This window comes from Lolium perenne, chromosome 1, assembly GCF_019359855.2.
Source record: "Lolium perenne isolate Kyuss_39 chromosome 1, Kyuss_2.0, whole genome shotgun sequence".
NCBI lineage: Eukaryota > Viridiplantae > Streptophyta > Magnoliopsida > Poales > Poaceae > Lolium > Lolium perenne.
In genome coordinates this window covers 213,908,989-214,053,167 of record NC_067244.2, presented here as the reverse complement: position 1 = coordinate 214,053,167, position 144,179 = coordinate 213,908,989, and the positions used below count along the sequence as shown (strand labels likewise).

The 144,179-nt window shown below is 43.6% G+C and overlaps 4 protein-coding genes, 4 long non-coding RNA genes and 1 pseudogene across 11 annotated transcripts; 4 read left to right on the top strand and 5 right to left on the bottom strand.

The window, feature by feature from the left end:
* Positions 1 to 32,033: 32,033 nt before the first annotated feature.
* On the bottom strand, positions 32,034 to 60,168 carry LOC127317413 (uncharacterized). Its single transcript, XR_007861144.2, has 4 exons — positions 60,064 to 60,168; positions 33,048 to 33,228; positions 32,805 to 32,952; positions 32,034 to 32,728 (listed from the first exon to the last, which is right to left on the bottom strand). It is a non-coding gene; the product is annotated as an uncharacterized lncRNA (long non-coding RNA).
* Positions 60,169 to 60,561: 393 nt separating this feature from the next.
* On the bottom strand, positions 60,562 to 61,538 carry LOC127317354 (uncharacterized). Its single transcript, XR_007861098.2, has 3 exons — positions 61,462 to 61,538; positions 60,941 to 61,016; positions 60,562 to 60,788 (listed from the first exon to the last, which is right to left on the bottom strand). It is a non-coding gene; the product is annotated as an uncharacterized lncRNA (long non-coding RNA).
* A 1,634-nt stretch (positions 61,539 to 63,172) lies between these two features.
* LOC127323525 (sm-like protein LSM3A) lies at positions 63,173 to 66,123 on the top strand. The gene is made up of 3 exons (XM_051351639.2): positions 63,173 to 63,367; positions 65,065 to 65,160; positions 65,810 to 66,123. The coding sequence occupies exons 1-3, from the start codon at positions 63,251 to 63,253 to the stop codon at positions 65,888 to 65,890; spliced, it is 294 nt and encodes a 97-aa protein (XP_051207599.1). The 5' UTR covers positions 63,173 to 63,250; the 3' UTR covers positions 65,891 to 66,123.
* A 662-nt stretch (positions 66,124 to 66,785) lies between these two features.
* LOC127323514 (soluble inorganic pyrophosphatase) lies at positions 66,786 to 68,464 on the top strand. Its single transcript, XM_051351633.2, has 7 exons — positions 66,786 to 67,048; positions 67,148 to 67,242; positions 67,342 to 67,449; positions 67,566 to 67,631; positions 67,745 to 67,865; positions 67,962 to 68,043; positions 68,152 to 68,464. The coding sequence occupies exons 1-7, from the start codon at positions 66,904 to 66,906 to the stop codon at positions 68,192 to 68,194; spliced, it is 660 nt and encodes a 219-aa protein (XP_051207593.1). The 5' UTR covers positions 66,786 to 66,903; the 3' UTR covers positions 68,195 to 68,464.
* A 6,957-nt stretch (positions 68,465 to 75,421) lies between these two features.
* Positions 75,422 to 76,171, bottom strand: LOC139834102 (uncharacterized). The gene has a single exon (XM_071824513.1). It carries the CDS (start codon positions 76,169 to 76,171, stop codon positions 75,422 to 75,424), a length of 750 nt encoding a protein of 249 aa, XP_071680614.1.
* A 4,138-nt stretch (positions 76,172 to 80,309) lies between these two features.
* Positions 80,310 to 84,422, top strand: LOC127323510 (uncharacterized). Its single transcript, XR_011748284.1, has 7 exons — positions 80,310 to 80,617; positions 80,693 to 81,594; positions 82,718 to 82,822; positions 83,259 to 83,347; positions 83,783 to 83,868; positions 83,991 to 84,041; positions 84,124 to 84,422. It is a non-coding gene; the product is annotated as an uncharacterized lncRNA (long non-coding RNA).
* A 679-nt stretch (positions 84,423 to 85,101) lies between these two features.
* On the bottom strand, positions 85,102 to 112,601 carry LOC127337044 (cysteine-rich receptor-like protein kinase 15; annotated as a pseudogene).
* LOC127323501 (uncharacterized) lies at positions 97,104 to 98,003 on the bottom strand. Its single transcript, XR_007865774.2, has 2 exons — positions 97,578 to 98,003; positions 97,104 to 97,480 (listed from the first exon to the last, which is right to left on the bottom strand). It is a non-coding gene; the product is annotated as an uncharacterized lncRNA (long non-coding RNA).
* On the top strand, positions 104,891 to 111,151 carry LOC127323495 (uncharacterized). 4 transcript variants are annotated; one of them, XR_011748273.1, is made up of 7 exons: positions 104,891 to 105,667; positions 105,745 to 105,867; positions 108,225 to 108,321; positions 108,878 to 108,974; positions 110,232 to 110,286; positions 110,374 to 110,550; positions 110,826 to 111,151. XR_011748273.1 is itself a non-coding variant. In XM_071823306.1 (7 exons), the coding sequence occupies exons 4-7, from the start codon at positions 108,906 to 108,908 to the stop codon at positions 110,827 to 110,829; spliced, it is 342 nt and encodes a 113-aa protein (XP_071679407.1). In that variant the 5' UTR covers positions 104,891 to 105,667; positions 105,745 to 105,867; positions 108,225 to 108,321; positions 108,878 to 108,905; the 3' UTR covers positions 110,830 to 111,151. The 4 variants fall into 4 exon arrangements, 1 of the variants encoding a protein (XP_071679407.1); XR_011748279.1 differs by having other exon boundaries at positions 108,878 to 109,087; XR_007865758.1 differs by having other exon boundaries at positions 108,878 to 109,714; positions 110,450 to 110,550.
* Positions 112,602 to 144,179: the final 31,578 nt, after the last annotated feature.

Below are 144,179 nucleotides of genomic sequence, written 5' to 3'. Positions count from 1 at the left end.
GTAAATGCAAGTAACTAATTTTTTTGTGTTTTTAATATGGCAAACAAGATAGTAAATATAAAACTAGCAACTAATTTTTTTGTGTTTTGTTTTAGTGCAGCAAACAAAGTAGTAAATAAAAGTAAAGCAAGACAAAAACAAAGTAAAGAGATTGGAGGTGGAGACTCCCCTGGCAGTGTGTCTTGATCTCCCCAGCAACGGCGCCAAAAAAAGTTGCTTGATAGCGTGTATGCACACGTCCGTTGGGAACCCCAAGAGGAAGATGTGATGCGTATAGAAGCAAGTTTTACCTCAGTAAGAAACCAAGGTTATCGAACCAGTAGGAGCCAAGAAGCACGTTGAAGGTTGATGGCGGCGGAGTGTAGTGCGGCGCAACACCAGGAATTCCGGCGCCAACGTGGAACTTGCACAACACAACCAAATTACTTTGCCCCAACGTGACAGTGAGGTTGTCAATCTCACTGGCTTGCTGTAACAAAGGATTAGATGTATAGTGTGGAAGATGATGTTTGCAGAAAACAGTAGAACGAATATTGCAGTAGATTCTATTCGATGTAAAAGAATGGACCGGGGTCCACAGTTCACTAGAGGTGTCTCTCCCATAAGATAAATAGCATGTTGGGTGAACAAATTACAGTTGGGCAATTGACAAATAAAGAGAGCATAACAATGCACATACATGTTATGATGAGTAGTGTGAGATTTAATTGGGCATTACGACAAAGTACATAGACCGCTATCCAGCATGCATCTATGCCTAAAAAGTCCACCTTCAAGTTATCATCCGAACCCCTTCCAGTATTAAGTTGCAAACAACAGACAATTGCATTAAGTATGGTGCGTAATGTAATCAATAAATACATCCTTAGATATAGCATTGATGTTTTATCCCTAGTGGCAACAGCACATCCACAACCTTAGAGGTTGCTGTCACTCCCCCTGATTTAATGGAGGCATGAACCCACTATCGAGCATAAGTACTCCCTCTTGGAGTTACAAGCAATGACTTGGCCAGAGCCTCTACTAGCAACGGAGAGCATGCAAGATCATAAACAACACATAGATAGATTGATAATCAACATAGCAGAGTATTCATTATTCATCAGATCCCAACAAACGCAACATGTAGCATTACAGATAGATGATCTTGATCATGTTAGGCAGCTCACAAGATCCAACAATGATAGCACAATGAGGAGAAGACGACCATCTAGCTACTGCTATGGACCTATAGTCCAGGGGTGAACTACTCACACATCAATCCGGAGGCGATCATGGCGATGAAGAGTCCTCCGGGAGATGATTCCCCTCTCCGGCAGGGTGCCGGAGGCGATCTCCTGAATCCCCCGAGATGGGATTGGCGGCGGCGGCGTCTCTGGAAGGTTTTCCGTATCCTGGCTCTCGGTACTGGAACTATCATCGACGAAGGCTTAAGTAGGCGGAAGGGCGGAGTCGGAGGGCTCACAGGGGCCCCACACGCTAGGGCCGCGCCGCCCTAGTGTGGCGGCGCCCCGTGGCCCCACTTCGTCTCTCCCTAGGTCTTCTGGAAGCTTCATCGAAAAATAGGACCCTGGGCATTGATTTCGTCCAATTCTGAGAATATTTCCTTACTAGGATTTCTGAAACCAAAAACAGCAGAAAACAGCAACTGGCTCTTCGGCATCACATTAATAGGTTAGTGCCGGAAAATGCATAATAATGACATATAATGTGTATAAAACATGTGAGTATCATCATAAAAGTAGCATGGAACATAAGAAATTATAGATACGTTTGAGACGTATCAGTCTCCATTGAATCTGGGGGAGTGATAGCAACCCCTAAGGTTGTGGATGTGTTGTTGCCACTAGGGATAAAATATCAATGCTTTGTCTAAGGATATTTGTATTGTTTACATTACGCACAGTACTTAATGCAATTGTCTGTTGTTTGCAACTTAATACTGGAAGGGGTGCGGATGCTAACGCGAAGTTGGACTTTTTAGGCATAGATGCATGCTGGATGGCGGTCTATGTTTTTTGTCGTAATGCCCTAAGTAAATCTCATAGTAGTCATCATGATATGTTGTTGACGCGTAAAGCACACGCCCGTTGGGAACCCCAAGTGGAAGGTGTGATGCGTACAGCAACAAGTTTCCCTCAGTAAGAAACCAAGGTTTATCGAACCAGTAGGAGCCAAGAAGCACGTTGAAGGTTGATGGCGGCGAGATGTAGTGCGGCGCAACACCAGGGATTCCGGCGCCAACGTGGAACCTGCACAACACAACTAAAGTACTTTGCCCCAACGAAACAGTGAGGTTGTCAATCTCACCGGCTTGCTGTAACAAAGGATTAGATGTATAGTGTGGATGATGATTGTTTGCAGAGAACAGTAGAACAAGTATTGCAGTAGATTGTATTCGATGTAAAAGAATGGACCGGGGTCCACAGTTCACTAGAGGTGTCTCTCCCATAAGATAAATAGCATGTTGGGTGAACAAATTACAGTTGGGCAATTGACAAATAGAGAGGGCATGACAATGCACATACATGCCATGATGAGTATTGTGAGATTTAATTGGGCATTACGACAAAGTACATAGACCGCTATCCAGCATGCATCTATGCCTAAAAATTCCACTTTCAGGTTATCATCCGAACCCCTTCCAGTATTAAGTTGCAAACAACAGACAATTGCTATAAGTATGATGCGTAATGTAATCAATAACTACATCCTCGGACATAGCATCAATGTTTTATCCCTAGTGGCAACAGCACATCCACAACCTTAGAACTTTCTGTCATCCGTCCTGCATTTAATGGAGGCATGAACCCACTATCGAGCATAAGTACTCCCTCTTGGAGTTAAGAGTAAAAACTTGGCCAGAGCCTCTACTAATAACGGAGAGCATGCAAGATCATAAACAACACATAGGTAATAGATTGATAATCAACATAAAATAGTATTCTCTATCCATCGGATCCCAACAAACACAACATATAGCATTACAGATAGATGATCTTGATCATGTTAGGCAGCTCACAAGATACGACAATGAAGCATAATGAGGAGAAGACAACCATCTAGCTACTGCTATGGACCCATAGTCCAGGGGTGAACTACTCACTCATCACTCCGGAGGCGACCATGGCGGTGAAGAGTCCTCCGGGAGATGATTCCCCTCTCCGGCAGGGTGCCGGAGGCGATCTCCTGAATCCCCCGAGATGGGATTGGCGGCGGCGGTGTCTCTGGAAGGTTTTCCGTATCGTGGCTCTCGGTACTGGGGGTTTCGCGACGAAGGCTTTAAGTAGGCGGAGAGGCAGAGTCGGGAGAGTCACGAGGGGCCCACACGCTAGGGCCGCGCGGCCAGCTCCTGGGCCGCGCCGCCCTGCTGTGGCGCCGCCTCGTGGACCCAATTCATCTCCCCCTAGGTCTTCTGGAAGCTTCGTGTGAAAATAGGCCCCTGGGCGTTGATTTCGTCCAATTCCGAGAATATTTCCTTACTAGGATTTCTGAAACAAAAAACAACAGAAAACAGCAACTGGCTCTTCGGCATCTCGTTAATAGGTTAGTGCCGGAAAATGCATAAATATGACATAAAGTATGCATAAAACATGTAGATATCATCAATAATGTGGCATGGAACATAAGAAATTATCGATACGTCGGAGACGTATCAGCATCCCCAAGCTTAGTTCCTGCTCGTCCGAAGCAGTAAACGATAACAAAGATAATTTCTGGAGTGACATGCCATCATAACCTTGATCATACTATTGTAAGCATATGTAATGAATGCAGCGATCAAAACAATGTAAATGACATGAGTAAACAATTGAATCATAAAGCAAAGACTTTTCATGAATAGTACTTCAAGACAAGCATCAATAAGTCTTGCATAAGAGTTAAGTCATAAAGCAATAATTCAAAGTAAAGGTATTGAAGCAACACAAAGGAAGATGAAGTTTCAGTGGTTGCTTTCAACTTGTAACATGTATATCTCATGGATATTGTCAATGTAAAGTAATATAACAAGTGCAATATGCAAGTATGTAGGAATCAATGCATAGTTCACACAAGTGTTTGCTTCTTGAGGTGGAGAGAGATAGGTGAACTGACTCAACATAAAAGTAAAAGAAAGGTCCTTCAAAGAGGAAAGCATCGATTGCTATATTTGTGCTAGAGCTTTGGTTTTGAAAACAAGAAACAATTTTGTCAACGGTAGTAATAAAGCATATGTGTTATGTAAATTATATCCTACAAGTTGCAAGCCTCATGCATAGTATACTAATAGTGCCCGCACCTTGTCCTAATTAGCTTGGATTACCTGGATTATCATCGCAATGCACATATTTTAACCAAGTGTCACAAAGGGGTACCTCTATGCCGCCTGTACAAAGGTCTAAGGAGAAAGCTCGCATTGGATTTCTCGCTATTGATTATTCTCAACTTAGACATCCATACCGGGACAACATAGACAACAGATAATGGACTCCTCTTTTATGCATAAGCATGTAGCAACAATTAATTTTCTCATATGAGATTGAGGATATTTGTCCAAAACTGAAACTTCCACCATGGATCATGGCTTTAGTTAGCGGCCCAATGTTCTTCTCTAACATTATGCATGCTCTAACCATTTTAGTGGTAAATCTCCCTTACTTCAGACAAGACTAACATGCATAGCAACTCACATGATATTCAACAAAGAGTAGTTGATGGCGTCCCCAGGAACATGGTTACCGCACAACAAGCAACTTAATAAGAGATGAAGTGCATAAGTACATATTCAATACCACAATAGTTTTTAGGCTATTTGTCCCATGAGCTATATATTGTAAAGATGAAGAATGGAAATTTAAAGGTAGCACTCAAGCAATTTACTTTGGAATGGCGGAGAAATACCATGTAGTAGGTAGGTATGGTGGACACAAATGGCATAGTGGTTGGCTCAAGGATTTTGGATGCATGAGAAGTATTCCCTCTCGATACAAGGTTTAGGCTAGCAAGGTTTATTTGAAACAAACACAAGGATGAAGCAGTGCAGCAAAACTCACATAAAAGACATATTGTAAACATTATAAGACTCTACACCGTCTTCCTTGTTGTTCAAACTCAATACTAGAAATTATCTAGACCTTAGAGAGATCAATTATGCAAACCAAATTTTAGCATGCTCTATGTATTTCTTCATTAATAGGTGCAAAGTATATGATGCAAGAGCTTAAACATGAGCACAACAATTGCCAAATTTCACATTATCCAAGACATTTTAGCAATTACTACATGTATCCTTTTCCAATTCCAACCATATAACAATTTAACGAAGAAGAAACTTTCGCCATGAATACTATGAGTAAAGCCTAAGGACATATTTGTCCATATGCAACAGCGGAGCGTGTCTCTCTCCCACACAGTGAATTCTAGGATCCATTTTATTAAAACAAAACAAAAACAAAAACAAACAGACGCTCCAAGCAAAGTACATAAGATGTGACGGAATAAAAATATAGTTTCAGGGGAGGAACCTGATAATGTTGTCGATGAAGAAGGGGATGCCTTGGGCATCCCCAAGCTTAGAAGCTTGAGTCTTCTTGATATATGCAGGGGTGAACCACCGGGGCATCCCCAAGCTTAGAGCTTTCACTCTCCTTGATCATGTTGTATCATCCTCCTCTCTTGATCCTTGAAAACTTCCTCCACACCAAACTCGAAACAAAATCATTAGAGGGTTAGTGCACAATCAAAATTCACATATTCAGAGGTGACACAATCATTCTTTACACTTCTGGACATTGCACAAAGCTACTAAAAGTCAATGGAATCGAAAAATCCATCAAGCATGGCAAAACAGGCAATGCGAAATAAAAGGCAGAATCTGTCAAAACAGAACAGTTCGTAAAGACGTATTTTTAAGAGGCACCAGACTTGCTCAGATGAGAAAACTTAAAACTAATGAAAGTTGCGTACATATCTGAGGATCATTCACGTAAATTGGCATAATTTTCTGAGTTACCTACAGAGAATTAGACCCAGATTCGTGACAGCAAAGAAATCTGTTTCTGCGCAGTAATCCAAATCTAGTATCATACTTCTATTAGAGACTTTACTTGGCACAACAATGCAATAAAACTAAGATAAGGAGAGGTTGCTACAGTAGTAACAACTTCCAAGACTCAAATATAAAATAAAAGTACTGTAGTAAAAACATGGGTTGTCTCCCATAAGCGCTTTTCTTTAACGCCTTTCAGCTAGGCGCAGAAAGTGTGTATCAAGTATTATCAAGAGACGAAGTGTCAACATCATAACTTGTTCCAATGATAGAATCAAAAGGTAACTTCATTATCTTTCTAGGGAAGTGTTCCATACCTTTCTTGAGAGGAAATTGATATTTAATATTACCTTCCTTCATATCAATGATAGCACCAACAGTTCGAAGAAAAGGTCTTCCCAATATAATGGGACAAGATGCATTGCATTCAATATCCAAGACAACAAAATCAACGGGGACAAGGTTATTGTTAACCATAATACGAACATTATCAACTCTCCCCAAAGGTTTCTTCGTAGAGTTATCAGCAAGATTAACATCCAAATAACAATTTTTCAATGGTGGCAAGTCAAGCATATTATAGATTTTCTTAGGCATAACGGAAATACTTGCACCAAGATCACATAAAGCATTACAACCAAAATCATTGACCTTCATCGTAATGATGGGCTCCCAACCATCCTCTAGCTTCCTAGGAATAGAAGTTTCGCGTTCTAGTTTCTCTTCTCTAGCTTTTATGAGAGCATTTGTAATATGTTTCGTGAAAGCCAAATTTATAGCACTAGCATTAGGACTCTTAGCAAGTTTTTGTAAGAACTTTATAACTTCAGAGATATGACAATCATCAAAATCCAAACCATTATAATCTAAGGCAATGGGATCATTATCCCCAATGTTGGAAAAAATTTCAGCAGTTTTGTCACAGGCAGTTTCAGCAGTTTTAGCAGTTTCAGGCAGTTTTTCGCACTTTGCATTAGAAGTGGAAACATTGCCAACACCAATTATTTTACCATTGATGGTAGGAGGTGCAGCAACATGTGTAGCATTAGCATTGCTAGTGGTAGTAATAGTCCAAACTTTAGCTATATTATCTTCTTTAGCTAGTTTTTCATTTTCTTCTCTTTCCCACCTAGCATGCAATTCAGCCATTAATCTTATATTCTCATTAATTCTAACTTGGATGGCATTTGCTGTAGTAACAATTTTATTTTCATTATCCCTATTAGGCATAACTTTCAATTTCAAAAGATTCACATCAGCAGCAAGACTATCAACTTTAGAAGCAAGTATATCAATTTTCCCAAGCTTTTCTTCAACAGATTTGTTAAAAGCAGTTTGTGTAATAATAAATTCTTTAAGCATAGCTTCAAGTCCAGGGGATGTGTTCCTATTGTTGTTGTAAGAATTCCCATAAGAATTACCATAACCATTACTATTATTATAAGGATATGGCCTATAGTTGTTACTAGAATTGTTCCGATAAGCATTGTTGTTGAAATTATTATTTTTAATGAAGTTCAAATCAACATGTTCTTCTTGGGCAACCAATGAAGCTAACGGAACATTATTAGGATCAATATTAGTCCTACCACTCACAAGCATAGACATAATAGCATCAATCTTATCACTCAAGGAAGAGGTTTCTTCGACAGAATTTACCTTCTTACCTTGTGGAGCTCTTTCCGTGTGCCATTCAGAGTAATTAATCATCATATTATCAAGAAGCTTTGTTGCTTCACCAAAAGTGATGGACATAAAGGTACCTCCAGCAGCTGAATCCAATAGGTTCCGCGAAGAAAAATTCAGTCATGCATAAAAGGTTTGGATGATCATCCAAGTAGTCAGTCCATGGGTTGGGCAATTTTTAACCAAAGATTTCATTCTTTCCCATGCTTGTGCAACATGCTCAGCATCCAATTGTTTAAAATTCATTATGCTACTCCTCAAAGATATAATTTTAGCAGGGGGATAATATCTACCAATAAAAGCATCCTTGCATTTAGTCCATGAATCAATACTATTCTTAGGCAGAGATAGCAACCAATCTTTAGCTCTTCCTCTTAGTGAGAAAGGGAACAATTTTAATTTTATTATGTAACCATCTACATCTTTATACTTTTGCATTTCACAAAGTTCAACAAAATTATTGAGATGGGCAGCAGCATCATCAGAACTAACACCAGAAAATTGCTCTCGCATAACAAGATTCAGTAAAACAGGTTTAATTTCAAAGAATTCTGCTGTAGTAGCAGGTGGAGCAATAGGTGTGCATAAGAAATCATTATTATTTGTGGTTGTGAAGTCTCACAACTTAGTATTTTCAGGAGTACCCATTTTAGCAATAGTAAATAAAGTAAACTAGATAAAGTAAATGCAAGTAACTAATTTTTTGTGTGTTTTTGATATAGCAAACAAGATAGTAAATAAAGTAAAACTAGCAACTAATTTTTTGTGTTTTGATTTAGTGCAGCAAACAAAGTAGTAAATAAAATAAAGCAAGACAAAAACAAAGTAAAGAGATTGCGATGTGGAGACTCCCCTTGCAGCGTGTCTTGATCTCCCCGGCAACGGCGCCAGAAATTAGCTTGTTGACGCGTAAAGCACACACCCGTTGGGAACCCCAAGTGGAAGGTGTGATGCGTACAGCAGCAAGTTTCCCTCAGTAAGAAACCAAGGTTTATCGAACCAGTAGGAGCCAAGAAGCACGTTGAAGGTTGATGGCGGCGAGATGTAGTGCGGCGCAACACGAGGGATTCCGGCGCCAACGTGGAACCTGCACAACACAACCAAAGTACTTTGCCCCAACGAAACAGTGAGGTTGTCAATCTCACCGGCTTGCTGTAACAAAGGATTAGATGTATAGTGTGGATGATGATTGTTTGCAGAGAACAGTAGAACAAGTATTGCAGTAGATTGTATTCGATGTAAAAGAATGGACCGGGGTCCACAGTTCACTAGAGGTGTCTCTCCCATAAGATAAATAGCATGTTGGGTGAACAAATTACAGTTGGGCAATTGACAAATAGAGAGGGCATGACAATGCACATACATGACATGATGAGTATTGTGAGATTTAATTGGGCATTACGACAAAGTACATAGACCGCTATCCAGCATGCATCTATACCTAAAAAGTCCACTTTCAGGTTATCATCCGAACCCCTTCCAGTATTAAGTTGCAAACAACAGACAATTGCATTAAGTATGGTGCGTAATATAATCAATAACTACATCCTCGGACATAGCATCAATGTTTTATCCCTAGTGGCAACAGCACATCCACAACCTTAGAACTTTCTGTCACTGTCCCAGATTTAATGGAGGCATGAACCCACTATCGAGCATAAGTACTCCCTCTTGGAGTTAAGAGTAAAAACTTGGCCAGAGCCTCTACTAATAACGGAGAGCATGCAAGATCATAAACAACACATAGGTAATAGATTGATAATCAACATAACATAGTATTCTCTATCCATCGGATCCCAACAAACACAACATATAGCATTACAGATAGATGATCTTGATCATGTTAGGCAGCTCACAAGATCCGACAATGAAGCATAATGAGGAGAAGACAACCATCTAGCTACTGCTATGGACCCATAGTCCAGGGGTGAACTACTCACTCATCACTCCGGAGGCGACCATGGCGGTGAAGAGTCCTCCGGGAGATGATTCCCCTCTCCGGCAGGGTGCCGGAGGCGATCTCCTGAATCCCCCGAGATGGGATTGGCGGCGGCGTCTCTGGAAGGTTTTCCGTATCGTGGCTCTCGGTACTGGGGGTTTCGCGACGAAGGCTTTAAGTAGGCGGAGAGGCAGAGTCGGGAGAGTCACGAGGGGCCCACACGCGAGGGCCGCGCGGCCAGCTCCTGGGCCGCGCCGCCCTGCTGTGGCGCTGCCTCGTGGCCCCACTTCATCTCCCCCTAGGTCTTCTGGAAGCTTCGTGTGAAAATAGGCCCCTGGGCGTTGATTTCGTCCAATTCCGAGAATATTTCCTTACTAGGATTTCTGAAACCAAAAACAGCAGAAAACAACAACTGGCTCTTCGGCATCTCGTTAATAGGTTAGTGCCGGAAAATGCATAAATATGTCATAAAGTATGCATAAAACATGTAGATATCATCAATAATGTGGCATGGAACATAAGAAATTATCGATACGTCGGAGAGGTATCATATGTATGTGCATTGTTATGCCCTCTCTATTTGTCAATTGCCCAACTGTAATTTGTTTACCCAACATGCTATTTATCTTATTGGAGAGACACCACTAGTGAACTGTGGACCCCGGTCCATTTCTTTTACATCTGAAATACAACCTACTGCAATCATTGTTCTCTTTTGTTCTGTGCAAGCAAACATCATTTTCCACACCATACGTTTAATCCTTTGTGTTCAACAAGCCGGTGAGATTGACAACCTCACTGTTAAGTTGGGGCAAAGTAGTTTGATTGTGTTGTGCAGGTTCCACGTTGGCACTAGAATCCATGGTGTTGCGCCGCACTATACTCCTTCACCAACAACCTTCACGTGGTCTTCATCTCCTACTAGTTCGATAACCTTGGTTTCTTACTGAGGGAAAACTCGCTGGTGTACTCATCATACCTTCCTCTTGGGGTTCGCAACGGTCGTGTGCTTTACCGTCACAAGCAACTACTTTTCTGGCGCCGTTGCCAGGGAGATCAAGACACGCTGCAAGGGGAGTCTCTCACACCCAATCTCTTTACTTTTATTATTGTCTTGCTTTATTTTATTTTCTGTCTTGTTTGCTTTCTTTATATCAAAAACACAAAAAAATTAGTTACTTGTTTTAATTTATTTAATTCGGTCTTGCTTTATTTATTTTTATTATTGCTAAAATGAGTACTCCCGAGAACACTAAGTTGTGTGACTTCACTAGCACAAATAATAATGATTTCTTATGCACTCCTATTGCTCCACCTGCTTCTACAGCAGAATTTTATGAAATTAAACCTGCTTTACTAAATCTTGTTATGAGAGAGCAATTTTCTGGTGTTACTACTGATGATGCTGATGCCCATCTTAATAATTTTGTTGAAATTTGTGAAATGAAAAAGTATAAAGATATAGATGGGGATATTATAAAACTGAAATTGTTTCCTTTCTCCTTGAGAGGAAGAGCTAAAGATTGGTTGCTATCTTTGACTAAAAATAGTATTGATTCATGGACTAAATGTAAAAATGCTTTCATTGGAAAATATTATCCTCCCGCTAAAATTATATCTTTGAGAAGTAGCATTATGAACTTTAAGCAATTGGATAATGAACATGTTGCCCAAGCATGGGAGAGTATGAAATCTTTGGTAAAGAATTGCCCTACCCATGGACTAACTAATTGGATGATCATCCAAACCTTTTATGCGGGATTAAATTTTTCTTCAAGGAACCTATTGGATTCAGCTGCTGGAGGTACTTTTATGTCCATCACTTTGGGTGCTACAACAAAGCTTCTTGATGATATGATGATCAACTACTCTGAATGGCACACTGAAAGGACTCCTCAAGGTAAGAAGGTAAATTCTGTTGAAGAAATCTCTTCCTTGAGTGATAACATTGATGTTATTATGTATATGCTTGTTAATGGTCAATCTCATGTTAATCCTAATAATGTTCCTTTGTCTTCATTGGTTGCTCAAGAAGAGCATGTTGATGTGAACTTCATTAAAAATAATAATTTCAACAACAATGCTTATAGGAATAATTTTGGTAACAACAACTATAGGCCATATCCTTCTAATAGTGGTAGTGGTTATGGTAATTCTTACAACAATAGTAGGAGTGTACCCTCTGATCTTGAAATCATGCTTAAAGAATTTATTAATACACAAACTGCTTTTAACAAATCTATTGAGGAAAAGTTTGGTAAAATTGATGTTCTTGCTTCTAAGGTTGATAGTCTTGCTCTTGATGTTGATCTTTTAAAACTGAAGTTATGCCTAATGAAGTTAAAGATAACAAAATTCTTGCTACAGCAAATGCTATCCAAGTTCGAATTAATGACAATATTAGAATGATGGCTGAATTGCATGCTAGGTGGGAAAGAGAAAAACTTGCTAAAGAGAATAATATAGCTAGAGTTTGGACTATTACCACCACTAGTAATGTTAATGTTTCACATGTTGCTAAACCTCCTACTATCAATGGTAAAATAATTGGTGTTGGCAATGTTTCTACTTCTACTACAAAACGTGCAAAATTGCCTGAAACTGCTGAAACTGTTTGTGATAAAAGTGCTGAAATTTTTCAAAGTGTTGGGGACAATGGTCCCATTACTTTAGATCATAATGATTTTGATTTTGATAGTTGCCATATCTCTGAAGTTATTAAGTTCTTGCAAAAACTTGCTAGAAGTCCTAATGCTAGTGCTATAAACTTGGCCTTTACAAAACATATTACAAATGCTCTCATTAAAGCTAGGGAAGAGGAATTAAAACTTGAAGCTTCTATCCCTAGGAAGTTGGAAGATGGTTGGGAGCCCATCATTAAAATGAAGGTCGATGATTTTGATTGTAATGCTTTATGTGATCTTGGTGCGAGTATTTCTGTTATGCCTAAGAAACTTTATGATATGCTTGACTTGCCACCTTTGGAATGTTGTTATTTGGATGTTAATCTTGCTGATAATTCTATAAAGAAACCTTTGGGGAGAATTGACAATGTTCGCATTACGGTTAACAATAACCTTGTCCCCGTTGATTTTGTTGTTTTAGATATTGAATGCAATGCATCTTGTCCTATTGTTTTGGGAAGACCCTTTCTTCGAGCCGTTGGTGCTATTATTGATATGAAAGAAGGAAATATTAAATATCAATTCCCTCTTAAGAAAGGTATGGAACACTTCCCTAGAAAGAGAATGAAGATGCCTTTTGATTCTATTATTAGAACAAATTATGATGTTGATGCTTCTTCTATTGATGTTACTTGATTTTTAGTTTTTGCGCCTAGTTGAAAGGCGTTAAAGAAAAGCGCTTATGGGAGACAACCCATCATTTTATTTCTGCAATTTTTGTTTTATATTTGAGTCAAGGTTCTTGTTACTACTGCAGCAATACCATTGTATCTTTATTTTCCTGCATTGTTGTGCCAAGTAAAGTCTTTGATAGAAAGTTGATACTAGATTTGGATTCCTGCGCACAAACAGATTTTTAGCTGTCACGAATTTGAGTTGTTCTCTCTGTAGAGGAATCTAAAAATTCTGAAAAAATTCATGAGTAATCCTCAGATATGTACGAAACTTTTATTCAACTGGAGCTTTTCCATCTGAGCATGTTAAGTGCCTCGAAAAAATTCGTCTTTACGGACTATTCTGTTTTTGACAGATTCTGCCTTTTATTTCGCATTGCCTCTTTTACTGTGTTTGAGTGGATTTCTTTGCTCCATTTAATTTCAGTAGCCTTTGGTAATGTCCAGAAGTGTTGGGAATGATTGTGTCCTTGCTGAACATGTGAATTTTTGATTATGCACTAACCCTCTAATGAGATTGCTTTGAGTTTGGTGTGAAGGAAGTTTTCAAGGATCAAGAGAGGAGGATGATATAATATGATCAAGAAGAGTGAAAAGTCTAAGCTTGGGGATGCCCCCGTGGTTCATCGCTGCATATTTCAAGAAGACTCAAGCGTCTAAACTTGGGGATGCCCAAGGCATCCCCTTCTTCATCAACAACTTATCAGGTCACCTCTAGTGAAACTATATTTTAATTCCGTCACGTCTTATGTGCTTTACTTGGAGCGTCCGTGTGCTTTTATTCTCGTTTGTTATTTTAATTTTCTTAATAAATCGGATCCTAACATGCTTGTGTGGGAGTGAGACACGCTCCGCTTTTTCATTTGAACACTTGTGTTCTTCGTTTTACTTTTAATGTTTATGACGAAAGCTGAAAGCTGCTGCACTTATTGTTATTTGGTTGGAAACAGAAAATGCTTCATGTGGTAGTTGGTATACTTTCTTGAATAATTTGATACTTGGCAATTGTTTTGAGCTCTCAAGTAGATCATGTTTAAGCTCTTGCATCATGTAGTTTAAACCTATTAGTGGAGAACTATCGTAGAGCTTGTTGAAATTTGGTTTGCATGATTGGTCTCTCTAAGGTCTATATATTTTCTGGTAAAAGTGTTTGAGCAACAAGGAAGACAGTGTAGAGTCTTATAATGCTTGCAATATGTTTTTTATGTAAGTTTTGCTGTACCGGTTTATACTTGTGTTTGTTTCAAACAACCTTACTAGCCAAAGCCTTGTACTGAGAGGGAATGCTTCTCGTGCATCCAAAACCTTGAGCCAAAACCTATGCCATTTGTGTCCACCATAACTACCTACTACGTGGTATTTTTCTGCCATTCCAAGTAAATACTTCATGTGCTACCTTTAAACAATTCAAAACTTTATTATCTCTTATTTGTGTCAATGTTTTATAGCTCATGAGGAAGTATGTGGTGTTTTTCTTTCAATCTTGTTGGGCAGACTTTCACCAATGGACTAGTGGCATATACATCTGCTTATCCATTAATTTTGCAAAAAGAGCTGGCAACAGGGTGCCCAGCCCCAATTAATTAACTTTCATTAATAATTCTCTTCACCTGTTTTGCCCTGATTTATCAGTAAGCAACTTAATTTTGCAATAGACACTCCTCCATGGTATGTGAAATGTTGGAAGGCACCCGAGGATTCGGTTAGCCATGGCTTGTGAAAGCAAAAGGTTGGGAGGAGTGTTATCTATAAATAAAACTAAAATACATGTGTAAACAAAAGAGAAGAGGGATGATCTACCTTGCTGGTAGAGATAACGTCCTTCATGGGAGCCACTCTTTGAAAGTCTGTTTGACAAGGGGGTTAGAGTGCCCACTACCATTCATTGACAACAACAAACACCTCTCAAAACTTTATTTTTATGCTCTCTTTATGATTTCAAAACTTGAAAAGCTATAGCACATGATTTAATCCATGCTTCCCTCTGCGAAGGGCCTTTATTTTACTTTATGTTGAGTCAGTTTACCTACTTCTTTCTATCTTAGAAGCAAACACTTGTGTCAACTGTGTGCATTGATTCTTACATGCTTGCTTATTGCACTCATCATATTACTTTGTGTTGACAATTATCCATGAGATATACATGTTAAAAGTTGAAAGCAATTGCTGAAACTTAAATCTTCCTTTGTGTTGCTTCAAAACCTTTCATTAAGAATCTATTGCTTTATGAGTTAATTCTTATGCAAAAATTTTTGATGCTTGTCTTGAAAGTACTATTCATGAAAAGTTTTTGCTATATGATTCAGTTGTTTAGTCATTATCTTTTTATTAGCAAACTATAGACCATTACTTTGAGTCACTTCATTCATTTCATATGCTTTACAATAGTATTGATCAAGATTATGTTGGTAGCATGTCACTTCAGAAATTATTCTTTTTATCGTTTACCTACTCGAGGGCGAGTAGGAACTAAGCTTGGGGATGCTTGATACGTCTCCAACGTATCTATAATTTCTTATGTTCCATGCTAGTTTTATGACAATACCTACATGTTTTGTTCACACTTTATAATGTTTTTATGCATTTTCTGGGACTAACCTATTAACAAGATGCCACAGTGCCAGTTCCTGTTTTCTGCTGATTTTGATTTCAGAAAAGTTAGTTTACAAATATTCTCGGAATTGGATGAAACAAAAGCCCACGGCCCTATTTTCCACGGAGGGTTCAGAAGACCGAAGAAGAGTCGAAGAAGGCCAGCAGGGGCCCCACCCCATAGGTCGGCGCGGGGGGCCCCACTGCCGCGCCGCCATGTGGTGAGGGAGCCCCTGGCTCCCCCGACTCTGCCCCTTCGCCTATTTATTCCTTCGTCCGCGAAAACCCTAGCACCGAGAGCCAAAAATACCAGAACAGTTCCAGAGACGCCGCCGCCGTCAACCCTAACTCGGGGGGTTCAGAAGATCTCCTCCGGCACCCTTCCTGACATGGGCATACCTTTCGGGTACCCATTATTAGTATACCTGGCTCGGCCCAATATGGAGAAGACCAAATATGGAGAAGGCCCAACAAGGTAACCCGAAGAAGTAGTCAACTAGGACTCTTGTAAAACCCTAGGCTGGTTGCATATATAAAGCTAGCCAGGGCACCCGAAATAGGGAGGCCAACAGATAGATAGCAAATAGACAACATAGCTCCGCCTATGGCGGCACCCTGTAAACATACATATGATCATATACTGGATTGCTAGCAGCACGTAGGGATCCTCCACCGAGGGGACCCGAAGCTGGGTACGTCGTGTGCCTAATCTCGTCCCCGGAATCTCCAGCGTCGCCCTCTCCCGAAACCCTAGTCTACAATACGTAGGCATTGCCGAGGTGATCCCTCGTCAATTGGCGCCGTCTGTGGGAATCGCGACGGCTGGATTTTGTAATCCGGGCGAGATCCATCGTCATAAGCAAGATCAGATTGGACCGGTCCTTACTTCGTGACGGCTCGAGAAGATCTTCGTATTCGAAGTAACAATCACCAGTAGCACTACCACGAGAAGCAGCCAACAGAGACGCGTCAAGTCCCAGGCACACATCAACTCCCGGTCTAGGTGATGAGGAATCTGGAGCACAATCGCGTGAAGCCAAAGAAAAAAAGAAAAAAAGAGGCGATCTAGCTGCTTGCTGAGCCAGCTTGCGTTCCTACACGCCATCTTCGACGGAGCCGACGAATTAGCAAAATACCAGCAAATCGTCATGTTACATTGACAAAGATACTTCGACTCCGCCGACAGCCAACAACTTCAACTACAGGAAACTTCGTCCCCGCCAAGTTCCGAAGAACTTATATCGTCATTAGCTTTAGAGGAGCTGACATCGCCAACGACTACATCCACCTCATCGATTACTACTCCCATACATGGATCAAGCCATCGAGTTCATCAGCAACGAACATCCGACAAAAAAAATCAGGTGCTATATTTCCAGTTAATTACTACTTGCAAAATTATTTGACCAAATATTTTCGGCTTGCACTATTATTTTCACGCAAATTTTTGCGCCGCAATATAACTGTAGATTGAAAGAAAGCTTCGACTACTCTGCTCGGACAATCGCGCCATCGCACACTCGTCATACTGTGGGCTCGCATGTCGAAATATTCGGTGTTCACCCATCGCGGATCCGACACATCAACTATGTCACCTTCATCGACTACTTCTGGCTAGACGTCACGCGATTACATCGACAGTGTCCACCGAACAACCTGCTTTCACGCTGGCTCCACCACACCCGATAAAAAAGCTAAGTATTACTCTTCCAAGAGTCAATTATTATTTACCTTGATCACACCTGAATACTCGGGGGCTGCGTCATTACCTTATTAGAACAAATTCACCCAACACTTGGGGCTGTGCCATTACTTCGTTACTGCAAATATACTAGGTTGCTTGGTGAATTTTCTTTTTTTGGTTCTGGATATATTTCTTTCGGCTCAGTGGATTTATTTTCGGCTTAGTGAAATTACCTTCTTCGGCTCAGTGGATTTGTTTTCGGCTTACTAGATTGATTTTCTTCGGGTTATCATTGGTTTCCTTTAATATAATACTACCGGGCAGATTTCCGGGTCAGTGGATTTATGGTCGATAATTATTACTGGAGTTATTTCTTCGGGTCAGTGAATTTATTCGGATTCATCTATATGGATATTACTGGTTTACTCTTATACAATATTACCCGATGCGTTTCCGGGTCAATGGATTCATTTTCTATGATTAATACTAGAATTATTTTCTTCGGCTCAATGGATTCATCTTCTATGGTTATTGCTAGATTTTTCGGGTCAATGGATTCATTCTCTATGATATCGACGGATTTATCTTCAATATATGCTCTATATTTAATGGCGTCATCTTCAATATGGATTCATCTCAAATACTTCATCTTGGATTCATCTTCATGGACTCATATTATATTATTGTCAACGGCTTCATCCTAAATGGTTTCACCTTATATGATGTCGCGACTCCGTCAACTTATTTTGACGTTACGCCTAACGCTCGGGGGCTCGACAACGATTTCGTCTCAGGTCGCAACTGCGACACAGCATCTAAGTAACAATCATAACGTCACCCCAGCAGCGCTCGAGGGCTCGGCTATTTCTTCATCAACAATTTGGCGGTATCTATTATCGCTACTTGGTGGTTTCTACTTCGGTTCGACTTCCTCTATGCAGTCGAAGACTTCATCGCGCGTCGACTCCATCGTACCCAATAAAGCTAAGTGTTCCTTTATCTTACGCAAAGTTGATTATCATCTACTTTTGCCGCACCCGATGCTCGGGGGCTGCGTGGCATATATTCACTTTACATATCATCGAATCCGAGCATCTGACACCGCATGCGAAAGAGAGTCAAGGAAAAGATAGAAAAAGTTTGTTTATTTGTGCAGGAGAAAGCAAAATTCAAAGTATATAAGAGAGAACCCGACAAAATTGTCTACAGGGAGAACTCGACGAAATTGTCTTCAAGAGAGAACTCGAAGAAATTTTCCTGAATGAGAACCCAACGAAATCAAAAGAGTACCCGACGAAATCTTCTTCAGGGAGGAACCCGACGAAATCAAAAGAGTACCCGATGAAATCTTCTTCAGGGAGGAACCCGACGAAATCTTGAGAGAACCCGACGAAATTTTATTCAAGGAGGTCCCGAAAAATTATCTTCAAGGAGGTCCCGAAAAATTATCCTCGAAGAGGACCCGAAAAATTATCTTCAAGGAGGTCCCGAAAAATTATCCTCAAAGAGGACCCGAAGAATTGTCCTCAGGAAGGACCCGAAGAATTATCCTCAGGAAGGACCCGAAGAATTAGGGAGGACCCGAAGAAATTTTCCTGAAGGAGGAACTCGACGAAATTATCATCAAGGAGGAACCAAAAAAAAGAGAGAAGAGGATAGACAAATATTCGGGTCCATTGACTCGTCATTTGTTCTGAGCAAGAGTATCGGCGATGTGCCTGCCGACAATATAGAAGAACCCAATATATCCGGCTGTCTCATCACGCCCGAGAAAAATATAGAAGAACCTGCAAAATGGGTCGTTGCATCAGCCGAACAAGGCACTCGACAATATATTCTCAGAGCGCTAAAAGTCGCAAATAATCTCTGAATGCCGCAAAACTCTGCGAAGGTAAGACCCCGGATCCGTTCCGAGCGGCGTGGCACCGTCTCTGACGTCGGTTTGCTACTTTTATCCGTATCAACAGATACGAAGAAAAATCCTAACGGACGCGTTAGGTACCCGATAAAATATGACTGGGACTCGACAGAATGGTAAGACCTTAAGCGGCACCTGTCGAGTTAACACCAGTATCCCGAGATCATGTCCAGGGACGTGATCTTGAAGTAGGTTTTTGTGGATTGCCACTAGAGAAGTTAACTAGTACCTGATCCGTCAGATGAACTAGCCCCAACTACCATTATCCCTGTACAATATAGATATGGATGTCAAATAAAAATAGCAACGGCCTGGATTCGATAAAAAGAGGGGCTGCGCCAAGTTCTTTATCGAGTAGTACAACTTGAGCCTATGCCTAGGTGCAAGCACCTGCCATAGGCTCGGGGTTACTCTTACCGAGAGCATTGTTTACCCTCCCGATAAGATACAAGAAAGAGGAAAAAGTGTGGAGTCGATATAAAAGCAAATTGAGCCTACACCCAAGTGCAAACACTTGGCTGTAGCCTCGGGGGCTACTCCCATCGGGAGCGCTGGTCGCGCACCCGATAGAAAATAACTTCGACAGCATCTATGACAATCAAGGTTTGCAGACTCAACTCGGTTCTACGACTCAAGTGGAGCCTACTCCCATCGGGAGCACATGGATTTCATCGAATCCTCCAGAAATATAGTTAAAGTTCTTCATTGAGTAGTGCAACTTGAGTCTATACCCAAGTGCAAGCACTTCCCCATAGACTCGGGGGCTACTCCCATCGGGAGCGCTGGTCGCGCACCCGATAGAAAAATAACTTCGAAGATCGTCGACATCATCTACGTTACACATGATCTACGACATGGACCTCGCCTTGTATTTTCTTAGACTTCGGAGATGGTTATGCTTGGAGATTCTACGCAAGTCTTCGACTTCCCTATAAACTCGGGGGCTACGGACATGGGCATACCCTTCGGGTACCCATTATTAGTATACCTGGCTCGGCCCAATATGGAGAAGACCAAATATGGAGAAGGCCCAACAAGGTACCTCGAAGAAGTAGTCAACTAGGACTCTTGTAAAACCCTAGGCTGGTTGCATATATAAAGCTAGCCAGGGCACCCGAAATAAGGAGGCCAACAGATAGATAGCAAATAGACAACATAGCTCCACCTATGGCGGCACCCTGTAAACATACATATGATCATATACTGGATTGCTAGCAGCACGTAGGGATCCTCCACCGAGGGGACCCGAAGCTGGGTACATCGTGTGCCTAATCTCGTCCCCGGAATCTCTAGCGTCGCCCTCTCCCGAAACCCTAGTCTACAATACGTAGGCATTGCCGAGGTGATCCCTCGTCACTGCCGGAGAGGGGAATCATCACCGGAGGGCTCTACATCACCATGCCCGCCTCCGGATTGATGCGTGAGTAGTTCATCCTTGGACTATGGGTCCATAGCAGTAGCTAGATGGTTGTCTTCTCCTCTTGTGCCATCATGTTTAGATCTTGTAAGCTGCCTATCATGATCAAGATCATCTTATTGTAATGCTACATGTTGTGTTTGTTGGGATCCGATGAATATGGAATACTATGTCAAGTTGATTATCGATCTATCATATATATGTTGTTTATGATCTTGCATGCTCTCCGTTTCTAGTAGAGGCTCTGGCCAAGTTGATACTTGTAACTCCAAGAGGGAGTATTTATGCTAGATAGTGGGTTCATGTCTCCATTGAATCTGGGGGAGTGGCAGCAACCCCTAAGGTTGTGGATGTGCTGTTGCCACTAGGGAAAAAACATCAATGCTTTGTCTAAGGATATTTGTATTGTTTACATTACGCACAGTACTTAATGCAATTGTCTGTTGTTTGCAACTTAATACTGGAAGGGGTGTGGATGCTAACCCGAAGGTGGAATTTTTAGGCATAGATGCATGCTGGATGACGGTCTATGTTCTTTGTCGTAATGCCCTAAGTAAATCTCATAGTAGTCATCATGATATGTATGTGCATTGTTATGCCCTCTCTATTTGTCAATTGCCCAAATGTAATTTGTTTACCCAACATGCTATTTATCTTATTGGAGAGACACCACTAGTGAACTGTGGACCCCGGTCCATTCTTTTACATCTGAAATACAACCTACTGCAATCATTGTTCTCTTTTGTTCTCTGCAAGCAAATATCATTTTCCACACCATACATTTAATCCTTTGTTATCAGCAAGCCAGTGAGATTGACAACCTCACTGTTAAGTTGGGCAAAGTAGTTTGATTGTGTTGTGCAGGTTCCATGTTGGCACCGGAATCCCTGGTGTTGCGCCGCACTACACTCCTTCACCAACAACCTTCACGTGGTCTTCATCTCCTACTGGTTCGATAACCTTGATTTCTTACTGAGGGAAAACTCGCCGCTGTACTCATCATACCTTCCTCTTGGGGTTCCCAATAGGAGAAGACAACCATCTAGCTACTGCTATGGACCCATAGCCCAAGGATGAACTACTCACGCATCAGTCCGGAAGCGGGCATGGTGACGTAGAGCCCTCCGGTGATGATTCCCCTCTCTGGCAGGGTGCCGGAGGAGATCTTCTGAACCCCCGAGTTAGGGTTGACGGCGGCGGCGTCTCTGGAACTGTTCTGGTATTTTGGCTCTCGGTACTAGGGTTTTCGAGGACGAAGGAATAAATATGCGAAGGGGCAGCGTCTGGGGAGCCAGGGGGCTCCCTCCCCACGTCACGGCGCGGCAGTGGGGCCCCCCGCGCCGCCATATGGGGAGGCCCCCCTGCTGGCCTTCCTCGACTCCTCTTCGGTCTTCTGGAACACTCTGTGGAAAATAGGGCCGTGGGCTTTTGTTTCGTCCAATTCCGAGAATATTTGTAAAACAACTTTTCTGAAATAAAAAACAGCAGAAAACAGGAACTGGCACTGTGGCATCTTGTTAATAGGTTAGTCCCATAAAATGCATAAAAACATTATAAAGTGTGAATAAAACATGTAGGTATTGTCATAAAACTAGCATGGAACATAAGAAATTATAAATACGTTGGAGACATATCATCAATACATGCTCCGGAATAGAAGGACCCTACATCAACTACCTCGCCTCCGAGCTGGATAAGCTAGTGCCCGTCTCTGGCCTTATCGTGTCAGAGCCACCATAGGCTGCGAGAATGGCACCACATGTATGGATACAGGTGGAGCCACCCCATACTTCTACATGTCTCTTTTGATCTTACCTGTCACCCCAATCCATACCCATCAACGAGTCTGAGTTTTTTTCCATACACCTCACCCTGAAGAGTTAATGGGTAACCGCGGATAAAAATACCCACATTTACAACACATCAACATGAGAAAAAATAGTTGTAAACAACATGTAACAATAATTTATAAACATTAGTCCCTTTATAAGCATCATCACATACTTATGAACAACAACATATTACAAAATAGCAACACATTCTCATAAACAACATCACTTGCCCATAAACAGCGACAAGTCGATATTTGATGACGTAAAGAAGATATGGACTGTGGCATTCATGGGACAGAGGTAAAGCAATCCTAACTAGGTGCCTAATCCTAACTATCCTACCAACGATCGTGGGAGTGGGATGCATGAGGGCCCGGTCTAGCTATGTGAATGTGTGACTATGGAAAAATTAAGTATGTTAGAATATAGAGGCTCCACTTGTTACATTTGGATGGGTACACGGATATGGATTCTATGGTCTCGTACCCGTACGCGTACCTGTTTTACCTGATGATATGATATTTTCTTAATTACATACCTATGAATTATTTTTTCTTCTATACACAGTACTCCTAATGGGCTTTTACCCTCGGGGTACGCGGGTAATAGGATTCCATTATATCTCAGATCGAGCTCGTGTGGTGGTGGGCCAAGTGGCTATCTTCCTTGAAGGACAATGTCATCGTGTCCTCGGCGTCAAGTCTAGTAACCGACCGTTCCTAATTGTGTTGGAAATATATTACCAGCCCTTCTCCACTAGATCAAACTTTTGACTGAATTGGCTCAACAATTTAATATGATATCAGATCAAACTTTTGAGTGAAGCGGCTAAAAAATTCAATATGACATTAGAGGCAAGTGGTTACAAGTTCAAGACTTAGTGGACACACTATTTTAAATAAAAATAGTTACGGCCTTTCATCGATCCCATGTCTTGCTCGGGAATGGACACTGAGGCATAGTTCAACAAGTGTGTTCCATCGGGTTCCAATGAGAGGGTGCAGGGAAGAGGTCTGGTGCACACGGGTGGGTTGAGCAGCATATCCTACGACACCGTGGCGTGGGGTGCTTCGTGAACCATGGCGGGTTGAGCTCTGTCGTGGAGGTCCTCGTCGTCGGCTGCCGGCTGGTGTTGTTCCTGCTGATGAAGGGCGACTAGTGCCACAACGCCGCGTTGTTTGCGCGAGACCAGTGCATCGGGGTGGAGGCTGCACGGCATGACGACGACGGCTAGTTCTTCCACGAGGGGATGAACCACTGCGTGGACACGGAGACGGCGGATGGATGGTAAGGGAAGGGAGGCAGAAGTGGAGGACGATGTTGATGAACGACGGCGTGTAGAAGAGGTTTGCAGATAATGCCGTGTGGAATAATAACGACGGTTTTGCTAAGACCATTCCTACAATAGTAATTTCTTTTTTGACGGAAGACAACACTTTACTGATCACTTGACATCATCACAAAGAGTCGTCTGGATAAACTCCTGTGCAGAATCAGAAATCTATACCTAATAATAAAGGAGCTAAGGTTTCTGCCAAAAAGTTTCGTCAACGCTTTTTTTCGGACGGTTTTGCCCTCCCACCAATTTACATACAACGCACCGGTACCACCGTACCAGTTCAGATTTGTCACCGAAGCACAGTCCGATCGTCCGTCCTTTATCTTCCCAATGCATGGGCCTGGCCCAAATCGCACCTCTAGATGGCTTCGATAAAAGCCGCACCGAGCCGATGCGCCAAAATCCTCCCCTCGCCGCCATCGTCTGCAACCACCTCCGTTCAGTTCCGCCGCCGCCGAAATTACAGCTACAGATGTTTTATCGGCCCCTTCCTGTCGTGGCGCCAGAAGAGGCGGGGCTTTTGGCGCGGTGCTGCTGGTAACGCGGGAAGCAGCGGGAAACGTGGCGGGGGCGAGCGCCTTGGTGATGTGGCCTTCGCACGCAGGCACTGACTAGGCCCCGTCGGCTGGCTGCGTTAAATCGCGTGGAGGCAAGCGTCGTGGAGCTGAGACTGTTGTGGACTTGTGGCTGTCGGCCGGGGCTACATGCAAGCATCGGTGTGCATCCCAGCGATTGAATCCCGTGAGGCATCGGAATAGAGAAACTTGGCGAGCAGGCGGGCAGACGGTGGCAGGCCGCAGGCCGTATATGATGTGGCTCTCGCCGGGATAGGGCATAGCCTGGCTGGCTGGTCCGTAGCCGATGAATCTAGGACATCTGCTCTAGGGACATGGCTAGATCTAAATAGTGGAGGAAGTGCTTCCAACATCAGAGATCCATGGAATCCAATATTCTACGGACCGTGTTGACGATCAGACCGATCTCTATAATAATTGGCATTCAAGGCTATGATGTCGATCCTCTAATAGAAGGCGCCGGCGGCAGTGGTGTCTTCCTTTTTTTTTCTTGGCCGAAAGTCTGATTGTGATTATGTCAATCATCTCCAATCCTCACGTCCTTCCTCCGTGCAATCGTGCTTGGTTGCCGTGGACTGTAATGGGGCCGGCCAGGTGCGAACATGGCGGAGTTGCTTCTTTGCAGTCGGACTCCACCTACAACATCGTATGTCAGACTTTGGCTGCGCGGCCGTACTACAGCATGAATCACAATCGTGGCTGGTAGCCTCCATAACTAGAAACCCATCCCTTTTTTCTTGAAACAGTGGATCGGAATCGCTTGCTTCAGAGGTAATCATCAAATTTAGTGGTTGTGGTATCACGGTACCACCAGCAAAGTATGGCTAACGAGTGCTCAGAGCAAGCCAAACAATCAATTGTATGGTATTGCTGGATTAGCTATGTTGACGGTTAGCAACTTTGATAAGGTACGAATACAATGTATTTAGACATATTTTAATATTGTACATATATTTATATCTAGACCGGAGGAAGTACTTTAGTTAAAATTTGGAAATACAACTAATCTGGCAGATTTTACGTCGTTGGTGGTCGCAGTACTCTAGACAATCCACCTAGGTATTAACAACAACACTTACTGAATGAAGTTTTTTTTACAAAGTATGTTCTTAGAATTTAGGATTAATATGAGAAAACATGACCACCTTTATTAATGGTGGTACAAAGAAGAGTGAATAGGTTTTTCCTGGGTGTTATTTTTTCCCGGTGCAGCGCACGGGCACTTCTGCTAGTAAAACCTAAGCTAGAAACATCTCAAAATTTAACAAGTAAATGTGCCGCCTCATTTGGTCCTCCGGCGGCCTTCTATTCGAACTTGAAACTTATTATCCGACACCGACTGCATGACGAACCTCCCTCAAAACAAAACTGCATGACGATCCGGAATCTGAAGGCCAATTAAGGAAGCTACGCATGTTCTGATGTACAGTGTCAGCGTTTCTTCCGTAGCATGTCGAGAGCATCTCTGCTGAGTTTCCTGAGATACATCTGGGCATTTAAAATGACGAACAGGCTGATTTTCCACGAGAAGATCCAGACCATCAGGTAGATGCCCTCGCACAGCTCGCGCGCCGCGCAACGCTCCATGACGACGGCCCGACCAGCCTCCATGCGACGACCTTGCTCGGCGTCTGCCTCCGTTGGTGCGGCCGTCTCGGCGACGACCTTGCACGAGCGGTTTCCCATTTTTCCTTGCTCCGCGCGCCGTTGCAATGGGTTTCAACTTTCGAGACACAACCGAGTTGGACAACAGAGGATTTCTTCAGGTTCAGGTTACCATTCGGGAGAGAGAATGCCGTGAAGTATATAAGCAACAAGTGTCTGAATGGGTCCAGTAGTTGGCGGACTCACCGATGGATGGCTTCGGTGTTTACAAGAAAGTAACTTTGACGGTGTTGGATCAGGCTCATGCTTGACAGTCATCTGTGTGAGAGAAAGTCCTGTCATTATGAAATTCCATATTCCAGCTGAAAAAGATTGAGGATGAATCAAACTGAAAGTAGTCTTGCACGTCCACGCCATTTCGCCCCTTTGAAAAAACAGGAATGGATGCATTCTCATGTTACAAAGAGTTCAACTTATCAATTAAGAGTGTCAGCCTTTAAGCTTGTTTGGAGGGTCGATCTAACACTATCGGTATCGTAAATAAACTATGAATAAACAGAATTTGCATCAAAAATATTTGAAGTCGATCATCTCATCTTGCTTTACTTATCTAGACATTCTTACAAGCCATCGTAAAATGTTTCATCCACCGTCAAAGAGCCTTTTGACATAAACAAAAATATGAAAGATTCATAATTACTCTCTCCGCTCCATATTTTCTATCAAAGATTTTTTGTTTGGTTTTGATGTATGGTGGTGATGACGCTGTGGTCCCTACAAAAATACCCCAACTTTCATCCCATCTAATGGTGCTTGGTCAGACGTTGCTAACAAGTTTGTGAATTTTTGTCCCCGTCGGCCCTCATTGTTAGTGTTTGGTGACGACGTTCTCTTCTTCAACACCCTTTCTTTCGAGCCATTGCGATCAAGATTTTTGGCCTAGTTTGGCGAACACTACTAGGAAATCCTTATCTGTGCGCATGTTTTTTTTGTTTCTGTGGTGCATATTCCGTGTGCCACAGAAGTCACGCCAATAAATTTTTCTGTGGCGCATGACAGAATTTTCAAACTTCTGTGGCGTAACAGGCAAGCATGCGCCACAGAAAGTTTTCTGTGGATGCGTCACAGATTTTTTTTTTGATTTTTTTTAAAAATGCGGCCAGATCTAGATCTGGGCCCGCCGGAATTTCGTCGATTTTTTTTTGAAATTTACCGGATGCCGCCAGGGTTGGTGGGGTGGGTGGAGGAGGAGGAGGAGACCGAGGAGAAGGAGGCCGGCCGGAGGGGGTCGCCGAAGGTGGGGGAGGAGGAAGAGGCCGGCCGGAGGGGGTAGGAGGAGGAGGAGGTCGGGTGGTGAAGGTGGTCGCCGGGTGAAGGGAGAAGAAGGAAGGAGAAGAAGGGAGAGTGGAAGTGGAGGAGAAGTGCAATCTAGATCGGCGTAGTGCCCCGTCGGCTGTTGATATTACTATCTTAATTGCAAATTTTCGGTTGTACGTGACTATATAATATTTTTCAGATTTGTACATCTACATCTCTTTCCATATGGTACTCACGTGCTGAGTTTCCTATCGACGAAATCTATGGCGACACAATATTGGAGAATTACAAGCCTCGAGGTCTTGTTTTTATATATTTTGTTTAGTGTCTTGCGTCTGCGGGTTCAGTCACCTCATATTCAGTTATCTCATACTCTGGTTGTATCAGATGTTCCTTTTACTAATACTAGTACAAATGCCCGTGCGTTGCCACGGGTCCTCAAATTTTATTTCTCAATGCACATTTATAATTCACAATTTACTAAGAAATTCAAAATAAATCAAGGATATCATGATGTGCTACAATATGATAATACTAAACACAATAACAAGACAATATTGGTGTACATCTGCGTGGTTCCTAAGTTCTAGGTCTTCTTGTTACCTTCTGCGGTAAGCACCTGGCCGTCATGATTGTCAACTCAACAACCTCTCCTTTGGATGTAGTATTGTCTCACAATAGGTGGGTGCTGTAAATATGGGTATAACTAAAGGAATACTTCTTTTCTTATTAGTTCAAACAACACTTCGATATTCATAAATATAAGGAGACAACCCTGGATTGTATCCTTCTATGTCAAACATATAAAAAGGGCTTAGCAAATCTTAAATAATGGCTAAGGTAAAAAAAAATCCATCAGGCCGGTGGTGCGGATGCTAATTTTTTTAGGCAGCAAAGTATCCTCATAAGAGCTAGAGATGCCTTTCTTATTATGAGGACGAGAAGAATATCTAAGAAGCTATTCACAATATAAGTAGATAGGTGCCTAGTTGGTAAATGAAGTGGGAATACGATGGCAGCAGGAACCTTGTTCCCACTTATTGTAAAAATCCAAGGAAATAGAGTATATTTTGCCAAAAGCATAATTATAATCTATTGAGACCTTAAATATATTTTGCGTGCAGACAAACATTTTAAGAAAGCAACCGGTCAGACTTTCTTACTACCAGAAAATATAGCATAGATCAAGAATTCAAGATAATAGTATCCCTCCCTCGTCACGGTCAACTCCATGTGTCATCCACTTTATATTAAGCTTACAAAACCCTCCAAAAAGCTCAAAAGCTTGAGCACTACATGAACTCTCTGTATTAACCAAATTATCAAAGATCGCGAGTGGTAATTACTATGATCATCTCAAAGATTGTTCTAACACATAACTCTTTCCCCGTCTGTATAAAAAAATCATTTCGAAATAAAAAGAGTATTACAGTCCCAAGAAATGCTACGAATGTAAATACTTTGCAATAGATATCACAGGTGGAGAGGAATACATTGCCTGCCAACATCGCTAGTGATGTGCCTACACCCTGTATCTCAAAGGGCTCTTCGCATGTCCGGTAATGGAATCACGATGACCACTCCGAAGAAACTGACACGGAAAGAGAGATTGTGAAGAACAAAAAAGTAGCAAGGGGTGGTACATCAAACAAATGGAGAGATCGTTCCACCTCACAGAAAGTGGAGGAGCATGTATACCAGGAAGCCGCACAATAGTTCATATGCCAAGATGCAGTGTCGAGGCGGCAGGATCTGCTGCTTCCTCCCTCCTGCTCCGCAGTACAAGATAGATCTCCATGATCATGAGAACTGACCCGGCAAGCTGCAAGATCAAGTCGTCGACAAGTCAACACAAAAATCAACACTACCTGCTGCAATTTACCAAAAACATTATGGTAAGTGGAGTAATAATAATGTTTAGACTTCGGAAGTTCAGAGAGGAGTATTATGTATGATCGAAGCTCTGAGGTAGAGGGTTCACGAGGGATGAAGAGATCGGTGCCAGCGACGAACATCTGGACAAAAGGCTAAAGGCAGGGTAAACACCCAACCCCTCGCCTCAATACAGTAGGTCAACAAAAAGCACCGGATCCCTGATGCAACATCCCCCTGCAAAACCGCAGCAAACAAATCCACCTAAACTCGAATTCTGATGATCGTGAGTAAGAAAAAATAAAATGCCGTCCCTAAATCACATCCATGCCACGAACCTGGCAACATTGACGAGCATCGAGCATTGGTGCTTCTGATATCACAAAAGGTTGCAATAGGTAGACCAAGTATAAACACAACAGGCAGTGCATGGAAGAAATAAGCTGAAAAGGAGGCTTTTGCGATGTGGAAATAAGTATATTTTAAGTGTTGTGATTTAAATACCCAGTGCTGACATATCTAATTGGTTAGTGCCCAAAGGTTTCAAGAGAAAACAAGTGAAGCTTTGATATTTCATCAAGGCACCAGCTTGTGTCTTCGGATCTCCTGGATAGTCAAACCTATATCAACGGAAACTCAACAAAAACAGTTTCTTTGTTGTATTTTGCAAAGCAAATAATTGCGACCCAAGCAGAAGTGATAGCCAAAAAAGACACATCTTAATGGAACAAAAAGATAATGCAAAGAAACCTGAGCTACTGGAACTAGGTGTAGTTCTGTTTGGATCCAGGATAATAAAATTTCAGACAATACATTGACACCTGATGCCAAATAATCAATGTTTCAAAAGGTTAGCCTGCAACAACCTACAGAGATTCATCTTTCTCCATCTCTCGTTGAACACAAAGTACAAGGTCAACCATGCAGTAAATATGACATGACTATATATGAGAGATATATTACAGTATGGCACTTCAGTAATAGGTATATGAGAATATTTGAATAAGTGGGATGCACATGGAGAATTTGAGTTGTTTTGGCAATTATATAGGCATACAATACAACAACATGTGAACCTATGCATGAATTAAATATATACTACATTACTTCCTGTGCATTCTTAAGAAAAATATATGGAAGCACATCAGATTGCTTAGGCATCATAAATGGAATCAGTCTGTAATTGTCGTCATCTTGCAGGAGCACGTAATCAAGTAAGAGGTAGCCGTCGGGAGAGGTAGCATGGTAGCGGCAGTGGTATAAAAGCTAAAGGATGCATAAAAAATAGAAAGTGGTTCCATAGTTAAGATTGATTCCATTTGGCACATAAATATATAAAAGTTCAATTTCAGGAAGGTACATTCAGTAAAGGCTAAAGGAAATCCCATGCTATACAGTTTTTTTAATGCTACAAAAACACCAGTATGTATATGTATAATTTTTTACTTGTAACCTAAAGCCACATTGTTGCTATAATTTTGGAAGTTCACGCTCGATTTATAATGAGCTTAGACTATTTTCTAAAAGTTTAGACACATCATGCTTTGTCCCCGCCCCTAGATATGTCTAAGCAACAAAACTTGTCATGGCCATTTCTTTATATCAATTGAACTGTTATCTAGTAGGAAGATTTTAATTGGCTTGATCTTTGTTTCAGAGTTGTAGCACCACTACTATAGCTCACTACTTTAGCATATATTCAGTTATCAACAACAGAATATTCGAGAGTTGTAGAAAACTACTGTAGCGTATATTCAGTTATCGACAATAGAAGTTGGTTCCATGAAACCTTCAGGTTGCACAGGCTCACAACTCAGTGACTAAGAATTCGTGAATGTCGAAGGTCTTTAGTGAGGCATGAGAGCTAACAAGCCATGTCCGGTACTTGTACTGGTAGTTATCATTTAGCATCTCACTCGGTTCAAATAGCCATTGTTGATGTACCTAGACAATTGTACTGGTAGTGAACTTCAGAATGTTTCCCATTGTTTAAGTCCAAGCCGACCATTAAGTCTAGTTTCACATTAGTAAACCGGAACTAAAGGGAGTATTCATTGATTGGTGTGTGTCATTAGAATTTTCTTTGAACATGTTGATTGCAGCATCACAGACATACTTATATTAAGTGCCAATATCAAGAATACTTTCATCAAAGAAAAACAGTAAGGGTGACTTCATAACAAACTCCCACAATAAAATCATTTCATACTTCACAACTGCTTCATCATGAACTCAATGATAAAATGATCATTTAAACAAGAGCCTCGGTTTACCTGAACATACAGAGGTACATCTAGAACTCCAAACATATGCTTAGTCCATAAACCTAGAAACATAACAAAGATACTCAATTATATCTCCTGAACATAGTTGTTGTGTTGCAAAATTAACCGGTGCTCATAACCAATTTCGTGGTAGAGAGGAAAACTTGCTATAGATTATGTCCCTGGCTTCAATGACAACACCAGAATAGCCTGAAACCTGTGTTGGTACTGTAACAATCATATATTAATCTCTTGCAGAACTTTTTCAGTTTTAAACAGGTATAGCTAAGAAACGTTAGTTTCAACTTTCAAGTGGGTTCAGTTTTGTTGTTCAGAAACTAAAGGAACTAAAGAGAAAGCGTTGTTTATCAAAGCCTGATAAAAGTTTGTTGTAGATCAGTTGATGAATAACATTCTTGGCATTTCATCGAACCTGACAAGGTGCCCCCTTGACCTATCATCATAGCTTAGCAAGCTATGGAAACTCTAGCATCTCCATTCTTGATTTGAACTACAAAAAAACATGATGAATGAAATTAAAATATGCCCCTGCGAAGTCAAACTTGACTAATGAAAATATCTTCAACTTAAAATTACCTCTGCTCACAAGGTTATTATAGATTACCTCCTTTTATTGATTTGAAATCGGTGCATCACAACCAACACTCTCAGAAACTTACATCATAATTAGCAAAAAAAGAGAAAAAATGAACTGAGATACAAAAATCAGAGGTGATACAGTAAATTGGATAAACATCAAGTGTTAAATACATCAGAGCTTATTAGTACCGATTGACGTAAGATTCTGGATGGGTACTGGACTTTTGTACAAGTATAAGCAGAATCATATGAGATATGAATTTTGTTACAAGTGCTTAGAGTCAAACTTATGTACAATTCATTTTAGGAAGTAAGAAGAGGCAAAACAATCCATATCTATCTTTGCAAGCTCATAGCGTCATGTAGGTACAATGGGCTAAACTTGATGCCGATACATATAACAATTATGGGACTGACAACAAAAATAACATGATTCCAAGTGAAATAGCAAAGTTGGCTAGCAAAAAAGTGTGGATTTGCACAAGTCAATACTCACATATGAAATGAATAGAATCCTTAGTATTTGTATATGTACTAATAAGCTTGAGGAGAGGTTGAGTCCTGATGTTCTTAAATATGTCTTCAAAGTAATTGTTCTAATGCTCTGGCAAATAGTGATAACATTTTAGGAAAATCAGTGAACCAAAATGAATAGTTCATGATTGCTGCAGACAATGGAAATCATCTGGTTCAAGTTGCAACCTAAACTTCGTACAATAGAATTGGTGACATCCTTTATTTATTTCAACATATGTCAAAACACCACGACGTAAAATACCTATTTTCTGTTGTGCACCACTCCGAGTCTCCGACTATAGTTTCCCTATTTTATTTCATTTTCCACCCTCCGCGTAGCCAAGTACCTTCTTAGCTTCGCAGACTATTAGCCTCTGGCTTTGTGCTGATAATCCCATGTATATTAATTCCTGAAAGAGAAAACATAATGGATAGAATAAGATCCACTTCTTTAAAATATCTCTACCATATGATTATTTTAGATGACTCGTGTTCTGCATAGTACATTTTCAACACGATGCCCAATAGTCATCCGACCAGTCACGATTTAATGCGACAACCAATCTCTGAATCAAAGTTTGTAAAACCAGCAAGAATGGAGATTGTAGGAATGAAAGAAGGGATATATACCTTGGAAGAATTTTCAACACGATGCCCAATATTCATCCGACCAGTCACGACAGGGCCTCCTGACATAGGCATCCCCAATGGGCCTACCGAAGATAGTACCCGGGGTTTGCTGAAGGCCCACTACCCGAAAAATAAGAAGACTCGGAAGCCCAGAGATATTATTAAGGAAAGCTAGAGTTGTAATAAGAAGTGTTGTGTGTAATCTTGCGGGATGAGTTAGAAACCTTCCCGGACTCTGTAAACTTGTACAATACGAATCCCTTGGCTCCGCCTCATATATAAGGGGGAGTCGAGGGACGAGAAAGGCATCGAATCATTGTTGAGCAAACCCTAATTTCTATTTCGTCGAGTACTTTTCGGCTGAAACCTTCGAGATCTACTTGCCCTCTACATCCAACGAAACCCTAGTCTACTACTTGTAGGCATTGACAAGTTAATACCTTGTCAATTGGCGCCGTCTGTGGGATTTAGAGGCGACAAGGAGCTGATCTCGATGGCACGTTCAGGATGGTCGACTTCATCGGCAGCAAGCAACATCATGGACAGAGGTAAACAGATCGAAACTGGTCTCGTTGATTTTGTACCTCACCCGCCCTCCCGTTTGGATGCATATACATATCCGGAGGAGCCCATGGAGATGACGTTCGGAAGGTTCCACTTTCGCGTCGGGAAGGAAGGAAGTTATCGTCTCGAAATTCCGACCTTCCCGAGGTTTTCCGTGGAGCATACTGAATCTTCAAGCTCGGCATCATCGGTCGAGTCAGGCGACGAAGGAACCTCTTCGCCACGCTTCGTCAGCACCAAGGCAAGCGAAAAACTCGCCAAGATCTTCAGCGACATGTCTTTCGAGTCGTCTGCGGACTCCTATATAAGCAGCGATTCCGAAAGCGTCGACAGCTTCGACTTCATCGACAAATCTATCACCATTGGAAAGGTCTTCACCAATCTCTATGATGGTGTCACCGAATCCAGCAAGGCGCAGAATTCAAAATATCATCAAATCTACGCCATCGGAGAAGCAAGTCGTGATCAGGATGAAACATCGGAGGTTTTCGACGATCTGGGAAATCCATACGTCGATCCCTCTGACTTTAGGCGAGGATTAGGCAACAAATACGTTGGGCCTACACCACGTATGAGAGTTCAGTTGTCACAAGCAGCATGGGATAGAGCCGCAAGAGCTATGGATGGTTCAGAACCAATGGCGACAACCGCCACGGTCGAGGAATTGCAGGCATACCAATATAGACTCGCTCGAGCTGGAAGGGAATTGGAAAAACAAACAGCTGATCTGAACAGAAGAAAGGAGGCAGCTTCCGCGTCAAGCAGGCGAAGGGCAGACCTCAGTCGACATTCAGGAACTTCGGGAGATAGCCACAGAGAAGCTCGGAACAGGGCAAGGTCAAGGTTGCAAAACATACCTGAAACAGAAAGAGAGAATCTAGTTCAAAACCTCGACATGTCCTTTATGTTGATAGACACGAGAGGAAACATCATTCCCAAAACACCGGAAGCTGGGTACATGGCGACACAAGCCTTTATCCTCGCATCTAGGCCACCTCCTGGAGATCCAAGGGAAGCATTGTATAACATGGCCATGGCAGGTGTTGGAGCCATGGGAACAGCGTTCGCATCGACGCCTCCCGAAGGATCAGCAAGGCAAAATAGTCCACGACCTGCGGTTGCAGCAGCAGCTCCCGAAAGAACAGGCGAAGCAAGGGACGCAGAAACTCAGGCAAGGGTAGACAGGGCACGACAACATAGAAGGGAACATCGACACTCTCCAGACATAGCCGAAGAGGATATGTGTGGGCTACCATGTTTTACTAGAAGGGTCCGAAAAACTCGGGTGCCCTCAGGGTTTAAGCTACCCGATAATTTCAAGAAATTCGATGGATTGCAGGATCCTGAGGATTGGCTGGTAGATTACCTCGAGACAGTGAAATTAATTGGCGGCACAAGGGCAACGGCAATGCAAAGCATTCAGGTGCACTTGAGTGGAGCCGCAAGATCGTGGATAAAGAAGCTTCCTGTAGGTTCCATCGATAGCTGGACAGATTTCGAGGACATATTCATCAAGAATTTTCGGTCTACTTGCAAAAAGCCTGCGACACTCGAGGAGTTGAGATCGTGTCGACAAAAACATGATGAATCAATGAGGAAGTACATCCAAAGGTGGAACATCATCAAAAACTCGGCAGAAAACATATCTAACGAGAGAGCCATAGATGCGTTTGTTGCAGGAGTCCGACGAGGAGATTTCGTGGAGGATCTGGGAAGAACTAACCCAAAAACAGTATCAGCATTAATGGAGATAACAAACAAATGGGCAGATGGCGAAGATGCTGTACACAACAAGCGGCACAGGTCTGTTATCACCGGAATTTGACCAAGTCAGAGGTGGGCCACGATCAAGGTGGACTTGAAGATTATATATTGAAGAATATACGTGAATCGGCCTTGAATAGCAAGTTTGGGCTAGTTTGCCCTTGTATCTGTAACATATTAGGATACGTGTCGGTGTAGTTAGAGTTGGGCCCGTGCCCGGTTGGGACTATTCCCACGATTAGAGAGTCTACGGACTATAAATATGTATCTAGGGTTTATGGAATAAACAACAACCAACGTTCAACCAACACAAATCAATCTCAGCGCATCGCCAACTCCTTCGTCTCGAGGGTTTCTACCGGTAAGCGACATGCTGCCTAGATCGCATCTTGCGATCTAGGCAGCACAAGCTCCACGTTGTTCATGCGTTGCTCGTACTGAAGCCTTGTTGATGGCGAGCAACGTAGTTATCATAGATATGTTAGGGTTAGCATTGTTCTTCGTATCATATGCTTGCGTAGTGCAACCCCTGCATATCTAGCCGCCCTTACACCTATCTTAGGTGTAGGGTGATGCCTACTTTCCCCCTCCTTTCCTGTAGACAGTGTTGGGCCTCCAAGAGCAGAGGTTTGTAGAACAGCAGCAAGTTTTCCCTTAAGTGGATACCCAAGGTTTATCGAACTCAGGGAGGAAGAGGTCAAAGATATCCCTCTCATGCAACCCTGCAACCACAAAGCAAGAAGTCTCTTGTGTCCCCAACACACCTAATAGGTGCACTAGTTCGGCCAAGAGATAGTGAAATACAGGTGGTATGAATATATAGGAGCAGTAGCAACGGTGCCAGCAAATAGCTTGCTGGCGTGTAGTTGATGGTGGTGGTATTGCAGCAGTAGTAACACAGTAAGAAACAAGAAACAAGCGATAGTAACTCAGCAGTATTTAGGAACAAGGCCTAGGGATTATACTTTCACTAGTGGACACTCTCAACATTGATCACATAACAGAATAGATAAATGCATACTCTACACTCTTGTTGGATGATGAACGCATTGCGTAGGATTACACGAACCCTCAATGCCGGAGTTAACAAGCTCCACAATTTGTTCATATTTAAGTAACCTTATAGTGTAAGATAGATCAACATAACCAGATAGATCACATCAATACCATCATAATGATAATTAACTCCACAATCTACAAGAGATCATGATCATAGCCTACGACAAGAACCACACGGTGCACACACTAGTCACCTTTACACACGTGCAGGAGGAATAGAACTACTTTAATAACATCACTAGAGTAGCACATAGATGAATTGTGATACAAAACTCATATGAATCTCAATCATGTAAAGCAGCTCATGAGATCATTGTATTGAAGTACATGGAGAGAGATTAACCACATAGCTACCGGTACAGCCCCGAGCCTCGATGGAGAACTACTCCCTCCTCATGGGAGTAGCAGCGGTGATGAAGATGGCGGTGGAGATGGCAGCGGTGTCTATGGAGAAGCCTTCCGGGGCACTTCCCCGCTCCGGCAGGGTGCCGGAACAGAGTTCTGTCCCCGAATTGGAGTTTCGCGACGGTGGCGGCGCCCGGAGTCTTTCTCGGAGTTTCGTCAATTGGTACTGCGTTTTTAGGTCGAAAGGGCTTTTATAGGCGAAGAGGCGGCGCAGGGGGCACTGGGGCGCCACACCCTAGGCCGGCGCGGCCTAGGCCTGGCCCGCGCCGCCATGTGGTGTGGTGGCCTCCTGGCCCCTCTCCGACTCTTCTTCGGTGTTCTGGACGCTTCCGGGAAAAATAGGAGGTTTGGCGTTGATTTCGTCCAATTCCGAGAATATTGCCCGAACAGCCTTTCTGGAACCAAAAACAGCAGAAACAGAACTGCACCGTGGCATCTTGTTAATAGGTTAGTTCCGGAAAATGCATGAAAATGATATAAAGTGTGAACAAAACATGTTGGTATTGTCATAAAACAAGCATGGAACATCGGAAATTATAGATACGTTGGAGACGTATCAGCATCCCCAAGCTTAGTTCCTACTCGTCCTCGAGTAGGTAAACGATAAAAGATAATTTACTGAGGTGACATGCTACCAACATAATCTTAATCATACCATTGTAAAGCATATGAGATGAATGCAGCGATTCGAAACAATGTAAATGCAATGAGTAAACAAGTGAATCATATAGCAAAGACTTTTCATGAATAGTACTTTCGAGACAAGCATCAATAAGTCTTGCATAAGAGTTACTCATAAAGCAATAAATTCATAGTAGAGACATTGAAGCAACACAATGGAAGATTAAGTTTCAGCGGTTGCTTTCAACTTGTAACATGTATATCTCATGGATAGTTGTCAATGCAAAGCAATATAACAAATGCAATAAGCAAGTATGTAAGAATCAATGCACAGTTCACACAAATGTTTGCTTCTTGAGGTAGAGAGAGATAGGTGAACTGACTCAACAATAAAAGTAAAAGAATGGTCCTTCAAAGAGGAAAGCATCGATTGCTATATTTGTGCTAGAGCTTTTATTTTGAAAACATGAAACAATTTTGTCAACGGTAGTAATAAAGCATATGTATCATGTAAATTATATCTTACAAGTTGCAAGCCTCATGCATAGTATACTAATAGTGCCCGCACCTTGTCCTAATTAGCTTGGACTACCGGATCATCACAATGCACATGTTTTAACCAAGTGTCACAAAGGGGTACCTCTATGCACTTTGTACAAAGGTCTAAGGAGAAAGCTCACATTGGATTTCTCGCTATTGATTATTCTCAACTTAGACATCCATACCGGGACAACATAGACAACAGATAATGGACTCCTCTTTTATGCATAAGCATGTAACAACAATTAATAATTTTCTCATATGAGATTGAGGATTGTTGTCCAAAACTGAAACTTCCACCATGGATCATGGCTTTAGTTAGCGGCCCAATGTTCTTCTCTAACATATGCATGCTTAACCATAAGGTGGTAGATCTCTCTTACTTCAGACAAGACGGACATGCATAGCAACTCACATGAAATTCAACAATGAATAGTTGATGGCGTCCCCAGTGAACATGGTTATCGCACAACAAGCAACTTAATAAGAGATAAAGTGCATAATTACATATTCAATACCACAATAGTTTTTAAGCTATTTGTCCCATGAGCTATATATTGCAAAGGTGAATGATGGAATTTTAAAGGTAGCACTCAAGCAATTTACTTTGGAATGGCGGGAAAATACCATGTAGTAGGTAGGTATGGTGGACACAAATGGCATAGTGGTTGGCTCAAGTATTTGGATGCATGAGAAGTATTCCCTCTCGATACAAGGTTTAGGCTAGCAAGGTTGTTTGAAGCAAACACAAGCACGAACTAGTACAGCAAAACTCACATAAAAGACATATTACAAGCATTATAAAACTATACATCGTCTTCCTTGTTGTTCAAACATCTTACTAGAAAATATCTAGACTCTAGAGAAACCACTCATGCAAACCCAAATTTTAACAAGCTCTATGTATTTCCTCACTAATGGGTGCAAGGTATATGATGCAAGAGCTTAAACAAGAGCACAACAATTGCCAAGTATCACATTATTCAAGACATCACACCAATTTCTACATGTAGCATTTTCCAATTCCAACCATATAATAATTTAACGAAGCAGTTTCAACCTTCGCCATGAATATTATGAGCTAAGAACACATGTGTTCATACGAACCAGCGGAGCGTGTCTCTCTCCCACACAAGCATTTATTCAAACACAAACAAAAACAAAAGCATACAGACGCTCCAAGTAAAGCACATAAGATGTGACCGAATAAAAATATAGTTTCAAGAGAAGGAACCTGATAATTTGTCGATGAAGACGAGGATGCCTTGGGCATCCCCAAGCTTAGACGCTTGAGTCTTCTTGATATATGCAGGGATGAACCACCGGGGCATCCCCAAGCTTAGAGCTTTCACTCTTCTTGATCATAGTATATCATCCTCCTTTCTTGACCCTTGAAAACTTCCTCCACACCAAACTCGAAACAACTCATTAGAGGGTTAGTGCACAATAAAAATTAACATATTCAGAGGTGACACAATCATTCTTAACACTTCTGGACATTGCATAATGCTACTGGACATTAGTGGATCAAAGAAATTCATCCAACATAGCAAAAGAGGCAATGCGAAATAAAAGGCAGAATCTGTCAAAACAGAACAGTTCGTATTGACGAATTTTAAAATGGCACTAGACTTGCTCAAATGAAAATGCTCAAATTGAATGAAAGTTGCGTACATATCTGAGGATCATGCACGTAAATTGGCTTAATTTTCTGAGCTACCTACAGGGAGGTAGACCCAGATTCGTGACAGCAAAGAAATCTGGAACTGCGCAGTAATCCAAATCTAGTACTTACTTTACTATCAAAGACTTTACTTGGCACAACAAAACACAAAACTAAGATAAGGAGAGGTTGCTACAGTAGTAAACAACTTCCAAGACACAAATATAAAACAAAGTACTGTAGCAAAATAACACATGGGTTATCTCCCAAGAAGTTCTTTCTTTATAGCCATTAAGATGGGCTCAGCAGTTTTAATGATGCACTCATAAGAAATAGTATTTGAAGCAAAAGAGAGCATCAAGAGGCAAATTCAAAACACATTTAAGTCTAACATGCTTCCTATGCAAAGGAATCTTGTAAATAAACAAGTTCATGAAGAGCAAAGTAACAAGCATAGGAAGATAAAACAAGTGTAGCTTCAAAAATTTCAGCACATAGAGAGGTGTTTTAGTAACATGAAAATTTCTACAACCATATTTTCCTCTCTCATAATAACTTTCAGTAGCAACATTAGCAAACTCAACAATATAACTATCACATAAAGCATTCTTATCATGAGTCTCATGCATAAAATTATTACTCTCCACATAGGCATAATCAATTTTATTAGTTGTAGTGGGAGCAAATTCAACAAAGTAGCTATCATTATTATTCTCATCAAGTGTAGGAGGCATAGTATAATCACAACAAAATTTACTCTCCATAGTAGGTGGCACCAAAAGACCACTATCATTATAATCATCATAAATAGGAGGCAAAGTATCATCAAAGAAAATTTTCTCCTCAATGCTTGGGGGACTAAAAATATCATGCTCATCAAAGCCAGCTTCCCCAAGCTTAGAATTTTCCATATCATTAGCAACAATGGTGTTCAAAGCGTTCATACTAATATCATTGCTACTAGCATGCAAATAAGATTCCATGGGTTTTTTAATTTTCGCATTAAACCATTCATGTCTTGACTCAGGAAATAGAATAAAAAGCTCACAGATGTTGTCCATTATGCCTTACTAGTGTAAACAAGAAACAAAAAGATGCAATTGCAGGATCTAAAGGAAATAGCTTCGAGCACAAACACAATGGCGCCAGAAAAGTACTTTACCTGGAACCGGAGTATGAGTGCCTTTTACCTTTCCTCCCCGGCAACGGCGCCAGAAAAGTGCTTGATGCCTACTTTCCCCCTCCTTTCCTGTAGACAGTGTTGGGCCTCCAAGAGCAGAGGTTTGTAGAACAGCAGCAAGTTTTCCCTTAAGTGGATACCCAAGGTTTATCGAACTCAGGGAGGAAGAGGTCAAAGATATCCCTCTCATGCAACCCTGCAACCACAAAGCAAGAAGTCTCTTGTGTCCCCAACACACCTAATAGGTGCACTAGTTCGGCCAAGAGATAGTGAAATACAGGTGGTATGAATATATAGGAGCAGTAGCAACGGTGCCAGCAAATAGCTTGCTGGCGTGTAGTTGATGGTGGTGGTATTGCAGCAGTAGTAACACAGTAAAACAGTAAACAAGCAGTAGTAACTCAGCAGTATTTAGGAACAAGGCCTAGGGATTATACTTTCACTAGTGGACACTCTCAACATTGATCACATAACAGAATAGATAAATGCATACTCTACACTCTTGTTGGATGATGAACGCATTGCGTAGGATTACACGAACCCTCAATGCCGGAGTTAACAAGCTCCACAATTTGTTCATATTTAAGTAACCTTATAGTGTAAGATAGATCAACATAACCAGATAGATCACATCAATACCATCATAATGATAATTAACTCCACAATCTACAAGAGATCATGATCATAGCCTACGACAAGAACCACACGGTGCACACACTAGTCACCTTTACACACGTGCAGGAGGAATAGAACTACTTTAATAACATCACTAGAGTAGCACATAGATGAATTGTGATACAAAACTCATATGAATCTCAATCATGTAAAGCAGCTCATGAGATCATTGTATTGAAGTACATGGAGAGAGATTAACCACATAGCTACCGGTACAGCCCCGAGCCTCGATGGAGAACTACTCCCTCCTCATGGGAGTAGCAGCGGTGATGAAGATGGCGGTGGAGATGGCAGCGGTGTCGATGGAGAAGCCTTCCGGGGGCACTTCCCCGCTCCGGCAGGGTGCCGGAACAGAGTTCTGTCCCCCGAATTGGAGTTTCGCGACGGTGGCGGCGCCCCTGGAGTCTTTCTGGAGTTTCGTCAATTGGTACTGCGTTTTTAGGTCGAAAGGGCTTTTATAGGCGAAGAGGCGGCGCAGGGGGGCACCTGGGGGCGCCACACCCTAGGCCGGCGCGGCCTAGGCCTGGCCCGCGCCGCCATGTGGTGTGGTGGCCCCCTGGCCCCTCTCCGACTCTTCTTCGGTGTTCTGGACGCTTCCGGGAAAAATAGGAGGTTTGGCGTTGATTTCGTCCAATTCCGAGAATATTGCCCGAACAGCCTTTCTGGAACCAAAAACAGCAGAAAACAGGAACTGGCACTGTGGCATCTTGTTAATAGGTTAGTTCCGGAAAATGCATGAAAATGATATAAAGTGTGAACAAAACATGTTGGTATTGTCATAAAACAAGCATGGAACATCGGAAATTATAGATACGTTGGAGACGTATCATAGGGGCGGCACCCCGCTTGATCATTATTTAGTAGATCTGATCCGTTACGGTTGCTCCTTGATTCTTCAAGGATTAGTTTAATATCTGTAATAGTTAGGCCTTACAAGGGGCTGGAGGATCCAGCGGCACGTAGGGTGTCGTTTGCAAGTCCTAGACAGGATGTTCCGGGGATCAACCTCGTGTTGGTTTTTAGGCCTTGTCTAGGATCGGCTTACGATCACCGTGCGTGGCCACGAGGCCCAATCCTGAGTAGGATGATCCGATTATGCGGTGAAAACCCTAAATCGTCGTAGATCTCATTAGCTTTATCTTGATCAAGCAGGACCACCATATATTCGTGCACCTCGTACGAATCATGGGTGGATCGGCTCCCATGAGCCGATTCACAGGATAACCTGAGAGCCGATCGAGGCTCGTATTTAATGTTTACGTGTATGCCATGCAGGAAACTAAGCGAGGCATCTCCATCACCTTCCTGACCAGGTATAGGTCAGGTGGCACGCCCTTGCATCAGCATCGGACGTGTGACCAGAAGGCTTTGCGGGCCGTCGCTCGGAGGGACCAGGGCCAGCCGAAGCCCTAAGTTGTTCCCGGCTCTACTGTGTTGCCCGTCGCTGCCTGCCGGTGGGTTTCTGACGACAACACATTCTGGCACGCCCGGTGGGACAAGCTTCTACATCAACCACATCGCCATCTACATCTGAGATGGCGGACGGCACGCCAGTCACATACGAGGATCTGACCGACGAGCTCAAGAAGAAGTATGACGAGATCAAAGTCCTCCTCGAAGCTGACCTCATCGGCTCTTTCCACAGGACCCGTTCCCATGGCATCAGATGGAAGGGGTTCTCACCTAACGGTGCACTAGATGGGATAGACCTCTCTGCCCCGTCGGAGGAACGCACCAGGTCCCTGCGGCAGGAGATCAACTACTTGGTGGCTCACTCGATACACCGCCACTCTGAAAACCTGGTAAACACGTTGGAGCGTGTCGCTCTTCGCGTGATCCAGGAGATCATGAGGCACCAGTACTCGCCGTCAGGACCAGCTCTCGGGACACATCAAGGAGAGTTGCCACTCCAGTCCCGTCCACCGCTGCCATTTGCGTTGGCAGCACCAGAGGTGCCGGCTTCACCGGCATTCGTCGTCTACAAGATCGGTGGTGACCCTAGTGACTGCCAGTTCTTGCAGGAGGCACCTAAGGAGATCCCTCACGGGTACATGTGCACGTATGTGCCAGATTGCGGTAACTGGGCGCTCACAGACCAGGCCGCGACATCAGGGGCTTCTGGGAAAACAGGAGGAACGTCAGCAACGGATCGTGAGAAGCAGACGTGGCTAACTAAATACGCCACCCCGACGAACCTCCAGAGCACAGCTCCTGCAGTTGGCTCAGAGCTGGAAAAACAAGCGTGGCTGGCTAAGTACGCCACCCCGGCGAATCTTCAGAGTTCGACTCCTACAGCCAGCACCGTGGATCAGATCAGCACGATCCTGAGGGACCAGTTCGGCATGATGCCGAAAAGAAGGACGATCGGCTATTCCAAGCCGTATCCCGATGAATACGAATTGGTCCCACTACCACCTAAGTATCGGCTCCCTGATTTCTCCAAATTCAGTGGATCAGATGGCTCCAGCTCCATCGAGCATATAAGCCGATACTTGGCGCAGCTTGGAACGGCTTCAGTGTCGGATCCACTACGCGTGAGGTACTTCTCACAGTCCCTCACGGGATCGGCTTTCGGGTGGTACACCTCGTTGCCACCGAACTCGATCCAGACTTGGAAGCAGTTGGAAGAACAGTTCCACATGCAGTATCACTCAGACGCTGCCGAGTCTGGCCTTGCCGATCTAGCACAAGTACGTCAGAAGCGTGGAGAAACCGTGGCAGAATACATCCAGCGCTTCAGAAATCTGAGGAACCGATGTTATTCGGTTCGTGTGACTGAAAAAGAAGCAGTCGAGTTGGCAGTAGCAGGCCTTGCAACACCGCTCAAGGACATGGCCTCCCAAGCAGATTATCCCTCATTGGCGCACATGGTTCAGAAACTGTCAGCATATGAACAGCGCCACCCGGACCTGTACCAGGACAAATTCAAGCGTGCAGTAGTCCTGGTCGATGCAGAGGAAGACGCGGTTTCTGCGGGAGATCAAGAGGTAGCAGTGGCTGAATGGACTCGGGGGGCAACCCCCGTGTCCTGTAAATGGGTAAAGCCACCAGGCCCGCCCAGGGGGTTTGATTTTGACGTGACCAAGACTGAGCAAATCTTCGACCTCCTGCTCAAGGAGAAGCAGTTGACGATTCCTGAAGGTCTCAAATTCCCCACGGTGCAAGAGCTGAATGGAAAGCCATACTGCAAATGGCATAACTCGCTCTCCCATGCCACCAACGACTGCAGGGTATGGCGTCAGCACATCCAAGCGGCGATAGAAAAAGGGCGTCTAATTTTCAACCAGTACGCCATGAAGGTCGACACCCAGCCCTTTCCCGCCGTTAACATGGTAGAATGCACTTACCCTGAAGGTTGCCAGCCAGGATCCTCGTTCAGCATCAACATGGTAGGACCTGGGAACCACTCTGGCAAAGATGGAGATGAGGGCAGCTGCTCTCATAGCAAGGACACAGAGGAGGCCGCTCCACGCGATCGGCTCCGTCATGATGGCAAGCGCTACGTCACAGAGGGAGAAGTGAAGAACATAAGATATCAGCGACCCCTCTCTGATCACCTCCTCAACAAATATGTGAATCAGTATGACCAACGCCGACGGTCCAGCTATGATGAAGGAGATCGTCTGGCTAGAGAAGCCAGAAGATATCGTCGGCACGATCACAATGAGGAGGAGCACGAGCGCCGTGCCATAGGAAAATCAAGGGAGCAAGACGACAATGACAGGCACTGGGACTGCCCCTTCTTCAGACACTGCTGGGATTCAGGAATGAGCCGATTGCCCACAATCGGCAATTGCCCAGAATGCAACCAGAAGAAGGAGGAGGCAGCCAACGTGTCTGTGTTCAAGCGCCTAGGGCCTCTCCCGCCACAAAGCAAACGCGCTGAGTCACCTCGTTGGGCAGATCTCGAGGATTCAGAAGACGAGGGAGAAGAAGAAGAAGACAGGTACCACCGGCCAAGGTGGTGCCCTGATGGACTCAGCCGTTCCCAGAAGCGCAGGGTTCAGCGATTGCGCGGCCTGGAGGAAGCCGAAAGGTTGTACTTGCATACGCTAAGGAAGGCACGACCTGATTTGGCTGCGAAAGTTCAGCGAACCCTGGATGAGGAGGGTCGTCCACGGAAAATGGAGTGGCGTCCCAAGCAAAGGAAAGCCGACGATGAAACATCGGCTGGTACAAACATGGTGCTCGTCCTTCCGACGGAGCTTAGTGCTCCACGATTCTACGATGCACTCAAGGTGGACGACAGCAGGCGCATCAAGTCAGAGGTTGGGCTGGTTCTATCCACCAGCCTGACCGAGTAGCAAGAACAAACCAATGAGCAAACGAGGCGAGGCTGATCCTTGGGATCGGCCCCAAAAAATTATGAAGGAACATTGCAGAACCTTCAGTCAGCGCTTCAATTGATGTGGAGGCCGATTCCAGCAATCGGCCAAAATTATCTTTACCACATGTTCTGCTTATGTTCAACATCGACCTACTGGGCAACGGCCATGTCGGCGGATGAAAGTCAGCACGAATCCTTGCGGAGCCGAGATGCAAGTGCAGTGCCCTGGCTAACCATAAAAGCCGATATCTGCAGATCCCTGACAGATTCGGCTCGGGGGGCACCTAATCAGATGAACAGGTGCAGGAGGACATGTGTGCAGTAAAATATTGGGGCCGATAGGAGAAAATCGGCCAGTAAAAAAAAATTTACATGACATACAGCCGATGCAAGGGCATCGACTTCAGAACTAAGAGACAAAGCCGATGCACAGCCATCGACTCTAGTATAACTACGCAGGATTTACTGGCTACATGTTCAAAGCACGGATCTTCACCAAGTCCAGTTCAGCTGTGGAGCCTCCTGCTTCCTTGAGGGAGTAACACGATAAGAGCTTCCTCAGCTGCCTTGAGTCAATTCTAGTGCCTAAACCTTCTTGTCGAGGATTCCCGGCCCTTGGTGCTAGTTCAGCAGTGCTGCCAGAAGAGATATATCTGCGTTCAAGGGAAGGAAGGTGATCGGCTTTGGTGCATACTCGCCGACGTTCTCGCCTTGAGCAAGGCTCGGGGGGCAGCAGGCCTGGTAAATGTTCTGTTCAGGAGCCGATTGGGGTACCATCGGCTAAACCTTCGTTGCAACTTTCTTCACAAAATGATGAGTGTTTGAAGAAGACCAATTGGGTCTGGTTGGAAGAATTCAAAGGCTTTCCTGAAGACTCTACGTTGCCCGCCAGATCTCAGGATCATCAGTGAAGAATTGAAGGATGGTGTGAAGTTTCCAGTGGCTGTCAGTGGACGGCGCTTCGAGAAGTACTTCCCAAGCATGTGGGATAATGGACAGTAAAATGTGGAGACCGATGCGTGAATTTGGCCAGTAGAAAGTTTTTTGAAACAGCCGATGCACAGACATCGACTTTAGAGTTGCAAAATGTTGTGGTCAGATATCAAGTTACAGTCTGAATTCGAGGAGTGTTTGCCTGGATGTCTGTCTGATTTGGGATTGGAGTTCGGCCTTATGGGCGTGCGAGGGTGAAAAGCCGATACGTTGCTATCGGTTCTTGGTGCGTTGACTTGTTTTGGCAGTCGGAGGATTTGAAGTTGAACAAATAGAGAATCACATCAGAAGAACGATTTTCATTGATTCGAAGAGGGATTTTTTACAAGAAAGAGCCGATGGCTCTCAAAAGATCATCCGATGCCTAATGCACTACTACTACTAGCCCTATGCTACTCCCTGATCTAAGGGCCGTCGCTGCCCTCGTCGTCATCATAGCTGCCGGTGGCGCTGCTACCGGCGGGCTCCTCGTCGCTGCTGATGAAGCCGCCGGCAGGGGCTTCATCCTCCTCCTCGTCGTCGTCGTCGTCGTCATCCGACCAGGCCCAGCCACGGAAGCGCTTGGCCGGCGGGTATCCTTCGGAGGAGGAGTCGTCCTCCGACTCCTCCGCCTCTTCTTCCTCCTCGTCGGTGGAGAGGACTGCCTCCCATGGGAAGAGGTCGTCGTCGCTCGCCGGTACCAGCTCCCCGTCGACGAGGAACTGGAGGTCCTCCTCCCCGTCGGTGAGGGGTTCGTCGTCTTCCGAGTCAATGGAGAAATCCCAGTCCCGCGCGTCCCAATACTCTGGGGCGCGGGCCTCGTAGATGGCCATCAGATTGACCTCCTGCTCGAGCTCGCTGGAGGAGGAGGATTGGAAGGACAGGCTGGAGGAGGAAGAGGAATCCATGGCGGCTGAGGAGGGTTTTTTGTTTGCCGATAGCTACTGCGGAGCAGGAGGATGAAGAAGCAAACCGCTCGACGCGGTTAAAAATAAAGGGGACGGGGAGATTTAATGCTGTGGTGATTTCCGAGGGGGTGGTGCCAAAACTGTCGAATCGTGCAGAGAAGTTGAGAAGGCAAGGTGTCATGATGAAAGCTACTGCGACGGTTTTGCCCTGCCGCGACATGACCCGACGAAGAACAGCAGAGTGATTTTGGAATTATCAATTCCAAAACCAGGGGGGCATGTGTTATCACCGGAATTTGACCAAGTCAGAGGTGGGCCACGATCAAGGTGGACTTGAAGATTATATATTGAAGAATATACGTGAATCGGCCTTGAATAGCAAGTTTGGGCTAGTTTGCCCTTGTATCTGTAACATATTAGGATACGTGTCGGTGTAGTTAGAGTTGGGCCCGTGCCCGGTTGGGACTATTCCCACGATTAGAGAGTCTACGGACTATAAATATGTATCTAGGGTTTATGGAATAAACAACAACCAACGTTCAACCAACACAAATCAATCTCGGCGCATCGCCAACTCCTTCGTCTCGAGGGTTTCTACCGGTAAGCGATATGCTGCCTAGATCGCATCTTGCGATCTAGGCAGCACAAGCTCCACGTTGTTCATGCGTTGCTCGTACTGAAGCCTTGTTGATGGCGAGCAACGTAGTTATCATAGATATGTTAGGGTTAGCATTGTTCTTCGTATCATATGCTTGCGTAGTGCAACCCCTGCATATCTAGCCGCCCTTACACCTATCTTAGGTGTAGGGGCGGCACCCCGCTTGATCATTATTTAGTAGATCTGATCCGTTACGGTTGCACCTTGATTCTTCAAGGATTAGTTTAATATCTGTAATAGTTAGGCCTTACAAGGGGCTGGAGGATCCAGCGGCACGTAGGGTGTCGTTTGCAAGTCCTAGACAGGATGTTCTGGGGATCAACCTCGTGTTGGTTTTTAGGCCTTGTCTAGGATCGGCTTACGATCACCGTGCGTGGCCGCGAGGCCCAATCCTGAGTAGGATGATCCGATTATGCGGTGAAAACCCTAAATCGTCGTAGATCTCATTAGCTTTATCTTGATCAAGCAGGACCACCATATATTCGTGCACCTCGTACGAATCATGGGTGGATCGGCTCCCATGAGCCGATTCACAGGATAACCTGAGAGCCGATCGAGGCTCGTATTTAATGTTTACGTGTATGCCATGCAGGAAACTAAGCGAGGCATCTCCATCACCTTCCTGACCAGGTATAGGTCAGGTGGCACGCCCTTGCATCAGCATCGGACGTGTGACCAGAAGGCTTTGCGGGCCGTCGCTCGGAGGGACCAGGGCCAGCCGAAGCCCTAAGTTGTTCCCGGCTCTACTGTGTTGCCCGTCGCTGCCCGCCGGTGGGTTTCTGACGACAACAAGGTCACCAGAGGAGGACCGCAGTCGAAATTATCAGGGCAGGCGACGATTCTCTCGATTTTCGAGTTATGATCCACCTGGCCAAATTTCGGCTGGGTTTCGATCAGGCGCTGGAGGAAGCAATAGAGATAACTATCAACGAAGCAACGACCAGCGAAGTGACAACAGAGATGATTCGTGAAATAACAGGCCAAACAATGGACCTAGGTTTCAGAGGCCCTTTGTGACCCCTGAGGATATGATGAACGGTCCATGCCAGATGCACTTCTTCGTCGACAACAATGGGGTAAGGCAGTCAGGACATCTACACAAAGATTGTCGGAATTTTCAAGCGATGATGAGGGTTGCCGCGCAAGCCCATGCTCAGGCAGCAAGTCGAAATCCCCAAGGACCTAGGAGTGAGATCCACCTACCACCTCCTCCCGCAATTACGGAAGAAAATAGACACCAGCTCAGAATAGCGGCAGCACCAGCACCACCACCATATGTCGATCCCAACTCCCATGGAGCGGTCTCGATGATTCAGAAAGGCAGACCATCCAATAGAGCTCAGAAAGTAATTTCGCGGCAGGTGTTCATGGCAGAGAAGATGCCTCCACCAACAGTCGAGTATCTCAATTGGTCGGGACAAGATATTGGTTTCACAATTGCGGATCACCCGCAGCAAGTTCCTCGACCAGGGCAATCAGCACTTATTTTGCCCGCAATGATTGCAGGATTCGACGTGTCTCGAGTTTTCATCGACGGAGGAAGCAGTCTAAACCTTATGTATGCAGATACACTAAGGAAGATGAACATATCCTTGGCAAACCTCAAACCAACGGATACGCGTTTTCATGACATTACACCAGAGAAGCCAAGTTACCCACTGGGGAGGATCAATCTCGACGTTCAGTTTGGCACCCGAGAGAATTACAGGATTGAAAGGCTGGAGTTTGAAGTCGTGGATTTCCCATCACAGTACCACGCTCTGTTGGGGTGCCCAGCATACGCTAGGTTTATGGCAGTACCACATTACACATACCTGTTGTGGAGGATGCCTGGACCTAAGGGGCCAATCACAATTAAAGGAAGTTTCGCGCTTGCCGATAAATGTGATAAAGACTTTCATCGGCTCTCAGAAACCTTCGGGATGCAAGCAGAATATATGGAGTCAAAGCTCACGACAGACTACGACGTACTACCAGATGTGGGGAGGCCTAGCAAGCAGTCAACCTTTAACACAGCAAAGGATTCCAAGGAAGTATAGATTCACCCGACAGACCCGAAGAAAACGACGTCCATTGCAAATAACATGGACCTCGCATAGGAAAGCGTGCTCGTCGAGTTCCTCCATGAGCACTGGAAAATCTTCGCATGGTGTCCAGCTGACATGCCAGGAGTACCCAGGGAACTTGCCGAGCACCACCTACACTTGGATCCAATCGCGAAACCAATCAAACAACCTCTGCGGCGTTTTTCGGAACCAAACCGCAAGGCTATGCTGTCGGAAATTAACAGACTTAGACAAGCAGATTTCATCAAAGAAATACATACAGAGGCCACATGGGTAGCTAACCCAGTGTTGGTGCCGAAGAAAAACATGAAAGTCCTTCGCATGTGCGTCGACTTCACGTGTCTTAATAAACATTGTCCAAAGGATCACTTTCCCCTCCCAAGGATCGATCAAATTATCGACTCCACGGCAGGATGTGAACGTCTTTCCTTTCTGGATGCCTATTCTGGTTATAACCAGATCAGATTGAAAGAAGACGATGAGGTGAAAACAACGTTCATCACTCCCTACGGCGTGTTCTGCTATCGAACAATGCCCTTCGGTTTGAAAAACGCGGGAGCAACATACCAGCGGGTGATGCAGAAGTGCTTAGCAACACAGATCGGGAAAAATGTACAAGTATACATCGACGATGTCGTCATAACATCCAAAAAAGGCGACACGCTAATTGAAGATTTGAACGAAACTTTCGACAACCTCGATAAGTTCTGTCTCAAGCTGAACCCGACAAAGTGCTCTTTTGGTGTCCCTGCAGGAGAACTTCTCGGGTTCTTAGTTTCAGCAAGAGGGATTGAAGCAAACCCCGAAAAAATACAGGCCATCGTAACGATGAGGAAGCCAACAAAGTTGAAAGAAGTACAGCAGTTAACAGGACGAGTCGCAGCTTTAAACAGATTCATCGCCAGGTTAGGGGAAAAGGCGTTACCATTTTACGCCTTGATCAAGCAGGGGGACAAGTTCCAATGGAACGAAGAAGCGGACAGAGCCTTTGAGGACCTCAAGCGCAAAATTTCGACACCTCCAATCTTGGTGGCGCAAAAAGAGAAGGAACCTCTGTTGTTATATATTGCAGCCACACCTCAGGTGGTAAGCACAATACTTGTCGTTGAAAGAGAGGAAGAAGGAAAACTCCACGGAGTACAGAGGCCAGTATACTTCGTCAGCGAAGTTTTATCGCCTTCGAAACAGAGATACCCTCGGTATCAAAAGTTAGCATATGGAGTGTTCACAACAGCAAGGAAATTGCGACACTATTTTTTGGCACACCCGATCATAGTGGTCAATGAAGCTCCCTTGTCAAATATACTCAACAATCCAGAAGCTACGGGTCGTGTCTCCCTTTGGGGAATAGAACTTTCCCCTCGGGACATCACGTATGAAAAGAGGAAAGCAATAAAATTGCAGGTTCTACCAGACTTCATCGCAGAGTGGATGGAGCTGCAAAATACAGGACCACCAGATTTATCGAGAACTTGGACCATGAACTTCGACGGGTCCAAAAGATTGGAAGGAGCTGGCGCAGGCGTGATATTAATATCACCAGAAGGCGACAAGTTGAAGTACGTTCTGAGGATGACGTTCCCAAACGCGTCTAACAATGAGGCAGAATACGAAGCCCTCATACACGGGATGAAGATGGCGAAAGCTTGCGGTGCAACTCGACTAAAAATCTTTAGCGACTCGCAGTTGGTAGCTCAGCAAGTCATGAACCAATGCGACGCGATCCAACGACGATATGATAGCATACAAGGAAGTCTACAACGAGCTCGAGAAGTTGTTCGATGGATGCGAAGTAAATCACATCAGCAGATTGAGCAATGACGAAGCCGACGTTCTCGCAAACATCGGGTCGCAATGCCTCGCAGTTCCGCCAGGTGTATTTTGGGAAGAGATAGCAGAGAGATCTACGAAGTCGACAAAACCAAAAAAGAAGGAGAAAAAACCCTCAGGGGCTACCAAAGAAGTACTAGAGGAAGAAAAAGAAGAAGAAGATCAGGACCTGGTCATGATGATACAGATACCATGGATGCAGACGTACATATCATACATCCTGAAGAAGGAAATACCCGACGATCCAGTTGAAGCAAGGCGAGTTATTAGACGATCAAAAGCTTTTACTGTGGTCAAAGGGGAGCTATACAAACGAAGTATTTCAGGAGTACTACAAAGGTGCGTCACACCCGAAGAAGGAAGGATGATCCTGAAAGATGTACACGAGGGAATTTATGGTCACCACGCGAGCAGCCGAGCTATTGCTGCCAAAGTCTTTCGAGCTGGATTTTATTGGTTGACAGCAATAGAAGATGCAAAAGAGATAGTACGAACCTGTGATGCGTGCCAGAGGTTTGCCGCAAAACCTCACTCCTCGGCAGCAGAGCTGATGCCAATACCTTTGTCTTGGCCCTTTGCTCAATGGGGCCTCGACATGGTGGGTAAACTACACAAGTCCTGGCCAGGAGGAAAGGAGTATATGCTCGTAGCTGTCGACAAATTCACGAAGTGGATAGAAGCAAAGCCGATAAATTCACCGGATGGAGCATCCGCCGTCAAATTCATAAAAAGTATCGTCTTCAGATTTGGGGTGCCTCATAGCATCGTCACAGACAATGGCAGTAACTTTACATCCCATGAATTCAAGGATTACTATGAGGAAGTAGGTATCAAGCTACACTTTGCGTCAGTTGCGCACCCGCAAACCAATGGGCAAGTCGAGAAAGCCAATGGCATCATATGCAACGGCATCAAGAAACGCTTGTTAGCACCATTGGAGAAAGATCGACACACCTGGCCAGAGGAGTTGCCCAGTGTGTTGTGGAGCATACGAACAACACCAAATACAGCGACACAAGAAACTCCGTTCTTCTTGGTCCATGGAGCAGAAGCAGTACTGCCAATTGAGATAGAACATGATTCTCCACGAGTCGTGGAATTTGACGAAGAGGTGTCGAGAAAAGCATTGGAGGATGACGTCGACGCACTTGACGAAGCTAGAGATGAAGTAGTCTCTCGAGTAGCCAAATATCAACAGGACCTGAAAAACTACCATAGTCGACGTCTACGGCCAAGATCTTTTCAGGTGGGAGACTTAGTTCTTCGGCTCACGCAAAAAAGTCACGAAAAGCTCGAGTCACCATGGCTTGGACCTTACATCGTCACAGAAGTAATCGGAGGAGGAGCATACAGGATAAAGGACAAGAAGACAGGGGTGGAGGAGCAAAACCCCTGGAACGTGGCGCAACTCAGGCGGTTCTATGCCTAGAGTCGAAATATAGTCCTTGTAAAAACACAATGTACTGAAACGCCCGCGAGCTTCCAGACGCACTCTTTTCCTTTTTCGGGGCACCGAGTGGGGCCGGGAAAGGTTTTTAATGAGGCGGGCTCGCGGTGCTGCAATATAGTAAAGATAGTGACAATATAGCTCTTTTTCATCGACACGCTCAAAGGCTCAGGCCCGACGATTCTCAATATAGTTCTTCGAAAAAAGATAGTCTCGCCCTGGTATTAAATACCTCGCGAGTCAATAAAAATACAAAATAGTACTCGACAAAACAGCTCGGGGGCTGGTACTCGCCAAAACTACTTATTGAATAAATGTCTTGGTTCAAAAACCTCGCAATACGCAAATACAAAAAATAGACACCGAAACACTCGGGGGCTAGACAAATATAGAAATATGATGATTGCTTCACAATATAATCACAATCGTGGTTTACAAAGAAGAGTTGTCTACCAAAGAAAAATAATTAGTCATGATTCAATATGTTATCAAGGGTAATTCTGCCTTCTTCGGGAGCAGCGCCAAGAAAGTCAGCATAATGACCGTCTGCAAAAAATTCGGCATCCATCCGAAGAAGATCTTCAATCATTTCTTCGGCTACAGGCGAAACCTTCGTGTTAATTCGATCGACACCAACTCTTCGATGCCTTACCTTCTCATGAACTTTTGCAACAACTTGGGTCAGGTCAAGCTTCGAGTGGCAGATCTGAAGCATGAAAAGGGCAAACCTGGCGCCGGCTACTAGTTGAGCTTTTACAAAACCATGGATCTTGTGGGGATCCTTAAATCTCCCCATCAGCTCGGGAAGAGTTTGTGGCTGAACGTTCCGAGGAAACATGAAGTTATAAACCATAGACAGGGTCCTGGTACAAAAATCAAGAAAGTCGCGAGTTTGAGAGGCGCGATCTTGAAATCTGACAATTTGTCGGGTCCTCTCCGGGGTAGCCCAGAACAGAGAACCATGGTCAAGGGCAAGGTTAACAAGGAGGTTCGTCCTAGTATTTACCCTTTCTTCTTCGGCAGCAGCATCAATAAAGGAACCTATCAAGCAACGGTGCAGAAATTTTTAAGAGACGCAGCAAGAAGACGGAAGGTATCGTGGTATTATAAAAAAAGATGCGATAAGCATACCCGACATATCCGCGCTGGCTTCATTCATTAACTCGAGCATAAAATTTTCTCGAGTAGTCGCCTTTTCAGTCTCAGAAGCGGCGATTTCCTTAGCAGCCATGGCCTCTTGAGCTTGCTGAAGCGCAATTTTTTCGGCTTCAGAAGCCCTGCGAGACTGTTCCATCATCACAAGTGTTTGCTTCTTCGCATACTGAAGTTGCTGTCGAAGTTCTTCCAATTCTTGCGGCAAGGAATCTTCGACAGGTTCAGTATTAGCAAGAACTTTTGTTGAGCGAGAAGGAGAAGGCAAAACATCGGAAGGAGCAGAAGACGGAGTATAGTTATCAAATACCAACTGAAATTTAACAAAAAAGTCGACATCAATCAACAAGCAAGATAGAGTTTTCATTGATCTTTCAGAATATTTACAAGGCATTACAGTGGAGCTAGTGGGATAAGTGTCGCCAAATAGCTACTTTGGCGACATCATCAAAAGCAAAGAAAGAAAAAGAGGAGGCGTTCAACTAGACCTCCGGCTTTGATGAGCTAGGAGTTGAAGCTGGCTTGATCCCGAGATAGGCCAGGATTTTCTTCGCATTGGGCTTGGCTGCCTTGATCAACGAACGCCATTTCGTTTGTTCTATCTGCTCGGTGGCGCCAACTTTCATCCAGTCAACAGTTTGTTGGCTGTCCGCGACCAAGGCAACAGTGCTTTCGACAGCAACCTTCATGTTCTCCTGGCGCATCTTCAGTCCAAGATCTTCTGGCGGATCGAAGTCCTTGGCAAGAGCAAGGAAAGTTTTGGGCTCCTCTTTCCTTGGGAAGAAGTAGGGGAACAGCTTTAATAATCCCGCGTCAGCATGCTCTATGCCTTCGCGAACTTCGGTTCCATGAAACTCCAAGAAAGAGAGTGCGTCAAGGAGAGGATCATTGTCGGGATCTTCAAGCTCAAATTCTTGGTTTGTTTTGGCTGCCGAAGAAAATATGCGTTGATCGACAGCAAGAAAGGAAAATCAACCCCAAAAAAGAAAAAGATAAAAGGGGACGACAAAATTACCGACAAAGCGCCGATTCTGCGCGTTCAAGCGCTTGGTGATCGCCTTTTCACGAGCAGCCTGGGCGGCCTTGTGTTCATTCAAAGCAGTTTCGGCGTCATCCAGCCTCTTCTGCAGATCTTCGACACCAGCAGCTTTGGCCGTGACCTTCTCAGCCTCTGCTTTAGCTTGGCTAGCATCAAGTTCAGCCTTCTTGCGAGCCATTTCACTCTGCTCCAGTTTTTGAACAAGAGTGTCGACAAGCTTGTTGGCTTCTGCAAGTTTCTCTGCCAAAATAGTAAAGATTCGTCAAAATTGCGACAAACCAGGGGCAAGAAGTCATAAAACAGGGGTCATTGAAAAAAATATTACCTTCAGTCTTGCTAGCATATTCGCGGTACCCAACAAATTGGGCACCGATACGAAGAAGCTCTTTGACCATAGGCTGGCAAAGAAAGACAAAGAAAGAAAACATCGATATGGGAAAAATACGAAGGCATAAAGGAGGAAACAAGAGGAAATATAGATAGTAACAAGCAAATTAAGAACTTACATCATCCAAGAGAGGATTGGAGGAGCTACCCAATTCAAGGGTAGGCTCCACGATCGTTTCTACCCTTGTCCTTTTTGGTGAAGGGACAAGAGGGCTCGAAGGTGGAGTGGGAGCGCCAAGGTTCAGTTGAGGAGGCGAGGATTCCTCTCCTTCGACTGGCGTCCCCGAAACAACTAAAGTATGTGACGTACTCGTTCGAGCAGCCACATCGAGAGTTGGAATTTCTTCCTCATCATCACTACGATAAAAAGACGACAGCTTAAAAAGTAAGACAGACCAAAATTTTCGAGTACCAAAATAAGGGGAAATAAAGATGACTTACGAGCTGATAAGGGATCCAAGGTATGGATCATAAGTTGCCTTCTGACGGGAAGACCAAATTTCTTCGGCAGCTTTGGAGGTACCAGTGTCGACGGCTTCAGGCCTTTTCCTTTTACTCCTTGGAGAGACAGCAGGAGGAAGGGATTGCGTCGACTCGCTGGCCTCAGATTCGGCTTCTTTTTCAGAGGAGGCCGCAGATTTGTGAGAACCTGCGACTTCACTCTCAGGTACTGAAGAACCCTGGTTGTCTTCATCGACAACAGCTTGTTCTTCGACTTCTCCATTCTCAGGAAGAGGATGAAGGGAAGCCAAAGTTGGATGGTTCTACAGAAAAATAGCGATAAAAAAAGTGTATAGAAAGGTCAGTGAAATTTGACAAGTAAAAAAAAGGCGAGAAGAGAAAGTTCGTAGCAAGTCAAAAACTCAAGAAGACAAAAATACCTGAGGAAGAGGATTGGCAGCACTGAATGGTTCCACGCGGCAAGAGGAAGGAATAGGATCCTTCTTGCTGAGCGAAGAAATTCTTCGAATAAGCTTCTCCAAATCCTTCATAGAGAGATCCTTGGAGAGCCTATTTGCGTCATTTGCACCAGCATAAGTCCAAAGGGGATTTTTGCGAGCTTGAAGAGGCTGCACCCTAATCCTAAGGAAGTAGGCGGTGATTTGGACACCCGACAGCTCTTTGCCTCGAGTATTTTGAAGCTGATAAATACGGGACATGAGGGCTTCTGTCGCCGTTTTCTCTTCTTCGGTAGCTTCAGCGTCCCAGGAGCGGCGACGAAGAATTTTGGCACTGCCGTTAAAGGGGACTATGTTGTGCTCAACAGAATTGGCACTTTCTTCGTGTATATAGAGCCACCTTTTGCGCCACCCTTGAACAGAATCAGGGAATTTGACGTCGAAATAATCAACGTCAGTGCGAACACAGATAACAACGCCGCCTATGTTGTAGGTGGCGTTGTGGGAGCCATTGCGGCGAAGACAAAAGATGCGCTTCCACAGAGCCCAGTTAGGAGGGACTCCGAGGAAGCATTCGCAAAGGGTGATAAAAATGGCGACATGGAGAATAGAATTGGGAGTCAGCTGGTGTAGCTAAATCCCGTAGACAAAGAGGAGGCCACGAAGGAAATCGTGGATCGGGGCAGAAAGACCGCGGATGAGATGGTCAACGAAACTAACCCGGTACTCCATTGGTGGAGAAGGGTAGCTTTCTTCACTGGGGAAGCGGATGGCGTCCTCCTTCTTCATCAAGCCCAGTCTCTTCAGCATATTGACATCTTGGTTGGAGATTTTGGATCTCTCCCACTCAAAACCTTCAGTAGCCATCTTGGACTCGGAGGTGCTGTGGCGAGTGAGTCGCGCGCGTGGTGGCATCAATGGCACTGAGGAGCGGAGCTTGTGCGCAGGTGAGCTCAGAGAGAATTGTGGAGCGCAGGAGGATTTGCAGGGGAGAGCACAAGAACGGCGCGAGCGGAAGTGCTCGAGGAAGAAGAAGGAGATCTTATATAGAGGTGCGGCGAAACGGCGGACCGTTGGATGGAAAAAGTGTGCAGCAGATGATAGCCACGTAGAGACAAGGGTAAAAAACTATTTTAACATTGGAGGAGTTGCGGTACGTGTGCCAGAAAAAGCGGAGGACGTGTGTCCCCCACTTGCACGACGTGTCAACGTGGTATAAAAAGCGGACCCACAAGACAGACAGAGAGTAGTACTCAAGTTTTATGGAGGCAAAAAACGCGGCTCTCGTCCGATATGAAGCCACTTTGACTAAGGGAGGAAATTTCGACAAGGAAAATAAAGAACATTTGGCGACAAGAGAAATTATTGCATACTTCGGAAGCCTTTGATCAAATACAAGTTTTTGCCCAAATGCTCGGGGGCTACTTTGAAAGAAGTAAATTTCGAGGGTGACAATATAGAAATTGCGGGAGCCTATGATCAAACGCAAGCATTTGTTCATAGCCTCGGGGGCTACTCCCATCGGGAGCGCTGTTCGCGCACCCGAGAGATAAAAAGAAGAAAATATCGAGAAAGAATGACAATATAGCGACAAGGTGCACTAGAATGTTGAGCCTACAACCAAGCACAAGTTCTTGGCTGTAGCCTCGGGGGCTACTCCCATCGGGAACGCTGTTCGCGTGCCCGATGAAAATTATCAAAAAGAAAAAGAAAAGAGAGAAAAAGAAAAAGAGAAAGAAAGAAAGTAAAAAAAGAAAGAAGGAGCATATTTCGAGTTATAAAGATAACTCTACATATACTCCCATCGGGAGAGCAATATAAGTCAGAAATTGACTCGATGAAATGTGCTATTCCAACAGCCGAATAAGCACTCGACAATATATTCTCAGAACGCCAAAAGTTGCGAATAAATTCTGAATGCCGCAAAACACTGCGAAGGTAAGACCCCAGATCCGTTCTGTGCGGCGTGGCACCGTCTCTGACGACGGTTTGCTACTTTTATCCGTATCAACAGATACGAAGAAAAATCCTAACGGACGCGTTAGGTACCCGATAAATTTGACTGGGACTCGACAGAATGGTAAGACCTTAAGCGGCACCTGTCGAAGTTTACACCAGTATCCCGAGATCATGTCCAGGGACGTGATCTTGAAATAGGTTTTTGCGGATTGCCACTAGAGCAGTTAACTAGTACCTGATCCGTCAGATGAACTAGCCCCAACTACCATTATCCCTGTAGAATATAGAAATTCGTGAGAAGAAATATAGACAAGCTAAAGTTGTCGAGTAAAAATAAACCGTGAAGATTTTCCCTGACTCTACGATTCAAGCAAAATCTCGGGGGCTACTGACATAGGCATCCCAATGGGCCTGCCGAAGATAGTACCCGGGGTTTGCTGAAGGCCCACTACCCGAAAAATAAGAAGACTCGGAAGCCCAGAGATATTATTAAGGAAAGCTAGAGTTGTAATAGGAAGTGTTGTGTGTAATCTTGCGGGATGAGTTAGAAACCTTCCCGGACTCTGTAAACTTGTACAATACGAATCCCTCGGCTCCGCCTCATATATAAGGGGGAGTCGAGGGACGAGAAAGGCATCGAATCATTGTTGAGCAAACCCTAATTTCTATTTCGTCGAGTACTTTTCGAATGAAACCTTCGAGATCTACTTGCCCTCTACATCCAACAAAACCCTAGTCTACTACTTGTAGGCATTGACAAGTTAATACCTTGTCACCTCCCTCAAGCTCTACAAGCTTTTATAATATATAAGCATTGATTAATTTTATTCTGTGAAAGATGCTATTGCATATTGGCTTCAAAATCCAAACCAGTACGAAAACAATGATTATCTCAACAAACACTTCCAGTTGGATTTGTTAAGGCAGTTATTGTTACACTTGTCTTAACACTCATGCAAGGACAATAGGAGCAGATTCCATCTGTTAGTGGTTATAAAGCTTCTCTCATTTTCAACAAATACAAATGAAAGCCCATAAAATGTTTCAAAATCTATAAGATCTTGCCATTTGTTGTCGTTCGCATCAAATACAAATGAAACCACATAAAAGATCTCAAAATCATATTACTTATAACTACCATCCGAGTGAAGAAAATGCTTCTAAAAATATGTTCAACGCTTAATTACTAAGCTATAACGTTCAAAAATATAAAACCACTAAGGTACTTACATTTAGTGAAGCACTTTGAAGATTGCATAAATCATTTATTTAGAACCTGAAATGCCCCTTTTCATGAATTTGTTTGATAACCACAACTTATTTAATAGACTGTTTAGAAATGTAACGCTACATATCATGCAGGACAGACATAATCTTACAACAGTTGCAAATACTGTGGTATTGCATCTCAATCTATTAATACTTGCACATAAAGGAGCAACACACACGTAAGTAACCCAACACCAGGTCTGAAATTGACGTAGCCTAAAACTTCTCAAACCTACAATATACAAACACAATCATGTAAGTTCCAAGTAGAATCTATGGTAAGATATGTTCTAGGCAAAAAATAAAAAGATACTCTTCACGTTGTAATCTACCTCGGTAGTGCTTCTTATCTCAGTCAAAAAGAGTATTTACATAACAACTTACTTTGCTGACGCCTCCTTGTTGCTCTACTGGTGAAGCTTGTCCTATTGTCATATTGATTTCTTCAAGTTCTTTGAACCTGCACGAATTGGCATATACTTGCAATCAAATTCTCCTAATCTCTATGCCAGCTCCGCCACTGCAAGAAAGAGAAAAACATGTACAACACCACAGAACTGCAAAAACTACAGCTTTTGTTCATGCGCATCATAGTATCTAGAAACATTTAATTTGTTTGAGATGAACTTGCCATGCATATGCACACTGAAAACAAAAACGCTAATGAAAAAAAGGTTGTGCAAAAACTAAGTTTATTTAGCATATACAGTAAAGCAGAAAATCTGTACTGCAACTCACAGTAAAGTCTGCTGACAGAAATCGGAAGGCACATACTGAGATGGTTCAAAACTTTTCAAGAAATCCTCTGTGGGAATTAACATGCACAAGAACTCTACTATAATTGCTAGCAACAAGTTCACTTAAGATATAGCCAACTAAGCTTCAATGTGTCAAGAAGTATATACCTGGAACAACTTCCAATATGTTACGGCTCTTTGATGCCTCATCCCAAAACTGGCGGAACCTACCAGTCTGTAAGCAGATGAAATGAGGTTTAGCAATAAATACTCAATACACGCTAGCTCTTAGACATCCATATATTGGTCAATTAATTAGACGAAGTATGTATCTCTAGGTAGTGAGAAAGGACTATCAATGTCTTGAGCTGCTCCTCCATTTGCTGAAATAAAAGAGCATACAAGTCAACTCCACATAATGGCAGCTCATTCAGGAGATCCAACACAAATGCTACTAACAGATGCACAACCAGAAAGACACAGTATAGATATCTCATATCTTATACATCTGTAAGACAAATTTGTGTTGTGTGAAATTTCAATATTTCAGAAATCAGAAGGAATACTTTAAAACCAAAAACATATTACTCTGGATGATATCTTTGATGTGCAAATGAGCATATATACTGAATATAAAGATGCTTATTCAATGAACTATAATCCTACAGTAATTTACAACATTTTGCACACTGATATTATATATGTTACAAGGTCAATGTAACAATCAGCTTTCAGATGAGATGAAGAATAAATGACCTACAACAAAAATTCAGAGGAAGGAAGCGGTGGATCCAGATCCAGGACCAACTCATCTTAGCAGCCAGCTACAGCAATTTCAGCAAGAGCGAACTACACCCAAAGCACAGACACACGGTTAGTAATCAGCAGCCAAAAACACACGCACACACAGCTTAGTAATCAGCGGCAACAGCCAAACACACATCCGAGGCAGAGTGGTGGTCAGGATGACTGTAAAACCTGAGCACCACTCCGTCGACCTGACCACCACTCCGTCGCGGCGTCATCCCGCATCGCTCGATTCCGCACGGCTATCTGCACACAGACATCAAACAACGTAGATAGAGATGGCAAAACCTAATAGAGAGATGAGGAGATGCTCACCTTGGCGTCATAGACACCTCAAGCGAGTGCACGAGGTCATCCAGTGCGGACGAGCCGACGAGCAGCGCGAGGAGGCGGTGCTCCTCCCCTCCTCGTCCAGCGACCCTTGATCGGAGATCTCCAGCCCTGCCGGATGTGGACGAGATTCTTAAGGCGGTGCGGCTCCTCCTGCCTCCGTGCGCGCTCCTGCATCGCCGGGATCTCGAGCCCCGCCGGCTGTGGAGGGCTTCTCAAGGCGCCGCCGCCCGCCTCCGCGCGGTCTGCTGCATCGCGTCTCCCGGCCTACCATCGCGGCCGTCCCCGTTCGGCTCAATCCCTGGGAGAGGCGGCGGCGGTGAAGGGGCACAGGAGGGGTGGCGGCGATGAAGGGGCACAGGCAGGGGATGGGGTTTGGGAACCAAGCGATAGAGACGGTTGAACGAGAGGGGATGTGGATTTCGTTGGGCTTTGGCCCATGTGCGCGCTCGCGCGGCGAAGGAAGCCAGACGACGAGAGGGTTGACGTATTGGCAGAATAAGGAACCACTTTAGTCTTTTTAAGTAGTAGAGATATAAGCCATATTTATTTTTCAAACCTTTTTTAGCAGAATTTGTACTAGGAATTAGGATGGGCCAATATAGCAACTGAGGACCAGCCCACGCATAAAATAAACCATGGCCCAGATGGGGTATGAAATATTGAGCCCAAGTAGGGCTGCATACTGTACAGGTCCGGCCTGAGCCCGATGATATGAAGGGAAATAACTCGATTAGTTAGGGCTTTCTGTTGTTAAAAGAAAAAACAGTTCGGTCTTTCTGGTCCGACGAGGGAGAAGGGGAAGTAACAGCCGGCGGCGATGGCGTCGGAGGAGGATGTGGCGGTGAAGGAGCCCCTGGATCTGATACGGCTCAGCCTAGACGAGCGCATCTACGTCAAGCTCCGCTCCGAGCGCGAGCTCCGCGGCAAGCTCCATGTATGTTTCCTAGCCCCTCTTCCTAATTTCCTACCGTTGATCTGGTAGCTTTCGTTTTCTGGGCTTGATCTCGTGGATTGGGTTGTTTCCGTGGCCTTTGTATGGTTGAATGAGTTATTCATTGTAACGGATGATGAAGCACTCTGATGTCGTATGTAAAATGAGTTGATGTGGTATGTAAAATGAGTTTCCAGTTACTTGATGTCGAACTGTAACTCTGCAATGTTAGCTTTTTAGATGAAATTCTGTAATGTTAGCTTTGGTCAAGGAAAATGAAGCACTCACCACCTTAACCTTGTTGTCGTTCATTGTGTGCCTCCTCGCCGACCTTCAGAGCGGCGCTGGTTCTTCGTCGGTGCCCGCCGCTGCGAAATGCAGCTACTCCTTCCTTGTCTCGGTGCACTGCTCGAGGTCTTGACAGTTGTAGCACTGCACATTCGTCTTGTCAAAGGTGTTTTTTTTTGCCTGTGTCTTTGCAGCTCTTATAGCGAGCAAGCAAGTCCTCTATGAGGCGCAAATGGCTTCCACCACTTTGGTCAAGTTGCCAACCCCCTCGTCTGCATTGCATCTCTTCTCCACAGTTTTAAGTCACCGAACAAGCTCATAGTATTCAAATCAAGGAGTTGCTCAATTGTAATTGCTACCTACGTGTGTACTTTCATGGGATGGCTCGGAGAAGCTTCTTCATCACCTTCGCCTCATCGAGGGGTTCGCTGAGGGTGTGGATGTTGTTGGCATACCATTCATGTTCAAGCTCTCCTCGAAGAGTTTGATGGCATATTGGCATCCGCATGAGGAGCAATGAGCGGATCGACGAGCTCGCCATACACATGAATGGTTGCTGGTTTCATCAGCACCCTTGGTGAACACCTCTCTAAGGTAAAGGTGGTCAAGGAGTCCTTCCGCTCCATCCTGTGCAAGTATCTGCAGGTAGCAGTTGCAATTTAGCATAGAGAAGCTTGTTGGACTACTCAAAACTCCGGCGGAGAGGTGCGATGCGAACTTGGTGTCGGCGACATGACACAGAATCTGCTTGCTACTCATTGCGTAGTGGCTTGTTCATTACAAGAACAGCAACATTACAGCAACAGTGCGCTGGGACTACTGCCTTGCCAAGACTGGACATTTCTATATGGAGTGCGCCGAGGAAGGAGCATGCACCTCTCTTGGCCGCTCACGTCGGTGATGAGCCAGTTTGGATTTGATGGTGGGTGAGGATGTACTCGATAAATGACAACAAGTTTAAGGGGGTGATTGTTAGAGTTAAACTTGTTGTGTAGATCTAGAGAGCAGCCATGCATGTAGGTGAAGCTGTGGCAGTGTGTGCCTATAGAGATGTGATCATGTATTGCAGACCTTTAGTCTTGCCAAGTTGTGTCTGACGCATGGCTCCATGAATGTATGGCACAAGAAGTTTGTGTGCCACGGTTAGTAGTCTAGTCTGCATCAAAGTGTTTTGTTTGCATGCATCACAGTGGAACCCCAGTGGCTGAGTTTTGCACATATCACTATTCTATACTTGTCAGAAATTTAATTGGATTATATGATGCCACCCTGTGGGTTATATCCAGTCTTCATACATTGTTATTCAATTGTACTTACAGCTTGCAATGTGGGACTCCAGATTGTTTGCATCAAGGTGGTCACTAAGTGAGATTCTTTGTTTCTAAGTTCCCTTTGTTCTTTTATTGATCCAGGCGTATGATCAACATCTTAATATGATACTTGGAGATGTAGAAGAGATAGTGACTTCTGTAGAAATTGACGATGAGACTTATGAGGAAATTGTTCGTGTAAGTATTTTCTCGTTCCCCAAAACTTTCAACTATACCCTGATGTCAGCTTCTTCAAAGTTTAGGCTGTCAACCGTTGATTTTCCAAATAAGAGCCATTAGTTACTCCGATATGTTTATCTAGTTTGTGTTAAAGATGTGTAGAGCCTCTTTGGTGTGAGGGTCGGGCACACCATGATGCTGCTTAGCATGAAACCATGGTTCACACAATCCTCAGTAACATGTAACTTGGGAGGTGCACCATTATCATGATGTTGCTTAAGAACCCAATCTCTGTTGCATTGTTATGTGTAGATGCTTTGTGTTGGAATGAGATGTCTCGTAGTGTGATGACAACCAGTAACTTTGTTCACAGTTATTGCATACAGGGTTTATGAACTCACTGACTGAAACTTTCTGGCATAGATGTCTCATACACTGCTAGATTATTACGTGCCATTATGGCCACTTCACTATGTCTAGGGCAATCCATTTTATTTCACAACAATTTTCTAGTTAAACCTGATTTCTTGGTTTGGCTAAACAATGAAATTATGGGTGGTCTTGTTTGGCGTAATTTGGTACAACAACACAAATTGGTGTCTGATACTTGTAACTGCTGATGTCTGATACATGTTACTAATGTATTTACCGTCGCTTTGTTTTCCAGACTACCAAACGCACCGTCCCCTACCTTTTTGTCCGAGGAGATGGCGTGATACTGGTTTCTCCGCCCCTTCGAACTGCATGAAGCTGGAGAGGAGCATCAGCCGTTCTGGAGCAGCTTACAGGTTTCCTGGAGTTCACTACCAGTGGCACCTGATTCCTTAGAAGACGCTGCGTAGGCTAGCCTGGAGCCCAGTACACAACGAAAGAACCCTGTGCCCAATATGTATATTTTGTAAATCGCTGTGATTCTGGCTCCTGTTCATACCTTTGACCATATGGTTGATGAAAAGTTGAGTTAATCATCCATTCTCGACACATCTGAGTGGCACCTGGTATGACCGTATGAGCAACTACTCGTGCGTTCACAGTTCAGAGGTTTTGGCGAAATGTTTTAGCTTGCCAAAACGTTAGTACATTATGGAACAGACAGTAGTTTTATCTAAACTGATCTGTCGAGATTGGTCCTTGATGTGAAGTGAATTAAATTAGCTAATCAAACAGGGAGGTTGGTGGGTGGATTGCTCCTTCCAACTCAGCAAAAACTACCCCAAAAAGTTGACATGATCGCCGCAACGTGCGGCACGTTGACGAGCAGGGTGGCGTGACCACGATCTAGAATTTCTCTTTTTCTTTTGGGAGCTAATATACGAGGAAAGAAAATTTATCTACAGCATCATCATGCTAGTGCGTCGTGAGTGAGTAGACGCTTTGATCCATGCACGTTCTGCATGTGCTGGGATTCTGCTCCGCCAGTTGCCGAGCTCAATTACTTTTTAAATTCTTATTGACGGTCTGAACGAGAGCTGGAGCTGGACCGGACCGGAGAGAGTGATCCCTGTACGTTGGGGTTGGACGCGGGCGGAAGCTTCGCACCGGCACCGGCACGGCGCCACACCACATGCATGCGATGCGCCTCCCATATATGTCGCGTTAACCGCTCCGCCCCCCGCCCCACTTCCCTCCTCCGCCCTCCTATATATGCGCGGCGAGCCACGGACGTTGCGGCCATCCCGTCCTCATCATCGAGCAACCATTCCAATCCAACACACAGCAGATTAAGGAGCAACCTCGTTTCCGTTCGTGGGCAGAGCCAAGATGAGCCAGGAGAAGGGAGCCAACGGCAGCGCCGATATGGAGGTGTCGGAGCAGAAGCGGCAGGCGCCGCGCCTCAATGAGCGGATCCTCTCCTCCCTCTCAAGGAGGTCCGTCGCCGCCCACCCATGGCACGATCTCGAGATCGGTGAGTTGCTCATTCCGTTTCAGTCAGATCCAACCGAAGGCTAGATGTTGATGCCGCTCACGTCATGAGGGCCGCGTGCTAATTCGTCGGCGCATGCAGGCCCCGGAGCTCCGGCGGTGTTCAACGTGGTGGTGGAGATCACCAAGGGGAGCAAGGTCAAGTACGAGCTCGACAAGAAGACCGGCATGATCAAGGTCCGCATCGCCCATTTCCTTCGCCTCTGAATTCAAAACTTCATTTCCGTTTGTGTTGGCCTGAATGTGTTCTTGATCGATATGCCTCCCTGTGATCAGGTTGACCGGATCCTCTACTCGTCCGTGGTGTACCCGCACAACTACGGCTTCGTCCCACGCACCCTCTGCGAGGACAACGATCCCATCGACGTCCTCGTGCTCATGCAGGTACTACTAGATGACCCGATCGTAATAAGTGCAGGCTCATCCCTCCACGAAACGTCACGATTCTGCATTATATACGCTGTTACATTTCCTGACAAGTGGATGATGTTTGCAACCAGGAACCCGTCCTCCCCGGCACCTTCCTCCGGGCCAGGGCCATCGGCCTCATGCCTATGATAGACCAGGCACGCAAAACAATCCCCCTTAATATCTCTGCCACAAGTCAACTTATCTTGACAACCATTTCGGCATCGAGCTTACAATTGTGTTATACTCTTCTTTTTTTTTTTAATCACAGGGAGAGAAGGATGACAAAATCATCGCCGTCTGCGCCGACGACCCCGAGTTCCACAACCTGAACCATCTCAGCGAGCTCTCTCCTCATCGCCTCCAGGAGATCCGTCGCTTCTTCGAAGACTGTACGCTTACTGCTGCACATTGCTGCGAACGTTTTTCTTGTAGCATCTCCTCGGTTTGCTTCAATCGTCTGATTCTTTGTCGGTCAAATCTTCCAGATAAGAAGAATGAGAACAAGGAGGTGGCTGTCAATGACTTCCTCCCCGCTGATGATGCCCGTGCTGCCATCCAGCACTCCATGTAAGCTCGATCTCATTATTTTTGGAAGTTGATCCGGTAACCTCAAAGAGTCCTTGAGGTTGTAATGCGTCGACTAATGTTGGCATAAACTGCTTTCATTCTTTTCAGGGATCTGTACGCCGAATACATCATGCACAGCCTGAGGCGGTAGAGTTTGTACTATTTATCCTTTGCCCTTCCCTCTATGATTGCTGGAAGCAAAGAACACCCCGTCAGAACATTTGGGATCCCATGAACACCCCGGTTTACGAGCGAGTCTGTATTTCTGCATTCTTGCATTGGTTTGTATTAGCCATATTTTTCCCACCCTTGTGGTTGGTACTCTGTATCTCAAATTTGTATTCAAGACGCCGTGGTTTGGCTCGTGTATTATCTTCTGTTCTTACTGAACAAACAATAATATGAAATTTTGTTACATTGAGATCTGAGAAAAGCATGTTTTTGCGTTCATACTGGATAGGTCAAATCCTAAGCTGACACTGAATATTTATTGCCTGCCTTCTAAGGTGATCTACAATGGCGACTGTTTAGAGAGGTGTTAAATTTTTTCTTAAGAACCAATGCCTATTTCGATAGGAGAGGTTCCTAGTTAAGCATGTTTCTATAGAAGATGTGCCTAGTGCTCAAAATTTTTGATTTGCTTTTCTAAGCTTCTTGCATTGTAACTGCCCTAAATCGAAGTGAAGACTGTCATGCGGCCATCTAGCTTGCCCGCCGACATCATTATGTTTTAGTACAGGGTATGATGGATTATAACCTGAGTTCTACAAAGTTTTTGAGAGATTAATGCGGCAGACCTACTCAAGTTGTTTAACGATCTCCACACTAGCGAATTCAAAATTTTCACCAAAGTATAAAATGACCGACTAAATAAGGTTGATGATGGCATTTATGCAAGGCAGGAAAATCCTAGATGGATTAGTCATCTTACACGAGTCCGTCCATGAAATGCGCCTTAAAAGGTTGAGGGAAGTCATTCTCAAGATTGACTTCCAGAAGACTTAGGACAGAGTATAAAATGGCCTTTATTTTTCGGGGGAACTCTCGGACTAAGGAGGGTTTTCTTCAATTCACTGTAAATGGATTGATAGCATTTTTCGTCGAGGAAGTATGCCCATAAAAGTCAAAAGCGACATGCGTCGCAATCCATCTGTCAGGTTGAACGGATCATGTACTAGTCTGTGGTCTATCCTCACAACAACGGCTTCCTTCCTCGCACCCTCTGCGAGGACAAAGATCCCATTGATGTCCTGGCCTCATGCAGGTAAATGCTATGATCATAATAAGTGCAGACTTATCCCTTTATGAAATGTCACATTACTGTATTATGTACTGTTATTTTCTCACAAGTGAATGATGTTTGCAACCAGGAACCAGTACTCCCCGGCACCTCCTCCACGCCATGGCCATTGGCCTCACGCATATGCTAGATCCGGCAGGCAAACCGATCTTTCAATATCTCTGCCACAAGTCAACTTATCTGGACAACCATTTTGGCATCAAGCGTACAATTGTTTCACATTCTCTGTTTTTTTTATCACAGGTAGAGAAAGATGACAAGATCATAGCTGTATGCGCTGACGATCCTGAGTACCACAACTTAAACAATCTCAGCCATCTTTCTCTCACTGCCTTCGGGAGATCGGCCGCTTTTTCGAAGAGTGTACGCACACTGCTGCCTAATCCCGCATTCCTAGTTCATCTTCATGTATCACCTATTGTTTCAGTTGTGTGATAAGATGCAAGATCATAGCTTCAGTTGGTCAAATCTTTCAGACAAGAAGAATGAGGGGCCGTTTGGTTTGTGGCCACACCTGCCAAGCCAAATCGAGGGCACGCCAAAATTTTGGCTGGGGATTCGCTCACCCTCATTTCGCCCGCGCGTGGGCGTAAAATCCAAAGTGGTGACCAATTTTTTGGTTTGGCTCGCGTAACTTGGCTCTAATCCAAACGCCAACCCATAGTACCGGTCAACGCCAGGATTTTGGTAGGGTAAATGTTGGCCACAATCCAAACAGACCCTGAGAACGAGGAGGCCGGTGGCTGCCAATGTCTTACTCCCCGCTGATGATGCCCGTGATGCCATGCAGCACTCCATGTAAGTTCTCTTCATTTTGGGTAGATGACCTTGTAAGCTCACGAGTCCTCAAGGTTGTAATGCGTCGATTAATGTTAACAGCCTCTAGAGTCTAGAGTGTGTCATATACTATCATTTACCCTTCACTTTATGATTGGAAGCAAAGAATACCCCACTAGAAATTTTGGGATCGATGAACACCCAGTTTATGTGGCTTTATGCGAGTCTGTATTTCTACATTCTTGCATTGGTTTGTATTGGCCATATTTCCCCGCCGTTTCTTTATCTCAAGTTTTCATTTGAGATGCCGTGGTGTGGTCATGTATTATCTTCAGTTCTTACCGAACAAACAATAATATACTTTTTTTTGTTATATTGAGATTTGATGAGCAAAGAAGAAGAGTGGAGGTTCGTCTCAACCGCCCCTTAATAATGTGAAGGTTACTGTTGATGCTTCATTTGACGCAAACTCCTTGAGGCTTGTTCGGTGTCAGCAGTTTTGTGTATTTTGAGAAGTGTTTTTAGGGGTGTTTTGGATGAAAACATCAACTACCTAAAATACTACCCAAAATACTATGAAAATCTCTTTCATCCAAAACACTTGTCAAAACATTTGTTTAGAATACTGATTTTACAAAACTAGTGCATTCAAGTGTATTCAATATAAGAAAATGCTACTTGATGATTCAGACGTCCTATGAGCCTACCAGCAGGTGCAACTGCGGACGTGAGTTCAGAGGAGGATAGTGTTCACTGTGTGCTACCAGCGGCAGAGGCAGGTTGTCGGCCAGCAGTAGCAGCACCCCGTTGCCCCTGCAGCATGGTTGCTGTTGGCGGTGTTGATCAGCAGCAGGGCGGGCTCCCTGTCCCGGTGGTGGCGGCGCACCTGGAGTATCCCGAGGGAGGTGTTGTACTACCAGGTCGTCCGCGAGGTAGTAGGTCGAAGACATGGCCGTGGAAGTCGCCGACATCGTCAGCTAGGTGAGAAGACTACCAGTCGTCCTCTGTACGCATCCCTACGGTGGTGGCCGGTGTCGCCGAGACCCGCGGTTCTCGACGCCGGCCCGTAGGTGAGGCAGCGCACAAGGCACAACCATAGGAACACTGGCGAGATTTTATGAAAACAGAATCAAAGCAATCATTCCCGTTAGGAGAAGGCAAATCTGATGAAAAATGTTACCTTTTTCGCAGTGGAGACGGTGTGGAGAAGCTCGGGGCCGTCGTGTTAGGTCTAAAAACGCACAAGATCGCAAAAGCAGCCACTAGAACACCTAGTCAACATAAGACAGAGAGGGTTTAGGGATGCATTACGCATTGCAGGAGTTGCCATCGTCGCCTGCTCGTTGCAGGCGTGAAGCAGAGAGGTCGTTTATGATCTGGGGATCCTCCTGATCCCCTCAGGTCTCCAGCGGCACTGCCCTGGCACCGCCGGGGTGTAGGCTGGTCTTCCCGTCGTTCTGCGCCTCCCTAGATCGGTAGGGCTTTAGGAGTTGTGGGGAAAGCAGCGAGCTGATCGTAAACTGGCTTGATCGATAGCAGCCAGGCTCCCCCCTTTTATATGGCGCAGGCGACAGGGGACCAAACCATCGAGTTGGTTTTGGTGCCTCCGATCAGGGCGCGTGAGATGCGAACGAGGTGGTCACGAACGTTGGTTCGTGGGCCTCCTCCTTAACGTTATTTGACTAGAACGTTTTTGTCAATGTTTATCTCTTAAACCTGACGTTATTTGACTAGAAACGTTTTTGTCTCTTAAACCTGACAGGTCAACCAACATTCTCCCCCTTGATCGTTAGGTTTAACATCATTTGCCCATTCTCCATAGGAATAATAAACCAAAGTGAGGTGTTACAACAACCAATGAAATGCTATTGAACCTCAACACTTATGGCATACCAGCCTATCTTGAAATGGATAACATAATACTTATTGGGAGTGGTTCTTATTATGGTCCCTTTATTCCAGAATCATAAGGCTTCCAGTAATCCCATGCCGGTAACATGCTCACGAAAAATTCTGGGTGGTAAGCCTTTCGTTAGCGGATCCGCAAGCATATGAGTCGTACTTATATGCTTAACCTTAGTTGTTTGATCCTGGATCCTATGCATCACAACATGATACTTAATGTCAATGTGTTTGGCAGCATCACTTGACTTGTTGTTATTCGCATAGAAAACTGCGGGTTCATTATCGCAGTACAATAGAAGTGGTTTTGAAATGCTGTCGACCACTTTAAGTCCGGGAATGAAATTCTTTAGCCATACAGCCTGCCCAGTGGCCTCATAACATGCTATAAACTCTGCTTGCATCGTAGATGAAGCAACTATAGTTTGTTTGGAGCTTTTCCACGATATAGCTCCTCCGGCAAGTGTGAATATATAACCTGACGTGGATTTCTTACTATCCACACAACCGGCATGATCAGAATCTGAATAACCAACAACTTGTAGGTTATCAGACCTTCTGTACGTAAGCATGTACCCTTTTGTTTCTTGCATATAACGCAAGACTTTCTTTGCGGCCTTCCAGTGGTCTAGTCCTGGATTTGATTGAAATCTGCCAAGCATCCCGGTTATAAAAGCCAAATCAGGGCGTGTACAAACTTGTGCATACATGATGGTTCCGACAACTGAAGCATAAGGAACCGACTTCATCTGATCAGTTTCAATTTGGTTCCTCGGACATTGAAATGTCCCAAACTTATTGCCCTTGACTACTGGGGCAGGTGAGCCAGAGCACTTATGCATATTGAATTTCTTTAGTACTCGCTCAAAGTATGCCTTTTGTGATAGTCCCAACACACCTTTAGACCTATCTCGATGAATCTCAATGCCGAGGACATATGAAGCTTCACCGAGATCTTTCATATCAAAATTGGAAGACAGAAAATTCTTGGTCTCGTGCAACATATCCTTATCACTGTAGGCCAATAATATGTCATCCACGTACAGGACTAATATTGTGAACCTACTGCCCTTAAACTTAACATAAATGCAGTTGTCCTTAACATTTTCAGTAAAACCAAAAGTTCTAATAATCTTATCGAACTTGAGGTACCACTGTCTTGAAGCTTGCTTCAAGCCATAGATGGATTTCTTCAGACGACATGCTAAATGTTCCTTTCCTTCCACAACAAAACCTTCCGGCTGAGTCATGTACACGTCTTCATCAAGGTCGCCATTTAGAAATGCCGTCTTAACGTCCATTTGATGCAATTCTAGGTCGAAATGAGCTACCAGAGCCATGACGATCCTAAAAGAATCTTTAGATGATACAGGAGAGAAAGTCTCATTATAATCGATTCCTTCTCTCTGTGTGAAACCTTTTGCCACAAGTCTAGCTTTGAACCTTTCGATGTTCCCTTTGGGGTCGTACTTAGTTTTGTAGATCCATTTGCAACCTACTCTTTTGGCGTCATTAGGAACTTCTACTAGGTCCCAAACATCATTTGAGCTCATAGATTTCAACTCGTCTTCCATGGCGATTTGCCACTTAGACGAATTCAAACTCTTAATGGCCTCCTTGTATGAGGTTGGATCCTCCACCTTTCCTATATCATCTACATCCTCACTCATGTAGGTGATATAATCATCTGAGATGGCTTTTCTTCTTTCTCGATGTGATCTTCTCACAGGCGATGGTGGTGGAGGGGCATTATTATTATGAGGATCTTCTTCATTATCCGACTGGTGATTTTCTTCACCTTCTGGATTTGCGTTATCATTAGTTTCAGGATCACCATCAGGTTGAGGACCAGAACTATGAGGTTCGGTCTCAACATTAGAAGTGATTCTCCTCTGCATTGGTAGAACGACCTTTTGGATAATCGGGGATGGAGCACACACCCGCTTTTCCTCAAGATCGATCTTCCTTATTTCATTAACTTCATTATCCTCAAAAAATACCGCTTGCCGGGTCTCCACGTACTTAGTGGTATGACCGGGGCAATAGAAACGATATCCCTTTCCCCTGTGCGGGTATCCGACGAAGAAACAACTAACCGTTTTTGGGTCTAACTTCTTAAGTTGTGGATTGAAAATTCTAGCTTCAGCAGGACAGCCCCACACACGTAAATAGTTCAAGCTCGGTTTCTTTCCCGTCCACATCTCGTGAGGTGTGTTCGGTGCTGACTTAGTGGGAGCAAGATTTAAAATATGTGCAGCCGTCTTCAATGCCTCCATCCATAGGCTTACCGGCAAACTTGCATGACTGAGCATGCTACGCACCATATCCAAAAGCGTGCGATTGCGGCGCTCAGCCACACCATTTTTTTGAGGTTCACCAGGCATTGAATAATGGGCAACAATTCCATTCTCAGCTAGGAACTTAGCAAAAGGTCCTGGAATTTGCCCATAAGGAGCGTGCCTACCGTAATACTCTCCCCCGCGATCAGATCGTACAACTTTAATTTTTGCATTCAGTTGGTTCTCAACTTCGGCTTTGAACACTTTAAATTTGTCCAAAGCTTCCGATCGATCATGTATAGGATAAATGTACCCATAACGGGAAAAGTCTTCTGTGAAGGTGATGAACGAATCAAAACCATCTATAGACTTAACATTAAGAGGTCCGCATATGTCAGTATGTATGAGTTCGAGGACACTCGTGGCTCTTACCGCTCCTTTCTTAATTGTTTTTGCATATTTACCTTTGATGCAATCAACACATTTGTCCGCATCAGAGAAGTCTAATGGGAGGAGTACATCATTTTTAATAAGTCTTTCCATTCTCCCCCTCGAAATGTGGCCCAAACGACAGTGCCACAATTTCGAAGAAGTGCTAGTACCCTTCCATTTCTTCTCAACATTTGAAACATTACTCACATGCAAAACATAATCATTCATAGATAACATATATAGTTTGCCTCGTCTGACACCGAGGCCAACATATTTATTACAATAATTTAAAACAAATTGTTTGTTATCAAACTTGCACTCAAACATGTTATCATCGAGACAAGAAACTGAAATCAAATTCCTACTTAAAGTAGGTACATAAAGAACATTATTTAAATGAAGGTGAAAGCCGGTGTGGAGCTCCAAGGTGAGTGACCCAACAGCTTCAACATCAACTTCAACTCCATTTGCAACTCTAAGTCGTCTTGTCCCGCTTATTACGGTTTGGATCAAATTTAATCCCTGCATAGAATTAGCAACGTGAGCAGTTGCTCCTGAATCAATCCACCATGATGTACAAGAGAAATCAGTATATAACATTTCATCAACAAAAGTGATTTCATCCGTACCTTTCTTCATCATCCACTTGAGGTATTCATGACAGTCCTTCCTGTAATGGCCTTCCTTCTTACAAAAGAAGCTCTGAAGACTGTCCATTATCCTTTTCTTTTCCTTTAAACTTTGGCATTTCCTTCTTGAAGGTTTTTTTTGGCGATTTTGAAGGGCCTGACCCGTCATGCTTTCTCTTTGAGGAGCCAACATGAAAAGCCTGATCCTTGTTCTGCCTCATCATTCTTTCTTCTTCCTGGACAATCCTAGGGGATATCTCAGCAAGTGTCCACTTCTCCTTCATGGAATTGTAGTTGATCTTGAACTGATCGAACTCTTCAGGGAGGGACTCCAAGATCATGATGATAAGGAGGTTGTCACTGAGCTCACACTTTAGGTGCTTCAGTTTATTTGAAGCATTTATCATTCTCAGTATGTGTCCCCTAACATCACCATCATTTTTATACTTGCCAAGTAGCTTGTGAAAAAGCTCATGAGCATAAACCTTTTCAGAGCCTTTGAATTGCTCCTCCAAGGCTTCCATAAATTCCTTAGCAGTATCTTTCTTGGGGAGAGCCCCAATAATCTCAGGTGAAATGGAAGAATTCATCACGAGCATTGCAACGTGATTGGATTTGTCCCACTTCTCCAGCTTGGAGTCATAAGTTTTCTTTAGTTCATCATACCCCGTAGCACCAGCAACTGGCACCACGGGTTTATCCTCCCTTAAGGCATAATCAAACTCGTTGAAAGCCAAACATAGCTCAATGGAGTTCTTCCAACGAGGAAAGTTGCTGCCGATCAACTGCTCGACAGCATCATAATGCATCGCAGCGGAAGCTGAAATTTGACATGGACATTCATTAGTAAAATTGCATGCATATAAAACAAACATGCCATAAATTTCTTATTCTATGTCAAACACCGTTGGGCAGAAATGACACGAATTAGAACAACATTAGGGAGTTGACTTGCAGAAATAATACAACGTTGGTCAGAATTATTTTGCAGCCATAACATTCTCAAAATAAACATCAACTTTAAATCATTTAAGGAACAACATATGTGATGCTTAATTTGATAATTCAACATTAAAACATATTAAATATTCTAGACAAGAAAATCTCGTTGGTTCATTTCTTTCCAGAAAAATAACATGTTTTCTGATCATATTTTATAGGCAATGATTTTTCTGTATACAATAGTGCAAAAAAACATAAGGAATGACATTTAGAATGCACTAAAAAAACACAGAAAATGGACAAAGAAAATCGGCAGCCCAGAAAAATTACTGGACTACCGACAACCTGGGCCAAAGCCCATCCTCAGATTTAGCCCAAAAGGACCCCCGGCCCGGCTTCCCCTTCCTGCAGCAATCTGGACCGTCCGATCGATCGGACGGCCGAGATCCCCCGCGGCCAGAACAAAACGGCGGCTGAGCCCTAACCCTAAATCATTTCTCGCCTCCTCCCCCGATTAATCCGCGACAGAGAGAGAGGCGGAAAAACTACCGTCCGGCGGCGCGGTCGCGCGAGGCGGCCCCGGCCCCGGCGGGCGCGAGGGCGCCAGGAGGCCACGGCGAGCGTGCGAGGCGACCACGTCCCCGGCGGCCCGAGCGCGCGAGGCGGCCACGGCCCTGGCGGCCCGCGTTCCCCTTCCCTGCTTCATCCCGGCGCGGTGGCGGCGCTCGCCGGAGCAGCGTGCGACGGACCATGTCCGGCGCGCTCCTCCGTCGAGCGTGGCTACTGGCGCCGTCTCCTTGAGGGCAGGCGAGGGGTGGTGCTGACCGGCGAGGCCGGCAGCCGTTATGTGACGACAGGGGCAGGCGGCGCGCGGCCACCCGCGTCTGCGTCCATTCCGCGCCTCGCGACGCGTCTACCCGCACGCCCCTCCGTCGGGAGGAAACGGCAGCGCGGGATCTCTGCCCTCGCCGGAGCAGCGGCTGCTCCGACGGCCCCCGGAGGGATAGGCAGCGACCCGGCGGCGTAAGGTGACACTCCAAATCTTGCAATTTCATTTTCAGAAATTGGGGAACATTAATTAGGGTTCATACATCATCTAATCTGAGGCTTAAACATGAACATAAAATGCCTAAAAACATGATCTTTATACAAAAAAACGTGATCTCAGATCACTACTAGGGTTCTAGTGCTAGCAGTACTAAGCATCTGATACCATTGTTAGGTCTAAAAACGCACAAGATCGCAAAAGCAGCCACTAGAACACCTAGTCAACATAAGACAGAGAGGGTTTAGGGATGCATTACGCATTGCAGGAGTTGCCATCGTCGCCTGCTCGTTGCAGGCGTGAAGCAGAGAGGTCGTTTATGATCTGGGGATCCTCCTGATCCCCTCAGGTCTCCAGCGGCACTGCCCTGGCACCGCCGGGGTGTAGGCTGGTCTTCCCGTCGTTCTGCGCCTCCCTAGATCGGTAGGGCTTTAGGAGTTGTGGGGAAAGCAGCGAGCTGATCGTAAACTGGCTTGATCGATAGCAGCCAGGCTCCCCCCTTTTATATGGCGCGGGCGACAGGGGACCAAACCATCGAGTTGGTTTTGGTGCCCCCGATCAGGGCGCGTGAGATGCGAACGAGGTGGTCACGAACGTTGGTTCGTGGGCCTCCTCCTTAACGTTATTTGACTAGAACGTTTTTGTCAATGTTTATCTCTTAAACCTGACGTTATTTGACTAGAAACGTTTTTGTCTCTTAAACCTGACAGGTCAACCAACACGTCGGAGGCAGCCGCGCCGGTGAAGGATGGAGGTGGAGGCGAGCACATGGTCCCGGGGCTACAGGTTGGAGGAGCACACGCAGTGGCGCCATGTGCCCTCCCGATGGTGCTTCTCCTGCTGCTAGGGTTTTGTGGCGGAGTAGAGGAGGGAGCTGTGCTTGGGGCGCAGGAGACGTGCCGGCACCAGCGAGCGCCGGGGTCCCGGAGAGAAAGGGCAGCAAGGTCGGTGGCGAGTCTTCCAACGGGCGTCGCGAGCGCACTGCGCCGCCAGCCAAAACACGAGGGGGGGGGGGGGGGGGGGGTGAAACATCTTGTTTCCACCTCAACCCGACGGTTCCGGGGGGTTTTATGAGGCCTTACCCGGCCAAAACCGGCTTGCCGAACGATATACAAGTATTTTGACGTGTCTTGATCAGCAAAATTACACCTCAAAACCACCCTAAACCCCAAAAGAAACACTGCTACCGACCCAGGCCCGAGGAGTACTACAGAAGAAGTGATCCGTGATGCTTATGGCGAATTTGTAGCTGCAATTAACTGCAAAATGAATTTTGAGAGCTAAAAGTGAGCCTTACTCCTGGTTCAATCTCTTGGATGGATCCAGTTAATCTTGGCTCAGACAATATGGATGTGGTTGACACGCTGAAATCAGGTGAGCATTCACACGGCATTGCGGTGGCCATTTTGACCATTGCTACCACCAATTCTTGAAAATTGAGTTCGTTCATAAATCTAGGGAGTAAAATGCACACCGGTGGAGAACATGTTTTTAGTCGCGGTCCATTTAGGGCTTCAGTCCTGGTTGCACAACCAAAACTGCATAGTTAGGACTAAAGGTCAAATATAAATTGGGATTAAAGGGTCTTCCACGTGGATTTAGCTAGTTGAGAAAATTCTCAAATCCTTGGGTATGGTTGGATGATCCATTGTAGAATACATCATGCCTCTGTTGGCTTCTGATGTAACTTTACTTTCAAGTTGTAAAAAAAATATCTTTTTACATCTATGAAAGTGTATCAAATGTTCAGGGTACAACAAATTTGCAATAATTTATTGAGTTCTTTATCTCCACTAATATAAAAAGGCAGAGAGAGGCAGATCCAACAGATCTCAGCCGTTCAATCACAACAATTTGATGGTTAAGATCGCTCCAATGTTGAGTAGCAAACACGTTGAGCGCGGTAAACAACCCACCTCCACCTCCACCTCCCCAGCCCTCCCGCTAATCACGCGAATCCTGCAGGCGGTTCCCTCGAAGCGCCCCCGAAACCTTCCATCCTTTCGTTGTTGCTGAGCCACCCATCGGAGGATCCCTGCGCCATTCTCCGACTCGCGATTTGTCCGGCCACCACCGACCGGAGGCGCGCCCACGCGCTCCATCCCTACGCAGAACGCGCCTGACCCAAACCATTGTGCAGATCCCCCAAGGGCCATTGCCGCCACCACCCCTTGTCAATATCCTTTGTGATCCATCCGAGGTGACGTCCATGCCCGTCCCCTTGATCTTCCTAATCTGAATCACATGGCTAGAGCAAGGTCAGCTAATTTTTAATCGGTGTTTATTATTTAGTCTCCACTAATATAAAAAGGCAGAGAGAGGCAGATCCAACAGATCTCAGCCGTTCAATCACAACAATTTGATGGTTAAGATCGCTCCAATGTTGAGTAGCAAACACGTTGAGCGCGGTAAACAACCCACCTCCACCTCCACCTCCCCAGCCCTCCCGCTAATCACGCGAATCCTGCAGGCGGTTCCCTCGAAGCGCCCCCGAAACCTTCCATCCTTTCGTTGTTGCTGAGCCACCCATCGGAGGATCCCTGCGCCATTCTCCGACTCGCGATTTGTCCGGCCACCACCGACCGGAGGCGCGCCCACGCGCTCCATCCCTACGCAGAACGCGCCTGACCCAAACCATTGTGCAGATCCCCCAAGGGCCATTGCCGCCACCACCCCTTGTCAATATCCTTTGTGATCCATCCGAGGTGACGTCCATGCCCGTCCCCTTGATCTTCCTAATCTGAATCACATGGCCAGAGCAAGGTCAGCTAATTTTTAATCGGTGTTTATTATTTAGTCTCCACTAATATAAAAAGGCAGAGAGAGGCAGATCCAACAGATCTCAGCCGTTCAATCACAACAATTTGATGGTTAAGATCGCTCCAATGTTGAGTAGCAAACACGTTGAGCGCGGTAAACAACCCACCTCCACCTCCACCTCCCCAGCCCTCCCGCTAATCACGCGAATCCTGCAGGCGGTTCCCTCGAAGCGCCCCCGAAACCTTCCATCCTTTCGTTGTTGCTGAGCCACCCATCGGAGGATCCCTGCGCCATTCTCCGACTCGCGATTTGTCCAGCCACCACCGACCGGAGGCGCGCCCACGCGCTCCATCCCTACGCAGAACGCGCCTGACCCAAACCATTGTGCAGATCCCCCAAGGGCCATTGCCGCCACCACCCCTTGTCAATATCCTTTGTGATCCATCCGAGGTGACGTCCATGCCCGTCCCCTTGATCTTCCTAATCTGAATCACATGGCCAGAGCAAGGTCAGCTAATTTTTAATCGGTGTTTATTATTTAGTAGTCTGCGCATGTGCTTATTCTTAGATTGTACGTGTACAGATCGGTGTTTTGAGTTGATACTTGCCCAGCCATGGTGACCTCGCGGCTGCAGCTGACTGTTCTTGGATTTCAGATGGAGCGGACCAGATTCACATATGCACTGTCGAATGGTCGAAACGTCCTTCCTGTGTTTCTACTTTCTACGCTAAAAATAGCTATGTGTTCCGTAGCCCGCTACTTATTCTGAAAATGGTGTATTTGACTATTGAATTTGTTTAGCTGTTGAACTTGACTGAGGTGGGAGAACTAAATGTGGAAGGCATGAAGCCAAAAAGTGATTAATTAAATGATTGACCATGAAATTTTCTCCTAACTAAAAACGTTCCATGGAAGTGTTTGATTTACTACCATAGTGATTGGTCTTTATGGAATTGGTCTATTCTAAAGGAGGCACTTAATTGACTTCTGTAGGGCATGTATTTCCTCTTCTTTGTTTTTGCTAAAAACGGGAAACCAATCTACCGGTCTAGCTTTTTTTTGCTATTAGAATTGGCTGTGAACAAGTATATCCCCTTTCAAAATAGTAGCTAATATCTTAAAATTTATGTGATTTTTTTGCCAGCTCAAATGGCCTTTTATTGATGCGAAACATGTGCGTATATCTCTGTCAGCATAGCGTCAACTCTCTGTTTAGATCTGATGAATATTATTTTGTCTCATATTGGTTTACCTGGTTTTTAATCATTCTTGTGGGGATCGCGGTGGTAGCAGAAAAGCGAGGCAACTATGTGAAGGAGGCTTATGCGAACCTTCCTGTTATGTCTAGCTCCACTGAAATTATGGCCCAACAATGTGGATGCTGCACACCAAAGGAGGTTTTGCTCCTTCACTTGCTTCTGTAATATATCCAATGCATGGTTCATGGTATCGGAAGTTCAGAACCCATTAGCAATCCAGCCAAGGCAAGTCGATTTCCTTTCTTCTATTCAACTATTTTTATTCTAAGCTATTGTACATTGTCTTTGTTACATATATTCACCGCATATTTGTTCATCTTAATCTATGATGATTTCCCCATTCCTTTTATTTTGCTTGTTTGTAAATATCGATTCCCAGATGAAATTAAATAGTGAAATATGAGGTCACTTCATGACTACATTTATTTCTTGTTCTTCACATGTTACTTGCTTGTATCCTACTGACCATTGTCATTGGTCCACATTCTGCAAATATCCATCTTTGATGTGATATTAATTCACATGGTGACCAATTTCGTTTTACTGGCTATTGATTTGTGGGCGTGCCTTTGAAATGAAGACATGACTGTATATGCAGTCTGGTATACTAACATTCTTACTTGGGTGTGCATGGAAATATTGTCTCATTGTATAATATATTGAAAAATGGTAGTTGTTTCATTTATCTTCTTTTGTACAATTTTGTCAACTAACATTATTATTTCCGACTCCTGATTTTTTTTATTTAAGTGAAGATGTAGAAAACAATGTTTTACATAATACTTACAAGCCATGCTTATTGTAACTATGTTGATTCATTTTAACAACAATGTGGGATATAATGACATAAAAATTCATATATGTAGCATAGGTTTTTCCACGAAAACTTGAAGACCAAATTTTGGAGTGAGTAGGGTAATTGTTTGTGTATGTAATTTATCTAGGTTTGTTGTAATTTATGTAATTACATTTTCACATATTTTTTTGTTAACGTGCATGTGCTCTATTGCTATCATTATGATAGATGAAACTTGTCTCAAACTCTCAATTAGTAAATTCTTGTGAACTACCCAATCCCTTGAAGCATTTCCGAACTTGTCAAATGACTAAATATAGCCGGTTCTCGGCTCTGATGAAAATTGTACGTTAGTGTGTTTGAATGCCACAGTCAACTTATCTGTATTCTAAACTCCATCCTATGATTGTTTATTGTCTAATAAATGATATACCATATCATTTCTCTTTTTTGTGTGATGTATACTGTTTTTTCAACTGACGTGTTCTTTTTTTATGTAAAATAGCATACATGCTTTCTTGTTTCCTCATAGAGTGGTATTATTTTTTGTAGGATTTATCAGCGATTTTGCATGCATCACAAATTTTAGTTGCTGCTTCCGCCGGTTCAAAAGGAGTTGTTTTGTCTACAGTTGTCTACAGCCCATGGAAAGATAGGGTATGCATTGTTCTGTTTTATTGATCTTAGAGGAAGATCAAATTTGAGCGTATCACCTAACTGGAGCTGGAGATGCACAATCTTCCACATTTGCCCCATTAGTTGGTCAACCATTACCGTTTTCCCTTTTATTGATTCAGCACTTTAATACAGCTTTTTGTTACTAAGCTATCGAATTGGGTTCCAGCTATAAGCAAAGAATGGGAGATATATAAGATCATTAGTGTTCCTACTTCTGCTTGCCAATATCTATGGTTGTTATAAGTTTTTTTTAACTTGATGGCGATAAATTAGATAGATGTATGGAATATTAGTTTTATTTGTATTTGATTGAATATTGGATTGGGACAACACTTGCAGCAAAAATCAATAGAAACTGAAGCTTGTTTCTACTGAAAATATGCTTTACTAATTGTTTAATGCCCAACAATTTCAGGGTAAGTTCTAGCCTGAATTGCTACATCCACTCTTCACAAAAAACTGAGAAATCCAAGTATTTCGTCGGAAAAGCCGTTGACAATAGAGGTTGGTAAGATTTCTGCAAAGAAGTGTCCTTCTTTGATTTTAAGACATGCATATTAGCCAGTGGCTCAATTCAAGAACAATGCTCTCTCACCGCGAACAACACAATCCTGGTTAATGGTTGACAAGTGGAGCAAAAGGTTACTCTGAAGCTGCATTTTCATCATCGTTAGGAAATGTTTAGGTATTTCCCAATTCACTAAATCATTATATTGAGAGAAGCAAGAAAAGAATTATGCATATCATTGTATATTTTAGTATTATATAAAATATCACATATATGTAGAGAATTATGGGATCTACAATGCAGAGAGAGAGAGAGATCAGATCTTGGTACTGGTATTTTTTACAAGCTTATTCGAATGGAAATAGGTTTAGTTAATAATATTCTGGCTTTTGCTTACAAATCTAATTCCATTATGCATGACCAATCTTCAGGGATTTGTTTGAGTTGCCATGGAGGAACCTCATTTATCTTTCTCTTGTATTCCTCCTAGATCATATAGGAATTTGATTTATTAAAGGTATGCTTGCCAGACTCATAATTTGTTAGTGATCGCATGGTATCTCCATTTAGTATTCTTAATACCCAATTTGTTAATCCATCCTTCAAGCTGTGCTGATCATTATGTCTATTGTTGGACAGGTACATTATTTTGTAGCCCCCAAAAAGGCACATACATGCCCATTGCATAAGGTATTGTTCTTTATACTAGCAAACATATTGATTGCAAATTGTTATAAGAGATTTTCATTTTGGCTTCGCAATATGCTTGTAGGCATGACTTATCTTGTTTATATTACCTGTTCTTCCGAGTTTCAAGGGCAAAAGTTCTCATGTTGACATAGAGGAAACTCTTGTAACAATGAATATATATGTGTTGACGACGATTCTGATTGCCTACATAAAACAGTGTATATTTCCGGTTGTAGCTTCTTTTAGGTGCCATATTGTGTATGGTGATGATGTAGCTTCTATCAATATTTGGTCACATCAGAGCAAGGTCAAGAAACATTTTCCGTTGTATTATGTATAACGATGATGTCTTTGATGAAAAGATTCTCATCAACTTTGGTACACATGTTTGCTCTTAGATTAGGCTAAGGATTTAAATTATCTCTTCATCTATGAGTTTTGGATTTACAAGATGCAGAAACAATAGAATACAAGCAAGAGAAGGGATTCAGTTCTATCAGACCATCAAAATTCAGAAATGAAGCTACAAAGAATCTTGCTTTCTTCTTGACCTGTTAGTACGGCAACTTGGTTCACTGTCACACATTATTATTGATCCGATATTTGATATGTTGCTCTATATGTACAAATAGGAGCGAAGAAGAGAATACATGACGTGCGGGCATGTTTAACCCAAGGTGTAAGTTTCTGGTCAGGCTATTGTGCTTTGGAGCTTGTGAAATTGTGATTACATACTATTTTTGCAGGTCTTTGCATCTTCAACTTTTTTAGTCATGGTGGTGCATCCGATTTTGTGTGATGAAATGACACCGATAAAAGAATGGTTATATGGATTACTTGCATCAAATATTAAAGTTTAGGCCCAAATTTTAGTATTTAGAACTGAAAGAATATATAGATGAAGAAAGGCTATAAAAATAGAACTCTTTACAGTAGTGTGGGATTCTATTGTCTTGCAAACGATGTATATTCTATGACACTCAAATATAACTTCCTCAAGATTACACGTGCGTGGCACGTGCACCATTACTAGTTAGTTGATGAAAACTGAAACGACTAACACACACGCTTAGATACCTAGAGGTGCAGCCCAAAACACCATTTTGCGATTCCGCCATCGGTTCACCGGGGCTCTAGGTAAGAAATGGAGGCGTCATTGCAAGACGGCTCACGAACAGCTCCGGCCGGAATTTCTGCCTCATGCGTCCTGCTCCTCCCCAATGCGCCCGCATAGCTCGGAACGAGGTAGGCTGGAGGCGCCGTGGGCACAGGGAGCGTAATCGAGCGGCTGTTGAGCATGACGACGACAGCCGCCATGCCTGGCCGGAGGTGCGCCGCCTCCTGGACGCAGAGCAGCGCCACGTGGATGAACCGCAGCATCTCCGAAGGCTGGAGTCCATCGGCCGAGCAGCCGTCGAGCAAACCCGATACGCTCCCACGGCTCCAGTGCCTCCAAACCTGTACATGCAACGGCATAATTAGTTGATATCGATCCACCATGAGCAACTGTAACACGGGAATACTACAAAGGTTACCGTGGTCAGAAGATCTTCATGATGTGTGCCCGAATATTGGCTGAAAGTATTGCGGCGAGCCGCGATGATCTCCAGTACGAGAACGCCGTAACTGTACACGTCCGATTTGGCCGAGAAAATGCCGTGCAGGGCGTACTCCGGCGCCATGTACCCACTGCATTTCCAGACGTACACCACATCATTATGTTAGCCCGGTTCGGTTCAGGTAATCAGGTACATGACCACCACTACTTTTTTTTGTGACCGAAACAAGCATCAGTTGTTGCTGTTCGATCAATTCCAATGAACTCGGTACGTTCCGGCGATGTTAGCTCGGCTCGGTTCAGGTATACGTACACGTACACCACCATTACGTCTTGTTGCTGTTGGATCAATGTAACAAATAAACTCACTAGGTTCCGGCGATGTGGCTGGTGTTCCTGACGCCGGTGTCCAGGCTGAATAGCTTGGCGAGGCCAAAGTCGGAGATCTTGGGGTTCATGTCGGGGTCTAGCAGGATGTTGCTCGCTTTGAGGTCCCGGTGGATGATGGTCAGTCTTGACTCTTCATGGAGGTAAAGGAGACCTCGACCGATCCCCTGGATGATCCTATACCTTTGGCCCCAGCCCCCAGGTGAGCTCTTGCCGCCTCACAGGATCTGCACACGTGCAATACCCGTTAATTGTTAATCAACACGTTTCAGTAAACACCTACGTACAGAGTGATAAGTGATGACTTCTTTTTGCCAATGATGACTGATGGCTTGCAGAAACTGGTGAAACTGGTAGGTGCCAACCGAATAGAATTTTGTCGAGGCTTTTGTTTGTGAGGAGCTCGTAGACGAGGAGCATCTCCTGCTCCTGGATGCAGCAACCCAGAAGGCGCACCAGATTCTTGTGCTGAAGCTTTGTGACCAGCACAACCTCGTTCTTCATCTCCGCGCGCCCTTGCTGAGAGGTTTTCGACAGCCTCTTCACCGCGATCTTCTGCCCATCCTGCAGGGTGCCCTGATCGAGCGGCCAAAGCCAAGTTCAGTATATCAGACATGGAGAATTGATTGGAGAGTGGATGCTCAATCTGGAAGTTTAGTGATACATACTTTGTATACTGGCCCAAACCCGCCTTCCCCGAGCTTATTTTGTTCAGAGAAGTTGTCAGTGGCAGCTCTTAGAGTACTCAAATCGTACAGGAGAGGATCTGAACTTTTCATGGCTTCTCCTTCCCCACTGCCTGCTGCAGTGCTCACAAAACACAATAGATAATTATTATGCCTGGCTGATCTTCTTCAGAGATTTCCTACAGACCTACAGTCGATCATATGAAGCACACTCACCGGCACGGGAAATCTGCGCATCCTTGTGTGGTTTCTTCTTCCTCTTGCAGAGGTAGATAGCAACCGTCAACAGCACCAGCAGCACAGCAACAGGAATCAAGACAGCCAGAACTATCTTGACTCTAGAATTGTTTCCACCTACCAGTCACAAGGAAATTCAGAATAGTTTACAAATTCTTCCAGTTCAGTCGCTGTCTCAACTTTCCAACTCCCTACTTTGATCAGGAAAAGCACGTTGCATGCCTAATGGTAGAAATTCGGTGAGGCGTCAACTCAAATTTTCAAACACGCAGGGATAATTCCAAAACAAAGGAGAAAAACTTCATGGCCGGAACTGTCAGCCAGCTACAAACGCGTGAACTCATCAGATGGCCGGAACATCCGCGGGGATGAGTACGCCACCGTGGTGTCGAGGTTGCTCATCAGCGAGCCCAGCTGCGTCATGTACAGCTTGGGCTGCGTCGCGTTCCCCATACTGCAGAGACGCAATGGCGGCGGCATTTCGGCGGTGTCGAAGAAGCTCGAGTTCGAGTGCCCGCAAGAGGCAGTAGCCAGTAGTCGTGACTCGTGGATGACAATGGAGGAACTTGCTGGCCGCGTCCAGCACTGAGGCATCGATGCATGCGCTAAAATAAATGTTGATATACAACGCATACGGTTGTTTTTTTTTTCCTCCAGCAGACGCGCTAAAATTGCAGAAGGTAGAGACAGAGAGGCTTTGCCGATAGTGCTTGAGTTCAGCGAGCATGGCATGGAGGCAGGGGTATCACCGGGGCGGTGAATGTGAGCGAACTCAGGCTTATCTTCTCGACTCAGATGAGTAAGAGTATCTCGAACAGCAGCCCACAAATAGGCGTCGGTGGGTGCGCCGGTACGAGCGATATGGAAACATCGGCATGTCCTTCCGAACTATAGGGACGGCCGTTCCACACCGGCCTCCCCCATAGTCCCATACTGGTTTTCTCTATTTTTTTCTTTTACACCATCTATACAATATTTACAAACAATAATTTAAACAGTTTTCTAACACATAAAATTGTCCATACAATAATTTAACATAGTTTAACAAATACAAATAGAATTATTTATACAATTGTTTAAATTTTAAATCATGCGTTGGCGGTTTCTCTCCTCAGTCCTCACCCATAAATGTGTAGCTAGATTCGTCTAAAGTTGAGCATGACCACCTGCATCTCGAATTTTTTGATGCGTGTGAAGGAAAGCCGTGAACTCTTGGGGTAAATGCTCAATTGCAGCAAGAGTCTCTTGATAATTAAATGGTTGATCATCATCTAGAGTTGTGTCACACTTTCTCTCAATGATTATGTTGTGCATGATCACACAAGGATTCATCACCTTCCACATCTGAGACTCCAACAAAGTAAGAGCAGGGTACCTTACAACGGCGAAACGCTGTTGGATCACACCATCCTTGAGAGCTTCTTCTGACATGTCGTAGAATAAGCATCCATCTGTGAACCTGGATCAGGGATTGTCTTTACAAATATACCTCATACGTTGGATAGATACCATCGGCTAGATAGTACCTCTTGTTGTATGTGCGACCGTTTACCTTAAAGGTCACGGCAGAATCTTGTCCCTCAGCTAACCTGGCAAACACCGGAGAGCATTAATTGCATCCTATTGATATCATTGTGGGTTCCTGCCATCCCAAAGAATGAAAGAAAGCATATGCCATATTCAGAGTTGCATCATCTGCCCTCGATGCTCTCAAATAATCTTCACAGAATACCGCATAACGGCTTGGCAAAACTTGTAGACAGTCTTAGAGCATGTCGACTTCGCCATGCTTAGGTAGTCATCGGTTGTATTGGGGGAGCTCCGTATGCAAGACAGTGCATTGCAAGGGTGCACTTATGGATTGAGGTGAAGCCCCACAAATTGGTGCAATCTTGCTTGCACATGAAGTAGTCGTCGTACTCCCTGATGCCAAAGACAATCTTCATAATAGATCCATGTTCATTCGAAATCGGCGCCCAAAATCCTTAAGCGTGTGAGTTGCATCGTCGCAGTCGGAGTCAAGAAGCAAGGCGCCGGCTTGATGATGCCGCTCCTTGTTCCTCCTCTTTCCAACCTTGAACCACCGCGCCAAGGCACGGCCACGGCCAGAATGTGCTGACGGAGGTGGAGGAGGCTTGCGGGCATCAGCTGCTGCTGCCCCCGGATGGCGGCAATGTTCTCCTCCTCCATGAACAGCGGCACCAACATCTCGTCGTCGTTGTCCTTCGTGACAATTAGCCGAACACCTTGCGGTCAGGATGGACAAGCGATCGTGGTGGCAGCCTCCTACTACCGGCAAGTCGGCCAGGCGCTGAGATGAGGCGCCGGCGAGCTACCTGACGTCATGCGGTCGCGGCGGCACCAGTGTGTGACCAGCACCACTGTAGAACTGCTCCCTCCAGGCGAAGGTGGCGACGACCTCTATTTCGGCCGAAACTATGGTGGCCCGTCGAGGGGTGGCGGCGGTTTCGATGACCGGTGGTTTCTGGATAAGCAGGTGGAAGGCGAGCACGGGGGAGGTGACGACGATGGCGGCGATGGTGATCCAGAAGGGTGGGAGGAGGATTGGGCGAGGGTGGGAGGTGGGGGAAACACGCGCGTGTGGCTGGCAGAAGAGCCCCACGGACGGCTCTTACGTGGACGAGGTTGTCGACGCCCCCGATTCACACCTTTCACGTATGGAGCGACACGGGGTTGCCGACGATTTTATTAGGCTTAAGATCACGCGTGGCTGAGTCCAATTTAACGCCGGCTTTCAAATAGGTATTGGAGACTATTAAGTTTACCGGTGGAGATGTTCTAGCCGGTGGATGTGGGAGAAGAGAAGATGTGACAAGCTCGCATGGCGGAAAGTTAAGGTGCTGGGCAGGCTGAGGTGAGCTATTGTCCGCGCGATCGACCCACTCAAAGCCAACGACGGATCCCCAGGTGAACACCTGCTTTTTTTCCTCGTGGAAATCCAGTGCGTTTGTTTTTTTTTGTCTACGCAAACTTTCAAGATTGAAACGACAATTCCAAAACAGAGAACAGGAACCGGATGGACACTAATGTCAGCCAGCTAGAAAGTAGAAACGCATGGGCGCAGGGAACACAAAGTTGATGGAGACTTGAGCATGTCTAACAGGTCTCGTATTTTTTCGCCCCGTAAAACGCGAGTAGAGGGTGTATCTGGTTCTCATGGGCCGAAAACTCGGACGAGCTAGCAGAACCCGTATTCCCACCCCGTAAAACAGAATAGAACCCGTATCCCCACCCCGTAAAACAGAATATTCTATTTTACGGGGTGAGGATACGGGTTCTGCTAGCTCGTCCGAGTTTTCGGCCCCTCAAAACAGGGTTTTAGACAGCAATTCACAACAATTTCAAATCAAACATAGCACATCCAAAATATGTGATGCATAATTCTTAGTTTTAACATCACAACGCGATCATAGGCAATGTTCAAGCCACGGAAGTTCCCAAATGTGATCAACCATCAACGAGTCCATCGCCACCGGCGCCACCACTCGCCGGAGACTCACCTTGAGCACGAGCTTGACGCGCAGCCTTCTTCCTCGCAATGATGTCCGCCTTGGTCTCGGAAACCTCTTCCTCTTCGACAGGATGGTGGTGGAGATCATGGCCGACACGACGCTGGTGTTCGGCGCACCTTCGACGGGGACATCGACCACCGCGGCGGGAGGAGATGCATCGCCGGCGGTAGGCGGCTCTTGCGAACGATCCATGGCAGCGGGATCCGGCCGGGAAGGGCGTGGCGGAGGAGATCGGGCGGCGGCGGCGGTTGGCTTCAGCGAAACCCTTCGCGCGCAGTGGAGTAGGCGATACCGGTTTGGCCCTCTATCCCCGCTTCCACCCCGCACAAGTAGGGGGCAACGACCCGCCCCGTAATCGAAAACAGGAAAAAACGATGCGGAGACCGTTTTTACGGGACGTGCTAGACGGTCGGGTAGAGCGAAACCCATATATCGGCGGTTATTATATGGGTTTGCCCCTTTTAAGGGTCTGTTACTCTTATTGACTCACCAGAAGGGACGGTGCCGTTGCACTACTACACGGTAGGGATTTAGGGGCAGTTTACCTTGGGGCACTTTTCAAAGTGCCCCTAAATACACCCCTTAAGAGGCACTTTGGTCAAAATGCCTCTAATATACTACCAATTGGGGCATTTTTGAGAAGTGCCCCAGTAGCTGTATACCTATTGAGGCAGTTTGGAGAAGTGCCCCAATAGCTATATACATATTGGGGTAGTTTTGAGAAGTGCCTCAATTGCTATATACCTATTGGGGCAGTTTGGAGAAGTGCCCCAATTGGTATACATCTATTGGGGCAGTTTGATAAGTGCCCCAATTGGTATACACCTATTGGGGCAGTTTGACAAGTGCCTCAATTGGTATACACCTATTGGGGCAGTTTGACAAGTGCCCCAATTAGTGCCTATGAAATGATCAAGTCACATTTTGTCTACAGTAGCAACAAACAAATTATGTAGACGGAAACAACAACAAATTCAAGTGCTCAATTATAAAATAATATGTTTGCCTACTAAATAACAACAAATTATGTCGAAAATACAGGAACAACAGACATAAACATCTGACAATAAAAATAGATAATTCAAACACTTAAATTTCTACAAACCATCACATAGAACTTGAAAGCCAAACTAGGTGATAATCCAAACCACTTGATAATCTGAACAAGTTTACTGTAGAACCTTCCACTAGAACAAGTTTAACCTAAACAAGTTTACTTGATAATCTGAACTAGCTAGTTGTCCCCACTAGTTAATGATCTCAGCAAAGTTGAGACCTATGTACTCCTGCATTGTATTTATCTTGATCAAAACAATTGAATCAACTCCAATGTGAGCAGCAGAAGCAAAGTCTGTCCAACCATGTTGAAAGCATACATGTCGAAGGTCCCATTCAATTTTGTAGATGCAGTCAATAAAATCTTCTTCTTCTCCTTCTAGGGGTTGTTGAAAGAGCAAAGTCTAAACCCCGTGTTTTGTGTGTTTGATGACAACACTTGAATAATCTCACCGTGTGCAAAGAGTATTTTTGATAGATTTGCAAGTGCACGGTGACCTCGCTGGACACGTCAAGATCGGAGGACTGAAGCGTAGCTTATAGGTTTTCTGGTTTTGTGTGTGTATCGCGAGGTAACATGATTGGAGAGGAAAAGAGGAGAAAACAGTTTTTGCCAGACCGGTACTACTGGTACCAGTAGCGGTAGTACCGCTAACCCTACTGGTACCGCCCAACGGTATCGCTCTGGAGATTTGCACTGAGAAAGTCCCACATAACAATTTACGGTACCTTTGCGGTACCTCGAGCGGTAGTACCACTTGAGAGCGGTAGTACCGTCTCGGTACCGCTTAAGTACCGTAACATAAGTTACGGCAGTACCGCTCTGGTACCGCTTCGGTACCGCTTGGGATCCAATAAGCTCTGGAGGCCATTGCGGTGCCTCGAGCGGTACCGCGAGCGGTAGTACCGCTATGTGTCCACGTGGATAAGTTCTATGGGATTTTGAATCCAGAGCGGTAGTACCGCTTACCAAAGCGGTAGTACCGCTTAGGCAAAAACTGCAGATCATGGTTGGATTTCGGGAGGCCTATTTGAAGGGTCCTTCTTCCCCAACTCATTTTCATCTCTTCTCTCTCTCCTCCATTGTTGCTGAGCTTAATCCTCGAGGATCTCCCCAACCATCCAACCAATCTTGCCCAAATTTTGAGGAGTGGTGGAGGAGACTCCGATCTATAGTTCTATCAAGAGAGATTTCACCAATTCATGCTAGTCCTTAGTGAATCTTGGAGTTAGGGTTCCTATGGTGGGATCTTGGAAGAAGTGCACCTATGGAGGCTAGCTTGGTGTTGTGCTAGCCCCATAGGTTGTTGGGAACTTCCTAGTGTTGTGGAGCTCGCCCCAACCTTGTGAAGGAACCACCGCCTCGACCGGTGTCTTAGTGGAGAAGGGGGAGCCCCTTCGTGGAGCTCTCTCGAGGAAGAAGTTGAGGCCTTCCTTCGTGGTGTGGCCGCCTAGCCTCTTGTGTGAGGCTAGCACCTCCTCAACGCAGACGTACTCCTTTTTGTGGGAGGAACTGCGGGAAACAAACCTCGCATTGTCTCCGCGCCATCCGGTTGTCCCGCTCCTTACTCTTACTATCATGCTTGTTTCCTTTACTTGTTGCACTTGCCTAGGATCATACTAGGAACATCTCGACCACTAAAGCTATCACCTTTACATTCCGCACCGCAAAAACTGAAAAAGGATTAAAATTTGTGCAGCGTCCATTCACCCCCCCTCTTGTCCGCTACGATCCATTCAGTTGTCCATTCCTTGAAAGATGTGCTTTTCCAAAAACTGGGTACCTGTAGCCATCCACAGCCTCACTAGGCATGTACTAACATAAGAGCGACGAATAATTTGTCAGCATCTAATTATTGCATTCAAATGCATGAAAACATGAGAATAATTAGGAGATAATTCCTTATATGACACTAGTCTTAAATTTGATGCCTTATATGACGCCATCAACTTTTTTGCTTCCTCATGTGACCTGTTGTATAAAATTTACTAGCAATGATCGGCGCGGCGGCACGCCGCGCCATATGGTGGCTGACTGGTTGTTATGCAGACAATAGAAGAAATAAGCTAGTTGATAAGCTAGTTGTACTAATATTGCTCAGATCTGGTTACATATCTCATGAGGCAAATTCACTAATGTATATCGTGTGGTCTACCTGCCTTTTGCAACCGAAAGGAAATTGGGAGCATGCTTGGCTACACAGAAGAAGCGACAAACCTGCCATCTATGTCATGTTCACACCAGAAGAGGGTACCAAACAACCACCGCTTAGAGAGGTGGCTAATCGAAAATATAATATAAATAGGAATGCAGAAACTACTCTTGCAATAGCGAAAAAGCTTGTTTTCCCATTTTGTCTATATGAGGTATGTAGGACTGGTAAGATGCAGGCCCGCACACTGTTATCACAAAAAAAAACTTCACTATAATGCACTGCTACAAAGGGAGATGAACTGGTGGGCACAAAAATATATCCTCAAAGTCAAGGGGCAAGAAACAACATCAATTAACTAAGTGCACAATGCATACACAGGGCTGTATGTAACAACTCTAGAGAAACATGTATGCTAACGGAATGAAAAATTATAGAAGGCCCCACTTCAGGGTACAAATTATATGTGCCTTCTAGTACCAGCTTCACATAAACCACAGAGAAGCTCACATGACAACCGTTGGCATCGGAAAAACCTTCAGTGTATGTAAACACGGATAGGAGAACTAAATAGTGGTCAGCTGCTCACATCGGTGTGAAATACAACCTAAAATCGAAAAAAAATAAAGCATTTAGTAATCAACTGGATATCCAACATAGATATACTGGAAGTGGACATAGCACTGTGCGTACATGAAACAGATTGCAGTGTATATTTCTACAGATGGTCAACTACTTCTTAGTATACAATGTTTCTTCCATACGTACCTGGTACACATCTATTGCAAGTATCTTTTAGCTCTTTCTCGATACATCTCAATATAGAAAGTCATCTCGATACTAAAGGTTAATCTCGATCCATTTCCCTTTTTTTTAGCAGAACGTCATTCAAGTACGTAGCTCAAATGACCAAATAAATTGTAGATTCAAAGACTATTAATATGGCAAAGCAGAGCTAACTACACAGAGAGAGTAAAATGTAAAGAAAACCAAAGAATACTTCGATGGACGAATCTGAAAGCTTATTAATTCTATTAGCAAGAAATTCGAGAGTACAATTCGAACTGACATAGTGTAGTAAGAGAAATCTGAAGAGTGGTATGACAACCAAATGAGAATGCAGAATTTTGCATATAGAAGATATCTACAAACACCTAGAAACACACAAATCAAGAAATCAGGTATGTACAAATATGATGGCATGAAAATGACAAACTGATCAACCAAACAACAGTTAGGTCAATTTCCTTGAACACTCAAACAATTTTCAGAAAGTAACACACTATATGTCCATAACATTCCTTCATTTTACCACCAATACTTGAGAACTTCACTTTCTTAAGTCTACGCTTGTCAAAGTAAGGAATTTTTGTGCTGGATTTGATGAATATTTTAGAATCGCTAAGAGAACATCTTCAAGTTGCTAAAAAATTCGAAATGTTTTGTTTGGTATGAAGTGAGAGCACAATTTTAAGTTCAGAACTACCACTTGCCTATAAATCTAAAAGCACTCGGTTCTTGCTCTATCTTGGTGGTTTCTGTAGAAGATCTTTTTGGACACCACAAGGCTGGTCGCAAAATACACAGATAATCTACTCATCGAGGTCTGGAATTACATAAAAGATGGAAAGCTTCCCCAGACAACCATTTTGCTGCTGGCTTCTCAAGAACAGATCCGCATGGGTACTTCCTGCAAGAAAAAAAGGGAAATAGTAAATCGGATGGGTTTCCTACTATTTGTGAACGTATTCTTAAGAACAATATTACCTTACAGTTGGAGAAGTACCAAACCAGAATAGAACAGGAACAAATGGATGCAAAGATAAAACTTAATCATACAGCAATGATGAGTGTTTGTGTCATCTTAAAAGCTGGTGAAGACTTTGATTCATCACATTGTTTATTGTTGCAGTTACAGTGCCTCTATTTACTAAATTTGCATGCACTGATATATACTGAGCACTGTTTTTTTTGGTAATTCATGGATTAGCCTGATGGATATAAAAATGCTAGAAATACTGTCATTTATTGAGATAAATAACAACAAGTGTAGTCTATCCAGAACAGGTTAGCATCTGAAACTAAATGCTGTATGTGTTCAGTTCACACAAATCTGGGAGTAGCGATGTCTCGCCGTTCGGAACCTTTCTCTGGGTAGCCTATGTTCAGTTAAACAGCGTGAAAAGATCAAAACGTAAATAGGAGATTTGATTGTAGTTTCAAGACAGTATAATCTTTTTATCTTTGTTAGATTTGTTTCAGGCTTTGAGCTAGAACTCACTGTATTATTCACGTAAATAGGAGACGGGAAATAAAAGTTCACTGGTTGAATATCTATGTTAATCCTAAACAATGTTTAAAAACTATAACCATTGTACACCTCTGAAGAGAATATCAGAATATAAAGTAGTAAAAATTAGAATCAGTGGTTCTTTGTACTGTATTTCAGCTGTTTGGGAATTATGGATGTCTAGTAATCTAACAGGTTCAGTGAATCAGGGGAATTATGTTATCATCGCTTTAAACTTATACTTTTTCAATAGTCTGTCATGCAATGTCATGACAACAAATATATAAGATAACAATATGCTAATTATATAACATGTGAAAAGCAAGAGACCAATGTACATGTCTATCAGTAAGTCTGAACCTAACAGTACTATATGAATCTATCTGAATTAAAATTAATGCATCATGAAATTAATCTTGAATTCTTGAAAGAAAATCTTGCGTGCTTGTTCCACACACAAAACTCCAGTACACCAAAGCACCATTTCGTACAAAATTTCATCAATTAGCCACGGAAAAAAAATAGTGGGTTGTTGATTTATCCAAAAAAAAATTACCACAATTAGCAATAACACGGCATCTCTAAAAGAACCATCATTCATTTATCTATCTATGATAGAATTCATAATTCTTAATAACAGGGGCATATAACTATAAGTACGGACAAGTAAAAGTACTGAAAATTAGTACATATTCTTCTCCCAAAGTTCTGAAGAACATAGAGTTAAACATATAAGATTATTGCATCACACAAGGAAGAATATAGAAATACATTGTAGCACAGTTAAATTGCCAGTTACCTAGGCAAATTCCCACTTTTGAGAGCCCATATCAATGGTTAGTAATGCGCCATAGCCATGAAGGTCTATCATGCAGGCCAAAAGAGAACACAATGTGCAGACCATCCAGAAGAACATTGGCCAATAGCACGAAATAAGAGGGCCACCATTCCACCAACAGTATCACGGGATGTACATCTTACAAATGGTGTTGGAGAAGTTAACATTGACCAGTAGCACGAAATAAGAGGACCACCATTCACCAACATCACTGGATATCTTCCAAATAGAGATGAGGAAGTTTAATTAGAGGGGGACGCAGCCCATGTATTCAACAAGAGGAGCATCCATCGGCCATGGCATCAATCAGTTGCATATGTACCATACAAAAACCAATCAGTCAACAATGCATAGCCAAATTAAATCTTAACACAGTAATCACAGAGCGGCCGAAAACAATAACTCACACAGAACCAATGTTCAATTCAATCGAAAGCACCCTGTACCTGTAGAGTGAAGAAGAACACGACCACAAACTGGCAACAACAGAGAAGCAGGTTGCAGCGATTAGCGGAAGCGGCGGCGGCTGCGCGGGGGAAGCGCTCGCGGTCGTCGTCCCGCCCCTGGCCCTCGGACTCTGACTGCTCGACCTCGAGGGGGGATTCCGGGACGGTGGGGCCCATGGCACCTCGGCGACTGGGGCAGGCCTTCCTCACCCGCGCGCCTGCACCACCGCCTCACTTCCCGCGTGCCGCACCGCCCTGATGGATGTCCGGGGGTTCACACATGCGGCAGCAATGAAGAGGATGGAACGGGTGGACGAAAATAATGGCAATTTGGGGATTGGAGAGGAGTCACCTGCGATGCTCGACGCGGACGTCCGCGACCACACCAGCTGCACATCGCCAACAACTTGTCCCGGCCGACCTCGATGCCGGCCGCCGTTCTCCGCCTCCTAGCTGGCGCCGCCCCTCCCCTGCTGCTCTCCTCCGGCACCACTACTCCCCTCAGCCCCCGCGGCGGTCGAAGCTCGACGCGGACGGCCGTGACCACACCACTGCACCTCGCCAGCAGCTTGCCCCGGCCGATCTCGATGCCGGCTGCCGTTCTCCGCCGCATCTATCTCGTCGTCCAAGCAGAACCGCCTACTGCCGCCTACCTCCGGCGCCACTGCCCAGCTCCACCGCCTCGCCTCATAATCACCGGTTGCTTGCAGAGCCTCTCAATGCCAAGCCGTGGTGCGCATCCCCCCATCCCTCGCCCCCGCCGCAAGACTCGTCTCCGGCCGCACCATCTACGCCCGATTGTCCGACACCCATGCGCAGAAATTCTAGAAAGAGAAGATGATATAGAAATAAATCGTGCAAACATCTAGAACTTCAGAACTTGCCCCGATTGCCCACCAGTCCCACCACCGCTTTACACATCCTGCTGCTACGGCCACACCAGCAATCGCACCATAGCAACCCAACATATAGAAAATCACATTACACGAAATGCTAGGCAGCACCGAAACATACACAAGAAATAGGCAGCGGAGCTGAGGTTCACTTCCAAGGAGGCCTCAAAAATCTGAGAAAAATGAAGTTGGTTACGGTTTAATATAGTACTTATGCCTTATATGACACTACCGTCGATTCTATTAACTTGTTCCATCACTTTTTGATGTATGTGAATATAGTTCTGTACATGATGGTTCGTATGGAGCTAGGCATATCTCCAACCACTGCAGAAATAGGTGTCATACAAGTTCAGTAACATATAGGAATGTCTACAGGTGCAGCAATACTAAATTTAAAATCATGAAGTTGAGCAAGAATATACCAGTTTCTTCAACTACATCTTTCTCAATATTGTTCTTGTAAACAGTGATATTGAACATCAAGAGAATCTTCATTGTATTCGAAATGCACAACATCTCCCACTTCTATATCATAAGCCCTAATTAAAGATTTCCAGTAAGGACCACGAATGTATGTCCTCAACCTATCCTTTCTCAGGAACAAATCATATTTGCGGAAAATGGGTGTCGTTGACATGGGCATACCCTTCGGGTACCCATTATTAGTATACCTGGCTCGGCCCAATATGGAGAAGACCAAATATGGAGAAGGCCCAACAAGGCAACCCGAAGAAGTAGTCGACTAGGACTCTTGTAAAACCCTAGGCTGGTTGCATATATAAAGCTAGTCAGGGCACCCGAAATAAGGAGGACAACATATAGAGATAGAGATAGACAACATAGCTCCGCCGATGGCGACACCATGTAAACATACTGTGATCATATAGTGGATTGCTAGCAGCACGTAGGGATCCTCCACCGAGGGGACCCGAAGCTGGGTACGTCGTGTGCCTAATCTCGACCCCGGAATCTCCATCGTCGCTCTTCCCGAAAACCCTAGTCTACAATATGTAGGCATTGCCGAGGTATTCCCTCGTCAATTGGCGCCGTCTGTGGGAATCGCGACGACTGGATTTTGTTATTCGGGCGAGATCTCTTGTCGTCTTCAATCAAGAGCTGGATGCATCGGATGCTATAGAGAAGTATTCACGCGAAAGCATATGCTGTGGCCTGCTAGATTTTTTCGCGCATACGAGCTTGGAGGGATTCACCAGTACAACATAAGGCAGTGAGATTCTGGTCGAGAATCTGCTTCTCATCCAAAAGCCAAATCACGACGTGCACGAAGAAAGCTATTGGGAGTTTGGGACAGATTGTTTTAGCTGAAGACATATTGACCTGCGCACGTACGGAGACTTCGGCGGCTGATCATCTTATCACCCAAGGCAGGCGGACCTTGCTGATGAACAACCAATCAGTAATTCCTCGTCTGGCAACCCAGACATCGACACGGACAAGTATCTCGGCTGCGTGAACACATCTACTTCAATGGCACACATCGTGCGCAGGGAGCGGGCACACAGATTGGATCCGAAGAAAATTTACTTCAACAAGTTCGTCAGCGAAACAAAAAAATAGCGACTCGGCTGCTAGCCGAATAACATCCGACTTCGCCATCCAATACAAATCCAGGTGCTATATTTCCAATTATGCAAAAATTTGTTGGACAAAATATTTTTCGGCTCGTACTATTATTTGCGTACAGTTTTTTGCGCCGTAATATAACTACAGATCGGAACAAGTTTCGACGACTTCGCCGCGTACAGTCGCATGCTCGGAGGCTCGCCTGTCGTTAACCCAACAACGCGCACACACCTCGCCCTGGGGCTCGCCCACCGCGGACTCGACGATTCCCTCTTCCATGCCGACTACTTCCACCTTGTCGAATATTTTCGGCTAAACGACACACGGCTCCACTGCATCGGCTTCGTCCATTACATCGACTTCATATGCCGGGTGACCTACTTCCACGTCGACTCCGTCGCACCCAGAAAAAAAGCTAAGTGTTCCTCTTCCGAGAGTTAATTATTATTTATTTTCATCATACCCGAATACTCGAGGGCTGCACCATTACATTATTGCAGCAAATTCACCCAAACACTAGGGGTTGCGCCATTACTTTGTTACCACAAATGCACTCGATTACTTGGTGAAATCCTTTTCTTCGCCTCTGGATATATCTACTTCGGCTAAGTGGATTTATTTTCGGCTCAATGGAATTATTTTCTTCGATCAATGGATTCATCTTCTTCGGCTTCGGCTTATCGGATTCTTTTTCACCGGATTCATCTTATAAGATTCATCTATATGAATATTACTGGCTTACTCTTATACAACATTACCCGAGGCGTTTCGGGTCACTGGATTTATCATCGAGGATTATTACTGGATTTATTTTCTTCGGCGGATTCATCTTCTATATTATGGGATTCTTCGGTTCAATGGATTAATCTTCTATGAATATTACTGGATTTATTTTCTTCGGGTCAATGGATTCATCCTCTATGATATCGGCGGATTCATCTTCAATATATGCTTCATATTTATTGGCGCAATATTCAATATGGATTCATCTTAAATACTTCATTCATCTTCATGGACTCATATTATATCATTGACAATGGCTTCATCCTAAATGGCGTCACCTTATATAACACCGCGACTTCGTCAACTTCTTTCGACATCATGGCTAAATACTCGGGGGCTCGACCATGACTTCGCTTCAAGTAACAACTGTGACACGGCGTCTAAGCAACAATCATGACATCACCCCAGCAGTGCTCGGGGGCTTTGGCTATTTCTTCGTCAATAATATGGCGGCATTTACTTTCGTTATCTGGTGGTTTCTACTTCGGCTCAACTTCTTCTCGGTACTCGAAGACTTCATCGCATCAACTCCGTCGTGCCTAATAAGCTAAGTGTTCCTTTATTTTACACAAAGTTGATTATCGTTTACTTTCACCGCACCCGACACTCGGGGGCTGCGCGGCATATATTTACTTTACATATCATCGAATCTGAGCATCTAACACCGCATGCGAAAAAGAGAGTCAAGGGAAAGATAGAAAAAGTTTGTTTATTTGTGCAGGAGAAAGTAAAATTCAAAGTATATAAGAGAGAACCCGACGAAATTGTCTATAGGGAGAACTCGACGAAATTGTCTTCAAGAAAGAACAGGTCCCCGAAAAATTATCCTCAAGGAGGTCCCGAAGAATTATCTTCAAGGAGGTCCCGAAAAATTATCCTCATGGAGGTCCCGAAGAATTATCTTCAAGGAGGTCCCGAAAAATTATCTTCAAGGAGGTCCCGAAGAATTATCTTCAAGGAGGTCCCGAAAAATTATCTTCAAGGAGGTCCCGAAGAATTATCTTCAAGGAGGTCCCGAAAATTTTTATTCAATGACAACCCGAAGAATTGTCTTCAAGAAAGAACAGGACCCGAAGAATTGTCCTCAACGAGGACCCGAAGAAATTTTCCTGAGGGAGGAACTCGACGAAATTATCATCAAGGAGAAACCCAAAAAAAAAAAAAAAAAAAAAAAAAAATAAGAGGAGTAAAAAAAAAGAGGATGGACAAATCTTCGGGTCCATTGACTCGTCATTTGTTCTGAGCAAGAGAATCGGCAATGTGCCTGACAACAATATAGAAGAACCCAATATATTCGGCTGTCTCATCACGCCCGAGAAAAATATAGAAGAACCCGCAAAATGGGTCATTACATTAGCCGAACAAGGCACTCGACAATATATTCTCAGAACGCCAAAGTTGCGATCAATTTCTGAATGCCGCAAATTTGCAAAGGTAAGACCCCAGATCCGTTCTGCTGGGCGTGGCATTGCCGAAGACTGCGCTCTGCTACTTTTATCCGTATCAACAGATACGAAGAAAATCCTAACGGACGCGTTAGGTACCCGATAAACATGACTGGGACTCGACAGAATGGTAAGACCTTAAGCGGCACCTGTCGAAGTTTACACCAGTATCCCGAGATCATGTCCAGGGACGTGATCTTGAAGTAGGTTTTTGCGGATTGCCACTAGAGCAGTTAACTAGTACCTGATCCGTCAGATGAACTAGCCCCAACTACCATTATCCCTGTACAATATAGATATGGATGTCAAATACAAATAGCAACGGCCTGGAGTCGATAAAAAGAGGGTCTGCACCAAGTTATTTATCGAGTAGTACAACTTGAGCCTATGCCTAGGTGCAAGTACCTGCTCATATGCTCGGGGGCTACTCTTATCGAGAGTATTGTTCACCCTCCCGATAAGAAAGAGGAAAAATTATGGAGTCAATTACAAGCAAGTTGAGCCTACACCCAAGTGCAAACACTTGGCTGTAGCCTCGGGGGCTACTCCCATCGGGAGCGCTGGTCGCGCACCCGATAGAAAATAATTTCGACAGCATCTACGACAATCAAGGTTTGTAGACTCAACTCGATTCTACGACTCGAGTGGAGCCTACTCCCATCGGGAGCACATGGATTTCATCAAGTCTTCCAGAAATATAGTTAAGTTCTTCATTGAGTAGTACAACTTGAGTCTATGCCCAAGTGCAAGCACTTGTCCATAGACTCGGGGGCTACTCCCATCGGGAGCGCTGCCGCGCACCCGATAATTTCAAGAATCGTCGACATCATCTACGCTACACATGATCTACGACATGAACCTCGCCTTGTATTTTCTTCAACTTCGAAGATGGTTATGCTTGGAGTTTCTACGCAAGTCTTCGACTTCCCTAGAAACTCGGGGGCTACTGACATGGGCATACCCTTCGGGTACCCATTATTAGTATACCTGGCTCGGCCCAATATGGAGAAGACCAAATATGGAGAAGGCCCAACAAGGCAACCCGAAGAAGTAGTCGACTAGGACTCTTGTAAAACCCTAGGCTGGTTGCATATATAAAGCTAGCCAGGGCACCCGAAATAAGGAGGACAACATATAGAGATAGAGATAGACAACATAGCTCCGCCGATGGCGACACCATGTAAACATACTGTGATCATATAGTGGATTGCTAGCAGCACGTAGGGATCCTCCACCGAGGGGACCCGAAGCTGGGTACGTCGTGTGCCTAATCTCGACCCCGGAATCTCCATCGTCGCTCTTCCCGAAAACCCTAGTCTACAATATGTAGGCATTGCCGAGGTATTCCCTCGTCAGTCGTCGCAACTAGCCAATTCTTCGTGAACTTGTTCAACCTCTCTCTGAATGAACAAGGTACATTTTGTTGGTACACAAATAGTGTTAAGTTACAAATAATATGATTGGCTACTGTATCACAATGAATGAAAACCACATTATCCAGTTTCAACATGTCTATTAATTCATTGAATTCTTACCACACCATGTAGGAATCCAAGAACGACGACAATCTTGAAACTTGTTGTTTTCCTCTCTGCACGGCCACAATTTTCAGAAGGTTGCTCACAACCAACACAAGTCATTTCGTCCATCACCTACAAACAATAGAATTGGAGAGATTCAGAAGATGATGTAAAAAAATTACAATTTATGCATGGATGCATGGACATGTCCGTTTACAGTATGTAGCCCTACTTAAATCGGATTGTATAATGGAGAGCTACGGTTGCACAGTGGATAATGGAGAGCTATGGTCTGGTTGCGATCAACGGGTGGTGTCCTGGGCCAACTTCAGCGGAATCCTCGCCCTGGTGCTCTGGGATCAACAAGATATGGGTCAACCCGGCCACCCGTTTGGGACTAGCTTACTCCATTAATTGATAGCGTGATTGATGATTCCTTGACAGATAGCGTGATTGATGATTCCTTGATTGTTGTGAAATTGGGTCTAATGAAATGGAGACCATGAGATTAGACTGGGACGTGGGCATAACCCTTCGGGTACTCGACATTGCCATACCCGGTGCAAGTTATGAAGCTGGACCAGCACGAGGACTCGACAAACTGGACCTACACGCGCCTCAACTTGGACTACAAGGAAAGAAGGCTCCAATACGGATCTCCGGCCAAAATAGTCCGTGTGTAGCGGCGCAGTGCACCTATCGGTCAAATTTATGCATCGGTTTCATCCAGCACTCTCTAAGACACGTAGCGCGCTCAATCAATATCAAGGTGTTGGAATCCATCTACATAGAAAGCACAACATGTTGTTACACTGAACGAACATGAGACAAGGACGGGTATCTGCGAAAGAAAAAAAAGCGTTGGAAGCATCAAGCTGCCGTGAGCTGTCATCTGATTTGGAGGCACTATCCACCGCATGCAATCATGACAAGAGAAGTAAAAGGCGTTGCAAGATCACAAGGGGCAACCATGCTTGGCTCCCGGAACTTCCGTCGTCGTCTTTCTCTAAAACCCAAGCTCCTCATGGTGGACATTGCCGAGGAACCGCCTCGTCAGACTGGAAGGATGGGATGCTCTGAATGACAGCCATCAAACACGTAACATCAACGACCAACTCCCATTTAATAGTAAAGAAAATTTAATAATAAAGAAAATAATATGGTGCCATCCAAAATTCGAAAACCAAAAGAGAATAAGATCGAATTCGGCCCAGCCCACCCACCCGAAGCAGCCTTCTCCCTGTACTTCTCGACTCCCCAGCCTATTTTCTTTCGGGAGGTGGAGCACGTGGGCCGGCAAGGCACGGCCCGCCAGTTCACGGGCCGCCTGCGTGCCGGGCCATGCCAGGCACGTGAAGCTGGGGCTGGGCCAGTGCCGGGCCGTGCCGGCCCGTTGGTTAGGTATGCTCCCCAGTCCCTTCTCTCAAAAAAAGTCCCAAGTCCCAACCCTTTCCCCGGCGAGTGCGCAGCCTTCTCCCTCTCCGACTCCGACGCAACCACGCCGCCGATCCCCAAATCCCCGCCGCACGCCGGCCTTCCCAGCCCCGCCGCTCGGCGACGCGCTCTCCCCGGCCAATTCCCCACTTACACATCCATATCACGCCCCCAATCGCGCCACCACCCCCAAACCCTAGCCGCTCCCGACCGGCCGTCGTCGTTGCCCTCCACAACCCCGTCCTCCCGCGCCATCTCCCGTCCACCGCCGTACGCGCTCGCCGGCCATGGAGGCCCCCTGCCCTCGTCCAGAGAGAGAGAGGCAGTGGCGGTAGAAGCCCTCACCTCTCTCTTTCTCCTCATCTCTCTCCCGGTGCGGCTCTCGCGTTCCTCCTCAAACCCTAGCCGCTGCCCGCTCGTCCTTCGCAGCCGCCGCCTCCTCTACCCCGATTTAGATCCCGACCTCCTGTGGCCGACGGCGACGAAGCAGAGGCGGGGGTTCGAACTGCGCAGGCGGCCGCAACATCCGGCCGCCAGCACGTCCCCGACTGCGACGACGCAGATGTGGTAATACACGAGCGCCTCGTCGGCCCATGGTAGGAGCAAGGGATGGTCGCCGCATTCCCTAGGGGAGGGAATCTTCTCGTCTCCCCTTTGTGGCTTCCTCTCCCCGTCTACGTTCCCTACGCTCAGCTACCTGATCTCCAGCGACGAAAACGAGCGCAGATAGCGTCGCCTCTGCTCGGCTTGGTGCAGGTGGCCCGTGGCGCTCGCCGGAAGGTATGCCCTCCTGCTTCCATTATCTCTGCTCTGCCTCTCTCTCGCCTCACCTCCTCTCTCTCTCTCTCTCTGAATAGTCAGCAGAGGCAGCGCACACGAGCATCTCAACCTCCGCTGGCGTGCCCCTGGCTGCTTGTTGAAGCTCCTATGGACTGCAGGAAACCTCCAAGCGCCTTCTCTTCCTCCTAATCTCAATCAAGGTGATGTCTGTGGTCTCTCTTGGTTTGTGTGTGGATCTGAAAATATCAGGCGAAGAAATAATTAAGAGAACCATGAAGAACTCTATGTTGTTTTGTGTGTGGATCTGAAAAATATTACTGAATTTTTTATTTCCAAATATATGTAAAATGTGGGTGCGTTGTGCATATGTGATGTTTTTAGTTATTATTTCTTGATTTTTGTTCAGTTGGTTTGTAGCTGGATGATGTTTTTAGTTATTATTTCTTGATTTTTGTTCAGTTGGTTTGTAGCTGGATGAGGAAACACTGGATAAGAATTAGCTAACTGAATCTCTTCAAAAGTGATTGCAAAATGAGATGTTTGTTTTAAGATAATGGAAACACATACAGTAGTTAGAATGATCCAGTGCTTCACCAAATTCAGTACTACCAAAGTTGCTAGCAAAGCATTGTGTATAAAAGCTGACTTATTCCACAACTTCTAAGCAACAATCCATGTGCACATTATTTTGTTGCCCCTTCAGCTAGACATGAATGGCCGAATTTTAAAGAAATTCTTCAGATTTTTTGGTCAGCTTGCATCGGCAAAGATGTTATCTATGGAATATTTTTGGTATGTACTATTCTAATTAGTACTTAAGGTTGATGTTCAGTAGATTCGGAGAACACGGCTTAGTTGTGAATTTCTTTGTATTCTGGAAGCTACTCATGCTCTCTCTTTTTCCACATTTGGCAATCTTGATTTTCTATCTTACAGTCTGTTGGGACATTTTTTACTCACCACCAAAAATGTGTGCTTGTTGATACAAAATCTTGGGGAAACAAGCGGAAAGTCACTGCTTTTGTTTGGGGCCAAGATCTTTGTGATGGGCGTTATGGTACTCCTCAACATAGGATTTTTAAAGATCTTGACAACGTATTTGAAAATGAGTATCAAAGCCCTACATTTTCAGAGAGTTTATTTTTGCCAATATGTCCTACTCCCTCCGTTCCTAAAAAAGCTTCTCAACTTTGTCTAGAACCAGAGGTAGAAAAGGTCAGAAACTTTTTTTTGGAACAGATGGAGTACATAATTTCTCTATTCCATAAAATTGGAGTCGAGATAGTAAGGTTCTAGGAGTTGATTCCATAAAACTGATTGTCCTAATCAATCAGAACTATTTTGGCGCCGATTGTTAGATTCGTTTGGTCCCCTTTTGCCGGATAGTCACCAGTCTGGTATTCAGCACGGGCGTCAAATGCCTCAGCCCGGCCTGCTCCGCTCTACGCAAGTTCATCGAGACTCACGGTGGTAGCGGTGCAAGCTGCAAGGCAACGTTGGCCATAGCCGGGCTCGGCTGGCCATCACGATCGTCGTCCTACCTCGTCCTACCGATATTCAACATGGATGACATGGATAAAGCTCGTAGTCTCAGCAATAGCGCATTGGTTAACCGCCGTTCCCCGTGATTATTGACTGTTAATTAACTTTGGAATTACGATTTTACCCTCAAGAGGGTGGGTACTCAATAATATTTAGCAGCTTCCTGGGTGGTACTCCATGGTTGTTGTTTTGGAGTACATGAAATATCTGGCCCTTAGATCTGAAGGGACGAATGGCCTATATTAATGTGTGGGTACCGTAAAACTCCTCGAGGTTTATTGTTATATATATATATGGAGATCTCATTATGCATTTCAACTTTAGTCTCTTCCCAACATCTCCCACTTGAGTGCACGTTGGAGTATTCCTGTAAGAGCCTGGATCCCCTTCTGTCACTCTTGTGTTCTTCTGCTGGGAACATTCCGCTCATGATTCATGAAAATCTATAGTCCGCAGTCATGGCTATCTGCCTGAGATGGTTGTTGATACTTGATAATTGTTACACTTGATTCTGCAAGAGAGTTGGGAGAGAGGAGATTTTATATTTAGAAAGTATTTAGTAGTTTTTTCCATTGTGTTCTTTTAGGGCTTTATCATTGTGTTTATGAAGTGTGACATGGCACATTTATATGGTAGGCTTGAATAAAGTATTTCATCTTTGCTGAAAAGCAAAAATGTTAATCGTTTGTCCTTCTATCTCACAAGCTCAAACAATTGACATGATGTACATTTTTGCTTGGTAACGAACTTTACTAGTATGATGCTAGCCTGAGAGTAACCTCTATTGTTATAATGAAAGTTGAGCATTATTTGCCCTGACATGCACCTAACCATTGTTGATGTTAGTAATATACATATGGTTGAGTACAATCAGGTGACGCCCTGTTTTGCCAATTATTTTGCTGAAAAAAACCCATCTCTGTAATATTTTGCATAGTTATACAACAACTAGAGAATACAATGGTTATTGCATTATACAGCTGTAAAATTTGAGCTTGTTTTTTCACACTGCTAGATGGAAGAACAAATGACACTATTGCAAGATGGTTACTCAAGCTGGTGGAGAGAATGGGACCATGCCTGCTGATGCAAGTACATATAAGTACCTTGAGGTACATAACTACGATCTGAATGCCTATAGTACAACTCTAGCTCTGTTATATTTGCTAAAAAAAATTGCTCAATGAATGTGTCCGTTGGGTTGTTGTGTTTGCATGGCTGTGTTATGTGACTGTAACTCCGTAAGTGGCGTATTGGATTTCGTGGTGTGAGAAATGTGAATGCCGCAAGCTTTAATTTTAGTCTGCAGAGTTTTATAGGATAAGTAAACTTAGATTGCTTTTCGACAACAAGGAACAACTGCGAAAAATGGTCAGTGGCCTTTTCTGCAGGGGGGCAATCCTTTTCGAAAGAAAATTATTTATTTAAAATAATTATTTCAATCTGCTTGCACGCTGGCGGGCAAGCGACCTAGTTATATAAAGTATGGCAGCTCAAAGAAGTGTTGTGATGGAATTATAACAAACAAGACAGCCTATACAAGTTGCTTCCAGATTTTATATAAAATATAACCACTGTAAACATAAAATCCTTACTGCGGGTTTATTTGGATTCTTTTTTATAGCTTCGGTATAGTGAACTGCTGCTTCCTGATATTTTCTCTTGTAGGAGAGTTCATTTCCTGCAACATGCATAGATGGGGGTGTACAGTCAGATACCAGAAGAAGGAAGAACTGCATCACAGTGGCATGTCATACCACTAGAGGTAGCTGGCCTGGATGTATCATGCTTGAAGAAAGAAACATATATTGCTAGCAGCCAGTCCACTTTTGATATTATCTATCCAGGGCCAGTGCGTGGTTCTTCAAATCAAACATGGCAAGTATTACAATCCTCCTATGGTATTCTCTATACACCCACATAAGAACAATACAAGACGAAATCCCACAGATAAACATGTTTGTAACTTAATACTTCCTCCAATCTAATCTTTTCAGTGTGGTCCAAAATGCAGGTCCTTCTATACTCTAAATGTGAATTTGTCGTGTTATTCCAGTTTAGCCCCTAATTAGTTCCATCGACATTTAGACTTCTAACTCTAGCATTTATTGAGTTACTGTAGTACAGAGGTAATAGAAAAAGTGTTTGAAATACTAGGTGAATGGTGATAATTGGAATTTTACCAACAACCTTAAAATCTTGCGGCTAACTCTAGAAGTTGTTGCATTTTGGAAGGGAGGAAGTACGTTTTGTTCATTTTTGCAAGTTAAAATCCTGAAATCCCAATAAGGCTAACACTCAGTACAACCCCTGGTCATGTTTTTAGAAATTGCCTACCTCGTTTGGCTCCATAGAATTGAACTACTAGTATTGTAGTAGTATTGATTTATTTAGTCTCAGTAATTGATGTTTTTGTGCTATAGGCCTAAACTTGCTGTCATGTGGCTATGAATATCCCTGGTTGGTATTGTGTGGTCTTCATCTTTGATCGATTTTATATGAGTGGTTGGTATTCCTCAGTCCAGGCTTAAGTATATATCCATGTATGTGCATTGTACTTGCAAATTCTGCATTCTTTAGATGAGATGGACTATTCTCCTTATACTAGTGAGGTGTGTTGCTATTTGAAATCTCGTCAGTTGGGGGTCATTTCTAGTTGGAAGCACATGCCAGTTTATTGTTTTGAAGCGTGAACTGTTCATTTAGCCAATCTTTGTTTCCTGAGATATATATTATCCACTGTATTTGATCCTCGAGAGCCAGCTGTAACAGCTCGTTAGCTGAAACGCTGAGCATATTGTCCTGGTTGATGTGTTAAGCATTCCAGTGGGTATTCTTTTGGAGGTTGTGACTTAGATGAAACTTTATTTGCTTTTTGTATATGGATTCTTCTCTCTGCTCAGTAGTCATTTATTTTGAGGTCTATGGTCAATCCAGATTTGGGATGCTTTTGGCTATTTTATTCATATTGGGAAAACGTAGCAGCAGGCTGTTCACCAATTTTTACTTGTTGGATCTGTAGGCTGGGTGGGAAGCGTCCATATCCTGCAGGAGCTCTTCGGCATCAGCACCAAAAGGTGCCTCCCTTTTATGTATCCTAGATAGAAGGCGTCGTTAATTTTGAATGTACTACCGTCTGCAGTGAGAACTATGTTAATTTTCAGATACCTTTGGTTTACACTGGATGCTTGTATGATGAGAGTTTAAAACATGATGGCATGATTATATTTTGCATGGAAGATGGGAGATCCTAGTGTCGAGGAGGAGGAGGTGACGGAAGAAACCCACGATGTGTCCCAGGAGGCAAAAGGGTGTGGCCATGGAAGCTTCTCCCTTTCAAGGTAATGTTGTTTCCCCTCTGACATAGCATTGTTTGGCCAAGGATAAATGTAGGTCAAAATTAATCTTCCTTGTCCATTATTTTCTGTATTGCTTCCTATGCAATACCTTAAGGATTAGTTTTCAACATTCCTTCTAGTTTTGTAGAATTGGAGATCTTTATTTTGTGAACTGTGAATATTCTTCTATTGTGAACTGTGAACATGCCTTCTAGTTTTGAACATGCCTTCTGTTGTGAATTGTGAACATGACAGATTTCAAACATGGTTGCTTGTAGGTAAGTTAAACTCCATTGCAGCAAGTAAGAAGAGAAACAGCGGAAGCCAAAAAGTTACTGCATAGAGAAAGAGGAAGTTAAGCTCGTTGCTTTTTATTTTACCAGAATTGGAGCCTATTCTGTATTTGCATTTCATCTACACACTTACTGCATAGATACTGCACTTGGTACTGTCACATGTGCATCATTTCATCTGGATACTGTCATATGTTACTCCATTTGATGCAAATTGGATACCGTCATATGTTACTCCATTTGAACTGTAATGATGTATACAGTACTCTGCTATGATGTGATGCATACAAAAATGTTGGAGTGTAATTGTATGTTTGACTGTAATTGTAATTACATGTTGGAGTGTAAATATTGGGGCATTTTGTTGAGTTGCCTTTAATTGTGTTTAAATGCACAACTCAAACTGCCCCTAAATACAATTAGAGGCATACCTTAAAGTTCCCCTAAATGCATTTAGAGGCATGTATCAAAATGCCCCTAGAAAGATTTAGAGGCACATCTCAAACTGCCCCTAAATGTATTTAGGGGTACATCTCAAACTGCCCCTAAATGTATTTAGGGGCACATCTCAAAGTGCCCCAAAAAAGATTTAGAGGCACATCTCAAAGTGCCCCAAAAAAGAATTAGAGGCACATCTCAAAGTGCCCCAAAAAAGAATTAGAGGCACTTGTCAAAGTGCCCCAAAAAAGATTTAGAGGCACTTCTCGAACTGCCACTAAATTATTTTGGGGCATTTTGTTTAAAGTGCCCCTATTTTATTTAGGGACACAAGTATCCGGGGCACTTTTCAAAGTGCCTCTAAAAGTAATTAGGGGCACTTTGACCATCTATTGGGACAGGTTAGAGTGCCCCTAAATGTATACCGTGTAATAGTGTTGGGTCCGCCGCCTGCTGGAGCAGGCGGCGACATCGCCGCCTCTGCAGCCGTGGCGTTGTAGAAAAGGGAATCCTCGTACTGGACGGAGCAGCTCCGATAGAAGATATGTCCGCCCTTCTTCCCGTAGCAGCCGCTGACGCCGAGGATGCCTGAGATGGCTCCGCTGAGGCACCGGTTACAGTCGTCGCCGGCGAGGTCGCGTGTGCACTGGATCCTCGCGTAGACCTTCGTGAGGGGCGTGACATCGGCCCCGCCGACCGCGAACATCCGCGGGGATGAGTACGCCGCCGTGCTGCTGAGGTTTCTCGTCAGAGAACCTAGCTGCGTCATGAACAGCTCGGGCTGCGCCACGTTCCCGTTGTTGCATAGTAACAACTCCTGCGACGTGTCGGCGGTGCCGAAGAAGCTCGCGTTCGAGTGCCGCAGGAGGCAGTAGTCGCGGATGACCATGGAGGATTTCTGGCCGGGGCACTTGCTGGCCGCGTCCTGGGCTGCGGCATCGAGGCACGCTCGGCACTCGGACGCGTTAATGTCGGCGAGGCACTGCGCGAGCCCAAACGCCTGGTCGGGCGCTGCGCCGGTGGCGCTTTCGGCGAACCCGGACGCGGCCGACGCCGCGGCGGGGAGGAAGGAGAGGAGGGCGTCGACCGTCGAGGTTGGCCTGGAATACGCCGCCGCGGGTGTAGTTTGTGTCGCTCGGGCAGTTGATGTGCTGAAGGTCGGGCGGCGATGCCTGCAACGACTAGCAGGAGGAAGAGAGATGGGAGGTTCATCAGGATCCGCATAGCTCGGGAGGGCGTCATTGCTGGGTTCATACGTGCCACCGAGAAGGCGAGAAGAAAGCAGTTTGTAAGGAGGCGCATGGACTGAGAGAGGAGATGCATGGCGATGGCGTCACGGCACAAAAGGACGTGAATGAGTCGATGATTAGTCCCCGGCGCGGAAGATTGACTCTATGGACGTGTTTGGTTCGCTAGTTTTGCTCCGGTACCTCGTTACAGTGTAGTCCGATACCATTAGTTGTGGTTTAGTTGTGGTTGTTTCAGTTTTCCCGTAATTCTAACTTCTAAGGTTAGCCATAGTGCTAGTATCATGCATCCTAACCCCACCAAAAATGCTGATGTGGCAGGTAATTATGGATGAGAGAGAAGATTAGAGTATCATAGGTAGATAGTGTATCATAGCGCACATCACGAGAAAAGGTAGTATCAAATAAATCTTGTACATAAATTTATATTGGGATTCTACAAATCAATTAATATAGCAAAATTATGATACTAGTCTATGATACTATGCATTATGGATCTAGTATCATAGAAAAGTATCATATACATGATACTACTATATGATACAGTACTACCCACTATGGCTAACCTTAAAGGGCCTTGTTTCGCACAAATGGTTTAAATGTGAATATTGGGTATAAATCTGACAGGGTCCACTTCCACCCCAATTCCTACTCCAAGTTGTCTATTTTGCACACATGGATCATGTCGGTATGAAAATTCACAGGAATGGAAGGATTCCTGTCTCGATGCATAGTGTCGGACTGAATATTATCTTAATAATAATACAATTTTTTACATCAACAATCATACCAAATTGCAAGTAAAGATGATAGTAACAGCTACACGGGATTCTTCACAAGATTTATAGGCAACACAAGACATCACATAGAATATGAAGTGCAAACTTAATTTAGTCAACTGCTATGACATAACGAGCCACTTTGGAGAAGACATCAAACTCAATGCACTGTTTGAGATCAATGGACTTGTACCATGCCTTGCCAACCTTAGCGCCCTCCTCCTAAAACAAGTATTGAACGTGGAGCTTTGGGAGGGAACGATGCCTCTCGTGGTACGTGTTACATAGGTTAGGAAAAGCCCATAACATGGCATATACATAGGAGTGAACATATGCCCCTGATGTGGCATATACATGGGAGTACACATATGGATATAATACTATTATATACAGTATGTTTACAAGGTTTTACATCTAACACTCTCCTTTAATCTAAACCTGTGGAGAGGTTGATATTATGTCTAAACTCATCTAGATTTTCATCGGGAGAGCCTTTACAAAACCATCAGCAAATTGATTCTTACTAGAGATGAATCTGATATCAAGCAATTTATTTGCAACACGTCTACGAATAAAGTGAAAACCTATCACCATATGTTTTGTCCAAGCATGAAAAACATAATTAGCAGACAAATAGGTAGCATCTAACTTATCACACAATCAGCATGGTTTTTCCTTAAGTGTAACACCAAGCTCATTAAGTAGTGTTTCAATCCATATCAACCCAGCAGTAACATTTGCCAAAGCTTTGTATTCAGTACTTGATCTTAACACTGCGGCTTGTTTTCTCGCACTTCATGAAATGAGATTTGGATCAAAAAGATATAGAAAAACCTCTAGTATATTTTCTATCATCGGAACAACATGCTTAGTCGGCATCTGAAAAGGCACTAAGTAAAAGACAAGTTGATCGCCGGAATGTAAGACCAACCTTCAAGGTTCCTTTAACATATCTCAGAATACGTTTGACACCTATCCAATGTGAGGTGGTAGGTGACATGGATATACCCTTCGGGTACCCATTATTAGTATACCTGGCTCGGCCCAATATGGAGAAGACTCAATATGGAGAAGGCCCAACAAGGCAACCCGAAGAAGTAGTCGACTAGGACTCTTGTAAAACCCTAGGCTGGTTGCATATATAAAGCTAGCCAGGGTACCCGATAGAGAGGAGGCCAACAGATAGACAACATAGCTCCGCCTATGGCGGCAACCTGTAAACATACATATGATCATATAATGGATTGCTAGCAGCACGTAGGGATCCTCCACCGAGGGGACCCAAAGCTGGGTACGTCGTGTGCCTAATCTCGCTCCCGGAATCTCCATCGTCGCTCTCTCCCGAAACCCAAGTCTACAATACGTAGGCATTGCCGAGGTGATCCCTCGTCAATTGGCGCCGATCGTGGGGATTCGCGACGCTGGATTTTGTTATCTGGACGGGATCCTTCATTATCGATGGCATAGATGGCGTCGTCATCATCAACAAACAGCAGCTGTTTCGTCGATATCCGTCGAAAAATCGTGCGCAATTTCAACCGATGAAGTTGCAAGGCTACCGGTAGCAGAAATCCAGAATACCTATTCGTGAAGCAAAGGAATCGGCCACAGGAGACGAGGCATCGATGCAAGAGTCCTAGGCGTACAGCTCGTGGACGAATCAAAAAAATTCATTAAATATGGTTCCTAGGCGCAGCCGTGAAGTCGCGTTAAAACAAAAAGCAGATTGGTGGACAGGGATGGCCTATGAGCTAGCCTACATAAAAGCTAAGATCCCTTCCCGGCAAAGCTTGCAGGCACTTCACATGAATTACCAAACAAAGCAATGGATCAAGCATCATACGTGTCTGGCCGCCGCGGGAGAAATCCAAAAAAGGCAACATGCAAGGAGATCAAGTCCAATCCAAATAAAGCAATCGGTGACATACTTTTCATCACGATCGACCCCGGTAGCGCGGATTGACCGTCACGAAACCCGATTTCATCCGATACAAAAATATTTCTAATTCATTATTATTTGCAAATTTTTCTAGCTAAATATTTTGTGGCTCGTACTATTATTGCGCATGGTTTTTTGCGCCGTAATATAACTGCAGATCGGAACAAGCTTCAACTTCTTCACCGCGCACAGTCGCCCGGGGGCTCGCTTGTTGCATCGCGGACTCAACATATTCGGGAGCTCACCCGTCGCAGACCCATCACTTCATCGACTACTACTACATGGACCCGACCATCCGATACAAAAATATCAGGTGCTATACTTCTAATTAATTACTACTTGCAAAATTTATTTCGCTAAATATTTTCGGCTCAAGCTATTATGTGCACCCGAGCTTGCGCACTACAATATAACTACAGATCGCCATAAAACTTTGACCTCCGCTGCTGCGCCGACCCCGTTCGCCATGGCGCTCACTATGTTTCGGGGCTCATCCATCGAGGATCCGCTACATCTACCACGTCCACCGCTTCGACTGCATCTGTCGGGCGACCTACTCCCATGTTGACTCCGTCGCACTTGATAAAAAAGCTAAGTGTTCCTCTTCCGAGAATTAATAATTTACTTTCGCCATACCCGAATACGGGGGTTGCGTCATTACATTATTACAGAAAATTCACCCAAACACTGGGGGCTGCGCCATTACTCCGTTATCACAAATATATTCGGTTACTTGGTGAATTTATTTTCTTCGGCTCTGGATATATCTTGTTCGGCTCAGTGGAATTATTTTCTTCGGCTCAGTGGAATTACTTTCTTCGACTTAGTGCATTTTCAGCGCAGTGGATTTATTTTCTTCGGCTTGTTGGATTGGTTTTCTTCGGGTTATTATTGGTTCACTATTATACAAATATTACCCGATTCGTTTCCGGGACAATGGATTCATCTTCTATGGTTATTACTGGATTCTTCGGGTCAATGGATTCATCCTCTATGATATCGGCGGATTCGTATGCTTCATATTCAATGATGTAATCTCCAATATGGATTCATCTCAAATACCTCATCTTGGCTTCATCTTCATGGATTTATATTATGTTATTGTCAATGGCTTCATCCTAAATGGCTTCAACTTATATGACACCGCGACTCCGTTAACTTCTTTCGACATCATGGCTAAATACTCGGGGGCTTGACAATTACTTTTCCCTGGATTATAATGGCGGTACCGTGTCTAAGCAACAATCATGACATCATCCCAGCAACGCTCGGGGGCTCGGCTATTTCTTCATCAATAATTTCGCGGCATCCACTTTTGCTATTTGGTGGTTTCTAATTTGGCTAGATTTCTTATCTACACTCGAAGACTTCATCATGCATCGACTTTGTCGTGTCCAAAAAGCTAAGTGTTCTTTTATTTTGTACAAAGTTGATTATCATTTACTTTTGTCGCACCCGACACTCGGGGGCTGCGCGGCATATATTCACTTTACATATCATCGAATCTGAGCATCTGATACCGCATGCGAAAAAGAGAGTCAAGGAAAAGATTGAAAAAGTTTGTTTATTTGTGCAGGAGAAAGCAAAATTCAAAGTATATAAGAGAGAACCCGACGAAATTGTCTACAGGGAGAACTCGACGAAATTGTCTTCAAGAAAGAACAGGTCCCGAAAAATCATCCTCAGGGAGGACCCGAAGAATTATCCTCAGGGAGGTCCCGAAGAATTATCCTCAGGGAGGTCCCGAAAAATCATCCTCAGGGAGGACCCGAAGAATTATCCTCAGGGAGGTCCCGAAGAATTATCCTCAGGGAGGTCCCGAAAAATCATCCTCTAGGAGGACCCGAAGAATTGTCCTCAAGGAGGACCCGAAGAATTATCTTCAAGGAGGACCCGAAGAATTGTCCTCAGGGAGGACCCGAAGAATTGTCCTCAAGGAGGACCCGAAGAAATTTTCTTCAAGGAGGAACTCGACGAAATTTTCATCAAGGAGGAACCAAAAAAATGGGTCCATTAACTCGGTGATATTGTTCCGAGCAAAAGCATCAGTGATGTACCCGATAATATAGAAGAACCCAATATATTCGGCTGTCTCATTCATGCCCGAGAAAAATATAGAAGAACCCACAAAATGGGTCATTGCATCAGCCGAACAAGGCACTTGACAATATATTCTCAGAGCGCCAAAAGTCGCGAATAATCTCTGAATGCCGCAAAACTCTACGAAGGTAAGACCCCAGATCCGTTCTGAGCGGCGTGGCACCGTCTCTGACGTCGGTTTGCTACTTTTTTCTGTATCAACAGATACGAAGAAAAATCCTAACGGACGCGTTAGGTACCCGATAAAACATGACTGGACTCGACAGATGGTAAGACATTAAGCGGCGCATGTCGAGTTAACACCAGTATCCCGGGATCATTGATACATCCAATTTGCATCACTATTTTATATCATAATTTGCTGTTATTCATTGATATATTTCATATTGGGACACATTACTTATGTTATTTCATCTATTTTGCATGTTTCATCGTTATTGGAGGATCGAACACCGGAGCCAGGATTCTGCTGGAAAAAGCACCGTCAGAACGCAATATTTCGGAAGATCAACTCTGGAAGGAAATTATACCAAAAATCCTATTTTTCAAGATGACGAAGGAAGCCAGAAGGAGGAGCCAGGAGCAGCCAGGGTGGGCCCACACCCTAGGGCGGCGCGGCCCAGGCCCTGGCCGCGCCGGCCTGTGGTGTGGAGGGCCCACGACCCCTTTCGCCTCCTTTTCTTCGCCAAACCCTTCGTCCCGAAGACCTAAGCCACAGAGGGTACCTCGCGAAGAGTTACAGCCGCCTCTGCGGGGCGGAGAACACCAGAGAGAAAAGAGCTCTCCGGCGGGCAGGAATCCGCCGGGGAAATTCCCTCCGGGAGGGGGAAATCGACGCCATCGTCACCGTCATCGAGCTGGACATCATCGCCATCACCATCATCATCATCTCCACCATCAACATCGCCGTCATCACCGCTGGACACCGTCACCGCCGTAGCAATTTGGGTTTGATCTTGATTGTTTGATAGGGGAAACTCTTCCGGTATCGATTTCTACTTGTTGTTGATGCTATTGAGTGAAACCATTGAACCAAGTTTATGTTCAGATTGTTATTCATCATCATATCACCTCTGATCATGTTCCGTATGATGTCTCGTGAGTAGTTCGTTTAGTTCTTGAGGACATGGGTGAAGTCTAAATGTTAGTAGTGAATTATGGTTGAGTAATATTCAATGGTGTGATATTTAAGTTGTGGTGTTATTCTTCTAGTGGTGTCATGTGAACGTCGACTACATGACACTTCACCATTTATGGGCCTAGGGGAATGCATCTTGTACTCGTTTGCTAATTGCGGGGTTGCCGGAGTGACAGAAACCTAAACCCCCGTTGGTATATCGATGCAGGAGGGATCGCAGGATCTCAGAGTTTAAGGCTGTGGTTAGATTTAATTCTTAATTACTTTCTTGTAGTTGCGGATGCTTGCAAGGGGTATAATCACAAGTATGTATTAGTCCTAGGAAGGGCGGTACATTAGCATAGGTTCACCCACACAACACTTATCACAACAATGAAGATTATTTAGCCGTATGTAGCGAAAGCACTAGACTAAAATCCCGTGTGTCCTCAAGAACGTTTGGTCATTATAAGTAAACAAACCGGCTTGTCCTTTGTGCTAAAAAGGATTGGGCCACTCGCTGCAATTATTACTCTCGCACTTTACATACTCGTACATTATTCAACTGTTACATCAAACCCCCCTGATTACCTGTCTGTGAGCATTTACAGTGAATCCTTCATCGAAACTGCTTGTCAACACCTTCTGCTCCTCGTTGGGATCGACATTCTTACTTATCGAAGATACTACGATACACCCCCTATACTTGTGGGTCATCAAGACTATTTTCTGGCGCCGTTGCCGGGGAGTGAAGCGCTATTGGTAAGTGGAATTGGTAAGGAAAACCTTACTTGTTGTGCTGATTTTATTTCTGCCTGCTGCTATAAGTCATTATGGAGAGATCTTCTCTTCAATTTCTATTTGGGAAATCTACTACTACTGCAACGGTAGTGGATGAAGCGCCAGGTGAGGAAGTAATACCATATAAAATACCTATGAAAATTATTGAACGTGTTATGGATAACCGCTATGAAGGGGATGGAACTGTCCACCCCGGTGATCATTTACCGTTTTTGCATGAATTATGCGGGTTATTCAAATGTGCAGGTATTGCTATGGATGAAGTGAGGAAGAAACTATTCTCTTTGTCGCTGTCCGGTAAAGCGGCGCATTGGTATAAATTATTGGATAATGGGGATTCTCTTGAATGGAATGATATTGTGCCCGGTTTTATTCTAAGTTCTATCCTCCAAGTGAAATTCATAAGGATCGGAATCGCATATATAATTTTTGGCCTCATGATGGAGAGAGCATCGCCCAAGCTTGGGGGAGATTGAAGTCTTTAATGCTCAAATGCCCCATTCATGAGCTTCCTGGTAATGTTATTATTGATAATTTCTATGCAAGACTTTCTTTTCAAGACAAGACCTTGCTGGATACTTCTTGTTCTGGATCATTTACACGCAACAAAGAAGAGTTTAAAAGGGACCTTCTTGATCGAATCCAAGAAAATACTGAAGGATGGGAGAACGACAAAGATCGAGAATCAGGTATAATTTATGATTATAAATGCATTGAAGCTTTTATGGATACTGATAAATTTCGTAATATGAGTGCTACATATGGTCTTGATTCTCAAGTTGCTGTAAATCTTTTTAAAGCTTTTGCCTCTCATTATGAATTGCCAAAGAAGAACTTTGATAAGTATCATGAACCATATAAAGATAAAATTGATTCATCTATTAATAAATGTGTTGTAGTTGAAACTGCTGATCATGTTATTCCTGAGGTTTATATTGAAAAAACTCCTTTCCCTGCTAAAATGAAGGAGTACTCTGTTATAAATAGTGCGGTTCATAAAAGTGAAAAGAAACCTGTAGAACCTGAAGAACAAATAAAAGTTGAACCTGCTGTTGCAATAGTTAAAGATCTTGTGACTGAAAATGTGGAGGATAGTCATATTATTTTCTGTGAAGATGCTTCTAATATTGTTTCACATCCTAATAAACCCAAACAAGCTAGTGTTCCTATGCTATCTGTTAGAATTGGTGATCATTGTTATTATGGATTATGTGATATTGGTGCAAGTGTTAGTGCTATTCCGTATGAGCTTTACACGGAGATTATGCACGAAATTGATTCTTGTGAACTTGAAGATATTGATGTGGTTATTCAGCTGGCTAATAGAGAAACTATTTCTCCAATTGGTATTGTTCGAGATGTGGAAGTTTTATGCGGTAAGATTAAATATCCTGCTGACTTTTTGGTACTTGGTTCTGCTGCTAGTGATTATTGTCCTATTATTTTTGGTAGACCTTTTCTAAATACTTGTGGAGCTATTATAGATTGCAAGAAAGAGAAAATTTTGACTAAATTCGCTGGTGAATCTTATGAGTTTAACTTCTCTAAATTTACTAAAACTCCTTATAAAGCTGATTTGCCTAGTAATGATTTTAAAATGGAGCAATGTGCATCTATTGTTCTTGTTCCTAATAATCCTATGCAGCAACATTTGGAGGATAGCGAGAGCGAAATTTTTAGGAAAGAAAGAGATGAGCTTGAGGAAATTTTTCTTCGCCAACCTATTCTCAAGCATGATTTACCGGTGGAAGATTTGGGTACAACACCGCCACCAAAGGAAGATCCTGTTTTTGATTTAAAGCCTTTACCTGATAATCTTAAATATGCTCATATTGATGATAAGAAAATATATCCTGTTATTATTAGTTCTAAGCTTTCAGAGATTGAGGAAGAAAGGTTATTGGAAATATTGAAGAAGCATCGAGGCGCTATTGGCTACACCCTTGATGATTTGAAGGGGATTTCTCCTTCTATTTGCCAACATGCTATTAATATGGAAGATGATGCAAAGCTCGTTGTTGAACCTCGGCGTCGTCTAATTCCAAAGATGAAGGAAGTGGTAAGGAATGAGGTACTACGACTCCTTGAAGCTGGTATTATATATCCTATTGCTGATAGTAGATGGGTTAGTCCTGTGGTAATCGTGTTCCCAAGAAAGGAGGTATGATCAAGTTGTGCCTAATGATAATGATGAGCTCATTCCTCAAAGAGTAGTTGTAGGGTATAGAATGTGCATTGATTTTCGAAAAGTTAATAAAGTTACTAAAAAAGATCATTACCCTTTACCCTTTATTGATCAAATGCTAGAAAGATTATCTAAAAATACTCATTTTTGCTTTCTTGATGGTTATTCGGGTTTTCACAAATTGTCATAAAGCTAAAGATCAAGAGAAAACCACTTTTACCTGTCCCTATGGAACTTATGCTTATAGACGCATGCCTTTTGGTTTATGTAATGCTCCTGCTACTTTTCAAAGATGCATGTCTGCTATTTTTCATGGTTTTTGTGAAAGTATTGTAGAGGTATTCATGGATGATTTTTCCGTCTATGGGAATTCTTTTGATAGCTGCTTGCGAAACCTTGATAAAGTTTTGCAGAGATGTGAAGAAACTAACCTTGTTCTTAATTGGGAGAAATGCCACTTTATGGTTAATGAAGGAATTGTATTGGGACATAAAATTTCTGAGAGAGGTATTGAAGTTGATAGAGCTAAAGTTGAAGCAATCGAGAAGATGCCTTATCCGAGGGATGTTAAAGGTATTCGTAGTGTTCTTGGTCATGCTGGGTTTTATAGGAGATTTATTAAAGATTTCTCTAAGATTTCAAAGCCTCTTACTAATCTTCTTCAAAAAGATGTACCATTTGTTTTTGATGATGATTGTAAGGAAGCGTTTGAAACTCTTAAGAAAGCCTTAACAACCGCTCCTATAGTTGAACCCCCTGATTGGAACTTACCATTTGAAATTATGTGTGATGCTAGTGATTTTGCTGTAGGCGCTGTCCTTGGACAGCGAGTAGATAAAAAACTGAATGTTATTCATTATGCTAGTAAAACTCTTGATGCTGCTCAAAGAAATTATGCTACAACTGAAAAGGAATTATTAGCTGTAGTCTTTGCTTGTGATAAATTTAGATCTTATATTGTTGATTCAAAAGTTACTATTCATACTGATCATGCTGCAATTAGATACCTTATGACAAAGAAAGATGCTAAGCCGAGGCTTATTAGATGGGTACTTCTGTTGCAAGAATTTGACTTACATATTGTAGATAGGAAAGGTGCTGATAATCCTGTTGCTGATAATTTGTCTAGATTGGAAAATATTGCTTATGATCCTGTTCCTGTTAATGATAGTTTTCCAAATGAACAATTGGCTGTAATAAAGGTGAGCTCGCGAGACAGTCCTTGGTATGCTGATTATGCTAACTTTATTGTTTCCAAGTACTTGCCTCCAACCTTTTCAGCTCAGCAAAGGAGGAAATTCTTTTATGACTTGAGGTATTATTTCTGGGATGACCCACACTTATATAAAGAAGGAGTGGATGGTATTATGCGAAGATGTGTCCCTGAATATGAACAACAGGAGATATTGAGTAAATGTCATGGTAGTGCTTATGGAGGACATCACGCCGGAGAAAGAACCGCGCAAAAGGTTCTACAATCAGGTTTTTATTGGCCAACTCTCTTCAAGGATGCGAGAAAGTTTATTTTATCTTGTGATGAATGCCAAAGGGTTGGTAATATCTCCAGACGCAATGAAATGCCTATGAATTATACTCTTGTTATTGAACCGTTTGATTGTTGGGGATTTGACTTCATGGGACCTTTTCCGTCTTCAGAAGGTAACACTCATATACTTGTTGTCATTGATTATGTTACTAAATGGGTGGAAGCTATACCTACAAAAAGTGCCGATGGTGAGACCTCTTTAAGAATGCTCTTAGATATTATTTTTCCTAGATTTGGAGTACCTAGATATATTATGACTGATGGAGGTTCTCATTTTATTCATGGAGGTTTTAGAAAAACTCTTGCTAGGTATGGTATTAATCATAGAATTGCTTCTGCTTATCATCCTCAAACTAGTGGTCAAGTAGAGTTATCAAATAGAGAGATTAAATCTATTTTGGGAAAGACCGTTAATAAAACTAGAAAGAATTGGGCTAGTAAATTGAAGGATGCACTTTGGGCTTATAGAACTGCTTATAAAAATCCCATGGGAATGTCACCTTATAAAATGGTTTATGGGAAAGCTTGTCATTTACCTCTAGAACTAGAGCACAAAGCTTATTGGGCTGTTAGAGAATTAAATAAAGATCCTAAACTTGCCGGTGATAAGAGGTTGTTGCAATTGAGTTCCCTAGATGAATGGAGGAATGAAGCTTATGAAAATGCTAAGCTCTTTAAAGAGAAAGTTAAAAAATGGCATGATAGGAGGATTATCAAAAGAGAATTTAATATTGGGGATAAAGTCCTATTGTATCGGTCTCGTCTCAGATTCTTTGCGGTGGAAATTACTCTCGAAATGGGAAGGACCATATGTTGTCGAGGAGGTGTATCGTTCAGAGCAATCAAAATTAGCTCTCTCCAAGGCAATGCTACGCAAGTGGTGAATGGACAAAGACTCAAGCATTATATCTCGGGTGATTCTTATAATGTTGATGTTGATATTATTCAAGTGGAAACACCGGAGGCCTACATCAAAGGGCAAATTGACAGTCCGCCAGAACTCGATTTTGAATAGGTAACAGTACTGGTAATGAAAAGTACGCAATTTACTTTCCGAACAATATTTTCGCTGTTTTTGGAAAATAAGAGAAATTACGAGTTCGAAACGGAGTGGAAAGGACGCACGAGGGGGTGCCACCATAGGGCGGCGCGGCTCGACTGGGCCCGCGCCGGCCTATGGTTTGGCCGCCTCGTCGCCCCTTTCCGACTCGGTTCGATCTGGTGCTTTCCTTTTGTCGAGAAAATTTTTGCTATATAATCCCCCGGACCCTCGGAGGTCCGTATATCGTTTTCTCGACGTGTTTTGTTTCGAGCTGTTTCGCCAGATCTGTTTTCGGTTTAGAAGCACCATGGTCTCCAAGAACAAGGACGTCAAGGAAGAAGATGAAGAAGAGGTGGAGGAAGACTCGCGCGCACGCCCGCGTGCTACCATCGCAAGCATCAAGGTGGTGGACAACCCTTTTAGTGCAAACAAGAGCGCAAGAATTCGCACTGGAGGAGCGGTCCCACGTCATTACCTAGCTCCGAAAACATCTCCATCAGGCACTCATCACCCCTTCCACAATCTAATTTTCAATAATCAAATTGAAGGGATTCCCAAGGCAGCATTGCCTAGCCAGTGGGATATAGATCGTTCTAACACTGCAGGAGAGAAGGAGCTTGAGGCTGAAGAGTGGGGAAATAACTCCAAGAGCTGGGACTCGCCATCAGACAGACTCTTTAACCGCGTCGAGCACAACTCAGAGATGATTCGCAACCTCATATACAGGATTGACGAGCTTCGTGAGCTTATTGAGAAGCTTGTCAGAATTCATCACCATCATCGCCGCGGAGTAATTCATCATCGGTATTGGCATCCCCTTGGTTTGTTCCAAGCTTGGGGAGTGCCGCGGTATCACATTATCACTACCTTTTACTTTTATTGTCAAGTAGTGTCATATCATGAGTAGGGAAGTTATCATATAAGATGGGTTGCGTTTGGAAGTATTTCTCCTTTGGTTGGTTGTCTATGTATCCCTTGGTGTGAGTTATCGTTATGGAATATTAATGGGAAGTCTTATCATTTACATATTGCACATCTTATTTTAGTTTGCAATCTCTACTATATGATTCACCTTGTTGTTAGTATTGGTATCACTTTGGGAGCATTGAATAAATCTATTTGGTTTTGGCAAACTTAGCATTGGTCAATAGCAACAACACTTTGAAGTTTAAATAGAAAAGAGAAATACATGTAGTTGTTTCATTGTCTTTCTTGTTAGCTCATAGCTTATTATTCTGAAGTTAAAATTGTTTGTGTTTGCAAGGAAGATGCATGATTGTTTCTATCATATGTATATTTGTTTGTTTCCTTCGACTCTTATGCTTGCTAATTAACCTTGCTAGCCAAAGACCTGTCCGAGAGGGAATACTTCTCGTGCATCCAAACCTTAACCCAAACCTATGTCATTTGTGTCCACCATACCTACCTACTACATGGTATTTTCTGCCATTCCAAGTAAATACTTCATGTGCTACCTTTAAACAATTCAAAACTTAGTATCTCTTATTTGTGTCAATGTTTCATAGCTCATGAGGAAGTATGTGGTGTTTTATCTTTCAATCTTGTTGGGCAACTTCCACCAATGGACTAGTGGCTTCATCCGCTTATCCAATAATTTTGCAAAAAGAGCTGGCAATGGGATTCCAGTCCCAAATTGATTAAACTAAATAGACACTCCTCCATGGTATGTGATTGATGGACGGCACCCGAAGGATTCGGTTAGCCATGGCTTGTGTAAGCAAAGGTTGGGGGAGTGTCATCATCATAATTAAGCTAAAATAAAAAGGCACTCCTTCATGGTATGAGATTGTTGGCAGGCACCCGAGGATTCGGTTAGCCATGGTTTGTGAAAGAAAGGTTGGAAGGAGTGCCACACAAAATGGAAATAATATGGGAGCCGCTCTTAGGAGGTTGTCTGGCAAGGGGTTAGAGTACCCGCTACCAGTCATTGACAACAACAAACACCTCTCAAAATGTTACTTTTATTACCTCTATATGATTGCAAAACTGAAAAAGCTCTAGCACATGATTTAATCCCCTGCTTCCCTCTGCGAAGGGCCTGGCTTTTCCTTTAGGTTGAGTCAAGAACCTATTTCCCTCCATCTCAAGCAAGCATTTGAGTAGTTGTGATCAAACCATTATATTGTGATTTGCTACATCATGTCTTTTATTCTTCCTTGTTTAGTACAAGTTTTATCTGAATGAATATAGCTTTGCAAGTTATCAATGATTATGAGAAGACCATTACGATTGAGTATGCAAGTTGTGCCTTATAAACTTTAACATGAGAGCGCTGCTCAATGAGATAAATATAATCAAGTTAATTGTTCTCTCGACCAAGAACGAAGTTTGCCATCACCAATCATGATTTCTCATGCACCTTTACTTGTGATTACCTTATACTTGTTTCAATATGAGTTATAAGAGGTTGTTTACTATAATGTCCTGTGTGAATGAATATGATGCTTCTTGTCCGTATTTTATTTATCGACTCTTCACTCCATAAACATGTGGTCATGTCTATCGAGTTCGCTCGCTTGGGGACAAGCGAAGTCTAAGCTTGGGGGATTTGATACGTCAAATTTGCATCACTATTTTATATCATAATTTGCTGTTATTCATTGATATATTTCATATTGGGTCACATTACTGATGTTATTTCATCTATATTGCATGTTTCATCGTTATTGGAGGTTCGAACACCGGAGCCAGGATTCTCCTGGAAAAAGCACCGTCGTAACGCAATATTTCGGAAGATCAACTCTGGAAGGAAATTATACCAAAAATCCTATTTTTCAAGATGACGAAGGAAGCCGAAGGAGGAGCCAGGAGCAGCCAGGGTGGGCCCACACCCTAGGGCGGCGCGGCCCAGCCCTGGCCGCGCCGGCCTGTGGTGTGGAGGGCCCACGACCCCTTTCGCCTCCTTTTCTTCGCCAAACCCTTCGTCCCGAAGACCTAAGCCACAGAGGGTACCTCGCGAAGAGTTACAGCCCGCCTCGCGGGGCGGAGAACACCAGAGAGAAAAGAGCTCTCCGGCGGGCAGGAATCCGCTGGGAAATTCCCTCCGGAGGGGGAAATCGACGCCATCGTCACCGTCATCGAGCTGGACATCATCGCCATCACCATCATCATCATCTCCACCATCAACATCGCCGTCATCACCGCTGGACACCGTCACCGCCGTAGCAATTTGGGTTTGATCTTGATTGTTTGATAGGGGAAACTCTCCCGGTATCGATTTCTACTTGTTGTTGATGCTATTGAGTGAAACCATTGAACCAAGTTTATGTTCAGATTGTTATTCATCATCATATCACCTCTGATCATGTTCCGTATGATGTCTCGTGAGTAGTTCGTTTAGTTCTTGAGGACATGGGTGAAGTCTAAATGTTAGTAGTGAATTATGGTTGAGTAATATTCAATGGTGTGATATTTAAGTTGTGGTGTTATTCTTCTAGTGGTGTCATGTGAACGTCGACTACATGACACTTCACCATTTATGGGCCTAGGGGAATGCATCTTGTACTCGTTTGCTAATTGCGGGGTTGCCAGAGTGACAGAAACCTAAACCCCCGTTGGTATATCGATGCAGGAGGGATCGCAGGATCTCAGAGTTTAAGGCTGTGGTTAGATTTAATTCTTAATTACTTTCTTGTAGTTGCGGATGCTTGCAAGGGGTATAATCACAAGTATGTATTAGTCCTAGGAAGGGCGGTACATTAGCATAGGTTCACCCACACAACACTTATCACAACAATGAAGATTATTTAGCCGTATGTAGCGAAAGCACTAGACTAAAATCCCGTGTGTCCTCAAGAACGTTTGGTCATTATAAGTAAACAAACCGGCTTGTCCTTTGTGCTAAAAAGGATTGGGCCACTCGCTGCAATTATTACTCTCGCACTTTACATACTCGTACATTATTCAACTGTTACATCAAACCCCCCTGATTACCTGTCTGTGAGCATTTACAGTGAATCCTTCATCGAAACTGTTTGTCAACACCTTCTGCTCCTCGTTGGGATCGACATTCTTACTTATCGAAGATACTACGATACACCCCCTATACTTGTGGGTCATCAATCATGTCCAGGGACGTGATCTTTAAGTAGGTTTTTGCGGATTGCCACTAGAGCAGTTAACTAGTACCTGATCCGTTAGATGAACTAGCCCCAATTACCATTATCCCTGTACAATATAGCTGTTTATTTAAAAAAAATGTGTGATGGCTTGAAAAAGTTATTTGATGATTATAAAGTTGGAGATTTTCCCTGATTCTTCGATTCAAGCAAAATCTCGGGGGCTACTTTTATTGAGAGCATTGTTCACCCTCCTGATAAGATACAAGATAGAGGAAAAATTGTGGAGTTGAGCCTATACCCAAGTGCAAACACTTAGCTGTAGCCTCGGGGGCTACTCCCATCGGGAGCGCTGGTCGCGCACCCGATAAAGAATAACTTTGAAAATTGTCGACAATATAAGTACTATACATGATATATGACATTCAAGGTTTGTAGACTCAACTCGAGTCTGCGACTCAAGTGGAATCTACTCCCATCGGGAGCGCATGGAATTCATCAAGTTCTCTAGAAGTACAGTCAAGTTCTTCATCGAGTAGTACAACTTGAGTCTATGCCCAAGTGCAAGCACTTGCCCATAGACTCGGGGGCTACTCCCATCGGGAGCGCTATCGCGCACCCGATAGAAAAATAAATTTGAGAATCGTCGACATCATCTACAACATGGACCTCGCCTTGTTTTTCTTCGACTTCGGAGATGGTTATGCTTGGAGTCTCTACGCAAGTCTTCGACTTCCCTAGACACTCGGGGGCTACTGACATGGGTATACCCTTCGGGTACCCATTATTAGTATACCTGGCTCGGCCCAGTATGGAGAAGATCCAATATGGAGAAGGCCCAACAAGGCAACCCGAAGAAGTAGTCGACTAGGACTCTTGTAAAACCCTAGGCTGGTTGCATATATAAAGCTAGCCAGGGCACCCGATAGAGAGGAGGCCAACAGATAGACAACATATAGACAACATAGCTCCGCCTATGGAGGCACCCTGTAAACATACATATGATCATGTACTGGATTGCTAGCAGCACGTAGGGATCCTCCACCGAGGGGACCCGAAGCTGGGTACGTCGTGTGCCTAATCTCGCTCCCGGAATCTCCATTGTCGCTCTCTCCCGAAACCCAAGTCTACAATACGTAGGCATTGCCGAGGTGATCCCTCGTCAGTAGGAGCATGCAAGAACTGACAAAAATTGTTAATTGAAAAGGATATATCATACCTTGTTAATGTCAAGTATTACATAGCACCTACAGTGATTTTGTACTGTGTGCTATCATCAGGGCCAAGAGGATACCCATCAACCAAGGATAGTGATTCATTGGAGGATAAAGGTGTGGGCGAAGATGTACACTTTGTCATACCAACCTTTGCGAGAATGTCAGCTGCATATTTTCTTGAGTGAGACATAAACCATTATAAACTTGGCTAACCTCAATTCCCAAAAAGAAGTGAAGAGGGCCCAAATCCTTGAGAGAAAAATTGCCTATGAGATCATGAAGAAGTATTGTAGTGGCTTCAGCTAAAGAACTTGTTACTATGATATCATCCACATAAATTAGAAAAAAAAATTGACATCAGACTCATTGTAAAGAAAGAGTGAAGTATCAGTCTTCGAAGGGATAAAACCAAGATCATGCAACTTTGTACTAAGTTTGGCAAACCATGCTCTAGGGGCTTGTTTGAGACCATAAAAAACCTTGTCAAGTTTGCAATTATAATGTGGAGTTTGAGAGTTTTTAAAACCTGGGGGTTGTTTCATATATACGCGTTTGATATCTAGTTGCCGCAAACTCCAGCCACGGGAAACAGCAACAGTGAAAACAATTCTACAAGTTTCTAACTTTACCACTGAACAGGAGGTGCCTTCATAGTCAATGGAATATCTTTGTTCGAACCCGTTTGCAACTAAGTGATGCATGTAAAATGTATACATGAACTTTGCATTGTATTACTTATATTTCAATCATATTTGCATAATATAAGGGTTATATCATTGTTTTATAATGATTTTTGGGGATATTTCATAGCTTCCCTATTTTTCTGGAATTAACCTTGCACTGTCAGAAAGCCCCTTTTTCTATATTTTGATGTTTTAGGGACTCAAACGATGTCCAAATCACCTGAGATTTTACGAGGACCAGTTTTTGAAAGAAAGAAAAAATACGAGCCAAGGAAGCGCAAAAAAGGAAGTCCGAGAACTAAAAGGGGTAGGCCCACGCGGCTAGATTCCTTGGCCGTGTGGGGTGCCCCATCCTGGCCCTCGAGCCTCCGATGTCGTCTGTTTTCATCTCCATGCCTCCGTCTTGACCTAAAAACGTCTATAAAAATACTCCCCGATGCCTTTCGGAAGAGAGCACCGCAAAAACACAGAAACATGAAAACAGAGTCCTGGAGCTACAAATTGGAGGGGAAAACTCTGGCGGGGCGCTGCCGGCGTGGTCTCCACCTCCTCCAACGACTCCACCATCATCACCATGATGAATAGGGAGTAGTCCACCCCTGTTCTATGGGTTTGTGGAAGTAACTTATGTATCTTTCCTCTCTTTGAGCTTCACTAATTAGCACCTGATACGTCTCCGACGTATCGATAATTTCTTATGTTCCATGCCACATTATTGATGTTATCTACATGTTTTATGCACACTTTATGTCATATTCGTGCATTTTCTGGAACTAACCTATTAACAAGATGCCGAAGTGCCAGTTCCTGTTTTCTGCTGTTTTTGGTTTCAGAAATCCTAGTAACGAAATATTCTCGGAATCGGACGAAATCAACGCCCAGGTTCCTATTTTACCCGGAAGCATCCAGAACACACGAGAACCACCAGGGAGGGGGCACAGGCCCACCAAACCCTAGGCCGGCGCGGCCAGGGAGGGGCCCGCGCCACCCTATGGTGTGGGCACCCCTTCGACCCTCTGGCGCCGCCTCTTCGCCTATATAAAGCCTCCATCGCGAAAACCCTGATGCGTACGACGAAACCCACAGAAACCTTCCAGAGCCGCCGCCATCGCGAAGCCAAGATCTGGGGGACAGGAGTCTCTGTTCCGGCACGCTGCCGGAGCGGGGAAGTGCCCCCGGAAGGCTTCTCCATCGACACCGCTGCCATCTCCACCGCCATCTTCATCACCGCTGCTGCTCCCATGAGGAGGGAGTAGTTCTCCATCGAGGCTCGGGGCTGTACCGGTAGCTATGTGGTTCATCTCTCTTCCATGTACCTCAATACAATAATCTCATGAGCTGCTTTACATGATTGAGATTCATATGAGTTTTATATCACTACTATCTATGTGCTACTCTAGCAAAGTTATTAAAGTAGTCCTATTCCTCCTGCACGTGTGTAAAGGTGACAGTGTGTGCACCGTGTTAGTACTTGGTTTATGTTATGATCATGATCTCTTGTAGATTGCGAAGTTAACTATTGCTATGATATATTGATGTGATCTATTCCTCCTACATATGCATGAAGGTGACAGTGTGCATGCTATGCTAGTACTTGGTTTAGTCTTTTGATCTATCTTACACTATAAGGTTACTTAAATATGAACAAATTGTGGAGCTTGTTAACTCCGGCATTGAGGGTTCGTGTAATCCTACGCAATGCGTTCATCATCCAACAAAAGTGTAGAGTATGCATTTATCTATTCTGTTATGTGATCAATGTTGAGAGTGTCCACTAGTGAAAGTCTAATCCCTAGGCCTTGTTCCTAAATACTGCTGCGTTACTACTGCTTGTTTACTGTTTCACTGTGTTACTACTGCTGCAATACTACCACCATCAACTACACGCCAGCAAGCTATTTTCTGGCACCGTTGCTACTGCTCATATATATTCATACCACCTGTATTTCACTATCTCTTCGCCGAACTAGTGCACCTATTCGGTGTGTTGGGGACACAAGAGACTTCTTGCTTTGTGGTTGCAGGGTTGCATGAGAGGGATATCTTTGACCTCTTCCTCCCTGAGTTCGATAAACCTTGGGTGATCCACTTAAGGGAAAACTTGCTGCTGTTCTACAAACCTCTCGCTCTTGGAGGCCCAACACTGTCTACAGGAAAGGAGGGGGAACGTAGACATCAAGCTAATTTTCTGGCGCCGTTGCCGGGGAGGAAAGGTAAAAGGTACTCACACTCCGGACCTCGGCTACCAAGCTATTTTCCTCCATTGTAAGTACTCGAAGCTATTTCCTTTAGATCCTGCAATTGCAACTTTTTGTTTCTTGTTTACACTAGTAAGGCATAATGGACAACATCTGTGAGCTTTTTATTCTATTTCCTGAGTCAAGACATGAATGGTTTAATGCGAAAATTAAAAAACCTATGGAATCTTATTTGCATGCTAGTAGCAATGATATTAATATGAACGCTTTGAACACCATTGTTGCTAATGATATGGAAAATTCTAAGCTTGGGGAAGCTGGCTTTGATGAGCATGATCTTTTTAGTCCCCCAAGCATTGAGGAGAAAATTTTCTTTGATGATACTTTGCCTCCTATTTATGATGATTATAATGATATTGGTCTTTTAGTGCCGCCTACTATGGAGAGTAATTTTTATGATGATAATACTATGCCTCCTACACTTGATGAGAATAATAATGATAGCTACTTTGTTGAATTTGCTCCTACTACAATTAATAAGAATAACTATGCTTATGTTGGGAGTAGTAATAATTTTATGCATGAGACTCATGATAAGAATGCTTTATGTGATAGTTATATTGTTGAGTTTGCTCATGACACTACTGAAAGTTATTATGAGAGAGGAAAATATGGTTGTAGAAATTTTCATGTTACTAAAACACCTCTCTATGTGCTGAGATTTTTGAAGCTATACTTGTTTTATCTTCCTATGCTTGTTACTTTGCTTTTCATGAACTTGTTTATTTACAAGATTCCTATGCATAGGAAGCATGTTAGACTTAAAGGTGTTTTAAATTTGCCTCTTGATGCTCTCTTTTGCTTCAACTACTATTTCTTGCGAGTGCATCATTAAAACTGCTGAGCCCATCTTAATGGCTATAAAGAAAGAACTTCTTGGGAGATAACCCATGTGTTATTTTGCTACAGTACTTTGTTTTATATTTGTGTCTTGGAAGTTGTTTACTACTATAGCAACCTCTCCTTATCTTAGTTTTGTGTTTTGTTGTGCCAAGTAAAGTCTTTGATAGTAAAGTCAATACTAGATTTGGATTACTGCGCAGAAACTGTTTTCTTGCTGTCACGAATCTGGGCAAAATTCTCTGTAGGTAACTCAGAAAATTATGCCAATTTACGTGAGTGATCCTCAGATATGTACGCAACTTTCATTCAATTTGAGCATTTTCATCTGAGCAAGTCTGGTGCCATTTTAAAATTCGTCTTTACGGACTGTTCTGTTTTGACAGATTCTGCCTTTTATCTCACATTGCTTCTTTCGCTGTGTTGGGTGGATTTCTTTGTTCCATTACCTTCCAGTAGCTTTGAGCAATGTCCAGAAGTGTTAAGAATGATTGTGTCACCTCTGAACATGTGAGTTTTTGATTATGCACTAACCCTCTAATGAGTTTGTTTCGAGTTTGGTGTGGAGGAAGTTTTCAAGGGTCAAGAGAGGAGGATGATATACTATGATCAAGAAGAGTGAAAAGTCTAAGCTTGGGGATGCCCCGGTGGTTCACCCCTGCATATATTAAGAAGACTCAAGCCTCTAAGCTTGGGGATGCCCAAGGCATCCCCTTCTTCATCGACAACATTATCAGGTTTCTCCCCTGAAACTATATTTTTATTCCATCACATCTTATGTGCTTTGCTTGGAGCGTCGGTTTGTTTTTGTTTTTTGTTTTGTTTGAATAAAATGGATCCTAGCATTCACTTTATGGGAGAGAGACACGCTCCGCTGTTGCATATGAACACATGTGTTCTTAGCTTTTAATGTTCATGGCGAAGGTTGAAACTGCTTCGTTAAATTGTTATATGGTTGGAATTGGAAAATGATACATGTAGTAATTGCTATAATGTCTTGGGTAATGTGATACTTGGCAATTGTTGTGCTCATGTTTAAGCTCTTGCATCATATGCTTTGCACCCATTAATGAAGAAATACATAGAGCATGCTAAAATTTGGTTTGCATATTGGTTTCTCTAAGGTCTAGATAATTTCTAGTATTGAGTTTGAACAACAAGGAAGACGGTGTAGAGTCTTATAATTTTTACAATATGTCTTTTATGTGAGTTTTGCTGCACCAGTTCATCCTTGTGTTTGTTTCAAATAACCTTGCTAGCCTAAACCTTGTATCGAGAGGGAATACTTCTCATGCATCCAAAATTCTTGAGCCAACCACTATGCCATTTGTGTCCACCATACCTACCTACTACATGGTATTTCTCCGCCATTCCAAAGTAAATTGCTTGAGTGCTACCTTTAAAATTCCATTCTTCACCTTTGCAATATATAGCTCATGGGACAAATAGCTTAAAAACTATTGTGGTATTGAATATGTAATTATGCACTTTATCTCTTATTAAGTTGCTTGTTGTGCGATAACCATGTTCACTGGGGACGCCATCAACTATTCATTGTTGAATTTCATGTGAGTTGCTATGCATGTCCGTCTTGTTTGAAGTAAGAGCGATCTACCACCTTATGGTTAAGCATGCATATGTTAGAGAAGAACATTGGGCTGCTAACTAAAGCCATGATCCATGGTGGAAGTTTCAGTTTTGGACATATATCCTCAATCTCAAATGAGAAAATTATTAATTGTTGTTACATGCTTATGCATAAAAGAGGAGTCCATTATCTGTTGTCTATGTTGTCCCGGTATGGATGTCTAAGTTGAAGAATAATCAATAGCGAGAAATCCAATGCGAGCTTTCTCCTTAGACCTTTGTACAGGCGGCATAGAGGTACCCCTTTGTGACACTTGGTAAAAACAGTGCATTGTGATGATCCGGTAGTCCAAGCTAATTAGGACAAGGTGCGGGCACTATTAGTACACTATGCACGAGGCTTGCAACTTATAAGATATAATTTACATGATGCATATGCTTTATTACTACCGTTGACAAAATTGTTTCATGTTTTCAAAATCAAAGCTCTAGCACAAATATAGCAATCGATGCTTTTCCTCTATGGAGGACCATTCTTCTACTTTCAATGTTGAGTCAGTTCACCTATTTCTCTCCATCTCAAGAAGCAAACAGTTGTGTGAACTATGCATTGATTCCTACATATTTGCTTATTGCACTTATTATATTACTCTATGTTGACAACTATCCATGAGATATACATGTTACAAGTTGAAAGCAACCGCTGAAACTTAATCTTCTTTTGTGTTGCTTCAATCCTTTTACTATAAATTATTGCTTTATGAGTTAACTCTTATGCAAGACTTATTGATGCTTGTCTTGAAGTGCTATTCATGAAAAGTCTTTGCTTTATGATTCAGTTGTTTACTCATGTCATATACATTGTTTTGATCGCTGCATTCACTACATATGCTTTACAAATAGTATGATCAAGATTATGATGGCATGTCACTCCAGAAATTATCTGTGTTATCGTTTTACCTGCTCGGGACGAGCAGAACTAAGCTTGGGGATGCTGATACGTCTCCGACGTATCGATAATTTCTTATGTTCCATGCCACATTATTGATGTTATCTACATGTTTTATGCACACTTTATGTCATATTCGTGCATTTTCTGGAACTAACCTATTAACAAGATGCCGAAGTGCCGATTCTCGTTTTCTGCTGTTTTTGGTTTCAGAAATCCTAGTAACGAAATATTCTCGGAATCGGACGAAATCAACGCCCAGGTTCCTATTTTACCCGGAAGCATCCAGAACACACGAGAACCACCAGGGAGGGGGCACAGGCCCACCAAACCCTAGGCCGGCGCGGCCAGGGGGGGGCCCACGCCACCCTATGGTGTGGGCACCCCTTCGACCCTCTGGCGCCGCCTCTTCGCCTATATAAAGCCTCCGTCGCGAAAACCCTGATGCGTACGACGAAACCCACAGAAACCTTCCAGAGCCGCCGCCATCGCGAAGCCAAGATCTGGGGGACAGGAGTCTCTGTTCCAGCACGCTGCCGGAGCGGGGAAGTGCCCCCGGAAGGCTTCTCCATCGACACCGCTGCCATCTCCACCGCCATCTTCATCATCGCTGCTGCTCCCATGAGGAGGGAGTAGTTCTCCATCGAGGCTCGGGGCTGTACCGGTAGCTATGTGGTTCATCTCTCTTCCATGTACCTCAATACAATAATCTCATGAGCTGCTTTACATGATTGAGATTCATATGAGTTTTATATCACTACTATCTATGTGCTACTCTAGCAAAGTTATTAAAGTAGTCCTATTCCTCCTGCACGTGTGTAAAGGTGACAGTGTGTGCACCGTGTTAGTACTTGGTTTATGCTATGATCATGATCTCTTGTAGATTGCGAAGTTAACTATTGCTATGATATATTGATGTGATCTATTCCTCCTACATATGCATGAAGGTGACAGTGTGCATGCTATGCTAGTACTTGGTTTAGTCTTTTGATCTATCTTACACTATAAGGTTACTTAAATATGAACAAATTGTGGAGCTTGTTAACTCCGGCATTGAGGGTTCGTGTAATCCTACGCAATGCGTTCATCATCCAACAAAAGTGTAGAGTATGCATTTATCTATTCTGTTATGTGATCAATGTTGAGAGTGTCCACTAGTGAAAGTCTAATCCCTAGGCCTTGTTCCTAAATACTGCTGCGTTACTACTGCTTGTTTACTGTTTCACTGTGTTACTACTGCTGCAATACTACCACCATCAACTACACGCCAGCAAGCTATTTTCTGGCACCGTTGCTACTGCTCATATATATTCATACCACCTGTATTTCACTATCTCTTCGCCGAACTAGTGCACCTATTCGGTGTGTTGGGGACACAAGAGACTTCTTGCTTTGTGGTTGCAGGGTTGCATGAGAGGGATATCTTTGACCTCTTCCTCCCTGAGTTCGATAAACCTTGGGTGATCCACTTAAGGGAAAACTTGCTGCTGTTCTACAAACCTCTGCTCTTGGAGGCCCAACACTGTCTACAGGAAAGGAGGGGGAACGTAGACATCAGCACCGTATGAGCTGCTGAACATGATTACGGTCATCTATGTAATACCTTTGTGGTGGATCTTTTTATGAGTTAATATATGTTTGAGATTGCAATAGTTTTGTTTCAGTTATGAAAGTAGATGCATATTATGTACCCCATTCTTGTTTACTTGTTCTGATCAAACTTGTGTATGAGGGCGTGTGAGGGGGAACGTATGCATTAGATGGAGTAACGGGGGGTGGCTAGTGCAGTGAAAGTGACAGAAATTCCGCGATCCACTCAGGTGTTTACCTTACTTTGTTACCTCACTAAGCATAAAGAGAATACCATGCTATCGGGGATTTGGTGTGACCTTGCCACTTCCCCATGACTAGATCTAGCATGTTCTTATTTTAATTTCATGTCATAGAACTTAATGATTTTTTTGAAAGGGGGAACAAGTCCCAGTCTCTGCATCAAAGTGATGCATACGGCCTTTATTTCATTATTGAAAAATATAGCCATGGACCCTACAACCAAGAGTGCTTATTACAAATCATGGATCACACAAAGTCTCAATGTGGTTCAGCCAACTAAAGAGAGATGACATGGCTAAGCTTATTGGAGATATCAGCAAGTGAGTCGGCAATCAAGCTGCCAGCCGCACCGGCTGAATAATTACTAGGGTGTTATGATTTAGTTCGCATCTTGGTGGAGTATAAGAGAGATTTATACACAAAATATGTCTATGTTAGGACGTGATTCCCATATAACTAGTAACTTGTCATGAAACCTTTATGTTCCAATCATGTATGTCAATTCTAGTGTTCCATTATCTACCTCTTTATAAAAGAGAGAGTGCATTTGTGAAACTATGAATCCCAGTCCATTTCTAATAATAAGAAACACCTTTCTAACACTTCATACACACTTTTTATTTTCAAACATTTAAAAATCGGAAAATACAAAAACACTTTTATTTCTTGCATTTACAATATAAAACCCAAAAATATCATCCATTATTGTTTCCACCATCCTTGCATATTTATTTACCATCATTTGCATATCAAGTTATTTTCTGGAGCTGTGCAAGTAGAGAGCTCTATCCCACTAGTTCCACACACCACACTGTTTTCTAGCACCGTTGCATTACCATCCATATTATTGCATATTTATTTCTTGTTTGTATTTATTATCTTTTCACATCTTTGCTAACATCCTGTGCTTGAAAACCACTTGGTGAGGTTGAGGGCACAAAACAATTTGCTTTGTTTTCCAGGTCTCATAAGAGAAGGATAAGAAGATAAACCCTTAACACACAGTTTCCCGAGAGTTCGATATTACCCTCAAGTCACCCTCGTGGGGAAAACACGTCTTCCACATCTACAAACTCTACACTTGGAGCTCAACCTAAGCGTATACACTCTACGCCCACCAAGACTGTTTTCTGACGCCATTGTCGGGGAACTAGTTGAAGGTTATCTCACAAGAAAGTCAACTTCATCACCAACTTGTGTAAACACCCTTGGGGAGGTTGCACCTACGTGAGCATCATCTTATCCATCTTTACCTTAAAATCATTTTATTTTGTTTTGTTATTGTCTTGCATATCATATTTATATTCCGGATTGCTATTTTATTTTTAGTTTTGCATTTTGTGTTGCATTTGTTATTTTGGTTTGCATTGTTTAGTATCATTTTACTTTCAGTTTTCATATGAAAAAACATAAAATTCATAAAAACTAAGTGTTGTTTTTAATATGTGTTTTAAACTATGGAGGAAACTTCTGGAATCCCTATCTCTAATGGTTATGTCAAAGCTATGGGTGCCTACTATGAATATCGATCAACCAAAGAAGGAAATAGAATGCTTGAATTGCTTGAACATCTCGATGATATGGTTACCGAGTTTTGTGAATTACATGATATAACTTTCTGCACTAGAAAAAACTATAAACACTCTCACTATCAATGTAAACATAATAGTGATCCTATAATTGCCTGTTATCGTGAAAATAAATTTTCATGCCCTGATATAGAACAAGTTGAGAAATATATTGCTTATGTTGCAGCCCATGAGATAAATTTTCTTATTGATACTTATTTTGAAACTAGTGATGAAGCTCGTGTGATGAAAGGACACATTTCTACTATTCTCCAACTATGCAAAGAATTTAATGATAATGTTTATGTTAAAGAAAGAATTGTTGCTGCCATGGAAAGTACTAATATTTTGCAGGATATGGATGATGAAAGCATATGCTTGGAAGAGGAAGTATGTGAAGCGGAGATTGAAATGGATATGATCCAACCTAACCTTGGGGAAGAGTTGGATCTCCCAACTTCACCATCAACATATGATAGTAGCACTCAAATTCCAAAATCTTTTGTTATTTATGAGAACCCATGTTTAATGAGTGTGAAACTGAAAATTCTATGGTTCTATATGATAATCATGCTATTATTATGAAACTAATAATGCTCATTTACTTTTTAGTGCTACTAGTGAACTTACTGATGATAATGAGGAGTGTTGCTTAAATATGCTATATATATGATAATTCTTTAGATGATGGTCATATGCTTATTGATAATCCTCCATGTTTAGAAGTTGTTACTAATTTATGTGAGGATAAAAAATTTATAATTGCTATTTGTAATGGTACTCTTACTTATGAGAGTCCTACCTTGTTCTTGAATTCTCCTAATTACACCTTAGAGGAGAAATTTGCTTATGTTGAGAAATACTTAGGTGGTTTGCAATTATCTCTAGTTCCAAATATTTGTTGCAGCCATGATATAAAACTTGATATTGATCTTGATAACTATTTTGAAAGAGGGAAGAATGCTAATGAATTCCATAATAAAATTAATGATCCTCATTATGTTCCTAAATTACCTAAGTTGGAAGACTCTTTTGGGGTTGAATATATTTCTACTACTTGCAACTATTATGAAAGACGAGGTGTTGAGAATCCTCTTTATGTTACTATTAATTATATGCTGCAAGTACACAATGATAATATGCATTGGAAAATTCCTATTTATTTCTATTCACTTATATACAAAATGCCAATGCATAGAAAGAAAGTTAGACTTCGTTGTTATTACTTTTATGTTTTGTCTTTCTCTCTACCAGGTTTCAACTTCTCTATTATTTTGATTGGCTTGAGAGTACCATGGGATCCTGGTATTGTGCATGGAACTTCCCAAGGAAGAGGGACACACCAAAGGTCAAGCTTCCTCATGAGCTTCGTCCATCATAAATATCAAGTAAGTAAGCCTAGCTACATGGCTATAAAGAAAGTGCTTTACGGGAGGCAACCGGTTGTTTTTATTTTTGATTTTCTTTGTGTCCTCTTGCTGTAACAAGAAACTTAGTTTTTAGTTTTAGTTCTGGAATTTTTAATAAAGTAACAAGTTTTACCCGTTTAGGTTTGAAAAAGTTGCTATTTGCATTCGGAGATTTTATTTCAGTATGAATCTATGCACGGTATAATTTTTAATTCCTATTCTGTAACTCCGAATGAGCTGAAATTGGAACTGTAGTTGCAACTTTTCATCCTCTGTACGCGTGAATTTCTTTCGTGATTTTAGGACATATATAAGTGGGGTAAAAAAATTCGTTTTGATGCTGTTGTTTTTCTGGATAGATTCTGTCCCATTTTGTTTTATGCATTCTTTGAACTTTTAAGTTGAATATTTTTGATCCAATTAAGCTTATGAGAAGGAATACAACATTATACACTTTCTGGACATGTTTCTTGATTTTTTAAAGGATTTCATACAGCGATCAATTCAATTGTTTTGTGCCTACTAATGTCACCCCACAGAAAAGCAATGGGAGAAACGATGTTTTAAAGTTTTTTACAGGAATTGGAGAAGATGCACCAAGAGCTATCCAAGCATGGTGAAGACCATAAGCTTGGGGATGTGAAGACAACCCCACTGGACCAACACACTCTCGGTTTGCACACTTCTAACTTCTGTTTTTTGATCAATGCACTTTATCGCATAAACTTGGAGCGTCTTTTTGTTCTTTTTATTTTTGTTTGGTTTTTATTTTTTGAGACCACCACTTTTCATTTATGTTGGGAGAGCTACTGGAAGTTTGGGTTGAATTCTATAAAAAGATTGGGAATAGGATGTTTGAGTTGATTCAAAAAGATACATATAGTTGCATGCTTCATGTGCTTTTTAATGAATGTCAATTTGCAAGTGGTTTATCAAGAGTTATTTCTTATTCATGTTTTTATGCTGAATGTTACTTTACTTTATTTAACATGGATTGATTAGTTCTATGGACACTTATGCATGCATTTAGATGGTCAACTTTCTCCCTCTTGCTAGCCCAAAAATTCCAACAAGTAAAAACTTGTTTTCCAAGACCTTCAACCAAATTAAGTTTTTTCGAGTGAGTCCACGATATCTACTGATACGTCTCCTACGTATCCATAATTTCTTATGTTCCATGCTAGTTTTATGCCAATAGCTACATGTTTTATATGCACTTTATATCATATTATGGCATTTATTGGACTAACCTATTAACAAGATGCCACAGTGCCAGTTTCTGTTTATTATGTCTGTTTATTGCAGAAAAGGCCCAAAAACCAAAGTGCTCGGAAAAATCGAGAAAAATCACAGAAATTCTATTTCGCCAGAAGACTCACGGAGCCATAAGGGCCAGGCCAGAGGAGGCCCAGGGCCTCCTCCCCATCAGCCGGCGCGGCCAGAAGGGGGGCGGCGCCGCCCTATGGGGTGGGCCCCTCGGGCACCCCCTCGCGCCGCCCTTTCGCCTATATTAAGCTTCGTCCCCGAAAACCCTAACACGAAGAGCCAAAATACCAGAAGAGTTCCGTAGCTCCGTGATGTCTACGCACGCTTCTATTCCTGTAGACAGTGTTGGGCCTCCAAGAGCATAGGTTTGTAGAACAGCAGCAAGTTTCCCTTAAGTGAATCACCCAAGGTTTATCGAACTCAGGGAGGTAGAGGTCAAAGATATCCCTCTCAAGCAAACCTGCAATTACGATACAAGAAGTCTCTTGTGTCCCCAACACACCTAATACACTTGTCAGATGTATAGGCGCACTATTTCGGCGAAGAGATAGTGAAATACAAGTAATATGGATGATTGTAAGTAGTAATTTCAATCTGAAATAAAGATGGCAGCAAGTAAACATGTAACAGAACAGTAAATAAACGGTGATTCGATATTTGGAAACAAGGCCTAGGGATCATACTTTCACTAGTGGACACTCTCAACATTGATCACATAACTGAATAAATAAATGATACTTTCTCCACACTCTCTTGTTGGATGACAAACACCATTCATTGTGTAGGGCTACAAGAGCTCCCTCAAGCCGAAGTTAACAAGCTCCACAACATTCGGTGTTCATATTTAAGTAACCTTAGAGTGCATAATAGACCATTGCAATTATACCGAGTACTAACATAGCATGCACACTGTCACCGTCAGGCTATGAAAGGGGGAATAGATCACATCAATACTATCATAGTAATAGTTAACTCCATAATCTACAAGAGATTACAATCACAACCTACGCCAAGTACTAGATGATGCACACACTGTCAACATTACATCATCGAGGATGAATAGAATACTTTAATAACATCACTAGAGTAGCGCATAGATTAATAGTGATACAAAGCTCATCATATGAATCTCAATCATGCAAAGCAGTTCATGAGATCATTGTATTGAGGTACATGGGAGAGAGATTAACCACATAGCTACCGGTACAGCCCTTAGCCTCGAGGGAGAACTACTCCCTCCTCATCATGGGAGACAGCAGCGGTGATGAAGATGGTGGTGGTGTCGATGGAGATGCCTTCCGGGGGCACTTCCCCGTCCCGGCGGCGTGCCGGAACAGAGACTTCTATCCCCCGAATCTTGGCTTCGCGATGGCGGCGGCTGCGTAACTTTTCTCGTCCCGTGGCTTATTCCTTTAGGGTTTTCGAGGTGGAGGCTTTATATAGGCGAAGAAGCAGCGTCGGAGGAGTCCTGGTGGGGCCAGACCATAGGGGCGCCCCCCTTGGCCGCACCGCCTTGTGGGGTGGGGCCCCCAGGGCTCCCATCTAGTCCCTCTCTGGCTCTCTGGAAGCTTCCATGAAATATAAGACCCTGGGCGTTGATTTCGTCCAATTCCGAGAATATTTCCTTTGTAGGATTTCTGAAACCAAAAACAGCATAAAACAGGAACTGGCGCTTCGGCATCTTGTCAATAGGTTAGTGCTGGAAAATGCATCAAAACGATATAAAGTATGAATAAAACATGTAGGTATTGTCATAAAACTAGCATGGAACATAAGAAATTATAGATACGTTGAAGACGTATCAGCATCCCCAAGCTTAGTTCCTACTCGCCCTCGAGTAGGTAAACGATAACAACAATAATTTCTGAAGTGACATGCTACTTACATAATCTTGATCATACTATTGCAAAGCATATGAGATGAATGAAGTGATTCAAAGCAATGGTAAAGATAATGACTAAACAACTGAATCATATAGCAAAGACTTTTCATGAATAGTACTTTCAAGACAAGCATCAATAAGTCTTGCATAAGAGTTAACTCATAAAGCAATAAATTTTTAGTAGAAAGTTTTGAAGCAACACAAAGGATGATTAAGTTTCAGCAATTGCTTTCAACTTGTAACATGTATATCTCATGGATAGTTGTCAACACAAAGTAATATGATGAATGCAAATAAGCAAGTATGTAGGAATCAATGCACACAGTTGACACAAGTGTTTGCTTCTAAGATAGAAAGAAGTAGGTAAACTGACTCAACATAAAAGTAAAAGAATGGCCCTTCGCAGAGGGAAGCATGGATTGCTATATTTGTGCTAGAGATTTTATTTTGAAAACATAGAAACAATTTTGTCAACGGTAGTAATAATTCATATGTGTTATGCATAAACTATCTTATAAGTTGCAAGCCTCATGCATAGATTACCAATAGTGCCCGCACCTTGTCCTAATTAGCT

Bases quoted from the DNA above. Each gene is read 5' to 3' on its own strand.
- LOC127323525 (XM_051351639.2), top strand. From the start codon at position 63,251: ATGGCGTCGGAGGAGGATGTGGCGGTGAAGGAGCCCCTGGATCTGATA. The intron at 63,368-65,064 runs GTATGTTTCCTA...TTATTGATCCAG, and splicing joins AGCTCCGCGGCAAGCTCCAT to GCGTATGATCAACATCTTAA. The intron at 65,161-65,809 runs GTAAGTATTTTC...TTTGTTTTCCAG, and splicing joins CTTATGAGGAAATTGTTCGT to ACTACCAAACGCACCGTCCC.
- LOC127323514 (XM_051351633.2), top strand. From the start codon at position 66,904: ATGAGCCAGGAGAAGGGAGCCAACGGCAGCGCCGATATGGAGGTGTCG. The intron at 67,450-67,565 runs GTACTACTAGAT...GTTTGCAACCAG, and splicing joins ACGTCCTCGTGCTCATGCAG to GAACCCGTCCTCCCCGGCAC. The intron at 68,044-68,151 runs GTAAGCTCGATC...CATTCTTTTCAG, and splicing joins GCTGCCATCCAGCACTCCAT to GGATCTGTACGCCGAATACA.
- LOC139834102 (XM_071824513.1), bottom strand. From the start codon at position 76,171: ATGCATTATGATGCTGTCGAGCAGTTGATCGGCAGCAACTTTCCTCGT.
- LOC127323495 (XM_071823306.1), top strand. From the start codon at position 108,906: ATGGGGGTGTACAGTCAGATACCAGAAGAAGGAAGAACTGCATCACAG. The intron at 109,088-110,231 runs GCAAGTATTACA...TTGGATCTGTAG, and splicing joins GGTTCTTCAAATCAAACATG to GCTGGGTGGGAAGCGTCCAT. The intron at 110,287-110,449 runs GTGCCTCCCTTT...TTTGCATGGAAG, and splicing joins TTCGGCATCAGCACCAAAAG to ATGGGAGATCCTAGTGTCGA.